The sequence below is a fragment of the Papio anubis genome, chromosome 6, assembly GCF_008728515.1.
Source record: "Papio anubis isolate 15944 chromosome 6, Panubis1.0, whole genome shotgun sequence".
Classification (NCBI taxonomy): Eukaryota; Metazoa; Chordata; class Mammalia; order Primates; family Cercopithecidae; genus Papio; species Papio anubis.
In genome coordinates this window covers 74,703,752-74,847,930 of record NC_044981.1, presented here as the reverse complement: position 1 = coordinate 74,847,930, position 144,179 = coordinate 74,703,752, and the positions used below count along the sequence as shown (strand labels likewise).

Here is a 144,179-nt window from a genome sequence, read left to right as displayed (position 1 = left end):
CCTGATACACTCAGCAGGGATAATTTCTCTTTTGAATGCGTTTAATCAAACTGACTAGAGTGACAGCACATGTTCAAAGTTTTCTTTGCAAAACTCACATTTTGACTCTCACATATTGAATGCTGCACTAGCAGTCAACTGATAATAAAAATGTTTGTCCAACTTCTTGAATTCCCATGCTACAGATTTCATATTGGCACTTAAAATTTGAATTCTACTCATTCATTGAATTCATTCTCCACATTTAAAAATGTACTATAAATTTACCACAACTTTAAAAATTCAAGATAGTTTTGGATAATACTCTGAAGAAACTTATGATCTTAATCTTTGTCTAAATAGTTCCTGAAGCAACTTCAAGAACAGGGAGTGGGAAACTAAACTGCAATAAAACCCAATTATGAAGGTATTCATTTATATGATTAATAGTTCAATAATTTATTTTTTTTCCTCACAATTGTGTGGGTTGCCTGGGTGGTTCTTCTGTGATCTCTTCTGACATCACTCAAGTGGCTACACACCTAGAGCAGATGGGCTGTGGGCTGGGTTCACCTGGAGCTGTCAACCATAGCACATTGGTCTTACAGCCTGTGGCTACTCCGCATAGCCAGCTTGGGCTTTCTTACAGTGTGGTAGTCTCAAGGCAGCACTCTTAGAGGCAGCATTTCAAGAGTGTGAAAACAGAACTTTAAAACCTTTAAGCAGAAGCTATAAGACCTGCCATATTTTATTGGTCAAAACAAGTAACAAAGTCACCCCAAATTCAAGGGGAGAGGAATTAGACTCCACCTCTTAAGGACAGAAGTGGCAAAATCTCCTTGCAAAGAGTTGTGGGATGGGAGATACTGATGCAGCCATTTTTGGAAACCATCTAGTACACTCCACCTCCTACCTAAAATAATTTGCATTCCTCTCACATGTAAATTGTACTAATCATCACCTGCCTCCACGGGTACATCCTATTATGGCATCTACTCAAAGTCCAAGGTCTAGTCATCTCAGTCAGCTGCTAGTGTAGTGGGATGCAGTTCCCTGTGTTCCTGTGTGTGCTCAGATGTGCCTTCTCTCCATCTGGAAACCAGTGAACTAAAAAGACAAGTTATCTGCCCCCTCCACACTCAACACACAATGATGAGGCAAGGACAGGAAAACTTCTGCAGACAAGTGATTATATACTGTGCACAACTGGGGCCCTGAAGAGAGAAGAAAATAACCATGGGGAAAGAATGGGGAGGTACCGCCCTCAGAAAGATGGATTAGGAGTTCATGCAGTCTTCTGGCAAGGGATCATCATGAAATCACCACCATTTCCTGAGCGTTTGCTCCTGTCAAGGCACTGTTTGGAACACTCTCCACATGCTTTCTCATTTGACCTTCACCACAAATTTAAAGAAAGGTACCTACCTGATAATTGAGAGAAAAGCAAGCTAAAGTTAGACAACTCACATAAGCTACATGGCTAAAGTGTTTGGAGGTGAGAAAGTGGAAGGTGGCTTTGAACTTCCTAGCTTGGGTTTTAACTGTAGTAGGGAAAGCAGAACATGTAATAGAATGTGGGAAAGTTGAATTAATCTTTGTCCATGTGGATTTTGAGGTGCCTGCAGGATATTTACAGAGAAGAACTGAGTGAAGGCTGGAAATACAGACTTAGATTGGCATTCAGGGGACTCTAACGGTATTTCTCTACAAACATTGAAAAGTGGTCAGGCCAGGCACAGTGGTTCACACCTGTAATCCCAGCACTTTGGGAGGCTGAGGCAGGTGGAACACCTGAGGTCAGGAGTTCAAGACCAGCCTGACCAACATGGCGATAATCCATCTCTACTAAAAATACAAAAATTGGCCAGATGTGGTGATGCGCACCTGTAATCCCGACTACTCGGGAAGGTGAGGCAGGAGAATCGCTTGAACCCAGGAGGTGGAGGTTGCAGTGAGCCGAAATTGTACTACTGTACTCCAGCCTGGGCAACAGAGCAAGACTCTGTCTCAAAAAAAAAAAAAAAAGAAAAAAAAAAAGAAAAAGAAAAAGAAAAAACAAAAGTGGTCTGGGAATGAAATGCTGGCAAAACCCAGTACCTGCCTAATTCTTACTTGTCGTAGTTGAAAGTTGCTTATCTATGACCTGGCATTTCTAATGTATCATTGTGGCCCACATAGGTGGGATGATTCAGGGCTGATTTTTCTGCCAGTTGCGATACCACAATTCTTATGCCAGATCCTGTGACGTTACACAAGAAAGCTCTACTTCTGGTGAGTGATATGAGTTTAGAATATTCTCACCTCTGTGTAAGGGAGATTGCAAAGGCCTACACTTGAGAAAAATTAGATTTATTTTTGGTGAGTGAAAAGTCTCTGTGGAGGACAGACCTTGTGTTTTAGTCTACCTTTGGTTTAATTGTAAATCGATTGCAATTGAAAGCATATATCAACTGCTGTGACACTGCCTAGTTATAAATTAAATAAAAACAATAGCCTCTCGAGGATTAAAAATCAGGGCAATTGCAGTTCTTCAGATATTTCTTGATACCCTCAAAGGAAATTGTTCTTGCATCCTAGAAAGCTTCTCCTGGAGGTAGATATAAAGAACAGTTGTGCAGTGTTTTATTTTTACTTAGAGTCACCCTTTTAAAAAATAATAAAAATAACTGGTTTCACTGTAAGGTCCATTTTAATTTTTAGCTGGTTACTAGGTTATATAACCCTTTGGTGTAGGGTAGGCAAGAACACAGATGGTACAGTGTTTCCATAGCAACAGCACTTAGACTTGTTTTCTGCCTGTCAGTTTTTTTCAACATCATATTCCTTTTAAGCAGAAGCTCTCTGTCTCTCACCCTTCTCCCTCTCCCATTTTTCCTCCTTTTCTGCCTCTCCTCTTGCAATCTCCTCTTCTAAGCAGTCTGTCTCAGAAGACTAGAAAAGAATAAAGACATTTCAGAAAACTTTCCTCTGGGTTTTCTGTCTTTAAATTATTCAAAGTTTAAATATGACTCTGAATAAACTATGCTTCCAACATAAAACTGCATTACTTACATGTCTCTCTTTTACTTACATAGGAGGATGAGGCAATTATAAGGCTGAAAGTTACCAAAATGAGACCATTTTTCTTAACCTTTGAATTGAGACAAGATCACATAAGCCCAAAGAGGTAGGCATGTATCCTTAAGGACTCCTGGAACAGATTTTGATACTTCGTTAGGTAAAACTAACTTTAGCCACTCTCACATTAAGTGCCTTCCTTGACTCTATCTCGGTGGGCTCTTACTTAAGCACAGTAATTACAAATCTGGAGCCTGCATTCCAATTTGCCCCTCTGTAACATTCCTAAGCAGATTATCTGACAAGCGCACTTTGGATTTCTGCACTTGAAAATCAGATCTTTTGTTCTCCCTGAATCTTATCTATGGGCAGAAACTACATTTTATCTCTTGTTTTCAGAATGTCACCCCCTCAGGGAGGTCTTCCTGGACCCTGGTTATTCTCTTAGCTCCCTGTACACTCCTATAATTGTAAATTATATATTTTTTATTTGATGACTTGTTTATTCTCTGTCTCATCCAGTGGACTGTAAGGTCTATGAGGGCACAGACCATTTTTGAAATGTTTAATATTGTGTTCCTAGTATTTTATAAACAATTTGGCTCATTGTAAGCATTAAAGAGATTTTCAAATGAATGAATGTTTCCTTTTTGATAAACTCATTTTAGAATTTTGTTGCAAAATAAAACCGAATTGGTTTTTTAAATTCGAAGTGTTGGTATGGTTTCTGTTTCCCTTTTTACTTTGGAGGCTAGGAAGCTCAGAGCTAAAGCTGTTGCTCAGTGTAGCTACTAAGCTAGCATATTTGTTTCCTGGTTTTTTTTGGTGGCGGGTGGGGAACTTGATTTTTTTCTTTACTATTGTAGTTGCATTTTTTAAGCCATCTAAACTACTTCTTAAAAGCAAGCAATGCATAATAAATGAAATAAATATAATAACCTTCATAGTAAAAATGAATTTTCAGGGATTCCCCCTGAGAGAATGATGTATATTATGAGAGGTTAACTCTGTTAAATATGGACATGAATGGTGACCAAATAAACTTTAAGTGGTAGGAAATTAAAAGGGTTTTTTCCTTTTTAGCTGAACCAACTGAAGAATGTATCAAGTGAGAATAAGTATGTGTTATACGTTAAACTGATCACATTTACCAACAAAATGGTTTAACTTTGTTTTAAAGAGTGAAATCCACTTGCATTGCTGAAGCATTACTTTACTAGATTAAAATACATATTTCTGCAGACACACTTAAAAGTCCTTCTCACCAGGCAAGGTTGCCCATGCCTGTAATCCCAGCACTTTGGGAGGCCAAGGCAGGTGGATCACTTGAGCCCAAGAGTGGGAGACCAGCCAGGGCAACATGGTGAAACCCTGTCTCTACAAAAACATTTTTTAAAAAAATATTAGCTGGGTGTGGTGGTGCATGCCCATAGTCCCATAATGTAACTTAATTTAGGAGAGCTAAGTAATTAAACATGAGGCTAAAGTACATAAGAAAGTGGCAGTCTTTTACTGCAAATATGCATACACTCTCCGACGAGGTTCTCTGGTCCTCAGGTGTGGGGGGCCAGGGAAGTCGCGACGGCACTCTGGGGTGATGTTCTCCGGTCCACAAATGCGGGGGCCGAAGAAGTCACACTGGCTCCTGCCAGTGGCAGACTTTTATGCATTGGTACTGGAAGGGGGAGGGCAGTGGGCAGGATAAGGGCGTGATGGGGGCGTCTCCATAGGCGTGGCTGGGTAAGTTTCCATCTCTTTGGATTGACATCACCTGGCGCATGCTCGGTTGCTCTGCATCTTCCCCGGCGGGCTGCATTTTCCCGCGCGGGGGAATGTTGGTGAGGAAGAACCTGGAAGCAACATGGATTGTGCCTTCTTGTTCACCTTCCTCCATCTTGTCCTTTTTCCTTCACCCAAACACCAGCTACTTGGGAGGCTGAGGCAGGAGGATCACCTGGGCCTAGGAACGTCAAGGCTGCAGTGAGCCATGATTGTGCCACTGCCCTCCAGCCTAGGGCACAGAATAAGATTTAGTTTCCAAAAACAAAAAACTCCTTCCATCTGTGGTCTGTAGCGTTCCCTGCTGCCTTTTTATAAGGAAGAAAAACTTGTATAAAAATCATGATTCATGGGTTTAACCACTTTAGGTAAACAGTGCTGCCAGATGATCCTGGTTTGCAGACTGAGGACATGAAATCCTTCAACTGACACGGAGAGTTGTTTAGAGTTGATGGTGAGAAAAGAGAGAGAGCTTGAGGGGGGACTCCTGAGACGATTTTAAGTATCACGGCTAGAAGAGGAAGCTGTAGTGAGGGAGCAAATCAATGACATCAGTGTCACCTGGGAAGATGGTGCGACAGTGAGGATTTATTAATAGAAAGGCAACTGGGTAAATGTCACACTTAAAAAATAAATGATTTAGTGGCAAAAGAAGCTGGGAACCTACATCAGGTGAAGGAAAGAAGTGCTTTTCTCAGCAGTAAGGAAGATAGACAGTGTCTATATTCTGTGCCTAAAGGGACGGGAATGAAAATGAGAAGAATCAGTTTGGTTTTCTCCCAACTTCCAGGTAAGCTGGTGGGAGCTGGTTAATGTGGATAATGCAGGTTCTGAACCAGATTGAGAATGGAGCGTCCAGTGGCTTCCTCTGTCCCTATGCCTGGTTCTGTGGGGCAGGAGACTGTAGTGAGGGGCAAGTGGAGACTGATCTGCCTTCTGCCTACTGTGACTTTTTCCTCTCTGCAGAGCAAGGGGCAGAGTGTTCTTCACCACACAGAGTCACATGCTGTACCTGGAAAACACTCAACTGTCAAGCCCCTATTTTGCCCTACCTTCACTTTCTTTCTGTGAATCTGGGCTCATGGCTAAGCTAATAATAGGGTGCATTGTTTTTTTGTTTTTGTTTTTGTTTTGAGACGGAGTCTCACTCTGTCGCCCAGGCTGGAGTGCAGTGGAGCGATCTCGGCTAACTGCAAGCTCCGCCTCCCGGGTTCACGCCATTCTCCTGCCTCAGCCTCCGAGTAGCTGGGACTACAGGCGCCCGGCTAATTTTCTGCATTTTTAGTAGAGACGGGGTTTCACCGAGGTCTCGATCTCCTGACCTCGTGATCCGCCCGCCTCGGCCTCCCAAAGTGCTGGGATTACAGGCGCGGAGCTCACCGCGCCTCGCCAGGTGCATAGTTTTTTCAGGAGTTAATTTGATGCGTGAATGCAATTATCTGGGCCAGTGGCAAGAGTTAAAAAATTTTAAAAAGGCCGGGCGCTGTGGCTTCGCCTGTAATCCCAGCACTTTGGGAGGCCGAGGCGGGCGGGATCACGAGGTCAGGAGATCAAGACCATCCTGCCTAACCCGGTGAAACCCCATATCTACTAAAAATACGCAAACTAGTCGGAGGTGGCGGCGCCTGTAGTCCCAGCTACCGAGGCTGAGGCAGGAGAATGGCGTGAAACCTGGGAGGCGGATTTTGCAGAGCTGAGATCCGGCCACCGCACTCCAGCCCGGCGACAGAGCCGCAGATTCCATCTCAAAAAAAAAAAAAAAAAAAAAATTACAAGACAGTTGTAGGTAAAGAAAGGCAGATTCATTAGTGAAAGTAAGAAAATATGTTGCAATGTTGCAATGGGCAGAATCAGCACAAGAGGAGCAGACTGCAAAGAAACCAAGGCTTGTTGGAGATTTTATAGAACAGTGCTTGTGCTGAGGAGAGCTTTCAGCAGTACTGTTAGTGCCAAGGTTGCAGTGAGCTAACTTGCAGGTGTCTGGTGATAAGATGGGTGCAGGACGACAGTGAGTTATTTGCTGAGGAGGGCCATGTGTCCTAGGCCGTGAAGAAAGGCGGACATAGCTTATCTGCTTTCTCTTTTTGCTTTCTCCTCAGTCCCACCAGCCTAACTCCTTTTCCCTAATTAGGACTCCATACTAAGTAATCATACCCATATTTCCTGTGGATTCTGAACAAACTAAGTGAAAACAAAAGCTGGTGTGTAAAGAGTATTTGGTTTGTTGTGGTGGTGTTTCTTTCCAGCCGTTGCCCTGCGTGAATAGCATTCAATTTCTATTTGCAGAATGTCCTCTCCCCTGTTGTAGGCAGTTTTGATGGAACAATTAATGAGATGTCTTCCCTGTCCTAGCCAATTGAACCCCTTCCACAGCTGACAGACATTTGGGTTGTACTCAGTGTTTTGCTGTCATTAAAAGAGCTGCTATAGGGCCAAGCACCTGAGGCCAGGAGTTCGAGACCAGCCTGGCCAACATGGTGAAACTATATCTCTACTAAAAATACAAAAATTAGCCAGGCATGGCAGCAGGCGCCTGTAATCCCAGCTACTGGGGAGGCAGGAGAATCCCTTGACCCGGGAGATGGAGGTTTCAGTGAGCTGATATCGTGCCACTGCACTCCAGCCTGGGTGACAAGAGCGAGACTCCATCTCAAAAAAAAAAAAAACCACAGATCTGTTATAAATATTATTACATGTCTCTTCATGTTTAGTGCAAGAGAGGGTATTTGCTGGGTCACAGAGTATACAAGTTGTTACTAAAGTATTTTCCATAGTGGTGTTTCTAATTTGCACTTCCCTAAGAAGTGGATGAGAGTTCTCATTGTTCTGTGATCATGCTAACACTTAGTATTTTCCAAAATCTTAATTGTCTCCACCTGTCTACAGTAAAATAATACATCGTTGTTTTTAATTTGCATTTATGTGATATTGAATGAGGTTGAGCACTTTTTATTTTTTATTTTTTATAACTTCATTAAGATATAATTAATCTACCTTATAATTCACTCATTTCAAGCATACAGTTCAATGACTTTTAGTTTATGCAGAGCTGTGCAACCATCACAAACAATTTTAGAATATTTTTGTCATGCCCAAAAGCAACACTGTACCCATTAGCAGTTATTTCTCAGTCCCCCTCAAGTTCCTCTGCCCTGATGACTTTATGTCTCTATAGATTACTTACTGTGGACAATTCCTATAACTGGAATCATATCAGATATGATTGTTTGTAAATGGCTCCTTCAACTTACTATAAAGTTTTTAAGGTTTATTCGTGTTTTAGCACATACCATTACTTCCTTCCTCTTTACTGCTGAATAATCTTCCATTGTACAGATATGTCACATTTTATTTATCCATTCATCATTTGAATGTTGTAAAGAAATACAACATATAGATTGTTTCTTCTTTTAGCTATAATGAATAATGTTGCCATGAACATTCATGTACATATTTTTGTGTGGATATATATTTTTATTCCTTCTGGCTATATACTTAGGAATGGAATTGCTGAGTCATGTCATGACTCTATGTTTAACCTTTCGGGGAACTGCCAGACTATTTTCCAAAGTCGCTGCACCACTTCATATACCCACCAGTGGTGTATGAGGGCTTCAGTTTCTCCATATCTTTACCAATTTATCTGTCTTTTGATTATAGTAATTCCATGTGAAGTGATAGCTCAGTTTGGTTTTGATTTACATTTCCTTTATGGCTAGTGATGTTGAGCATCCTTTTATGTGATTATGGGCCATTTATACATCTTCTTTGGAAATATGCCTATTCAGATCCTTTGCCCATTTTTAAATTGGGTTGTCTCTTTATTGTCAAATAGTAAGAGTTTATAATATGTCCTACATACGTGTCTCACCAGATACAGAATTTGCAAACATTTTCTGCCATTTGGTGGGTTGTCTTTACACTTTCTTGATGGTATTCTTTGAAAGACAAAAGTTTTAAATTTCGAGGCTGTCCAATTTATCTCTTCTCTTCTGGTGCTTGTCGTTTTGGTGTCATATCTAAGAAATCATTGCCATCTTCAAAGTCATGAAGATTTTTGCTTATGTTTTCTTTCTAGAATTTTATAATTTCAGCTCTCAGGTTAGATTTATTTTGACTTAAATTTTGTATATAGTGTTAGGTATGAACTTCATTCTTCTGCATATGGATCTCCAGTTGTCCCAGCACCATTTCTTGAAAAGACTATTTTTTTCTTGTTGAATTATCTTAGCACATTTGTTGAAAATCAATTGACCCTAAACGTGAGGACTTATTTCTGGACTCTCAATTCCATTCTACTGATCTCTATGTCTTTCTTTTCCCTCCCTCCCTCCCTCCCTCCCTTCCTTCTCTCCCTCCTTCCTTCCCTTCCTTCCCTCCTTCCTTCCCTTCCCTCTTTCCTTCCTTCCTTCCCTCCCTTCCTTCCTCTCTTTCTTTCCTTCCTTCCTCTCTTTCTTTCCTTCCTTCCTTCCTTCCTTCCTTCCTTCCTTCCTTCCTTCCTTCCTTCCTTCCTTCCTTCCGTCCTCTTCTTTCTTTTTTCACAGAGTCTTGCTCTGTGCCCAGGCTGGATCGCAGTGGTGTGATCTTGGCTCACTGCAACCTCCACTTACCTGGTTCAAGCAATTCTTGTGCCTCAGCTTTCTGAGAAGCTGGGATTATAGGCGCCCACCACCACGCCTGGCTAATTTTTGTATTTTTAGTAAAGACGGGGTTTCGCCATGTTGGCTAGGCTGGTCTCAAATTCCTGACCTCAGGTGATCCACCCGCCTTGGCCTCCCAAAGTTCTGGGATTACAGACATGAGGCACTGCGCCTGGCCTATATGTTTTTCTTTATGCCAGTACCAAACTGTTTTGACTACTGCAGCATTGTAGTAAGTTTTGTAATTGGGAGGTATGAATTTTCCAGATTTCCATTTTCATCTGGAATCTTCTTTTTCAAGATTGTTTTGACTATCCAAGGTCCTTTGAATTTCCATATGAATTTTAGGTTCAGCTTGTCAATTTCTGTAAAGAAATCAGCTGGAATTTTGATAAGGATTGCACTGAATCTGTAAATCAATTTGGGAATACAGTCTGCCACCTTTACAATATTAAGTCTTCCATTCTGTGAACACAGAATGTCTTTTCTTTTATTTAGATATTCTTTAATGTTTTTCAATAAGGTTTTGTGGCACATTGCAATGGTCCATGCCTTTGGGAGTTCAAGGTGGGAGGATTGCTTGAGCCCAGGGGTTCAAGACCAGCCTGGGCAATATAGTGAGAACCCATCTCTACAAAAATTTTTTTTAACACATCAGCATAGTGGCACATGCCTGTAGTCCCAGCTACTTGGAGGTGCTGAGGTGGGAGGATCGTTTGAGCCCAGCAAGTCGAAGCTGCAGTAATCTGTGATCACACCACTGCACTCTAGCCTGGGTGACAGAGCGAGATCTTGGCCACCTTTCCACCAAAAAACTCCCCAAGGTTTTGTAATATCAGAGTATAAATTTTGTACTCCTATTAATGTACAAGTATTTTCATCTTAAATATTTTGTTCTTTTGATGCTATTTTAAATGGAATTGTTCACTTAATTTTATTTTGTTTGTTTATTATTACTATCTATAAATACAGTTGATTTTTGTATGTTGATCTATGTCCTGCAACCTAGCTGAACTCACTTATTATTAGTTCTAATAGATTTTTAGTGGAACCCATAGGATTTTCTAAATACAAGATTATGTCATCTGCAAATAGAGCTAGTTTTACTTCTTCCTTTTCCAACTGGATGCCTTTTATTTTATTTTCTTGCCTAACTGACCTGGCTAGAACATCCAGTACAAAGTTAAATAGAAGTAGCAAAAACAGACATTCTTTTCTTGTTCCTGATGTTAAGGGGAATACAACCAATCTTTTATCATTAAGTATGACGAAAGCTGTTTTTCATAGATGCCCTTAATCAGATTGAGGAATTTCCCTTCTACTTCTAGTTGATTGAGAGTTTTTATCATAAAGGGTGTTGAATTTTGTCAAATGCATTTTCTGTGTCTATTGAAATGATCATATGGTTTTTCTTTGGTCTCTTCTATTAATGGATTTCAGATATTGTTTGGTCATTTTAAAATACATTCACAGGCCATTTGTTTTCTTCTCTGAAATACTGTTAATATCATTTTCCCATTTTCTACTGGATTATTTGTCTTTTTCTAACTGACTTGTAAAAACTTTTAATATAGCCGAATATCTTTATCAGTTACTTGTGTAGCCAATATTTCCTCCAAATTTGTAGTTCGTTCTTTCTCTCTTTTAATGACGTCTCCTGATGAACAGTAGATTCTTTTTATTTTTTTTAAGATGAAGTTTCTCTCTTGTTGCCCAGGCTGGAGTGCAATGGCGCGATCTTGGCTCACCGCAACCTCCACCTCCTGGGTTCAAGCCATTCTCCTGCCTCGGCCTCCTGAGTAGCTGGGATTACAGGCATGAGCTACCATGCCCGGCTAATTTTTGTGTTTTAGTAGAGACAGGGTTTCTCCCTGTTCATGAGGCTGGTCTCAAATTCCTGATCTCAAGTGATCTGCCTGCTTCAGCCTCCCAAAATGCTGGGATTACAGGCATGGGCCACCATGCCTGGCCTGAACAGTAGATTCTTAACCTCAGTGTTATAAAATTTTGAAATCTTTGCTCTGTGGTTTGTATCTTGGAGATCTATTTACAAAATCCTTCACTTCCCAAGATAAGCACATGATCCTAAATTGTCTTGTAAAGTTTTGCCGTTCATGGTTAGACCTCTACTTAATCTGGAATTAATTTTTTTATGTTAAGATGTGAGGTAGGATCAGATGTCCTGTTTTCCCATGTGAGTATCCAGTTGTTTTGGACACGATTAATGTAGTTCCTCAGATTTGCTAAGACTCCTCCAGGGTCCTCAGTTGATGGCTCTTGGGGAGCTCCTGATAACTCCATGGCTACCGAAGCTGCTGCCTCATCTACCAACACTGCCAACTGTCTTGACCTTTCCCATAGAGAGTACCAGCTCCTGCATAGCCCCCATCTACCCATTGCTGTGGGAGCACCAGTGGATCTGGCACCCACGCCCAAGTGAAAGGAACACATAGTGTCTCTGGCTCCCTATGCCACTGCCCACTGCAGGGGAGGCAGAAATTTACATGTACCTCTCTTAGTACTTAGTTGGGACAGAACCTCATGGTAAAAGACAGATTCACAAGATAATTAATTATCATTATTATTAATACTTGCAGTGCATATCATGCAGGAGAAGCCTCAACAAAGAGTAACTCTAAGCAATAGCTTAAAATTCCTGCTCATATAGCATCTTCAACCAAGAACAATAACTTTGTAGAGAAATGACAGGACAAAGGAAAGCAGTTCTAAATAATATCTTGAAATTTGTCTTCTAATTGAACAATATAGTTTTCAGCTTTACTAAATTCTATATTTTATTCCAAAATGAAGACATTTTAAATTATAATATTTACTATTTCTGTTAATATAGTCAAGCTTCTCTATTCTTCGAATACATTAAACATTATTTTATCATCTGTGTTTGATAATTCCAGTGTCTGAAGATTTTGGGGTTTTTTTGTTTTGTTTTGTTTTGTTTTTGAGACAGAGTCTGGCTCTTGTTACCCAGGCTGGAGTGCAGTGGCACTATGTCAGCTCACTGCAACTCCGCCTCCTGGGTTAAAGCTATTCTTCTGCCTCAGCCTCCTGATGAAGTTTTAAGGCCTAATTCTGCCATCTCTTGTCACTCTTTGCTGTCATGTCTTAATTTCATTGGCATTTGAGATGGTTAATTGTAAATGGCTTTGTCTATATTGAATATTTTGAGATTTTGTTGAAGGATTTGTGTTTATATCTGCTAGTTACCTGGGGCAATATAAATTGGCACTACTTTAAATTTTCCTCTTGAGGTTTTTCAGAACACACAGCTTCCATGAAAAATGACTACAAACCTCCCTGAAGACTGAACTGTATTTTCTAATATGCAATGTATTTTTTTCCTCCCCACACCAGGATGGAAATTGACTGGTTTCCTCATGGTCTCCTGCTATCTTATTGCCTACTCACCATTCAATGAAGGGTCCTTAGAGGTCCCATGTTTATGCAGGTGTCTCTTTTTAGACTCTTCATCCAAATAGACTAGGCTTTACCTTCTGTTTCCTCAGCCCTGCCTCTGAAGCTGTCAAGGTAGAATTTCAAAATATCTGGGACTGGGCAGAATCCTATAGAGAAAAGCTGGCCCATGTTACCTTGTCCCTCACCCCTGACACCACTAGGTAGGGTTTCTGCTTTAATTTCATTTTTGGCCTCTATGAGTTTCTGCTTCTTGTATAAACACACATGTACCATAAAAGATAGTTCTTATATGTCTCTAGCATTTTCACTGTTTTAATTGGAAAAGTCGTGTATTGTTTGTAGTCCGCCACACTGCCTTCAATGAAGGTATACAGTTGTTTAAAAATCGTCATTAGTTAACAACATTTTAAACTAAGATTTCCATGTTAATACAGATTTTCCAACTTCTCTTGAAAAATCATAATGTCTGGCAACACTGGGCTCTCATTTGCCCAAAGAGCTGCAATAAAGTAGTATCTGGTACCCATTGAGAGGGTTTAAATTCACCCATTTGTAAACATCTCAGTCACTGTTTATTGTTCTACACCCAGCAGAAGGTATTTGAGTTTGTGATCCATGCAATTGAGAGAGTGGTCTAGACCTCGACATACTGAATTTTATTCTGAGCTCTGCTGCTTACTGGCTACATAAGCTCAGAAAATTCACGTAACTCTTGGAATCTCAGTGTCCTCATATCTAAAATGGAAATAGTAATAGTACCTACCTCATATATGTAAGGTAAGTATTAAAGGACGTTATGCATGTCTTTCAATTCTAAGTTTGAAATTTTTAAATTGGCTTATATGGTGTCCCCACAATCTGATCCTGCCAACTTCTCCAGCCTCATTTCTATGCTCTCCCTTTTATTCTATGCTCAAGCAAATGATAAATCTTTTCATTTTTATCTTGACTTTTTGTATTTATATATGCTGTCACCTCTGCCTAGAATACTGCCTCCTCCCACACCCCAGGCTAATATCCATTCATACTTCAAGATTCCACTTAACTTTAATTCCTTATGGGTACCTCCTCACTGTCTTAAGAGTAGGCTAAATCCCCTATATATAAGCTCCTACTTTCACTTTGTAATATATATCACACTCACAGTTTCTTGTTGTACATCTATTTCTCCTGTTGAAATGTGAGCTTTTTGAATACAGGATCCCTATTTGTCTTGTTCATCCTTTTATTACTGAAGCCCAGTCAAGGACTGGCACAAAGTAGGTCCTCAATAAAGGTTTATGGGATTGAATCAGATAAATGGAGCTGATATTATCACACTGCCTTGTCAACGCTCCTCTTCAAGTACCACATCAAAATAAAGTACAATCATTCAGATATGGCCTTCTGGCATCGAAAGCCTCTTAATGTGTTCATATTAATGGATCTATGTACACCAAGATTGTGCTAACATTTTTGTTTTCATATCTTTTATCATCTCTATTAGAGAGGTAACTGAAGGAATAAAGTAGAATCAGTGTTGTTATCTTTATCTCTGAAAGGCAGCACTTTCTCGGGCTGTGCATAAAAAAATACTTAGAGACATGAAAGACCTATGAGGTCATGAGTTTCTCTTCTTAAATGTATATTTTTAAATCTTTGAGCATCATCATTATATAATAATACCAGTGTGAGGATTAGACAGGTATCAGCAGGGTGTTTAGTTGTGTTGTTATTTTGGTTGTTCATGAATCTGAGATAGAATTCTGAACAGTAGCTCTTGGCTAAAGTGAAGTATATGTACATCTGCTCAAATAGATTAAATCTCCAATTTCAACCAACTCCTTTGGTATGAAAAAATTCAGATGATAGGGCCAGGCGCAGTGGCTCACTCCTGTTAATCTCAGCACTTCGGGAAGTCAAGGTGGGCGGATCACAAAGTCAGGAGATCGAGACCATCCTGGCCAATATGGTGAAACCCCGTCTCCACTAAAATACAAAAAATTAGCAAGGCGTGGTGGTACATGCCTATAGTCCCAGCTGCTAGGAAGGCTGAGGCAGGGGAATCGCTTGAACCCGGGAGGCGGAGGTTGCAATGAGCCGGATTGCACCACTGCACTCCAGCCTGGCGCAGAGCTAGACTCCGTCTCAAAAAAAAAAAAAAAAAATCAGAAGATAATTTGAATAAAAAGAAGAGAAGGTAGAATAGGAAAGTATAGAAAGTGTGAGGCACAGTGGTACACGCCTGTAGTACCAGCCACTTGGAAGGCTGAGGTTGGAGGATCACTTGAGCCAGGAGGTTGAGGCTGCAGTGAGCTGAGATTGCCACTGCACTCCAGCCTGGCAACAGAGCAAGACCCTGTCCCAAAAACAAACAAACAAAAAACAAAACAAAATAAATATATATTATTCCAATGTTGTAGTTCTTTTTCATTCCACTCTTTTGTACTACAATTATGCTTTCCATCATAAAAACACTAAACAATATTGAACCTAGCATGGCCATTTTAAGTTCTCTGGGGACCCAGGCACTCTTTCTCTGAAGACCCAATCTCTTCAACTTAGCAAATATATTTAAATGAACCTATTGCATCCATAAACCATAATAAACACTTTTTTCTTTAAATTTTGGAACATTAATAAATTTTGCTCTTAAATGATCTGATTATGATTGGTACTGTAGAATGATTGACTAATTTATCACACATCATCAAACATACTTGGGAATTTTTGCCAAGTAACTAAATCTAAGTTACAAATGGAATGAAATTTTATTAATAGTAAATTAATAAAATCAGTGTATTTTATATTTTGTAACCATTAAATGAATCGTTCATTAGTTTATCTTTAGTAGTTTGTTTTTCTGTTTTGGAATCAATTATACTTGGCCTCTCATAACCATGGGTTTCACATCCACAGATTCAACCAACCATGAATCAAAAAAAAAAAAAAAAAAAAAGTGTGCGTGTATATATATATATATATATATATATATATAGACACAGTACAGATAATTTCATCTGTACTGAACATGTATGGACCTTTTTTCTTGTCATTATTCCCTAAACAATAGAGTAAAACAACTATCTACATAACATTTACATTGTATTAGATATTTTAAGTAATCTACAGATGATTTAAAGTACAGGTTATATGAAAATAATACATCATTTTATATAAGGAACTTGAATATCCTTGGATTTTGGTATCTGCAGGGGGTCCTGGAACCAAACCCCTAGAGATACTGAGGGATGAGTATAATTCTTTTTAAATTCTCAAACATTTCTGAATCCTATGAGCAGCTAATCAGCCCTTGGTACAGTGGCTATATGACTTTGGACATAAGAATTAATACCTAATTGCTTCAGCTGCCAAATTCTGATCCTGGTTCCATCCCAAATATACTCCTGGGAAGTGCTCAGGTTCAATGTCATAATCTTTTCTTTATTTATGATACAGTCACTTTATTAATTGTTGTTAATAATACCTATGTGGAAGCAAATCATTTGTTCTTTTCTTCCTTAAATAAGGACATATCATTGATAATTTTATAGACTTTAAATAATTAATAAATGGTTAAGGGGATCAGAACATGCTGCCTCCAATTATGACACTTTGGTGTATTAGTTATTTTGAGCTGAAGGCAATTGAGAAGCAGCAGATGCAGGAAGGGCTCTCTGACGTTCCCTCTTCTACCTAAAAGCAGGGCATACATTTCCCAGAATGAAAGTGCCTTTCCTGTACCAGGAAGAGCAGAACATTTTTATCACCTGAGATGGGGAGTTAACAGCAAGATGAATCTGTACCAACTTACTAAAATAACCCTTCTCTTCCATTAGTTTCCTCCATATATTTCCTAGTTGCTTTCCCACGATTTACTGCTCTAGCCCAAACTTCTTTTTTTTTTTTTTTTTCGAGACAGAGTCTTGCTCTGTCACGCAGGCTGGAGTGCAGTGGTGCAATCTCAGCTCACTGCAACCTCTGTCTCTTGATTCAAGCGATTCTCCTGCCTCAGCCTCCCGAGTAGCTGGGACTACAGGCGTGTGCTATCACGCCCGGCTAATTTTTTGTATTTTTAGTACAGACAGGGTTTCACTGTGTTAGCCAGAATGGGCTCGATCTCCTGACCTTGTGATCCACCTGCCTCGGCCTCCCAAAGTGCTGGGATTACAGGGATGAGCCACCGTGCCCAGCCAGTAGACAGGGTTTCATCATATTGGCCAGGCTGGTCTTGAACTCCTATTCTCAGGTGATCCGCCTGCCTCAGCTTCCCAAAGTGCTGGGATTATAGGCATGAGCCACCACACCCAGCCCAAACTTCTTTTTTCTTTGTCTTATTGCAACTCCAAAATTTATCATTCTTTGTTAAAATTGCATATAGGCTATCAGATCTAACTGCTTTTTCAGATCCTCATTTCTGACACACGAAGCCCTCTATATACACATAAAAATATTGACATCAAATAAAATGTGTATGCTTTTCTCCTGTTAATTTATCTTTTATCAGTTTAATTCTCAGACCAGCCATAGAACTTAAGAGAGTAGAAGAAAGTCTTTCCTGCCCTACAGTGGTAATATATAATACAAAGAATACCCTTTTATTAACACATATTTATCAACAAATTCTAGAATTTCTTTCCTCCAAAATTTTGGCAGGGTAAATTGTTCTACTTTGTTGAAATTAACATATGTATTAAAAATGTATCATTTTCCCATGCTTATTTTGTACTTTTTGTCTTCACTGACCCTTGCAGCCTCATGATTAGGCTTTTTGGACTCCAGAGGTAGGTTCTTAGGGGCACCAGAACTGTCCTCAGTGTCCATTGCAGTAACAGCTTCAGGACTGTCATTCTAAGGTACACAGTTACTTCACATCTTCAGGTTCTCTGTGGTGGCTAGGCACCCTCTGCTTTCTATTTCTGCATTATCTTTTTTTCTGAATATTTTCAAATGAGTAACTCCTTTTATATAAAAAATTCTCCAAGTTTTGGAAAAAATATAGAGAAAAAAGTTCTGATTTTATAATTTTTTGCCAGATAAGCTAAAATTGGAAAGAAATTACTGTAATCATAATACAGTTGAATATGTAGGAAAATGTTGAAGACAGGTAGAAAGTACAATGACAACACATTGCGGGGGGTTCATTCAGCCACCTATGTCAGGACCACCTGGGGGTCTAGATTAAAAATGTGTCTTTTGGATTATCCCCCAGAACTGAGTCAGATTTAAGTTACATTTTTAATCTGCTCCCTGGCATTTCTGAAACATTCTATAATTTGAGAACTGGTAGAACTTGCAGTTATAGACACCATTGGGCCACACCACACCTTTTTTGCCCTGCACCCTTTCAGAAGCATAAAACTGTTTCTGCGTGGACTCTATTCCAAGTCACATTTGCAGTGTGAAGAAGGGTGATGGAAGAGAGCATTTCCTCCTTCTGACCACAAAGGAGAATTTCCTTTTGAGGCTTCCAGGCCTATGATTCCAGACGATGGGCCTTAGTAGAGAAGGGCAGAGAACAGCCAGTCTATTCATGTGGAAAGAAAAGTGTAATAATTCCATATGGTTTCCTCTTCTCATGACATTACTTCATTGTCAGAGTCGCTGTAGACATAGAAATGATTACAAATTTGTATTGCCTTAAGTGTTAATCTGTTTTATAATCTCAGAAAGCCATTTTATTTATTTTAATGCAAAAAGAGATTAATGCATATTAGAACTTGTTAAAAGTGTGACTTATAAATTCTATGTTTTATTTAGTAAACCTATTCATATGTAAAAGGTAAAGATAATAATTTTCAAAATAAATGATGATTCTGATACGAATGTCTTTAGAGCAGAAATGTGTCTGCTTTTGGCTTCCCTGGGCCATATTGGAAGAAGAATAGTCTTGGGCCACATCTAAAATACACTAACATTAACAATAGCTAACGAGCGAAAAAAAAAAAAAGTCCATACAAAAATCTTATAATTATTTATTTATTTATTTATTTTTTGAGACAGCGTTTTGCTCTTGTTGCCCAGGCTGGAGTGCAATGGCGCAATCTTGGCTAACCGCAACCTCCACCTCCCGGGTTCAAGCAATTCTCCTGCCTCAGCCTCCCGAGTAGCTGGGATTACAGGCATGCACCACCACGCCTGGCTAATTTTGTATTTTTTAGTAGAGATGGGGTTTTTCCATTTTGGTCAGGCTGGTCTCGAACTCCTGACATCAGGTGATCTGCCTGCCTCAGCCTCCCAAAGTGCTGGGATTACAGGCGTGAACCACGGCGCCTGGCCAAATCTTATAACATTTTAAGAAAGTTTATGAATTTGTGTTGGGCTGCATTCAGAGCTGTCCTGGGCCACATGTGGCTTGTGGGCCACAGGTCGGACAAACTTGCTTTACAGCTATATCTTGATTAAAATAAAAAGGAAAAAAAGAAAAAAGCAAAAAATCAAATTACATCTTTCCCAATGATACAAGGTAGGAAGAGATGAATGTGAAGTATAACACTTAAGAAATACTTCTTAGGGACTTAGCCTAGATCTTAGAGAGTGAGCAATATTTGAATTCATAGAAAATAGGGAACAGATCACTGACATAGAAACACAGGTCTGGCATACTAGAGAGTCATCGAGAAACTGAACTGCAAGGGTAAGTGTGAGTGTGATTGTATTGGGAAACAAAGATCAGAATTAAGAAAAAACTTCAGGAAAACAACACATCAGGGATTTTATCTCCAATTTTAATCTCAATGCCTCTTATTTTATTTACAGATTTTATTTACATTTCATAAATGTTAGAGATACAAAGTAAATGAAGAAGACTATTTAGACAAATGTTTTCCTGACTTGCTAAGAGTTTGCCATTTATCTTGAAATACATAATAGATTTTTTTAAATTTAAAAATTAGTTCACCATTTAAAACAATGAACAATCTAGTGGTATACAAAATGGAAGGAGAAGAAATAAGGCTATAGGCTTGAAAAATCATATACTGTGCAAATTTTGAGACTAAATTGATGGGGAAAATATCTGAATTTGAAGAAACTATTCATTGTGGCCCCTCTGACTGTCAAACATGTTCCTTGGATAATAAATCATATAACGACCCTTTATATAATGTGCTTTTATTTAAAATTATCCTTTGTTTAGATTTTTTTTTAAAAAAGGTGGGTTTTGTTTTCTTAATGGTACATAAAATAATAGCACATTTTACAATTTAGGGTATTTTAGATTTGATGAAATATGGTATATTTGTTCACAAGTATGGGTATATCTGTAAGAGAGAATCCTATAGAAACTGCTGGGTCGAAAGACACATGCATTTAAAACATTGACAGATTCTGCTAAATTATCTTAAAAACAAGGCCAACTGAAGAGTATCCATTTCCCCACACTCTCATCAACACTGGACATTACCAGTCCTTAAAATTTTTCTCATCTGACAGGCTCTCACCACTTCTTCAATTCGGTGTCAATCCAGGTGATTTGATGGGATCACTCAAATTATCATATGTTCCTCTCTATGTGTAATTGGCTCAAATCTGCATCACACTTCCCTAGAACATGGGCCTTGGGACCTACACATCTTTCTCCTCCTAAGGGAAAATAAGGGGTCATTTTCCCAGGGGATGCAGGTGAGCATCATGGACTATCAGTACAGGAGGGGACCTCAGACACTGCCAAATGGAGGGGGTTCTGAAAGGCATTCAGGAAGGTCCACAGTGTTGCATTCATGTGGCAGTGGCATCTTTTACATTTCCATTTGGAAATATAACAATTAAAATAATCCTTTAGGATCCCCCACTACCCATTAAAATGCAAACACTTTGGAAGCCTCTGAATGCATGCTCACCAGTACATGAAGCATTCATTCCTTGAACACAAGATATGCGTTCATATGACAGCTGCCTGGGTGGCTTCTCATGTGGGCTTTGACTACTCTACAGCAATATTTTTTTTTTTTTTTTGAGATGGAGTCTCGCTCTGCCGCCCAGGCTGGAGTGCAGTGGCCAGATCTCAGCTCACTGCAAGCTCCGCCTCCCGGGTTCACGCCATTCTCCTGCCTCAGCCTCCCGAGTAGCTGGGACTACAGGCGCCCGCCATCTCGCCCGGCTAGTTTTTTGTATTTTTTAGTAGAGACGGGGTTTCACCGTGTTCGCCAGGATGGTCTTGATCTCCTGACCTCGTGATCCACCCGTCTCGGCCTCCCAAAGTGCTGGGATTACAGGCTTGAGCCACCGCGCCCGGCCTCTACAGCAATATTTTTAAAAGTCATGTGGTGCTTAATATATACCCATAATGAAATGCTGACTAAAAATAGAAAATAGGAAACGTTTGCTTGAAAAAAGTAAAAATAAAATAAAGTTAAATGAAGACCATAAAATGATAATTCTACAATTTTGAACCAAGACAATTTTCTTTCACTAGACCTACAAATTGCATTCAGCCCATCAGATTGTTTATATGGCTCATCATGATGTCTCTTGTATCTCTGAAACCAAAGTCAAAAAGAGAAAATTTAATGACCATTAGATCTGATTTGGACTCTTGTTATTAGAAATGAAGACCAGCCATACCCATATCATGCTCTTTGCAGAATGTCACTTGCATACAGCAGTCTGAACCCTTCTGTTTTATCTCATCATTTAGACATAAAAAATGAAAGTAATAAAAATAAACCAATTTTTTTAAAAAATGCAAAAGGCATAAATTCCAAACATTCTAGGCTACATGTGCACAACGTGCAGGTTTCATACATAGGTATACATGTACCATGTTGGTTTGCTGCACCCATCAGCTCATCATTTACATTAGGTGTTTCTCCTAATGCTATCCCTCCCCAAGCCCCCCACTCCCCAACAGGCCCTGGTGTGTGATGTTCTCTGCCCTGTGTCCAAGGGATCTCATTGTTCAATTCTCACCTATGAGTGAGAACGTGCGGTGTTTAGTTTTCTGTCCTTGTGATAGTTTGCTGAGAATGATGGTTTCCAGCTTCATCCATGTCCCTGCAAAGGACATGAACTCATCTTTTTTATGGCTGCATAGTATTCCATGGTATATATGTGCCACATTTTCTTAATCCAGTCTATCATTGATGACCATTTGGGTTGGTTCCAAGTCTTTCTGTTGTAAATAGTGCTGCAATAAACATACGTGTGCATGTGTCTTTATAGTAGCATGATTTATAATCCTTTGGGTATATACCCAGTACTGGGATTGCTGGATCAAATGGTAATTCTAGTTCTAGATCCTTGAGGAATCGCCACACTGTCTTCCACAATGGTTGAACTAATTTACACTCCCATCAAGAGTGTAAAAGCATTCCTATTTCTCCACATCCTCTCCAGCATCTGTTGTTTCCTGACTTTTTAATGATTGCCATTCTAACTGGCGTGAGATGGTATCTCATTGTGGTTTTAATTTGCATTTCTCTGATGACCAGTGATGATGAGCATTTTTTCATGTGTCTCTTGGCTGTGTAGATGTCTTTTTTTGAGAAGTGTCTGTTCATATCCTTCCCCCAGTTTTTGTTGGGGTTGTTTGTTTTTTTCTTGTAAATTTGTTTGAGTTCTTTGTAGATTCTGGATACTAGCCCTTTGTCAGATGGGTAGATTGCAAAAATTTTCTCCCATTCTGTAGGCTTCCTGTTCATGCTGATGGTAGTTTCTTTTGCCATGCAGAAGCCCTTTAGTTTAATTAGATCCCATTTGTCAATTTTGACTTTTGTTGCCATTGCTTTTCTTGTTTCAGTCATGAAGTCCTTGCCCATGCCTATGTCCTGAATGGTATTGCCTAGGTTTTCTTCTTGGGTTTTTATGGTTTTAGATCTAACATTTAAATCTTTAATCCATCTGGAATTAATTTTTGTATAGGGTGTAAGGAAGCGAATCCAGTTTCAGCTTTCTACACATGGCTAGCCAGTTTTCCCAACACCATTTATTGAATAGGGAATCCTTTCCCATTTCTTGTTTTTGTCAGGTTTGTCAAAGATCAGATGGCTGTAGATGTGTGGCATTATTTCTGAGGCCTCTGTTCTGTTCCATTGGTCTATATCTCTGTTTTGGTACCGGTACTATGCTGTTTTGGTTGTAGTATAGTTTGAAGTCAGGTAGCGTGATGCCTCCAGCTTTGTTCTTTTTGCTTAGGATTGTCTTGGCTATGAGAACTCTTTTTTTGGTTCCATACGAACTTTAAAGAGGTTTTGTCCAATTCTGTGAAGAAAGTCATTGGTAGCTTGATGGGGATGGCATTGAATCTATGAATTACTTTGGGCAGTGTGACCATTTTCATGATATTGATTCTTCCTATCTATGAGCATGGAATATCCTTCTATTTGTGTCCTCTTTTATTTTGTTGAGCAGTGGTTTGTAGTTCTCCTTGAAGAGGTCCTTCACATCCCTTGTAAGTTGGATTCCTAGGTATTTTATTATCATAGTAGCAATTGTGAATGGGATTCACTTATGATTTGGCTCTCTGTTTGTCTGTTAATGGTGTATAGGATTGTTTGTGATTTTTGCACATTGATTTTGTAATCTGAGACTTTGCTGAAGTTGCTTATCAGCTTAAGGAGATTTTGGGCTGAGACGATGGGGGTTTTCTACATATACAATCATGTTATCTGCAAACAGGGACAATTTGAGTTCCTCATTTTTTCCTAATTGAATACCCTTTATTTCTTTAGCTTGCCTGATTGCCCTGGCCAGAATTTCCAACACTATGTTGCATAGGAGTGGTGAGAGAGGGCATCCTTGTTCTGTGCCAGTTTTCAAAGGGAATGCTTCCAGTTTTTGCCCATTCAGTATGATATTGGCTGTGGGTTTGTCATAAATAGCTCTTATTATACCTAATTTATTGAGAGTTTTTAGCATGAAGTGCTGTTGAATTTTGTCAAAGGCCTTTTCTGCATCTATTGAGATAATCATGTGGTTTTTGTCATTGCTTCTGTTTATGTGATGGATTACGTTTATTGACTTGCATATGTTGAACCAGCCTTGCATCCAAGGGATGAAGGCGACTTGATCGTGGTGGATAAGCTTTTTCAATTTTGTTGATCTTTTCAAAAAACCAGCTCCCGGGTTCATTGATTTTTTTGAAGGGTTTTTTCTGTCTTTATCTCCTTCAGTTCTGCTCTGATCTTAGTTATTTCTTGCCTTCTGCTAGCTTTCGAATGTGTTTTCTCTTGCTTCTCTAGTTCTTTTAATTGTCATGTTAGGGTGTCGATTTTAGATCTTTTCTGCTTTCTCTTGTGGGCATTTAGTGCTATAAATTTCCCTCTACACACTGTTTTAAATGTGTCCCAGAGATTCTGGTATGTTGTGTCTTTGTTCTCATTGGTTTCAAAGAACATCTTTATTTCTGCCTTCATTTCGTTATTTACCCAGTGGTCATTTAGGAGCAAGTTGTTTAATTTCCATGTAGTTGTGCGGTTTTGAGTGAGTTTCTTAATCCTGAGTTCTAATTTGATAGCACTGTGGTCTGAGAGACAGTTTGTTGTGATTTCTGTTCTTTTACATTTGCTGAGGAGTGTTTTACTTTCAATTATGTGGTCAATTTTAGAGTAAGTGCGATGTGGTACTGAGAAGAACGTATATTCTGTTGATTTGGGTTAGAGAGTTCTGTAGATGTGTATTAGGTGTGCTTGTTGCAGAGCTGAGTTCAGGTCCTTGATATCTTTATTAACATTCTGTCTCATTGATCTGTCTAATATTGACAGTGGGGTGTTAAAGTCTCCCATTATTATTGTGTGGAAGTCTAAGTCTCTTTGTAGGTCTCTAAGGACTTGCTTTATGAATCTGAGTGCTCCTGTATTGGGTGCATATATATTTAGGATAGTTAGCTCTTCTTGTTGAATTGATCCCTTTACCATTATGTAATGGCCTTCTTTGTCTCTTTTGATCTTTGTTGGTTTAAAGTCTGTTTTGTCAGAGACTAGGATTGCAACTCCTGCTTTTTTTTTTTTTTGCTTTCCATTTGCTTGGTACATCTTCCTCCATCTATTTATTTTGAGCCTATGTGCATCTTTGCATGTGAGATGGGTCTCCTCAATATAGGACACTGATGGGCCTTGACTCTTTATCCAATTTGCCAGTCTGTGTCTTTTAATTGGGGCATTTAGCCCATTTACATTTAAGGTTAATATTGTTATGTGTGAATTTGATCTTGTCATTATGAGGTTCGCTGGTTATTTTGTTCATTAGTTGATGTAGTTTCTTCCTAGTATTGATGGTCTTTACAATTTGGCATGTTTTTGCAGTGGCTGGTACCGGTTGTTCCTGTCCATGTTTAGTGCTTCCTTCAGGAGCTCTTGTAAGGCAGGCTTGGTGGTGACAAAATCTCTCAGTATTAGCTTGTCTGTAAAGGATTTTATTTCTCCTTGGCTTGTGAAGTTTAATTTGGCTGGATACGGAATTCTGGGTTTAGGCCGGGCACGGTGGCTCAAGCCTGTAATCCCAGCACTTTGGGAGGCCGAGGTGGGTGGATCATGAGGTTCGCAGATTGAGACCATCCTGGCTCACATGGTGAAACCTGGTCTCTACTAAAAAATACAAAAAACTAGCCAGGCGAGGTGGCAGGCGCCTGTAGTCCCAGCTACTCAGGAGGCTGAGGCAGGAGAATGGTGTAAACCCGGGAGGCGGAGCTTGCAGTGAGCTGAGATCTGGCCACTGCACTCCAGCCTGGGCGACAGAGCGAGACTCCGTCTCAAAAAAAAAAAAGAAAAAAAAAAAGAAATTCTGGGTTGAAAATTATTTTCTTTAAGAATGTTGAATATTGGCCCCAACTCTCTTCTAGCTTGTACGGTTTCTGCTGAGAGATCCGCTGTTAGTCTAATGGGCTTCCCTTTGTGGGTAACTCAACCTTTGTCTCTGGCTGCCATTAACACTTTTTCCTTCATTTCAACCTTGGTGAATCTGACAATTATGTGTCTTGGAGTTGCTCTTCTTGAGGAGTATCTTTGTGGTGTTCTCTGTATTTCCTGAATTTGAATGTTGGCCTGCCTTACTAGGTTAGGGAAGTTCTGGATAATATCCTGAAGAGGGTTTTCCAACTTGGTTCCATTCTCCCCATCACTTTCAGGTACACCAATCAAATGTAGATTTGGTCTTTTCACATAGTTCCATATTTCTTGGAGGCTTTGTTCATTTCTTTTTACTCTTTTTTCTCTAACCTTGTCTTCTTACTTTATTTCAGTAATTTTATCTTCAGTCACTGATACCCTTTCTCCCACTTGATCTAATCAGCTATTGAAGCTTGTGCATGCGTCACGAAGTTCTTGTGCCATGGTTTTCAGCTCCATCAGGTCATTTAAGGTCTTCTCTACACTGTTTATTCTAGTTAGCTAGTCATCTAATCTTTTTTCAAGGTTTTTAGCTTCTTTGCAATGGGTTTGAACATCCTCCTTTAGCTCAGAGAAGTTTGTTATTACTTACCTTCTGAAACCTACTTCTGTCAGCTCGCCAAAGTTAATCTCCATCCATCTTTGTTCTGCTGCTGGTGAGGAGTTGCAATCCTTTGGAGGAGAAGAGGCACTCTGATTCTTTGAATTTTCAGCTTTTCTGCTCTGGCTTCTCCCCATTTCTGTGGTTTTATCTACCTTTGGTCTTTGATGTTGGTGACCTACAGATGGGGTTTTGGTGTAGATGACCTTTTTGTTGATGTTGATGCTATTCTTTTCTGTTTGTTAGTTTTCCTTCTAACAGTCAGGTCCCTTAGCTGCAGATCTGTTGAAGTTTGCTGGAGTTCCACTCCAGACCCTGTTTGCCTGGGTATCACCAGCAAAGGCTGCAGAATACCAAATATTGCTGCCTGATCAGAACAGCAAATATTGCTGCCTGATCCTTCCTCTGAAAGCTTCATCCCAGAGGGGCACCCGCCTATATGAGGTGTCTGTCGGCCCCTACTGGGAGGTGTCTCCCAGTTAGGCTACATGGGGGTCAGGGCTCCACTTGAAGAAGCAGTCTGTCCATTCTCAGAGCTCAAAAGTCATGCTGGGAGAACCACTGCTCTCTTCAGAGCTGTCAGACAGGGACATTTAAGTCTGCTGAAGTTGTCTGCTGCCTTTTGTTCAGCTATGCCCTGCCCACAGAGGTGGAATCTAGAGGCAGTAGGCCTTGTTGAGCTGCGTTGGGCTCTGCCCAGTTTGAGCTTTGTTTACCTACTCAAACCTCAGTAATAGCAGACGCCCCTCTCCCAGCCAGGCTGCCACCTCACAGATTGATCTCAGACTGCTGCTTCATGGTGTGGGACCCGCTGAGCCAGGCACAGGAGAGAATCACCTTGCCTGCCAGCTGCTAAGACCTTGGGAAAAGCTCAGTATTTGCGTGGGGGTGCCCCATTTTCCCAGTTAGTCTGTCACAGCTCCCCTTGGCTAGGAAAGGGAAATCCCCTGACCCTGACCCTGACCCCTTGCACATCCCAGGTAAGGCAATGCCCTGCCCTGCTTCAGCTCACCCTCCATGGGCTGCACCCGCTTTCCAGCCAGTCCCAATGAGATGAACCAGGTACCTCAGTTGGAAATGCAGAAATCACCTGTCTTCTGTGTTGATCACACTGGGAGCTGCAGACCAGAGCTCTTCCTATTTGGCCATCTTCACCTTACATCCTTTGTTTAGATTTTAATGTAGATATAGCAGCTTTACTTTTTTGTCTTTATTCATTTTTAATTTTTAATGTCACTTTACCTTTCTAGTATGTTAAACTAGATCAATGGACGAAATGCTAACAATACCTTGATTTCCTTGGAAATTTTATTGGTTAGTCTAAGGATAAATATCTAGAAAATTTACCTGAGCATAGTATAGTAAAGGGTTTAGTATATATGGCTATATATCTTAAATTTGCCAAGAGTTTAATACTAAGGTTTTATCCCTTTATATTTTAAATAGCTCATGTGCCACGAAAGGGAATTGGAGGAAGAGGAGAAAAAAGGAGAAGAAGAACTTACACTACCTGATTTCAAGACTTACTATAAGGCTGCAGTAAACAAGGCAGTGTGGTATTGGCATAAGGCTGAACGTATAGATCACTGAAACAAAATAGAAAGTTCAAAAACATACATACACATATATGGTCAATTAATTCCAAGGCAATTCAATGGGACAAGATAGTTTTGTTTTGTTTTTGTTTTTTTTCTTCAACAAATGATGCCAGACAACTGACAACAAGTTATTTTTTTAAAAAGAGAGACAGAGAGAGGAAAGAGAACCTCCACTTTTACCTTGTAGTATGCACAAAAAATAACTCTAAAATGGATACTAAATTTATAAATATAAAAGCTAAAACTACAAACCTTGTGAAAAAATGTACACTGAGACATGCAACACATGGATGATTCTCAAAAACGTTATGCTGAGCAAAATAAGCCAGACACCAGAGAGTATGTAAGGTTCATTTATAGAAAATTCTAGAAAAAACAATTCTGATCTATAGTGACTGAAAGGAGGAGCCAGGTTTGGGATGGGGAATGCCTTAGAAGGGGAATCAAAGAAACATTTGGGGTTATGAACATGTTATCGAGCTTAATTATAGTGGTGGTTTCATGGGTTTATAAATTTTTCAAAACTTATCGACGTGTGCACTTTAAATGAATACATTTTACTGTATGTAGATTTCAATAAAGTTCATTTAGCAACAATATAGAAAACCAGATTTAGAATATAAGTGCAAAACACAGATAAATATAAGACCTTAAAAACAATCAAGAAAAAAATAAAGTATTGATTAGACCCAAAGCTGACTTTTCAACAGCAACAAAAAAAGGAGGACAATAAACTATCTCTCGAATGCTACAAGGAAATGACTGCTAATCAATCCTTGTATGGCTGACTTAAGATTACCATACAAGAAGAATGATGAAATGTAGCCATTTTCAAATGAGCAAAATCTAAGAGCTTTTACCACTAACAAATTATTACTGAAGCACTTCTGAAGAAGGAAACCACAGGAAGAAGGAAAGTGAACACAGAGAAACACAGTGAGATTCAAGAAGTATTTGTGTTCAAATATAGTCTTAAAATGTGCTTATGCCCAAAAAGATTTCATAAAATGATATTATTCATAATATTGAATTTGGGAAGTTTTACTAAAATTATGTAATCATAAAGCAGGACAAAAATAACTAGTATGATAGGGTTTGGAATTAAGATATTTTAAGATCCTTGCATTGTTTCGGGAATAGGCTATTATGGTGATTAACTTTGGCTTTGTTAGTTACACAGCAATGTTTTAAAACAATAAAGGGTAATTACTAAAAGGGCAAAAATAGAATTTCTAACTTCCTTTGGAAAAAAAAAACTTATAAACTTTTAATATATCCCAAAGAAAATAAAAAATAAACAGCAAATGCAAGACAGGGAGCAAAAAGGAAGATGCTAAAAACATGACCAAATATCAGTAATCACAACCAATGAAAATAGACTGAACACACCAGTTAAAGACTCAATTTGAGAACAGATAAAATATTTTTAAAAATTTAGCTATATGGGAATTTTCTGAAACAAAGAGTTAAATAACATGAAAGTTTAAAATGGAAAAGGATATAACAAAGTGCAGCTGCTATATCTATGTTAATATCTGAAAAAAAAAACTTTAAGTAAAAAAAAATTATTTGAAGGGTTATTTGATCTACTATCCAAAGGATATGTTTGACAATGAGAAAGGCCACTCAATAATTTATCAGGGGCACAGCATAAACCAGGACTGTCCTTGGAAAATAATTATTATTGGGCCTAAATAGCATCATTATATGATGTGAGAAGGTACAATTCACAGGAACATTTTAAAAATTTTAAATGAGTATAAACCTATCTTCTTAACTTAAAAATTGACAAAATTATAAACGATATTAATAGTAGACCCATCAATGTAGTATGGGAAATTTTAACTCAGTTCTCATAGAAACTGATAAATCATTCAGACAAACAATCCAGGATTTTAACAAACAAGAGATACCGGTCAAAGGACACAAAATTTCAGTTAGGTGGGAGGAATAAGTTCAAAAGTTCTATTGTACATCATGGTGACTATAGTTTTTAAAAAAAGAATTGAAAACTTCATCTAAATGGATATTGTGGTTGATGAGAGATGGCTGTAGTTCTTTGATATTCTTCCCATTGAGAGGTGGGTCTTCTTCCTTCCCCTTTACTGCTTAGATCAATAAAGTGCAGTGGAATTGATGTCATACTCCTTCAGGGACAAATCTGTAAGGACTGTCAGCTTTCATTTTGATTTTTGGTTGACCTGAGATGCCATGTAAGAAGTCCAACTACCCTGAGACCGCTATGCTATGAAAAAATCCAAGTTAGCCACCTAGAGGGGCTGTGTGGAGAGAAGAGAGGGATGTCCAGCCAGTCCTTAGCAGTGCCAACCCCCAACCATCTGAGTGATCCCAGCTGGGCCCCAGATATCAAAGACCTGTATTCGCTGTGCTTTGAATAAATTTCTAATGCCAGAGTCATAAGATATACTACTAACAAATTGTTGTTACATCACTGATTTGTTATTGTAGTAAAATGTACATAACATTAAATTGTACCATTTTAGCCATTTTTAAGTGTACATTTCAGTGGCATTAAATAAACTCCCATTATTTTATAACAATCACCACCATCTATCTCCAAAACCTTTTCTTCTTCCCAAACTGAAGGACCACTAGATTTTAGAATAGTTTGTTACACAGAGAAGAAAACCAGGATATCTTACCCCCAAATGTTTCCTTGACATAAAAATTATTTTTGAGCTGAAGGCAATTAAATAGCAACAAAGAGAGGAAAATCTCTCTCTATCCCCCGCTGTTCTGCCCAAAGACAGGATGTAAATTCTCCTTTACTGGAGATAACTTAGCAACTTGTTGAGGAATTGATTTTCTGGCGAGAAGACACCAGAGAATCTGCAAACAAACTTCATTCCATTAGTTTCTCCCTATATATTCCCTTCCCACAGTTTCCCACCTGTGGAAGGCTAAAACCACTTGCCTTTGTCCTGTCATTTCTCCACAAATTTGTTGTTCTTTGTTGAAGATGCTGTTAATAATTTAAGTTAGAGTTCTAAATAACTGCTTTGAATTACTTTTCAGGCAGGTTTCTCCCACATGATATGCTCTGCAAGCATGAATAAACTTGTTTTTCTCCTTTTAGTCTGCTTTTTGCTAGAGGTGTCCTAGCTAAGAATTATAACGAGTTCAAGAGAAAAATTATTTTTCTTATTCAACAACAGCAATAGATGACTCAAACAGACACATATAGAATCTTGTACCTAGTAATTAGAGAATTCAAGAGGAAATACACAAATAAAACATACAAAGGTTGCAAATGAAGAACTGAAACTGTTATTTGCAAATAATTAATTTCCACAGAGAAAACCCAAAAGAAACTAATGACAAATTGTTAAACATAATAACACATTCAGAAAGTTTAAATGCATGAAAATCAATTGCATTCCTCTACATCAACAATAGTTATACAATATAATTTTTAAAGTAACATTTAAAAACAAAAATAAGGTATAAAAAATGTATCGATAGTTGTGCAGACTTTAAGAGAAATTTATAAGCCTTTATTGATACTTTAAAAGAGACCTACTAATATATCATGTATGTGGATACAAATACTCGGAACATAAAGATATCAATTTTCCTTCAAATTCATCACAATTCCAGATTCCACCAAGTTTTTGTTTTGCTTTGTGGACTTTAACAAGGAAGGAGTCATTGGAATCCTTCCAAAGAAATGAGAGAACAAAGGGCAAAAATAACCAGGTCGCTCTTGAAGAAAAACTACAAAATGGGACCTCGTCCTGATATTAAGACTTAATAATAAAAATATGATAATTACAATAGTGCGGTATTAGCAAAAGAATAAGAAAAAAGAGAACAGTGGAAGGAACAAAGAATCCAGAAACAGATCCAAGCCCATATGGAAACTTGAGATTTAACATCAGCGGCACTGCAGATCAGTAGGGAAAGAGAAACTCTTTAATAAATACTGCTGAGATGATGGGTTCTATACAGAGGGAAAAATAAAATTGGATTTGTACCTCACATGATGTACAAAATCTGCCTAAAGTAAAGACCAAAATATACAAAGTAAAATCTTCAAACTTTTGGAATAAAGAATAGATGGATATTTTTGTGCTTTCAGAGTTCGGAAAGATTTTGATATCAATAAATAGAAAATGAAACCTTTAAGGAAAAGATTATGAATCAATTAGACCACATTAACATTTAAAATGTCTGTGGATCTAAAGACACTGTTTTAGAAAGTGAGAAAAGACAAACTAACTAGAGAAGACATTTGCAATGCATATTGGCAACAAATATTTAGTATACAGTATGTGTATATACATATAAAATGTCTACAAATCCCTACCAAAAAATCAAGTAGCAATTAACATGAACACACATGAAAATGCTCAATCTCGCTAGTAACAGAATAATTGTAAACAAAAATAGGCCAGGCGTGGTGACTCACGCCTGTAATCCCAGCACTTTGGGAGGCCGAGGCGGGCGGATCACAAGGACAGGAGATCGAGACCATTCTGGCTAACTCGGTGAAACTCCGTCTCTACTAAAAATACAAAAACATTAGCCGGGCGTGGTGGCGGGCGCCTGTAGTCCCAGCTACTCGGGAGGCTGAGGCAGGAGAATGGCGTGAACCGGGGAGGCGGGGCTTGCAGCGAGCCGAGATCGTGCCACTGCACTCCAGTCTGGGTGACAGAGTGAGACTCCGTCTCAAAAATAAATAAATAAATAAAATAAAATAAAAATAGATGCCATTTTATACCCATAGAGTTGGTAGAAATGCAATGATGATACCAAGAGTTGGAAAGAATTTGGAGCAGCAAGAACTTTAATATATTTGTGAGAGTGTAGATAAATTGATATTACTACTCTGAAGAGCATGCATTACATACTGCGTGCACAAAGATACCATATGTGTACACAACGACATCATCAGGTGTATTAACAAAAGCCTAAGGAAATCTAAACATCTATCAACATAATGAAGAAATAAATTGTAGTGTAATCATACAGCAGAAAAAAATGAGCTAATACTAAATGCAATGTGGTATTCTAGATTGAACTCTGGAACAGAAAAAGGACACCAGTGGAAAAACTGGTGATATACAAATAAAGTTTGTGGTTTAGGTAATTACAACATACCAATGTGAATTTCTTAGTATGGACAAATGTACCATTGTTGTGTGGGATGTTAACATTGGAGGAAGTTGGAGGAATGGTGTATGGGAGCTCTCTGTATTCTGCAACTTTTCTGAAAATCTGAAATTATTTTTTAAAAAGTTTATTTTTTAAGAAATGAATAGAGCTTCTTAGATCATTATGGGTAAATCTCATAAACATAATGTTGAGGAAATAAATTAATTGCAGAAGACACATATAGTATGTAACCAACTATATAAATTTAGAAGTATTGATACATTATGTTTTATTTAATGATACATATGTATATAGTACAATTTTATACATATACTTAAAAGATAAACACCAAATTAACTATGCCACAAAGGTAAAGGGACTTGGTTATGATCAAAGGGTGTTACCAATAGATTTTAAATTTTTGCATTGTTTAATTTCTTAGGTTGGGTGATGGATATGTTAATTAATTTGACTGTGGTAATCATTTTACAGTGTGTATATATATCCAATCATCATGTTGTACACGTTGCATATATACAATTTCTGTTTGCCAACTGTACCTCAATAAAGCTGGAAAGAAAAACCTGGTAAGTCTGTCTAGGTTATTTGTCAGTGGTGACAAACAAAGCAAAACAGAACAAAACAAAACCAGAAAAAAGTAATTTTGACTTCTTACAGGTTCTGTGTTTATAATCTAACAAAAGCAAGTCATCTTAAAAATAATGCTGATTATTTCTTTTACAATGTAAGATGATTTTACTATATGTAAATAGATAAACAAGTGGCAATGTCTTATAAGGAGAAAGGAGAGACGTTCGTTCAGGAGAATGTGCTAAGGTTAGGGACAGTTCTCTATCATACACAAGGCCTTGTAGAAACTCCATCAGAGACAGAATATCAGCATTAATGTGCTTTCATTCTTGATTATAGAAGAAAGCTCTTTTAAGGTTTATTCTGAACTAACAAGGCATAAATTTTTATATCCAGCAGTTTCCTATGCGGGAGAAACAACAATAACAACAAACAGGTTAGTTCTACAAAATGCAGTTATTCCTTACGTAATTTTTGGAGGGCTTTGATTTACTTTCAATTTGTTCTTCCATTTGTTGCCACCAGTACTGAGGCTCCACCTAGGGCCCTTTTCTATAATTACATTCATATTCGTTAAAGCTAATCTCCTCCTTTACGATAGCAATATGTAAAACAGTTATGCAAGTAAAACAGACTGCTTGAGTCTTTGTGTTTTTTTCCCTGAATCTAATATATAAAAATTAGATTTTCTCATTCCCAGGAACTGACCCACTGCTAAGGCAGTGAACCACCACGGGTTCTTGCCAGGCAAGGAAGTGGTTAACATCTTATCTCTAGCCTTGGAACATTGCCCTTCAGGAATGCAGCCTGGTTACCTTTGAAACAGGTAGTCCCCGCTCGGGCTCCCGGCTCCGGCAGGAGTGGTAAAGTGGAGAAACAATTACGTTCTTGTGAATCACAAGGAACTGTCAGCCAGGACAGATAGAGGAGGCTTAAATTATATGGAGGCAGAGAAAGATCACAGGGCAGACCTAAAGAATTTGCTTTAGAAGTTACAACATGACATTTAAAATTGTGGTTGTCTTCTTTACCCTTTATATTTCTGTGAGTTGAGTTTTCAGTATTTTACTCCCAGTCCAATGTGCAATTTGTTTCTTGATTCCATATCTTTCCAGCAGTGAGTAATGCAAAATGATTTGAGCTAGCACTCCAGAGTGTTTTGACTCACACCTGCCATCTGCCTGCTTAGTCACCGTGCAACCATCCCTGCCCTAGATGATGATTTTTATTTGATATAAAAATTGGCAGGCAACAGTTGTTGTGTTAGGAGATTTCAGGATTCCCAGTTTTCTTTATTCTTGTAATGATAGCAGCATGGCACATTAATGTTTGAGATATTCACTTGGCTTTTCCTTGTAACTACCATATGTTCCTAAAGATATTTAGTGTGGGGAGAGTTGTGAAAAAGGAAGGAGAAAGGGATTATTTTTTAATGTTATTTAAAAATTGTAGACATGAAAACCATTGCTACTCAGCACAAAGCGAAGTAGAAATCTCTCAGTTTATCCATAATCTCAGCCCTCAATTTCAACAAAACTATCCTGACTTTCTGCGTGTTCCCACTGCCAGTCTTACTCTATACAGTTTGGGTGTAAATTCTTTACAAAGGAAAATACAGGTATAAAGAGAGAATTCCCTTTACATACAGTAATTGGAACCAAGCAGACACTGGGGTTAAAGAGACTACTGTAGATATGCATTCAGACAAGTTAGGCAAAGAAACCCACTTTAGAATCAGGATACAAACCAGAAGCGAGGTTATTTAGCTTAACACATATGTAAACCAAAAATAAAATTCTAAGCCCCCTAGACTCAAGGGCATTCCAAAGTTAACCTGAAAAAAGTTGTTGGCCTGAAAAAGTTCAGGCCAAGACGGGATGGGAGCGACATGCCTCATTTTACCCTTCCCCCTTTGGAATTCAGGCACGACTGACCAGCATTAACATTAACACAGAGACCTTAAGACTAACAAAACAGACTCTTCAACATAACTGATAGCAGGCCGTGAAAGAAAATTAAAGTACTTTACCCCAAAATATATTTCTTTGAAATGCCCTTGCAAAGTTGTCTCTTGGGAGAATCTCCTTCCATTACCAGGTCTTTTTCCTGACCCAGGAGAGAATTAAGTAAGAGTCTGGCACCTTTTAAAGTCTGATAAGAAACATTTACAATCTATTCTCTCTGAAGCCTGCCACCTGGATAAGAATAAGAACCTTGTTCTCCGCAACCCCATATCTTAACCCAGACGCTCCCTTCTATTCATTCCAGGTCTTTGGGTAATCATTCTTTCAACCAATTGCCAATCAGAAATTATTTGAATTGACTTATGACCTTGAACTATCCACCCCAAGTTTCAAATTGTCCCACCTTTCTGGACAGAACCAATGTACATCGTACATCTTATGTGTATTGATTGATGTCTTAAGTCTCCCTAAAATGCATGAAACCAAGCTGTAGCTGGACCACCTTGGGCACATGTTCTCAGAATCTCTTGGGCTGTGTCACAGGCCATGCTTACTCATATTTGGCTTAGAATAAATCTCTTAAAATTTTCTACAGTTTGACTCTTTTCATTGACACATATTATACATAGTAATGAAAAAAATCATTTTTAATTATATTTCATACATACTAAGAATATAAAATAAGCATGTACAATATAGATAAGAAAAATAAAATAAGCCTGCTTCTACCTACCACTCAGCTTGAGTGAAAACTCTTACCACAATAAAATTCTTACCACAAAAAGATAAAAAGTTAATTTAAAAAGAGTGAAAAACGAGAAAAGAATGAAGACTCTAACATATTTGTGAAGTCTCCTTCTGTGTATCCACCTAGCATAACCACTCCTCTCAACTTACTCCGCTCCTTGCTTCCTAGGTAATCGTTATCTTGAGTTATGGGTTATCATTCCTTTAATTTTTTTTGTCGTAGTTATAAAAATGTATGTATTCCTGAATAATGTGTTTGTTGGGTTTTGCATGTTTTTGAATTTCATATAAATGAAACTGCAATCTGTATATTCTGTCACTTTCATTTTCATCAGCATTATGTCTGAGAGAGTCATTCACGTGGACACATGAAGCTATAGTATATTCATTTTCACTGCTATATTTTAAATATTTCATTGGATAAATATACCACAGTTTATTTCTCCAGTCTCCTGTCAGTGGTCCTTTGTGTTGCTTCCAATTTTCTACTGTTAAAAACAGTGCTGCAATAAATATTTTAATACCTGTGTCCTTTTGCACATATGTGAGAGTTTCTATAGTCTGGGATGTATACCTACATGTGGAATTGCTGGGTGTTAGGTGTGTGCATCTTCAGCTTTACTAAATACAATCAAATTATTCTCAAAGGGGGTTGGACCATTGATCCCCTTATTAGCAGTATTAGCAGTTCCTGTTGTCCCTAACCTTCACAAGCAAGCTGATTTGTCAACTTTAAAAATTTTGCCAATGTTTTGGGTACAAAATGACATTTCAGCCTTTTTCTGAGTATGAATGAGGTTGGACATCTTTTCATGTTACTAGTCACTGGTTTTCCCTCTTCTGTGAAATGTGTATCCATAGTCATTGCTCATTTCCTATTGGTTTCTGTGTCTTTACTGGGGTTATAAAAATATACAGAATATTAGCATTTTATTCTAATTAACATGTGTTAGAAATGTATTCTCCTAGTCTATGGCTTGTCTTTTGTATTTTCACATTTTTTATGGTGTCTTTCAGTAAACAAGTTTTAATTTTGATAGTTATATTTATCTCTTTTACTTTGCAGATTCTGCCTCTTTTTTGTCTTAAATCTTTTTGTAACATACAGTTGCAAAAATAATCTACTTTCTTCAGCAACTTTTAAAAAGTATAAATAAATTCCTGTCAGAAATTTATCTTTTGGTTATGATGTGGGTCCTTGTGGAAAATGAATTTTCCAGGCATTATTTATTAAATTGTCCATTTCTTCTGCACCTCTCTAAAATTGCAGCCCAGTCTTCCTTCACATATGTAAAGGCCTGTCTCTGAGGTTCCTGTTTTTGTCTCACTGGTATATTTACCTATCCTGTACCAGTAACACACTAGTGAAACTTTAAATAATACTGGAAATATTACTGGCAAATTATCTCTACTTCTATATGTACATTTCTTCTTCAATAGTGTATTGGCTAACTTTCGTCTCCCTAGATATTCTTGACCTTTTGCTCTTTTGAATAAATTTTAGAATTAGTTTATCAGATTCCACAAAAATGATTTAATAAACTTTTTCTGAAGATTTAGTTTCATTCGTTATAATTTTTCTATAACATAGACTGAATCTACACAAGTAAGAGGTAAATAATTTTAAAGGAGTGTGGAGAGATTAAGGAATGAGTTAACTTGGTGACCTAAATCCTAAAAAATTTAATTAGTGAGATTTCATTTTGCTTAAAAAACATGAAACATCACAGCCTATAGGAAACCAGCTAAAATCAATGAATCTTAAATATTTTATCCCAGCTTCCCAGCTAGCTCATTTAAAAATCATGCCTATCTTGGGAGAATTTAAGTTCCAATAAAACTAGTGAACAAGTATTTATTCGTAAGCGATTTGTTTCTTTCTCTTTTTCTTTTTTTTTCTTTCTTTTTTTCTTTTTTTTAGAGACAGAGTCTTGCTCTGTCACCCAGGCTAGAGTGCAGTGGCACAATCATAGCTTACTGCAATCTTGAACTCCTGGGCTCAAGGGATCCTTCCACTTCAGCATTTTGAGTAGCCACTGTGCCCAGCCAGTTTTTAAATTTTTTGTAAAGATGGGGTCTCACTATGTTGATCGAGCTGTTCTTAAATTCCTGACCTCAAGCAATCTTCCTGCACTGGCCTCCCAGTGCCACCACACCTGGTCCCATAAGCGATTTTTATGTACCTGGCCCTGTTCTAGATACTATGGAAAATATATAAATGGAGTAAAATATAATTTTGGTTTTCCAAAGACTTATAATTTATCATGGAAACAACTGACAAATGATAAAATTCCAAACTTTGTAGTTCTGATTATGAGCTATTGTGGAATAAGGTATTATTTTTGTTCTGGACATATTACTTTTGGGACAATAGAATAATATATATAACTGGAAGCATGAAGTGACAACGTACTTGATATGTCAACTAAGTTTTTAAAAACTGAAATTATAGTGGGGTATCAGCCTGAGAACTTGAAGGCGGCCCTATTTGAAAGGGGCATGTTTGAATGTAACTCGAGGTCCAGTAGGGACTGCTGCTCAATTAAGGAGGTTTAGTGTATGAATTTGAGTACGATAATAAGCCAGGTATCATTCTTCAGAAGTCCATGCTGTCGGCCAGGTGCTGTAGCTCACGCCTGTAATCCCAGCACTTTGGGAGGCCGAGGCAGGTGGATCACGAGGTCAGGAGATCGAGACCATCCTGGCGAACATGGTGAAACCCCGTCTCTACTAAAAAAAAAAAAAAAAAATTAGCTGGGCGTGGTGGCAGGCACCTGTAGTCCCAGCTACTCAGGAGGCTGAGGCAGGAGAATGGCATGAACCCGGGAGGCGGAGCTTGCAGTGAGCTGAGATCACGCTACTGCACTCCAGCCTGGGCAACAGAGCAAGATTCCATCTCAAAAAAAAAAAAAAAAAAAAAAAAGAAGAAGTCGTCCATGCTTTCCTAGAACTCAGAATCTGGTAGGTACTGAGATACTCTTGGGAAATAACTATTCTAAGGTAGAAGAATGTAGAACACAGGTTCTGGGCTGAAAGAAGCAAGCTCTCAGCTTCATTTCTGCTCTACTTTCCACCCTCCTCTACCCTCTATTCTCCTCACCCCAAGACTAACCTTGACATACCACTCATGTCAGTTAATACTAGAACTGTAGAAATGTGAAGGGAATAGGTAAGTTCTGAGAAGTAAGTTGCACTAGTCTGCTTCTGGAAAGAAAAGTAGCAGGAAAAAGCACCAGTAATGATCAGCTGGATAGAAGGAAATGAGTGGCTGCCTTGTGGCAGTTGAGAGGATTATTTCATGAGCATGAGTGACATGCCCCATACAGACTCCCATAATTTGTTGGGGGAAGTTTAGAGAAGAGAAGTAGAGAATTTTGGATTTCTCAAATATGCACTGTATCCGTGAATCTCCCTCTATTGGTAACAATGCCATATCCCCAAAGGGTGTTTGTAAATGTGTGTAGGCATTATTGTTTACCACAATGATTGTGGAACCATATAGGCATTCAATGTGTTGGGACTGGGATAATAAGCTAATGCAATGCTCAGAACAATCCCACACAAGGAATTACTTTTCTGCCTAAAATGATAATAAACAGTGTCTTTATTGAGAAAGCGTGCATTGTAACGATACCAAATAACAGGATAAACTATAAGGTTGTACTCCAATTCTCTCTTTGTAATATTTAGATGTGTGATAAATAACAAAACGTCAACTCCATTTATTATTAATTTTTAAATAAAATATCATGGCAGTAAATAATAGTAAAAAAACACAGAATTTGCAAACTCAAGAAAGCACAAACTAGTATTAAATTTAAAATTTAAAAATTAAATAAAATGCAGTACTATTATATATCCTTAAAATTTCTAATGCCAGGAATAAAGGTCATCGAGGGAGCCTAGTTGTTACTGAATTCACGTTCTGAAAAGAAGGGAATTTTCTCTTTTCCAAATCCCAAGAGAATGGAGATTAATACAGAAATTCAGAGAATAAATATTTAAATTTATGTGATCTGTGCTCTCTAATTCCAGAGAAAATAATCTTTAAATCACTCCAAGAGGAGCATTCTCTTTCTCTTGTGGAGGGAGAAAAAAAAGAGCAATTATCTCAACTGAACATATTCCTTCCTTCCTAAGTAGGTTTGATATTATAGCCTCCTGTTGTTGAAAATCCATTTCTTCCTCGTTCTTCTGCCAGGGGAAATTCCATTTCATTAATCTAAATGGGAATTTTCAGAATAAAAATAGAGAAAAAAACTTATCCAGAAAAAGGGGAAGATACTAAGCCAGAAGCAGCGGCAGATGTACCAGGAGAATATTATGGGTCAGATATCAAAGAGAAAGTTCACCTTTAACAGCAAAAACCATAATTTCCACCCTATTTTAATTGCAAAAGTGGAATGCATATTCTAGCCCTTCATACATAATGTATCATTTTATCAACCATCTTGAATGTTAAAAAGATTCAGACCTGTAAAACTCTTGTGTATTTTCTGAGAAGTTTTTAAAATGAAAATATAGTATATATTTTAAGTTAAATAACGTATAAATTGGAAGTCTCTCCTTGCTGAAATAATTTGGAGAAAAGGGAAGAGGGAAAGGTATTTTGGAAAGCATACTAACTTGGAAGCCAGATAGCTCAGGATCAAATCCTGGCTTTACCACTTGCTGTGTAACTGGGCAAATTTCTTAGCATTAATTTTCTAATGAAACATCATAGCAGAAGTAGTAAAAGACACAGAATTTGCAAACCCAAGGAAAAAACTACAAACTGCTGTTGAATTTTTAAAAATCTAAAAATTGAATAAAATACAATGCAGTTTTATATTCTTAACATTTCTTCTGCCAGGCATAAAGTCATTGTCTTTTAAATTCTGTTTACAAATGTAATAGTTCATTTTTCACCTCATTTATTTTATTACACTACTTTCTGATATTCAGCTAGCAGCAAAATTGGTACTGCCCAGAAGTCTTGTTTTTTTCCTTCAGACACACAAGTCATTAGATATATTTTTTGTTTTCCAAGTTACCACAGGTGACAGTTTTATTTTGTTTCACTACTATTCAATATGAGTTACCAGCTTTCCAGCCTGCCATAGCAATCTACTTACTTCTGTTCCAGCCTCTGCAAATCATTTGCTTAACATTTTTCCAGTCTTTGCTAATGTTTTTTTTTTTTTTTTTAATAATTATTCTAGTCTTTGCTTGTAGCCTCATTGCACAGCTTTTCCAGCTTCAGCATCAGCTGCCTAGTCCTAAAGCCACTGTCACACATTTTAGACATTTGTCATGGCAAAACCCCATTTACAGACACAAAATTTTAATATTAGTTAATTTTTGCTTATATCACTCCAATATATAGTCCCTTAAAAGCATAATCATTGATTAGCTCACAATTCTGTAGACTGGCAATTTTGGTTGGATATGTGGATATTCTTTTTTTGGTCTCACCTAGACTCACTCATGCAGCTGCATTTTGCTGTCATCTGGGGTTTGACTTTTAATGAATGGCCTCACTCACATATTTGGTGGGTGGCTGAAGCTACAGGGGCAATTGGGCTACATGTCTCCAACCTGTGGCAGACTAACCTGGGCTACTTTACAGTTTCAAAACCAGCAAGAGAAAAGTTTCTATGTGTAATCACTTTTCTAGTCTCTGCTTGTGTCACATTTCTTATTTTTCCATTGGTCAAACAAGTCACTTCACTAAGCCAAGAGTCAGTGAGGGAGGTGGCTGAGGGATGGGTGGTAGGGACTTAATATAGACCAAGCTAGGCCGGGCGCAATGGCTCACGCCTGCAATCCCAGCACTTTAGGGAGGCAGAGACGGGGAGTTAAGGAGGTCAGGAGTTCCAGATCAGCCTGACCAACATGGTGAAACCCCATCTCTGTTAAAAATACAAAAATTAGGCTGGGCGCGGTGGCTCACGCCTGTAATCCCAGCACTTTGGGAGGCCAACGCGGGCGGATCACGAGGTCAGGAGATCGAGACCATCCTGGCTAACATGGGGAAACCCCGTCTCTACTTAAAAAAAAAAGAAAAGAAAAAAAATTAGCCAGGCAAGGTGGTGGGCACCTGTAGTACCAGCTACTCGGGAGCCTGAGGCAGGAGAATGACGTGAACTCGGGAGGCGGAGCTTGCAGTGAGCCAAGATCGCGCCACTGCACTCTAGCCTGGGCAACAGAGCTAGATGCCATCTTAAAAAAAAAAAAAAAAAAATTAATCGGGCGTGGTGGCGCTCGCCTGTAATCCCTGCTACTCTGGAGGCTGAGGCAGGAGAACCCTTTGAACCCGGGAGACGGAGGTTGCAGTGAACTGAGATCACGCCACTGAACTCCAGTCTGAGCGACAGAGCGAGACTCCATCTCAAAAAACAAACAAACAAACAAAAATATAGACCAAGCTTGTCCAACCCACAGCCAGTAGGCTGCATGCAGCCCAGGATGGCTTTGAATGCAGCCCAGCACAAATTTGTAAACTTTCTTAAAACATTATGAGTTTTTTTCGCTATTTTGTTTTGTTTTGTTTTGATTTTTGGTTTTTTAGAAAACTTATCAGCTATAAGTTTAAAAAACGTATCAGGTGTTATAAAAAACGTATTAGTGTTAGTGTATTTTATGTATGGTCTGAGACAATTCTTCCAATGTTGCCCAGGGAAGCCAAAAGATCAGACATCCCGGTATAGACAGTATGAAAAGGCCTTCTGCTATCATTTCTTTCTGAATTTCTGTGCTTGAAAACATAAGTGAATGAGTAGGTATGTGGTCAGTGTGTGTGTTTCTATTGGAAAAGGAGGATGAGGCATAATAAAGATTATCTTTTAAGGAATAGTGGGAAACCAACATTGATCTGGTTACTTACTCTCATCTCTATGCCCCTAAACACAGATTTTTTTTTTTTTTTTTGAGAGGGAGTCTTGCTCAGTCGCCCAGGCTGGAGTGCAGTGGCGCCATCTCGGCTCACTGCAAGCTCCGCCTCCCAGGTTCACGCCATTCTCCTGCCTGAGCCTCCCAAGTAGCTGGGACTACAGGCAACTGCCGCCACTCCCGGCTAATTTTTTGCATTTTTAGTAGAGACGGGGTTTCACTGTGTTAGCCAGAATGGTCTCGATCTCCTGACCTCGTGATCCACCCGCCTGGGCCTCCCAAAGTGCTGGGATTACAGGCGTGAGCCACCGCGCCCGGCCCTAAACACAGATTAAGTCTGAGAAGCTAAAGCAGTACATTTCCACCTAAAATATTCCAAATACCTGACCTAGGAGTTAGTTAGGGACCAATTTGTTTAATAGTTGCTAAACTATTTAAGTGGATGTAAAGAGCACTCTTACATATTAATATTTTTGTGATCATATTTTTAAACTGATGCTTTATAATACTCGTAACTGTCTTGTAATATAGGAAGTATCATCTCCATTTCACAAATAAGGAAACTAAAATTATATATGTGTATACATATGTGTGTATGTGTGGTGTGTGTGTGTAATGGCTTCCCCTTGCTTTTGAGAGTATTTCTACAAAACTACACAACTGTCTTACTCTGAGTTTGTGAGAAGGTACAGAAACTCTAATAAACTTACTCTTCTAGTTCTAATAAAAAAATAGATTGTTGTAGAGATAGGAAGTAGTATCACAGAAAGCAACTGCAGGAAGTAATCAGGCCTTGTAGACACTAGAGAGCTGTGGGCTAGCTTCTCCTTAGTCTTGATCCTTTTCTGCAAGCATGTTAGTTTCTCCTTCCCCATGCCTTCTACTTCTACTTGCGTCTACGACTTGTCGTAAAACTGACTCTGACCTCTACTCAAAGTTCAGTACTCCAGTTTAAACCATCTATGTCTTTTAGTTTACATTGTCTAGACAGACAGAATATGATTGGCTCAGCTTGAGTGAAGTTTCCACAGGTGATCCACTTAGATTAATGGAGGGGCAGGGTCACCGAAGCACAAACATGACTGCCCAGTTCCATCCCGTCGCAGAGGTGTGCAAAGGGCAATTTCATGGCAGAGTATGCACGTGGAGAGGCAGTGGCAGTCATCTCAAATGCAACCATGAAACAGATCTGAGAAGATAATGTTGCTTAATCCAAGTTCAGTGTAGTAAAATCTTTCAGTTTATTTAGATGCACGTTTGCTTTCAAGAATACAGGGTGAATTTCAACAGGTAGTCCCAAGATGTTTGGAATTTTACACTTAGTGGTACTACATTTTATTTGCATGGCATGTTCACAAACTATTTTGTAATTGAAAGAATTGTGATAGTCAATTAATGATTACAACTATATTTTCTTTTCTTTCTTTTTTTTTTTTTTTTTTTTGAGATGGAGTCTCGCTCTGTAGCCCAGGCTGGAGTGCAGTGGGCGGATCTCAGCTCACTGCAAGCTCCGCCTCCTGAGTTCACGCCATTCTCCTGCCTCAGCCTCCCGAGTAGCTGAGACTACAGGCGCCCGCCACCTCGCCCGGCTAGTTTTTTGTATTTCTTAGTAGAGACGGGGTTTCACCGTGTTAGCCAGGATGGTCTCGTTCTCCTGACCTCGTGATCCACCCGTCTCGGCCTCCCAAAGTGCTGGGATTACAGGCTTGAGCCACCGCGCCCGGCCTACAACCATATTTTCAACCATATTTTCAATATATTACAACCATACATAGTTCTCTCTTTTCCCAACTGTAACATGTACACAAAAGAAATACACCTTCTCCCACCAAATGCTAGGCTATATACATATTGATGACATGTTGAAAATATTTGAGTTATTATTAAAATATTAAAATTATTTAAATTAATTTTAGTACTATTAAAATTATTCAATGTATTTAAAAATATTTATTACTTATTATTAAAGAATGTATTGTTAACATTAATTTTATTTCTTCCACTCTTCTTTTTAAACATGGCTACTAGAAAATGTTAAAGATATATGTGGCCTGCGTTCAACTTCTATTGGACAGTGCTAATTTAAGCCATTTTGAGTTGTATTTTCTGCTCCTTGCAATTAAAAAACAATACTAACACATATGCCATGTGAACTAAAATATTTTAAACATTTATTTCATCCAAAATTCCCATAAACTCAATAAATTAAATTTTTATGTCTGTTATTTTCCCATTTCACAAATATTGATGCCATAATCTTACAGGTGCTTCTAGTTGTTGTCTTTCTGGACAAGGTCTTGCTAGATTGCCCAGTCTGTAGTGCAATGGCTATTCACAGGCACGATCATAGTACATTACAACCTTGAACTTCTGGGCTCAGGGCTCAAGGAATCCTCCTGTTTCAGCTTCCTAGTACCTGGGACTATAGGCACACACCACCACACCTGACTCCTGCTAGCTATCTTTATTCAGTCTGATGCTACTATATGTTCAATAACTCTACTGTTATTAGGTTACTAATCCTTCTACTGTTAGTAGGTTAATAATCCTTCTAGCCTCATTTCAGTTATGCTAACCTTTATTTTTCCTTTTTATTTGTATCTGTCCCCTTTCATTAATCACAATGTCTAAACTGCTTCCCTTACTGAATTTACACTTTGTTTAGGTCATATTTGAAGATTACTTCTTATTATTAGGTTTTAGTCCCCTCAGTTTCCCGGAATGGTCTATGCTTCCTCCCACTTTGATTCCCTTCCTGAACCACAGGCAAAACTGTTTCCTCTGAAGTTCCTTCTTCTTCTTCTCTTCCTCTTCTCCTCCTCCTCCTCCTTCTACTTTTCCTCGTCCTCCTCTGTCATCTTCTCTTGCACATGCTCTCTTTCTCCTATTCTTACCTTTTATTTAGAAACAATTTCAAATCCAAAAAATTTACAAGAATAAGAAGAGTATAAATAACACAATATACCCATTACTCAGATTCACCTATTGTTTACATTTTACTCCATTTGTTTTACATTTGTGTAGTATACATCTATTATATATAAATCTTTTTTCTGAACCATTTGAGAGGAAGTTGCATACATAATGGTCTTTTACCTCTAAATATCTCCATATGTATTCTCTAATAGGGGTATTCTCTTATATAACTGGAGTATAATTATCAACATCAGTACATTTGTCATTGATATAACACCTTTACTTTTCCTTCTAACTTTGTCAGTCTACTCAATCATGTCCTTTATAGCATTTTTATTTCCTCCAGTAAAGGATCTAGTCTAATGTTTCCTTTTTTTTTTTTTTTTTTGAGACGGAGTCTCGCTCTGTCACCCAGGCAGGAGTGCAGTGGCCGGATCTCAGCTTACTGCAAGCTCCGCCTCCCGGGTTCATGCTATTCTCCTGCCTCAGCCTCCTGAGTAGCTGGGACTACAGGCGCCCGCCACCTCGCCCGGCTAGTTTTTTGTATTTTTTAGTAGAGATGGGGTTTCACCGGGTTAGCCAGGATGGTCTCGATCTCCTGACCTGGTGATCCGCCCGTCTCGGCCTCCCAAAGTGCTGGGATTACAGGCTTGAGCCACCGCGCCCGGCCGATCTAGTCTAATATGAAGTATTGTGTTTAATTGTCATGTCCCTTTAGTCTCTATTCTTGGAAGAACATTTCCATAGTCTTTGTCTTTTATAATATTGACACCTTTAATAGACTATGTTTCATTTGGGGTTTGTCTAATGTTTACTCATTATTAGATTTGGATTATCCATTCCCGGCTGGAATGTTGCATGAGTGGTGTTGAGTCCTTTTCCAGGTACCACATCACACTGCGAGACACACAATGTCCACCAGTCTCACCAACCACCATGCCCAGTTAATTAAAAAAAAATTGCAGAGATGGATGGGGTCTCACCATGTTGCCCAGGCTGGTCTCAAACTCCTGGGCTTAAGCAATCCATCCGCCTCAGCCTCCCAAAGTGTTAGGATTATAGGCGTGAGACACCGTACCTGGTCTATCTGCAGGTCTTAAAGCATATTCTCACAGATTCCTTCATAGTTGTTAATGGAAAAAGTGGTAACTATACAGTGGAAAAATCGGAGAACACCTGGAATGGATGAGCCACTGTGCCTGGCAGTTTCAATAATTTATATACATTACTATACTTATTTCAGTGCTCAAATTGTCCCGGATTTGACCAATGGGAGTTCCCTTCAGCCTGGCTTCTATGTCTCTGTGACATGTCCTCTTCTGTATCTCCACCACCTCCTTCTTCTCCTCCTCCTGCTTCCTTTTGGTGCTGCTTACTTTCTGGCATATTCAAATGTTTCAGGTTCATTTTGTGCCTACTCTGCCCTAGCCCTAAAACCAGCCATTATTCCTAGAAGCCCTGATTCCTTCTGTGGGGAATGGCATCAGAAACCAACATCTGAGCACTAGGTATGCTTGGTGTTACTGGAATATCTTCCCCCAGCTATTTTTTTGTATTTTTTTAATAGAGACAAGGTTTCACCATGTTGCCCAGTCTTGTCTCCAACTCCTGGGCTGAAGCGATCTGCCCTCCTTGGCCTCCCAAATTGCTAGGATTACAGGCGTGAGCCATCACGCCGGGTCAGTCTTTCTTATTTCACAGAAAACTTATGTAGAGTTTTTATTTGTTCTAAGTAAAATATATGACTCTATATAGTGTATTCTGTTGTTTAAATGTCTTCAAATACATTGCCTCCTTTCAAAGCAGGATTTTAAAACCCTTTCCAATTGGATGTTAAAAATTATATTTATATGATATATTTATATAACTATAGAAAACTGGGCCTGATGCCAGGATCTAGTGCTATCCAATGTATACAACATCCTAAGCAATCACCCATTTATTTTACAGTGGTTGTTGGCCCTTCTGTGTATATATGACCTGTGCCCTAACTGTGCTGTCTCCAACAGTCCATCCATCTCTGGAGCCAAGCTGTCAATAGTTTAAGCAGCAGGTTCTGCACACATCCTCTTAATCTGTTATTCATTCCCCATGGTTATATCTTCTCCTTCCTTGCATGTATCACTTATTCAAGTGAAACTCATTTGACTGTGCTAACGTATTTAAATTAGTTTTCTCTTTTAGGAGATTGTATTTATGATATTAATTTTTATGGTGAACATTTTCTTCCTTGATAGTTACAAGAAAAACAATAGCCCAGTTAGATATGAATGATCATAAGTCCTTGAATCAGTGAGGTTCACAATAATAAACTGTAAAATACCTCATAGTCTGTCCATTCCAGACTGATTAATTCCGAACTTCCTGCAATTAGGGAAACTTCTTCTGGGAGCATCTGGAAAAAGTTTTGCCTTCCAAGTGAGATATAAAAATGAGTAGCTATCTCATAAAATATTAAAATTTACTTAGAAAAAGTCATTCTCTGGACATCTAATATTTGCTGGCTGAGGCAAGGTTATATCCTAACAAGCATATTCACTACTAATTATAATGCACTTTCTTGTACTGCTCATTTAATCCAAATGTAAATACTCCAAACATAATTACCTTTGGAAGACTATTGCATAATATTGGGATGGGAACATTGCCGGTGGAATAGCTCCAGTTTTTTCATTTCTTTATTAATAGTTCCCCACATTTTTTTCCCACATTACTGATGTTTTTTAAAAACCTATACTGGATGCTTTTTGCTGCTCAATTAGTTTAAATCTTTTGTATTTTAATAATAATTTCAAAAATTCAACATCTTCTTCATAGTCACAAATTAATTTTTCTTGTCATGAGCTACTCAAATTATCATGAATTAGGCAAAGGAATTATGGATAGGTTTTAATTTTAATAAAAATTAAAATGTGAACAATTATAATTCTGTATTTCCTTTTTCCAATAATCTTATTTATGATCTATAAAAATTATAAAAATATAAATTGTAGAAACTTTTTACATTTTCTGTTTAAAACTAAAAAATTTTTATTTTTTAAAATCAGTTTGTTGAAATATATATAATACCATTCTACTTGGTCACCTCATAGTCTACAGTTGTGCCTGTGGTGAGGGAAGAAATACAAATTGACGTTTTATCTTATATGTTTTTTCACACAGGCAGAAAAGCATGAATTGTTATAAAAGTATATATATACGTTTTGGATTTCCAGAAGTACTTTATTTTTTCTTAAATCACATGTTTGACTTTTTAAAAGTCAAATATGTTCAGAATAGACAAATCAGAACATATATTTTAAGACGTTTTAAAATTCCCATATTCCATTCCATTATCCAAAGACAGTTAATGTTTTTGCATATTTATTATACTTTAATATGTTTCTTTTTAAAAGATGTTATAATATACTTATTTTCCCTCATTATTGTAATTTTTACAAACATTCTTAATATTTTCCAAAATTAAACCATATTTAGCATATTTAACCACATTACTACTCAAGATATCTTCACTTTTATAAATAATTCTGTGAGAATTGTGTGCTTGTATATTACAGGTTTTGTTTTTAGGAAGTTCCTTGAGGAAAATTCTAGAAGTGGAACTACTGGGTTAAGGGATACAGTGATTTTAAGACTTTTTGATATATTAATAACAAAAAGCTTAAATCAATTTATACTCTCAAAGAGTATAAGAATACCTGTTTTATTGCATCATTATCAGTATTCAGTATTTTTGTTCTTGAAATATGAGACAATTGGAGAAATAAAAGAGAGATCTGCTTTGATGTTGGTAAGTTTTTGAAGTTTTCTAATGATGTTAGACTTTCCTACTTTTGCTAACATATAGTAAATTATCTTTGGGTAATTGTTCATAACGTTAGTTAATGTGTTTAGTGGAGACTTCGTATATTTAATAACCAATTTATGTTATCTTTTTAGACTAACATTTTGTCACATGTAGTGTATCTGTTTTCCTCAGTTTCTTGTCTTTTAGATGTGCTTGTATTTTTGTCATAAATTCTAATTTTTGTTGTTGTTGTTGTTGTTGTTGTTGTTTTGTTTTTTTTTTGAGGCGGAGTCTCGCTCTGTCGCCCAGGCTGGAGTGCAGTGGCCGGATCTCAGCTCACTGCAAGCTCCGCCTCCTGGGTTTACGCCATTCTCCTGCCTCAGTCTCCCGAGTAGCTGGGACTACAGGCGCCCGCCACCTCGCCCGGCTAGTTTTTTGTATTTTTAGTAGAGACGGGGTTTCACCGTGTTAGCCAGGATGGTCTTGATCTCCTGACCTCGTGATCCGCCCGTCTCGGCCTCCCAAAGTGCTGGGATTACAGGCTTGAGCCACCGCGCCCGGCCAAATTCTAATTTTTAATATCAAATTTGTCAGCCTTTTTTGAGTGTAACATCTTTCACTACTTTAATTTTAGAATGTTTCCTTCTTGCAGAAATTTGATAAATATTTGCTTTTATTTTATCTTCCTTTTTATATTTTGAATTTTTATACTTCTTGAGTTCACTTGCTATGTGTCTGATGAAATGGGATGAGGTACAGATTATAAACAAAGTTGCCTAAGCCCATGACATGTCCCAGAATCATTTAGTGAATGATTTAGTGTCCCAGAATCATTTAGTGAATGATCTTTCTGTTTTCTTTGATTTGGGAAGTTTACTTTATCATATATTTTTATTTTTATGTTGTACTATTTTTAAAAATTTCATAGCACTATAATATTTTAATATTTGGATATGGTACATCTTTCTTCACAATTATTAATTTTTATTTTAAAAACATAGTTCTGGCCGTGCGCGGTGGCTCACGCCTGTAATCCCAGCACTTTGGGAGGCCAAGGCGGGAGGATCATGAGGGCAGGAAATCGAGACCATCCTGGCCAACATGTTGAAACCCTGTCTCTACTAAAAATACAAAAATTAGGTGGGCATGGTGGTACACGCCTGTAATCCCAGCTACGCGGAAAGTGAGGCAGGAGAATCGCTTGAACCTGGGAGGCGGAGGTTGGAGTGAGCCAAGATCACACTACTACACTCCAGCCTGGTGACAGAGTTAGACTCCATCTCAAAACAAAACAAAACATAGCTTGCCAGTTTATGCGTCCAAGTTTATGCATCCAAGTACATTAAGATTTTTTTTTTTCTTTTTTGAGATGGAGTCTTGCTCTGTCACTTAGGCTGGAGTGCAGTGGCACCATCTTGGCTCACTGCAACCTCTACTTCCCGGGTTCAAGGGATTTTCCTGCCTCAGCCTCCTGAGTAGCTGGAATTACAGGTGCCCAACAACACGCCCAGATAATTTTTGAATTTTTAGTAGAGACGGGGTTTTGCCATGTTGGCTAGGCTTGTCTTGAACTCCTGACGTCAGGTGGTCCGCCTGCCTCAGCCTCCCAAAGTTCTGGGATTACAGGCGTGAACCACTGCATGTGGTCTTAAGATCATTTTTAAAAGTTTAATAAGATGGTTTTTTAAATGCCAATTAGCCTATAAATCAGTTTGGGATGATTTAGCACCTTTAAATTATTCAGTTTTCCTTTCTAGGAATATGGTATAATTTTAGATTTTTTCTTTATGTAGGTCACAAAATATGACTGTTGTAAAGTAAATATCTTTTATTTTACATTATCTAGCTAGATATTGCCAGACATAAATAACAGTATCTGTAATAACAATATTTGTGCATATAATAATATTGCCAAGTATATAATGATAATATAATAATATCCACATCCATTGGCCTTGGGGTTTATTAAGAAACTGTCTAGTTTAATTTTCAAAACAAACTGAGGAAGTAGTCACTATATTTTCCATTTTACAAACAGGGGAACTAAAACCTAGGGAGTTTAAGTAACTTGTACCAATTTTCAACTTCTGAGTGACAGACCCAGGTCTTTGACCCCTGACTTCAAAGTCTGTGCTCTTAACAACACCAAACTGCAATATGAAAGCTATTGAATTTTATATTTTTAACTTATATTCCAATTGACTGGATTTTAGGATTTAGAGAAAAGTACATTAGAATTACAAATTTCAGATCAGCATTCTTTATTCCCTATTGCAGACTCCTCAATAAATCCTCTATTGAATTTCAAAGAATACTCCAGAAACAAGAACCCTCAAATGACTGTTAGTAGAATTTGTCAAGAGAAGCTTAGAAAATCTTATTAATATTTTTGCATACATTATGTCCCTTAGCAAAAACTTTGTGATTTGGAAATTATATCACCTCTACCCCCTGGAATTTCTTATATAAAAATAACTCCTAGAAATTCCTACTTAATTTTTTAAATGCATTAGATAACCATCATAATGATATGGTATTAATACACCTACTGTGGTCACAACAGGAAAAATAAGAGGGAAAGACAAGCCACTGTTCTTCAAAGGCCATTGAGAATCATACTTGTGAGCTGAAATTTCTCAACAACATGGCTCGATTGACTACATAATTTTAAAAAGTGATCCTTAAGAAATAGATGGTGACATATATGATAGCTTATGAATAATACTGTAGTATTTATTCAGGATGAAGAGTCCTTAAAAAATGGGGTTAGACCATATAATTTTCTTTTTCTTTTCTTTTTTTTTTGAGACAGAATCTCGCTTTGTCACCCAGACTGGAGATAAGTGGCACAATCTTGGCTCGCTGCAACCTCTGCCTCCCGGGTTCAAGCGATTCTCCTGCCTCTCAGTCTCCAGAATAGCTGGGATTACAGGGACGTGCCACCACGCTAATTTTTTGTGTTTTTTGTAGAGATAGGGTTTCATCATGTCAGCCAGGCTGGTTTTGAACTCCTGACCTCAAGTGATCCACCTACCTCGGCCTCCCCAAGTGCTAGGATTACAGGCATGAGCCACCACATCCGGCCCAGACCATAGAATTTTCTCATAAAACTGTACATTATCAGAGATACTTCATAGAAAGGAGGAAAATGGCTCTGTCTCATAAAATTAAGTCTTCTGACTCTCTTTGGTGTTCTGATGGTGCCTGTTCATTAGGGCTGCAAGAATCACCCTTCTTGTTTTTCTGCATCGTTTACTTGCTCATGCAAGTGGTAAAAAATAAAGAAACTGAAACCAAAACGTACACTACCAAGTTTTGTGTTTCTTCACCGGAGCCACAAGTATGGATTATTTTTACTGAGATGATGAACTCTTTCTTCTAAACCCAGTTATCTGGACATGTGTATATCTTGCCTAAAGCTGAGCTTTTGTGATTTTGAAGAGGTTCACAGGAATCCAGTCTCGCAAATTATTTCCATATTAATTCTTACTAACAAAACATACAAACACCATTTTCCTTAACATCCTGCATTTTTGATCAGAGTAACATTGGGATTGGCAGGTATAAGCTCAGAGGCCATGCAGATGAGATGTTAACTTTGTTCCTTAACTTACTCTGTCTTTTCTTTCTGCATTTGGTTGTGTAGATTATGTAAGTGATTCTCATAGGAAAATTCCAGTGATGACTGAAAAGCAGCTTCCATACTAAAACTTGAATACTCTTTGGGAGATGGACTCCTTTCTAATCTACTGCAATCACAATTAAAAGGGTCTAATTCACCAAAGCAATGAAGGAGTTGGTTCCGAACCCTAGGACATAGGGTCTTATGCTTAGAGTAACTGTAATCTGAAGTACTGCTTAGCATGATGAGAACCATCTAACTTAACACGAAGACCAAATAACCAGTATAGTAACCTGAGAAGTTAATTGTGAAATTCTTAATATGCAGAGCCCCTATTTTGACATCTGAGAACTTTCCCAAAGGACTCTTGGATTCTCCTAAACCAATGCTTTTTAAACTTTACTGTGCATACAAATCACCTGGAATGAAGACTCTTATTCTGTAGATCTGGATTAGGATCTGTAAACTAAAAATAAAGTCCTAAACCCCTTCACCGACTGAATGGACCCCCTTGTGTCCAAGAGGATCCCAGAAGAACCTTAAAACTGAGTTCCTGGCCATGACAGGATGGGAGGTCAGATACACCTCATTATACCCTCCCTCTTTTGTGGTTTAGACACAAAAACTGACCAAGATCAATGTTAAAATAGAGATCATAAGACTTATAGAACAGAATCTTGTTGGCAATAAGATCCCAGATTATAAACAGGACCAAAGGCCATGCCAGTCAAGGGTTAAGTCACACTCCCCTAAATTTAAACTGTGTTCTAACTGCCACAAGGTTTTTCTTTTTATTTGGCAACTAAACAAGCACTGACCTAAAGATAAGCAATGTTAAAACAATTACAGCTCATCCAGTTCACAGACATGAATGGAACCCCCGTTCCATCAGCCATAACTACAGCTTTGATTGGACAAGAGACTGATTTCAGTAACTTTCTCCTCATAAGAGGACCACTGACCATGGACTGGCTCTCGCCAGTTTACAGAGACTGCACGCTCACATGCCTTTGTCCTAAAAAGACTTTTATTTTTTTCTTTTGAGACAGAGTATCACTCTGTCACCCAGGCTGGAGTACAATGGTGCGATCTCAGCTCACTGCAACTTCCACCTCCTGGGTTCAAGCGATTTTGTGCCTCAGCTTTCCGGGCATCCAAGAATACAGGTGCTCACCACCACACCCGGCTAATTTTTTGTATTTTTAGTAGAGATAGGGTTTCTCCATGTTTGCCAGGCTGGTCTCAGACTGCTGACCTCAGGTGATCTACCCACCTTGGGCTCCCAAAGTGCTGGGATTCCAGGCGTGAGCCACCATGCTCGGCCTGAAAAGGCATTTTTACATATAGGGCCTAATTGTAATATATTTAAGTGTTAAGTCTCCACCACAAAGTAAACATGGGTGGTATGTTACATGTATGTTTGTTCAATTCTTTAGGACCACCTTCATGAATATTCACAGCTCCTCCTGTAACCAGTTGAGCATGTATGTTTAGCCAAACTCTTCAGCATAAAGCTCCTATCCCAACCCCTCCTCCTTCAACGTGCCTGTCTCTGGTCTTGGCTGGAGGCATACCTCCTAGCCTGCAGGAGGGCCACCTTGCAGGCTGTAACTCTTTATAAGAAATAGTCTCCTCCTCTCCTTTTCTAAAATTATAAAAATTATGCTATTTAAAAAAATTTTCTGATATTATGAGTGATTCACATCATTGATGACACTGCTTGTTTGTGGATCTCACTTTAGTAAGTGAAGTCTTGACCAAAAAGATTCCAGCTGACTTTTAGACAGCCCACTGCAAAGTCAGTCATGGCTCCCTGAATATTTCAATACTGTCTACTGCTCTTTATATATTAAATAATTTGGGAGTGAGGTTTTATAATTCCATAGAACTTTTACATTGATTAAAACGTCCTTGCAGCTTGTAATGGAAAAAGTCCATCAGGGGTATTAGAAATATTCCTTCAAAATGTAACAAAAATATCCTTCAAAAGTAACTCTTTCAAATCTTGGAAACATTGCAAGAAAGTGGCCTTCACCTGGGATCCTTGAAATGGTGGATATTTCTTTATTTTCTTTTCTTTTATTTAGCTTTCCCCATAGTAGACTGGCACACTGCTCTTTGATGTTCAACTAACATTGCACCCTTGACCATTGACTTTTGTAGGAAATCTTGGCTGGTTTTGTGAGAAAATATAGTTTTCCTGGGGCATTGGTAGGAAAATATGAAAATAAAGGCACAGAGACAGATACCATGATTATGACACTGAAGTACAAGTGAGACAGGTTTGCTGGGGACATTAATAGTTCAGCGAGCACCAAGGCTGCTGTGCAAAGGCATCTCCTATGATGGCTGTTACTTTCTGATCATACTCTGCACTAACCACGCCATACTTGGTGATCATCCTGTAGAAGTAAGTACTCAATACCTTGACTCCTTGACCAAATAGGAATAGCAGTCAGGTGATCATGAAGCTAACTCTATAAGATCATGTCTAGTTGGTGGCAGACATGATTGGTGAGGTCAAAACCAGGAAGCAGTGATCTTTTTCTTTTCGTTTTAATTTCTGTGGTGATCAGATTTTTATCTGGTTGTGATAAATAAGAGAGGAAAAAAGGATCTGAAGCTCTCATTATCTACCTAAGCAGAGGATTACATTAGGAAAAAATCCAGGAGTGGCTTAGTAAACTCTATGGCTGGCCAAACTTTCCATTCCAGCAGACAGTCAGAATTTATTCTTTCTGATATGGGCTCCAGTTTCTTTCCTTCAGTTCCAGTTTCTACTTTTTCCTGTTACCAGCAGCTGCAAAAGTCCAGCCTTTCCTCTTGACTTCTTTAATTCTCCTCCTTTCATCTAAATATTGCTTCAAATTATTTATTTATATGCATGAAACTTAATAGCAAACCCACGGTCATGACATTTTGTTAATAACTATTTTTTTTCTTACCGTGGAAGTAATTGAGATAGAGAACTTGGAAAATGCAGAACTGCAGAAAAACAAGAAAAATTTTTTTGGTCCATAATTCTTACTAATCAAAAAAATCACTATTAAGATTTTAGCGTATTTCCTCATGTTTTTCTCTTACTATGCATTTAAAAATTTGTTTTTAATCAAGGAAACATTAAAACACAGAAAAAATTAAATGATACAAATGTGTCTGTGTAAAACTCTCCTTACCCCCACAGATAATCATTTTTGTCAGTAGTCCACTGAATGTTTTTAAAGAATTCTTATTTGTTTGCTTGTGGCGGTTACTCTTTAATCTAAAATAATGTATTTCAATTTTATTTTTTAACTTACTAATTTTAGACAGTATCTATTAACTCACTGTTATAAAAGATGAGGAGATTAGGATACTTATAGGTATTCCCCACCTTCCTCCTCCCTGATTTTTGTTATTTTTAAAAACAGTTGTTAGGCTTGCTTGGAGCATCTATTTAACCCTACTACACACCTCAGCTATATGGTATAGCCTATTGCTCCTAGGCTACCAACTTGTTAAGCATGTTACTATACTGAATACCTAGGCTACCAACTTGTTAAGCATGTTACTATACTGAATACTGTAGGCAATTGTAACACAGTGGTAAGCATTTGTGTATCTAAACATATCTAAACATAGAACACATAGAGTAAAAATATGATATGAAAGATAAAAAATGTTACACCTCCATTATAATCTTATGGGACCAATGTTGACTATGTGGTCCATTGACCAAAACATCATTATATGTTTACATTGGTGACAGCCTCATCTTGAACTGGCTTTTGCAAATGTTGCCTCTGAACTTGAATTTCTCTGGGCCTCTTTTGAAAAATGTTCCTCTTACCTATGAAATTTTGGGCTGTAAGTTTTTATTTCTTGGTTTGCTCCCTTAGTCTGATTTTATTTAGTTTGTACTTTCCAGAATTTCCTTGAACTTTTTGTGAACTGCTGTCTTCATTCCATGCCCCTCATCCTTAATGTTGTATTTTTAAACTTTACAAATGCTTTTTATTTATTTCGTGGCGTTTCTGTCATTTCACGGAGACTTTGGGAAACAGAGGATTAGAAATGTGTTCAGTTGGCCGGGCGTAGTGGCTCAAGCCTGTAATCCCAGCACTTTGGGAGGCCGAGACGGACGGATCACAAGGTCAGGAGATTGAGACCATCCTGGCTAACCCCGTGAAACCCTGTCTCTACTAAAAAATACAAAAAACTAGCCAGGCGAGGTGGCGGGTGCCTGTAGTCCCAGCTACTTGGGAGGCTGAGGTAGGAGAATGGCATAAACCCACGAGGCAGAGCTTGCAGTGAGCTGAGATCCAGCCACTGCACTCTAGCCTGGGCCACAGAGCGAGACTCCGTTTCAAAAAAAAAGAGAAATGTGTTGTTTACCATTTGGTGACACTACAAAGAATTTCCTCTATATGGCCATTGCTTGGTTTCAGTCATTTTGTTATAAGCTTGATATCTTATTCATTGGATTAATTTATATCTTAATAAGAACAAAGTCATAGGATCATATTGATATTGGCTCTGATGCCAGGGAGCTGAAATCCCCTCATCCCCTTCATCTTTGTTTTCTATAGGCCCTGCCTTTTTTCATTGTTTCCCCTATTAGATCCAGACTTGTTCTAACCATCTACTTATGTGGTTTCCATAAACCACTGTGCAAAAGCTGACGATGAGGAGTAATTATGTCCCACCCCTAGTTTTTACTACCTTCACTTACTTATATTTAAAAGATATTTATTTAGTGGCTATCCAGCATTGGACCCTGTTCTAGGTGCTAGCCATATGGTAGAGAACGAAAAAGAATTCCTGTCCTTGTGGTACCTACATTCTAGAAGGCAAGGACATGTTATTTCCTGTAGTACTACAGCCCTCAGCTCTGAACAAATTGGCAAACACTAGAAGGATAAAACATGCAGTGCTGCCAGCTTAGTAAACACACATAATCAAAACTCCCGCTGGCTGAGCAATACCTCAAACTGTCTCCTAATGAAAAACTAAGTAGTCAGAATCTCTTTGTCCAATGATCAGTCAATGTTTAATAATGAAAATAATAATCACATTTAAGGGAACAAATACTTTAAATCTTAAAATTTAAAAATAACACCAGTGTCCTATAATATAATAAAGATTAAAACATTTGACATATATATATAATGGAACTATAAAACTATTATAAATGATACTTATGAAGTTTTTTTTAAGATGATAAAATTGTTAATTCGTAAGTGAAAATTCATGATACAAAATTAAGTATGGCTGGGAGCAGCGGCTCAGACCTATAATCCCAGCACTTTGGGAGGCTGAGGCAGGAGGATAGCTTGAGCTCAAGAGTTTGAGGCCAGCCTAGGCAACATAGTAAGACCTCATCTCTACAAAAAATTAAAAGAAAAAATTAGCCAGGTGTGGTGGTGCACACCTGGTCCCAGCTACTTGAGACACTGGGGTGGGAGGATTGCTTGAGCCTAGGAAGTTAAGGCTGCAGTGAGCTGTGATTGTGACCCTGCACTCCAGCCTGGGCAACAGGGCAAGACTTTGTCTCAAAAAATTATTATTATTATTATGTATATAGTTGGGCTCTATATGTTAATTCAGCAGTCTCAGCTTCTTAGGGTATTAACAAAAATTACATTTTTTCCCCCCAATCACTGCTTTCAACTATGCATAGGGCAACTCCACAGTCTCATCATTGAAACATTTCAGACACATTCTATAATATTCTGATTACTTTCAGTTTTTGAAGTATAGTCCAGTTTTAAAACTTCAGTCTAATTTCTAATTCAACCTCTTTTATTTCCGCCACAACGGACTGATGTTGGGGAGCAGTCTCTCGTGGAGGGAGAGGGAATGGATCCAGCTTCTTATGCAAACGGCCCTTGGGTCAGGGGTAGGGAGGCAACAAGGGCCTCACTCCGGTTCAGCATATTCAGGTCAGATGCCAGTGCATCAAGGCTTGAGATGTTCTCCAGACAGGTCAAGTGTGGTGGGTGCCCTTGGGCAACGCTCAGCTTTACCCAGCACCCCTCTGTCGCTGTGAGGAAAAGAAAGACTTCCCTCAGGTCTACACCAGTAGTGTACCTCCCAGCTTCATCTCTGGGTTGTGCTCTTTACCACCCAGCAGCCTCCTGGGGTGGATCATGCTCCTCTGCTTCTCCTCTAACTCACAGAACCATAAAACCTCAGTGGTCCTTGCCATGTCCTTTAAGGTCATAGAGAACCAGACTGTGGGCAGTCTGGTCTTACCATCTTCTCAGGCATACTATGTCTTTAAGCCTTAATGGCAGTGGTTTTCCTACTCCCATCTTCAGAAATTTCTAGACTGGAAACAGGGAATAGTCTCTATGGATGCCACATGAACAATGGGAAACTCTCCCAAGAACTGTCTCAAATGCTTTAGTCCAATGGTAGCACAAAATTACAAAACACTTTCAACTTAGGCTGGGCGCAGTGGCTCACGCCTGTGGTCCCAGCACTTTGGGAGGCTGAGGCGGGTGGTTCACGAGGTCAGAAGTTCGAGACCAGCCTGGCCAAGATGGTGAAACCCTGTCTCTACTAAAAATACAAAAAATTAGCCGGGCGTGGTGGCGCGTGCCTGTAATCCCAGCTACTCGGGAGGCTGAGGCAGTGAACCCAGGTGGAGGCTGCAGTGAGCTGAGATCATTGTACTCCAGCCTGGCGACAGAGCAAGACTCTATCTCAAGAAAAAAAAAAAAAAAAAAGAGTTGCTAGTTAGCAGGCCTCAGGAAGGGAGATGCCAATCTCCTCTTCTTCAAAGCACCCTATGAATTTCCATGAATTTCTATGAATTATTTTCTTGGACTTCCTACTCTCAGCCCCATCCACTCTCTCCTTGGGAGAACGAAAACCCTCTCCAAGAAGCCAAATATGGTTTCTTCCCTTCTTTCCCATACACAGACCTCTCTTACGGTGACGTAAAAGTGAAGAGAGGAGTTTCCTAGGGTGATGGTTGCTGGCAGTAAGGTCGGTTATACACTTTTTAATAAGCCCTGGTGGGAGGTTTTGACTCCTAATTATTTATGGCTCCTTAGAAAATGTTCTCAGCTTTGGGCAGTAGCCACAATTCTGAGACAGCAGGAAAAGCCCCACTAAGCAGGAGTTGGGAGAAAGAAGACTGAAGACACTTTCAAGCTTAATCATTTTTACCCCCTTATTTGTATTATCTGGAAAAAAAAGTTTTTAATTCATCCAAATATTATGGTTTTCCTAAATATCTTTGGCAACATCATAGTGTCATAATGTTAGGGTCTACCTGGGTTCTATTCCCAATAATTAATTTTTGTGTTATGGATTAGACCAAGGCACGTGAAATTGCTACCCTGTTCTTCCTTCCCCGTTGCCTGGTCCAGATATCATGATCTCAACTCTACTTGTTTCACTTGTACTATTGATTACTTTTTTTTTTTTTTAATGTAAGGAAATTTTACATCCCTGGAAAGTCAGTGTTATTTATAAATAGAAATTTATATGAAAGTTGAGAAAATGGAAACATTTTAACTAGAAGCTATTGCTTATCAAGGTTGTATGCAAAAAGTCTGCCCTTTGTTGTTGTTGCTGTTTATTAAAAAAAACAATGACAGCACGTTAGCAAGGTGCTAAGACTAACATCAGGCTTAGGTTTTCTCTTTCCTAAATGCAGAAAGATTTGAAGTCAATGTTATTTAATAATTTCAAGTACCACTAGTGTTAAGTGGCCAGCGTTTTGGATGACACAACTTTGTCAATGTTTTACAGTTTCCATTGTTTTCCCTAGTATTGTGCAGGTCCTCCATGCTTTACTTAGCCTAATAGTTACTTATGTACATGTAGTGAGAGGGAACTAAACAACATCTTTTAGTTTCTTTTCTGTTGGAATCTTATTTCTGAAATTATCTTCCTATTAATTATGAAGACAAAATTTTCAGGTGATAAGATCAAAGATTATTTGAATTTACCAAGGCATAATAATGGTTAAAGAGGCCGGGCGCGGTGGCTCAAGCCTGTAATCCCAGCACTTTGGGAGGCCGAGACGGGCGGATCACGAGGTCAGGAGATCGAGACCATCCTGGCTAACACGGTGAAACCCCGTCTCTACTAAAAATACAAAAAAAAAATTAGCCGGGCGTGGTGGCGGGCGCCTGTAGTCCCAGCTACTCGGAGGCTGAGGTGGGAGAATGGCGTGAACCCAGGAGGCGGAGCTTGCAGTGAGCCGAGATCGCGCCACCGCACTCCAGCCTGGGAGACACAGCGAGACTCCGTCTCAAAAAAAAAAAAAAAAAAAAAAAAAAAAAAAATAATGGTTAAAGAAGAAAAAGAAAAGGGTAAAAACATAAATATGTTAATTCCTCTTTAATAATTCAAGATTTCAGTGATCTGAAAGTATTGGGAAAAGTCACCTGAGTAATAAAGCATGCATCATTTGACTGGATTAAAGTTCAAATCACTGAAAAGCAGCTTATTTTTCATCCGTCACCATGGATACAAAAGGACAGCTGAAGTACGGGCATCTGACATCGCAAGCATGCCCAAACAGGCCTGCAGGGGAGCTGCAGCAGCGCCACAAAGGACAAAAAGAAAAGCGGCCAGGGAAGGGGAGGAACTCGCAAAGGGAAACAGGTCATTGTTAAGATGATGAGTCAGAAGTTGGGTTGGGAAGATTAAATACAGGGAGACATGAGGCCAGCTGAGAAGCTTGACGACTTCAGCATTTGTTTACATTGACCTTTCAGTACCCTTCCTAGCCAGAAATAGAACTAGAGGGAGACCGAGACACTGTATCAGATCAGTTGCTACTCAAGCAGTAGTTTCTGTAGCTTCTTCTATTTTCTCCTTATTTTGTGCTTGGGCTTTAATTTTAAATAATTTAAAACATTTAAAATTTTAAACATTTAAAAATAAAGTTTTAGACATTTATTTGCCTGGCTCATCTAATGTTAAAAATAATCCCTAAAGTAGCTGAATACTCCAAATAACAGCTTACAGAATCAAAGGAACAGTATGTGCTGCGCAACAGGAAACGGTAAATATTGAGAAAAATTGCTATTTTAGGTGTTGTTACTCATGAAGAGACACAATTTCTATTTTGGTTTATTTTTGATTTTTACTAACTTAAATTTTTTTTCTTATCAAAATGCAGCACATCTATTCTCAGGTTGCTGGGTAGTACATAAAGACCCAGACAGGAATGCTGGATTCGGAGGTGTGCTGGTAAAGGTTTAACAAGCGGCTCTGGGGAGGCTATGATTTGTAGCATTTGTTGGTTTCCATGGTGTAAATATTCTCACCATGGTTGATTTTGAGCTACCAGGGTGACATCAATTGGCTTGCAAAATTTCTGAAAATGTAACAATTGGCTTTTGCAAGCTAAACCAGCTGGCTCCAGCACAGCAGTTATTATTCCAGCTCTGACACCAGCTTGGGGTGGAATTTTAAGCACCTCACTGGGCCTCGGTTTCCTTATCTGATGAAGGGGTTGGAGCTGGGCTTAATCTTTGGTTGTTAAAACTCCATTGGCTTGCTCTAGTTGTAAGCCGGTCCAACCCGCTTGATTTTGTCGTCGTTGTTGCTCTGTTTTATTTTAGGCTTTTAGCAGCCGGAAAAGCCATGGTTTTTAGTTTCTGTCTCTAGTGTTAGGCAGAAGAGGGATGAGGAAGGGGCTTTACTGGCCAAAACAGAAACAGGAACTGAGAACCCATGACTGTATTCTATCCCCTGGACACCCTTGCAGGGTGATTTGAAAGAGGATTCTTGGGGGCCACTTATGGAAGAGGGTATTTGAGAGATGCTGAGTTGTTAGGGTTCCAATTCCTCGTAGACACTTCAACTTTGCAGGGCAATTCTGATTTTAACTAGCAGTTTTGTTTTATATTTCTTTAAAAGGTACTGTTTGAAAAGGAGGGTCTCTTAGTAAGGAAAAAATGACATCAGAAGATAACTTGAATAATTGATCATAAAGGCCCTCTTATATTTATAAACAACTGATGATTCTATGAAACTAAAAATGTGAATCAAACACCAATATACTGATGTCTGTAGAGTACCTGAAGTGTTTGTCGGAGGCTCCTCAGATGATGCCTATGAGTATGTATGTGTGCAGACTACACAGATTGTAATCCACTTGTGCCCCTCACCTCCCTGCTGCTATGCCTCCTTCAACAGAGAGACAATTACTATGTTTTAAATATGCTTCTTATGTGTTTTTTTTTTTTTTTTTTTTTGAGACGGAGTCTAGCTCTGTCGCCCAGGCTGGAGTGCAGTGGCCCGATCTCAGCTCACTGCAAGCTCCGCCTCCCGGGTTTACGCCATTCTCCTGGCTCAGCCTCCCGAGTAGCTGGGACTACAGGCGCCTGCCACCTCGCCCGGCTAGTTTTTTGTATTTTTTTTTAGTAGAGACGGGGTTTCACCGTGTTAACCAGGATGGTCTCGATCTTCTGACCTTGTGATCCGCCCGTCTCGGCCTCCCAAAGTGCTGGGATTACAGGCTTGAGCCACCGCGCCCGGCCTCTTATGTTTTTAATATGGGGTTTCCATATAAGATTTTACTTGAGAAAGGGTTCTGCTGCAGAAAGTGGGTGGGGGATTAAAGACAACTGACTGATGCCATTTAACAAATCCAGAAACCAAGCTTTAAGAAAGAATGCCTTATCCTGTGTTTCACAACTAGTAAGAGGCAGAGCCATGTATGGAATTCAGGACTCTGGGTTTCCAGACCAGCAATATTTTCCTTTTTGGAAGCTTGCTACCTGGGACCATTACTTTCTATTATATACCTCTGGGTAAATAATCTAATCCTGTGTTGTCCAATAGGTTAGCTACAACCTACATGTGACTACTGAGTACTTGAAATGTGGCTGGCCTGAAATGAAATGTGTTGTAATTGCAAAATATATACTAGGTGTCAAAATCTTACTTAAAAAAAAGGTGAAATATCTCATTGATGACTTTAAAATGTTGATTGCAAGTTGAAATAATTTGGATATTAAATATTAAATAAAACTAACCTTACTTTTTAAAAACTTATTTTATTTATTTTTGAGACAGAGTCTTGCTCTGTTGCCCAGGCTACAGCGCAGTGGCACGATCTCTGCTCTCTGCAAGCTCTGCCTCCTGGGTTCCTGCCATTCTCCTGCCTCAGCCTCCTGAGTAGCTGGGACTACAGGCGCCCGCCACCACGCCCGGCTAATTTTTTGTATTTTTTAGTAGAGACGGGGTTTCACCGTGTTAGCCAGGATGGTCTCCATCTCCTGACCTCATGATCCGCCCGCCTTGGCCTCCCAAAGTGCTGGGATTATAGCATGAGCCACCGCACCCAGCCTAAAAACTTATTTTAATGTGACTACTAGAGAATCTAAAATTAAGTGGGTGGATCACATTCTATTTCTATTAGACAAATCTGATTTATCCTCAGGGTCAGTTTCCTCATCTATATTCTATTTCTCAGGGCTGTTTAAGATCACAAGGTCATCTTCATGAAAGTACTCTGTAGAGTGCCAGGCAAATATAAGACCTTATTTCAACACATTTTAATTCTTGTGTGGTCATCAACTGTTAGTTGTTCTCTGTAAGATGGTAAAAGTTTTGTGGAGGATTTTTTTTCTTTTGCTGTTGTTTACATGGGTATTTTGGGGGTGGGAGGAGAAGGAGGAGATAAAGTAATGGTGTACGTTGCAAACATAGTAACAAGCACATTCATTTAGTCTCCTTTTTTTTTTTTTTTTTTTTTTTGAGACGGAGTCTCGCTCTGTCGCCCAGGCTGGAGTGCAGTGGCGCGATCTCGGCTCACTGCAAGCTCCGCCTCCCGGGTTCCCGCCATTCTCCTGCCTCAGCCTCCCGAGTAGCTGGGACTACAGGCGCCCGCCACCTCGCCCGGCTAGTTTTTTGTATTTTTAGTAGAGACGGGGTTTCACCGTGGTCTCGATCTCCTGACCTTGTGATCCGCCCGCCTCGGCCTCCCAAAGTGCTGGGATTACAGGCGTGAGCCACCGCGCCCGGCTAGTCTCCTCTTTTATATTCAGTGAGTAAAAGACATATTAGACTAGAGCCAATTGTTGCCTGACAGGAACAGAGACATTGAGAAGGAACTTCTCCCTAATGCCACCTTCCAACCTCTCCCTAAGTGCCCCATTTTAGCAGAACCTACTGATAAGCCAACTAGCAAGGATGTCTGGGAAATGCAATTTGTTGAGTCCTAGCTCCTGCACCTTAAAGTAGAATATAGAGGCCAGGTGTGGTGGCTCATGCCTGTAATCCCAGCACTTTGGGAGGCCAAGGTCGGTGGATCACCTGAGGTCAGGAGTTCGAGACCAGCCTGATCAACATGGTGAAACCCTGTCTCTACTAAAAACACAATATTAGCTGGGTGTGGTGGTGCATGCCTGTAATTCCAGCTATTAGGGAGGCTGAGGCAGAAGAATCGCTTGAACCCAGGAGGCGGAGGTTGCATTGCAGTGAGCTGAGATTGCGCCATTGCACTCCAGCCTGGGCAACAAGAGCGAAACTCTTTCTCAAAATAAATAAACAAAAAAGTAGAATATAGAAAAGGCAGGCTAGGATCTGAGAAACAAAAGGCATATAACTGGCACAATTCCAGTTCAACTTTGGCACTGGTGTAAGTGGTGGTACTCAGTGACTTCACGATGGCCACCAGCAGGAGTTGCTTGGTCCTGGAGAGAAGAGGGATAGACTGTTGCCTGGCAGAGCAGTGGTCCTGGTATCTTGCCTAGTGGGATGCCCAGTAGAGGTAGGTATGTTTGTAAGTATGAGACACTCTCTAGGAAGTCCCAGAAATTATTGGTGGGGAAGTTTTTGGAGGGGTGGGGTACTATAAAGCAGAAGCAGTCAAAAAGTAACAAAATTTGGTTAATCTCATCTGTATTTACAGACTAGGGAACTTAAAATTACAAGAGTTTTTCTTAAACAAAATGTGAAAACAGGCCCACCAGACTGATCTATGAACCTATTTGAATAAAATTATTATCACTTTTGGGGACATCTATTAGCTTTGTCCAGTATTTCTTCTTCTAGTAACAGCATTCCAGTTTTCCTTTGGAGAATCACCTCACTATTCTGAGTGAACATGAAAGATAAGGGGGCTTTATCATATTCTTTCCCCAAGCAAACACTTGGCCACAGTAATTACTACTAGTTTATATTCAGGTGTGGGCAGTCAGAGTTAATACCATGATTTCTGCCAGACCAATCTGGAAAGAGATATTCTTTTTCCATTGGGGTTCCTAGGTAAATAGAATGTAAATCTGGAGCATTCGTGGCCATACCTGGAAGGGAGAGCCTGCCTTAAATAAGACCAACACATAGAAAGTACATCCAAGAGACAGAGAAGAAAAAATTGTAATGATATTGAGCACTTGGATCCAAACATAAGTGGAGCTAGGTCTACTAGATTTTTCTGTTATACAAGCCAATGCATTTTTTTTTAAGCCATTAAAAAATTGAGGTAAAATTTACATACAGTGAAAAGCACATGTATTTTTATATATTTTGATGAATTTTGATAAAGGAAACTTTTTTTTTTTTGAGATTCTCATTCTGCCACTCAGGCTGGAGTGCAGTGGTGTGATCTCAGCTCACTGCAACCTTCGCCTCCCAGGTTCAAGTGATTCTCCTGCCTCAGCCTCATGTGTAGCTGGGTCTACAGGTATTCACCACCACGTCTGGCTAATTTTGTATTTTTAGTAGAGATGGGGGTCTCACCATGTTGGCCAGACTGGTCTCAAACTCCTGACCTCAAGTGATCTGCCCGCTTCGGCCTCCCAAAGTGCTGGCATTACAGGCATGAGCTACCATGCCCGGCCGGAAACTGTCTTTAACTACCATGTCAGTCAAAACAGCATATTCACATGACTCCAAAAATAACTTTCAGTCCCTTCCACTCGATCATACCTCCATCCCCACAGTGAATAACTGTTCTAATTTTTTCCATTTTAGATGATTTTTGCCTGTTTTTGAATTAAAATTTCCAAGAAACATGACATCAAGAAGTTAGATATAAAAATTTTGAATTTTATGTATCACATTTCTGTAAATTATATAAAATCGTGACGGTGCTTTGCTTTTTTTTGTAGAATGGTATGAAATAGACAACTGAACTTTAGCTAAGGATAATTATACTTACGTGCTTTCCAAAATACTATGTATAGTATGTCCCCCCTTTACAAATGATGGTCATTGTAATTTCTCTGTCTACAGTTACGGAGTCTATTTATCTACCTTTACTTTTCTGAAACTTCTAACCATTCAAATTCGACACTAGTTTCCCCAAAGGAAATGAGAATAATCCTACTAGTAAGCATTTGTGGGAGTATTTTAATTACATTATATCAGCGGTATCATTGCCATATTGCGTTAAAGAGGCCAATCGAAGTCCTACAGAAAATGAACATTCAGTTAGCAATACAGCAAATCTGGAGATATAGCACTATCAATGAAAGAAGCCCAGGCATATTAAAAATAAAACACCAAAGTGCTTAATGACCATTGCAGAATTTATTTCATAAGTAAAATCTTTAAAAACAAGAAAGAGTCTGATTTCTGTTAACTATAATTTCAAGCGGCAGAAATATAAACGTGGTTTGGTTAACTTTGTTTCCTTTATTTCTGAAAAGCAGAATCCTGTGTGGCAGTGAAATAAAATGTCAAGTGGTATCTTAGAATAGCCCTATCAAAAATAATATATAAAACCATATAATATCATAAAACTTTTAAAATTGTTTTCTATTTTGGGGTAACCTTTTAAAATAGTAATTCAGTAACTAGTTTTTCTGTAAATTTATAAATTTTCTCGTCTTTTTTCAAGGTCAAACTGATACTGTTATTTTGAATATGAGGGGGTGACTTTATTTACACTGTAAGAATCCTGAGAATGTGTTACACACAACTAGACAATTTTTTGGACTCTCCCAGCGTTTTAAATATTTTCTTGCTTACCAACAACTTCTTAACCTGTAGGTGAAACACACTGAAGGCACTAAATCTGAAACCACGAAATTTGGAAGCAGACCTAGGCTTGTACTCTGGCATTGCTACTTACTACCTTAGTATCTTGTGGTAGATACGTTAACTTCTTTAAATCTGCTTTCTCAAGTATAAACAATGAATAACAATACCTGTCTGGAGTCATGAATGAAGATGGAATGAGATTATACTGCCTGGAGCATTCGGAGGGTTGAATAAATGGTGGTTTCATTCTCTGCTGTCCTTCAGCAATCCGGATTTGACGCTTCCGTGACAGACATTTGTTTGTCCACGTAAATACGGCATGTTTCCTGATTCTTCCTAGCATCTTCCCTTATAAGTAATCCACCCATACATTTACATGTTAATTCTAACAGAGTCCATCAGTGAGCTATTTTAACAGTGTCAGCAGAGATAGATTAAAGAATTGATGAAAAGTAATTCAGTGCAATTTAGGGATTACTCATCTTATTTTCACTAACAGATGACTGCCATCTTGTACAGATATATTTCGCATACAGAAATTTACGTTTAATCACAATATTGTTTGGGTGGGTTAGTCTGTAACTTGAAGCATAATGTATTGACAGGATAAAATGAAAGCTTTGAAACAGTGCAAAGGTGGAAAAACGAGGTTAAGCAAGAAGTAGGAATTACCAATCTTCATGGTTAGAAGATTCATTGGGAAGCATTTGCCTTCATATATTAGATTCTCTACAGAATGGTGGTAAAGGCCAGTGAGCAATTAACCGCCAGAGTAAGTATTAAGCCACCTTGATAATCAGATGGCTTGGAGCATTTAAAGCCCTCAAGAAAGAGGATTTTTTTTTCACCTCCCCTGTCTCCAGCAATTAATGCCATTTTTAAAAGAGAAAATGTCACACATCAGCTTTCAATAGGCTACTGATACGCTCCTCAAAACGTTCCTTAAAAACAAAACAAAACAAAAAACTTGTGTGCAGTATTTCAGATGCCATTCCACCCCAAACCCGTTCCAAAACCTAAAAATCACTTTCAAGCCAAACTCACGGCTCGTTGGTGATTCACGGCCAGGATCTCGAGGCAGGAACATTAGTGCACTCACCCCGTATCCTCCTGAATCAGCCATTTCGGTAAGAAGACCCAGAAGCACTTGCCGTTTGTTTGTAATTTGTTTACAATTTTAAAGCAAGTTATTTCCCAAAGGAAATCTAAGCAATTAAGTGTTTTACATTAAGCAGTCGCCAATTTTACAATTCATTTCATGAACCCACTTTGTCCTCCGCCCGCGTCCCTCTCAGAGCCCGCTACGCTCAGCAGTCAAGCCTTCGCACAGCACAACCCGTAGGAGCCTGGCGCGCTCCGCGCTTTGCCCCAATTTCCCTACCTGGGGTCTCCGCTACAGCTAGAGCAGTCGGCCAATAGAGGCCTTTTCCCGCACTTGCCGTCCCGCCTTCCAGTTCCACTGAAGCCAATAAAAAGGGCCGTCTGGAGACAGAGGCCAATGGGAGCTCGAGTAGAGTCATCATGATTGGCTGCGGTCTCTTCGTAGTGCAGTCTAGGCCTCCGCCTCCGTTACCCTGGAGCCCAGGTTACGGCCGCTGCCACCCAGGATCCGCGGTCCTCGCCCCTGTCCCATCCCTGTGTTCAAACCTCCCGCAGCCTGGCAACCTCGGCACCCGCCCCGCAGCCTCCGCAGGAGCCAGGCACCCACTCTTTGGCGGCCAGACGCCGAGGCCCCAGATGGGAGTTCGGTCCTAAGAGGGAAGGCAAGAGGCGGGACGCCGCATCGGCTCTGCGGAAGAGCTGGCGGGTTGGAGGTGGGCTTTGAAGTGGGCGTGGAGACGGCGGGGGAGGTGGAGGTGCGAGGTGATGCTGGGGTGAAGCGTCTGGGAGCTGGCGAAGGGGCGTTCTTGGATGGGGGCCTGCGGGTGGTTCTTAAAGCAGGGAAGATGAAGGGATTAGCGACGGGGAGGATTTAGGGACCGCGAGGAGAAGGAAGACCTTGGGAAATGAGTAAAGAGCTCGCCTCCTGAGAGGGTCCCGAGGAAGGGAGGTTGACCGGCACTGGGGGGACTGGGAAGTTAGGAGGAGAGGAGCTGGGAAAGAGTATTTACTTCCAGGGACCGGGAAGAGAAGGAAGGGAGCAGGCGGATCTAGAGAAGGGGTTAAGAGTTATTAAAACAAACAAAACGAAAACCTTGGAGGCCCGTGGAGACTCAAGACTAGAGAGGAGGGGCAGGGCCAAGGGCCAAGAAGGAAAAGGAGGCTTTGGTAGCTCTGGGATAATAATAGATGTGTTATTATTAGAGTGGAAGGCCGTACTTGTCCAGGCTGTGATATTCCTATACATCCTTCAGGGATGGGATGAGAGGAATAAAGATGGTTAGCAAATAAAAGAAAAAAAAAAAGTGCCTTTTTGGCACATTCGAGTTGGAGTGGGTACTCAGATACAGTTATGTTTACGTTAGATAGACCGTGGGATAGTGTTTAACAGTGAAGAGCCCTGGTCCAGTTCATCTGATATAAACCCCTTTTTTGTTCACTTCGTTCTTTGGAAAGTATACTTGGGCACATACATATTTATGCCCGTCCTTTATCTTCACGTTAAGAACTTGCATTAGCGATGTCTTTGGAATCAAAAGTCATTTAAATTAGTTTTTGGGAGTGGCTATATGTTTTTTAGAATGGTAAAACCGATGTTTCCAGTTCTTTACTCATTCCCTCTTTCTTTTGCGTGGTTATTTTATGTTTTTTTCCAGTTGTTCCACATTTAAATTCTATATTACAATTTTAAATATTTTACTTTGTGATTTCCTGCATGTTAGCTAGTATCTTTATCCAAATAAGTTATAGGAAATAATTGTTTGTTTTGATTCTCTAAGTTGACAAAGTATCGTTTTAAATATCAAAAAGTAGTTTGTGACTTTGGAAAAGATATTTTTCTTCTTTTGTCAGTCATATCTCTTCCGTTAAACGTATTGTAGAACTATAATTCTGTAGGACACAATGGAAGCCCATTGAAATAAAGATGCTACCCTTCTCTTGGGTTCTTCTTCTGCCTGTCATTCTTCAACTCCTTTGTGGGATCTTCTTCCTCTGCCCACCATATTTCATTATTGTTTTTCCCCATAATCCAGTCTTCTGTCTTCTTTTTTTTTACTCTGTGTTCTTGGCTGTGTTGTTCCTCTCCTTTGGGTTACACTATTTGTGTTTTATTAACACTCTCCCGATTTTTTATTTCTGATCTGGAACTTTTGAGTTACTGTCAAACTTTTGTAGCTAATTTTTGGTATTTCCACATAAATTTCCCATTCATAGGCATCCCAAACTCAATATGTCTAATATTGAACCCATCACCTTTCCCTGCCAAAACTGTCCTGCTTGAATACCACATTCTCCTAATTTTGCAAGCCCCAAACTTTGGAATTTACTCACGTTCTTCTCTATTCTCATACTTCATAATTTGTCACCAAGTGTAGCTTATCTTACTTGAAAAACATTTATGAATCAATTCTGTACTCTGTATCTCTAGTTATACTACCTTCAAAACACTGTCAGTGATTATCGAGACCAATTGATATTCTTCCTCCAGCTTTCCTGCCCTCCAATTCTTGGATTGGAGATGGATCTTTGCAAATGTCAGATCTGATAATATTAACCCTACTGGAGAGCCTTGGTTACCAACCAACTTATTAATGACATAGAGATTCTTCTTGTGATATTATCTTCTACCCGATCCAGTCCCACTTATTATTACTTTAGCACTACTCCCCAGCCAATCCCATCCTTTTAAGCTAGCATTGTCCATTTGAAGTAGAATGTGAGGTGTATCCATTTTTTCAGTAGACACAATAAAATACAGATGAAATTTTAATAGATTTTTTAAACCACATATATCCAAAATATTATTTTAGCATATGTCAATATAAGAAAGATTATAGACGAGCTGTTTTATGGTCTGTTTTATGTACTAAGTTTTCAAAATTCCACATGTATTTTACACTTACCGCATATGCCAATTCTGAATAGCTACGTTTGAGGTGCTCAGGAGCTGCTGTGTTGGACAGCACAGTTGTAAAGTATTTGCTGTTTGGTGATATGCCGTGCTTATCTAGTGCCTTTTACTTTTGCAGATGCTGCATCCTCTTATTGAAATAGGGTCGTACTTCACTGTCTTCTTTTTCTAACCTCATTTACCACCCCACTGTTCAAACACACACACTCAGGAAATTATAATTGTGCTTAACCTCTGCTAATACCGTAAGACTCAATGTAGGCATTATCTCCTCTAGAAACCTTCTCAATCTCCCTCTGTCCTCTAATCTTAGTTTTGAGTTTACTAAGCTTCCTCTGCTTCCTTTTATCATTAGTACTTATAGATTGTCGTATTATTTTTTTTTCTCTCTTGGTTGGGAATCACTTAATGGTAAGGGATCAGTTGTATTTTACTCGTTTTTGTATCTTCAGCTCCATCTATAATTCAGTGCCTGACACTTCGTAGGTGTTCAGTAAATGTCTTACAAATGAATGAATGAATGAACATTGTATGATGTTTTCATTTGACTGACTAAACTTTGGGAATATATACTGTACTTAAGAGGCTTTAATTTGATCCATTGTTTAAAGTGTTTAAAATAAACTGATTATGTCTTACATTTTAAGTGTAGCATTTACTGTGACCTGATTGATCATATTTGATCATACTTTAAATCCAAACTTTATTTTTTGGTTTTATTTATTTTTTGTTTTATTTTTAACTAAAAATAGTTTGGTTCTTAAGCAAGATTATGCAGATAAGTAGCAGAATAAGGAAAATGCTTATAAATACGTGGGGACATGTATTAGAAGAGTGGAGAAACTTATTTCTCCTTTGTGGAAGAGAAACAGTTGTAGTTTTCTACAAAAACTAACTGCTTCTCTTCCACAAAGGAGAAAAACCAAATGTAGCAATATGGTTTTTACTCTTATCTCATCTTTTTTGGGGGGAGGAGAAATGTCCTTGTTTATCTTTCTCACTTAAGTTTATTTCCATTTTTTTTTGCCTAGTTGTCTGTTGTGTGAACTCTTGCTGGCAGCAAAGGTAGCCAGTCAGCAATGTTTTATACAAAGAAGCTGAGCACAGGGATATGTCAGGAAATTAACAGTTTATTGATTTTACCGTTTTTCTTAAAACTGAGATCGTTTACTTAGAGTCAGATGAATTAGATACCATTATGATATTTATATACAATGGACTCTGTAGCTTAGATTTGTTTTCTGATTCATTTGTAATCGGAGATAAAAGAAACTTCTGGCACTCGAGGATCTTTCAGTTATCTTTTTTTTTTTTTTTTTTTTTTTTACCTGTTATGTGTAATGTATACTGTTTGGGACTTTTTACTTTTTTTTTTAAAGGAGAGTTTACTTTTGGATGAGCAATGTCAAGAATTAGATTTGGTAGCTTTCTATTATTGCTGTAGTAGCATGTTTAGCCAGCTTTAGGAAATAAACAGTTCTTAGGAATTGAAATTGGGTGCAAGACTTATAATTTTCCTTTTTTGCTTTTATCTAGTTAATTCTTTGATTATCATTGAGAGAGAACTAATGGGATGCATACAAGTACTCCTCACTCCCCTACTCCCCCCACAACAAACAACTGTTAACTGACTCATTCTTGGTTTAAATTAGTGCAGAACTACACATGGAGTATAAATCTTCAGTGTTCTGTTCATCCAAGATCATTTTTTTCATTAAAAAAAAAAGAATGGGCCAGGTGGGGTGGCTCACGCCTGTAATCCCAGCACTTTGGGAGGCCGAGGTGGGCGGATCACGAGGTCAGGAGATGGAGACCATCCTGGCTAACACGGTGAAACCCTGACTCTACTGAGAAAACAAACAAATTAGCTGGGTGTGGTGGTAGGCGCCTGTAGTCCCAGCTTATTGGGAGGCTGAGGCAGGAGAATGGCGTGAACCCGGGAGGTGGAGCTTGCAGTGAGCTGAAATCGCGCCACTGCACTCCCGCCTGGGCAAGAGAGCGAGACTCCGTTTCAAAAAAAAAAGAGAATAATTATATTCACTCAATAGTATTATGACTACATTACATTAGTCATTACATTAGTGAGAAATTATTGTTGTAATTGCAGGTTAAATTCATTTTGTTTGAAGCCTTATTAAGTTTTCAGTTATTTAAAATTAACCTGGAAACAAATATTTCAGCTTTACAATGGCAGTGACTCTGAGCAAAACTTTTTGATTTGCTGACTTTTCTCTCAGGAATTTTAGAGATTTAAGTTGTTCATATGCAATTATTTTGAAAGAGGGAAGATTTAATGAACATTTTCTTTAAAACAAAAAGGAAAATTTTATAAAATGGAACTTAATATTCTATTTGAAATAACATTATAATCATTCATTTCACAAATAATGAATGGTGGGTGGTGTGTTTACTATGGTGAACTAAACAAACAAGATTTCTGTCTCACGAGTCATATTTAGTAGAAGAGGTAAGACAATAAATGTAAGATTATTTCCAGTAGTAACAAGGTCTGTGAAGAAAATAAAGCAGAGTGATAGGATAGAGTGACTGGGCTCACTTTAATAGAAGATTGTCAGGGAGCCATTTTTGAGAAAGTTATGTTTGTGCTGAGAACAGGAAGAAGAGAATGAACCACTTTTGTGAAGTTCTAGTTAGTGCAGCAAGTACGAAGGCTGTTGGCAAAAATCGTTTATGTTGAAGGCACAAAAGAAGGTTAGCCTACCTGAGAAAGGAAATTTGAGAGGAAGAGTCATGTAAGGATAGAGAAGTAGACAGAAGGGCTCGACTTTGTATGAGTTTGCAGGCCTGGTTAAGGACTCTGACAGCCATAGGAGACCATTGAAGTGTATTAAGCAGGAGAGCAGTGCTGGTCTGATTTCTGTTTTGAGTTGCTTTTTCTCACTGCTGTGTGAAAAACTGACGTGAAGCAAGGATGAAAGTGGAATATCAGTTAGGAGGTTATTGCAGAAGTCCTACAAAGAAAACGTGGATGTGGACTAGATTCACATGACTTAGACTAGAGCAGTACCACTGTGGACAGTAAGAAATGGTCAGATCTGGAATATAGTATGGAGATTAAAGTGTCTGGTTTTACAGATGGTTTGGATGAGAGATGTAGGAAGAAGGAATCCAGGACGATCTTTAGATTTGTGTCATGAGTAATTTAGTGGATGGATTTACCATTTAATGAGATCAGAAACATAGGAAAGAGTTGAGGTGGAAAAGGGACAGATAATGATTTCAGTTTTGGACATGTAAATTTGAAATGATTTTTAGATATCCAAATAGAACTGTCAAGTAGGAAGGTGAATATATGAATGTGGAAGCCAGGGTAAATGAAGTCTAGATGAGATCACCTAAGGAGAGAGTATAGATAACATGTGCTACGCTGTGTATTCCAACATTTAGAGATCAGGAAGAGGAGGCAGATTCAACAAAGGAGACTGACAGGAGACAGCCAGTGAGGTAGTAAGCAAACCAGGAAAAGCAAGTAAGAGAATTTTTAGGAGGGCAGGAATGGTTGGTTATGTCAAACACTGCTGTGAGGTTAAGGACCAGTAGGACAGAAAATTGGCTGATGGTAGGAGGAGATGTGCAAAAGACGAAATAAGAAACTTGGCTGATGGTTTTAGGAAGGTGAATGTCATTGGTGAGCTTGATAAAAGCTGTTTCAGTGGAGTGGTGGAGATGAAAACCTGACTAGTGTGTGTTCAAAAGGAAATGTTTGGAAAAGAAGTGATAGCATTCTAGGTTAAAGATTACTCCTCAAAAAATTATTGGAAAATTGGAGTAGAGAAATTGGGTTGTAGATGCAACAGAACATGGAATCAAGCATCAGCTTCATTAGCACCTCTTTGTTGATAGGAATGATCCTGTAGAGAGGGCACAATTGCCGAAACACAATCCTTGACATTGAGAGGTAGTATGGGAAAGAAGATGAGTAAAAGTTTAGCTTTAAAAAGAAGTAGAAATGCTTCTTCAGTTTTAGCAGAGTTGAGAGGGCAAAGAGGATGGGATAGATACAGGTGGAGGTGGCTTCAAAGATGAGGTAGTTATCATCTGATTGTTATCGAAATATTGAGTAGGTCACTCAACTAAGACTCAGAAAACTTATAGTCTGTTTCAAGTTTTACTAACTGAGCTTTCTGACCTTGGACCAGTTGTGAACTTGGGTAAGTCATTTTGTTTTTCTGGGCCTCAGTTTCCTAAATATTTGCAAAGGGAAGACTTGATTTCCTAGGGTCCTTCCAGTGGTAAATTGTTATGTAATCTTGTTAAGCCATAGTAGTTTTTATTGCTTTATACATTATAAGAAAACTTAATAATTATTTTCTTTACCTCATCTTTATCTATTTCTCTTTTTTTGGTCTAATTTTTTAATGTCTTTTCTTTTTTATTTAACTTATATTCTATTTGCCTGTTTGCTTAATTGAGCTATTTTTCTGAAGTGCTATTAGCCAGGCAGCTACAAGTTTCTACAAGGACTAAGGACTAAGTTTTTACAAGTGAATTTTCACAAGTGTCTGAGTTTCCATTCTCTAGGAAAGCTAAGTTATTTGGGTTGTTATATTTCCTAAGGATGTACTTGCTTATTAAAGGCAATGGTGAATTGTGAGATGATATAAGTATTACACATAGGTTAGAAAAACCTACGTTATTTCACAATAGAACCTAACTAATCAGAGGTTTAGCAAAGAAAAGAATATATTCTCTAGTGCCCCTGGGGCTGTTCTTGTTATCGCTGTGAGAAACATGCTCACCTGTTTAAACCCATCGAATGGAGTCAGAGGCACAAAGAACAGTGAAAGTGATACTTTTAATAGTTGATACTTTTATTATTTATTTATTTATTTATTTTTGAGATGGAGTCTCGCTTTGTCGCCCAGGCTGGAGTGCGGTGGCGTGATCTCGGCTCACTGCAAGCTCCGCCTCCCGGGTTCACGCCATTCTCCTGCCTCAGCCTCCTGAGTAGCTGGGACTACAGACACCCGCCACCTCACTCGGCTAGTTTTTTGTATTTTTTAGTAGAGACAGGGTTTCACCTTGTTAGCCAGGATGGTCTCGATCTCCTGACCTCGTGATCCACCCATCTTGGCCTCCCAAAGTGCTGGGATTACAGGCTTGAGCCACCGTGCCTGGCAAGTATTGATTTTTAATAGTGGTTTTGCAGGATTGGGTGTCTGGTAGGCAGGCACACCCAGGGCAGCTACAGCAGGTAATTTATCTCCTAGCACACAAGTTCCTCCCCAAGTTCTTCACTGGTCGAGTACTATTGTGTCCGTAGTTGGTTCCTTCTGGTGGGTTTGTGGTCTCGCTGACTTCAGGAATGGAGCCATGACCTTCGTGGTGAGTGTTACAGCTCTTAAAGATGGCATGGACTCAAAGAGTGAGCAGTAGCAAGATTTATTGTGAAGAGGGAAAGAACAAAGCTTCCATAGCATGGAAGGGGACCTGGGTGGGTTGCTGCTGCTGGCTGGGGTGGCCAGCTTTTATTCCCTTCTTTGTCCCCTCCTATGTTCTGTTTCCGTCCCATCAGAATGCCCTTTTTCCAATCCTCCCTGTGATTGGCTACTTTTAGGATCCTGCTGATTGGTGCGTTTTACAGAGTGCTGATTGGTGCATTTTACAATTCTCTTGCTAGCTACAGAGCTCTGATTGGTGCATTTTACAATTCCCTTGCTAGCTACAGAGAGCTGATTGGTGCATTTTACAGAGCTCTGATTGGTGCATTTTACAGTCCTCTTGTAAGAAAAGTTCTGCAAGTCCCTACTTGGCCCAGGAAGTCCAGCTGGCTTCACCTCTCACTATGGGGTTACAATCTTCCTGAACGTTGCTTAAGTTTTATACCTCTTATAAGGTTACCCTTATAAGGATACCTTATAAGGCTGATAGATTACACCATCCCCTTCCTTTCTTAAATTTCGATTTCCCAATAACTAAACTTTCTTCCCTTTTATTGGCTGACCCCTCCTCTACATTCTGTTCACTTATTGTGACCTTCTAGGTGCATGAGCCCTATGGTTTGTTACATTTGCAGGTTGGCTGCCAGTGCTTAGATTTATCATGCCTTGAAAGTGGACCATTTAAAATGTTTTCTCACTAATTCACTCCTCTTTTCTACTTACTTTCTTTGGTTTCATTTTTATTTAAACCCTTCTGGTCCTTGAATTGCTTTAGAAGTTGTTAACTTTTTTCTTTCTAGGAGAGTGAGTTTAATTTGGTTTCTAATAGTAGCAGGTTATTTTGCTAGTAAGTTATGGGCATTTGCTTATTAATAGCTGTTTTAATTAATCTCTGTGCTAGTCCCCTCACAAGGGATAATACAACATCCCACTGCAGTTAAGACTCCTGCCACAATTATGAGAGATGTAAGGATTAAAGCTACCATGCCTTTCCATTTTTTAAACCAGCCTTCTAGCCAGCCCGAAAATGAGTTATTAATTCCAGCATTTTCTGCCAGTTTGTTGGCTAGAGTTGTTAGTCCTTGTAAAATTTTTGTGATGGTTACATTTGGGGCAGTATTGTTAGGAATGAAACTACAACATTTCCCACCCAGCATAACACATATGCCCCCTTCTTTTGCTAGTATTATGTGTAGCGCAAGCCTGTTTTCCCAGACCATTTGGCTGATGGCATTTAACTGGCTAGCTACCTCTTTGAGGGCGTCTGAGTATAATTGATGAATTTTTGTTGATTATAATAGATGTAGTTAATCTAATCCACATTCTTAATAATAGTTGACCACTAGAAGAGTGCTGACTTAAACCTAGCAGGTATTTGGTTTCTGGCCTTAAGTTGATTAGGCATCTCCCTAGGGACTCCTGTTGAGTTAACACATATATTGGGCCTAAAAGAATTTGTTACATCTTTTCGGTTTTTGTGGCCATGTGTATTTTTGAAAATCTTATGGAATGTCAGGGTGAGGGGAATGGCCAGTTGGACTAAAGCACAAGTCCCGGTCGAATCAGATGGTAACAGGTTAATGGAGGTTCCTTTTCCCACAATACCACATGATGTTAGCACTGGGTATGTGGAGAGCTGAGTGATTGCCATTGCCTTACCACTGATGTTTAAGATGTGGGTACAAGTTGAGGATTCTCCCATGGGCTTATTGAACTCTGCCCCCTGCCTAGAGAGACAAGAGGAGTGGTTTATATTCCCCATAGAGAATGAGGGAATTGCTCTGGGATTTGACTTCCGCAATGCAGGAAAGAGCAATGACAGACTTTTGTAAGTTTCATTTTCCTATGCATCCTTGTTCTGGTATAGAGCCAACATGCAACGCATTCCTTCAGGATTGATATTTTATCCTAGGGGAAACGGAACCACCTTTGCCTGAGGTTGTTTTGCAGCATACTCGTAGCAGTTACTCTTGTTGAGGGCTTGTACCGAAATTTTGACCCATTCGACCCAGGCATTCACATCCCTGTACCCTGTCTCAGTTTCTAAGGTTTGCCTTAAATTCTTTACCTCAATTATTTTTACCCTTTTAAGGTTATTATTTGGTGGACTAAAGTGTTTATTGGGGTTTGGAGTTGGAGTAGTCCCCAGCAAATGGGAGGTTGCGTTTTTGATTTTTGAGAACGAATTCCCTAGGGGGTCTTTCCCTGTGATGTCTGCTCCTTGCCCATATACCCAAGATGCTTCCTTTGGTTCTTGGTTTAGAATGGCTGGATTGTTAATGGTGATGAGTATAGGATTGCATTTTAAATTCTGGCAGTTATTTGGCGGGGAGCCCTTGGGCAGATGTAGTTTATTCTTTAAGGGTCTCCAGCTCAGAGTTACCCACCCCGTGTTTACTGTCCAACCTTGAAATTGGGTAGTTTACCATATGTCATCCCAGCTGGGGCAGAGTCATGCACTACTGTAACCTGTACCTGGTTAAGGGCAGAGATATTTATTTGCCTGTGAGAGCTGTCTCTGATTTTTCAAATTCCCACAAAGTAAGACCAGGCAGGCATTAAATCTTATAGTTTGGAGTGCTACCATCTTGGTTACATTAATTACCAACTTGATTGGGTAGGGAGGAGTTCCCTGCCAGTTTCCATTTTGACCTTCTGCTTTTTGTACAATAGCCCATTTTAGCCATATTAACTTTCAGACATGGGGCCAGCCTATGTTTTCTTGTTACATTTTTTTTTAGAGTTAACTTTAAGGGTTCCTTAGGTGACCGATGCACCTTTTACTGTTGTTTTCCCCTCCCCTCCCTTCTGGGGTCCGTTTTACGAGTGCCTTGATTGGAGTACAGTGAATCTGCTGGCGTTCAGCTGTTTGCATGGCTGTTTCAGTGCTTAGGAGCACTTGATGGGACCTTCCCAGCTTGGGTGGAGCTTACCTTCTTTCCAAGTTTTAGTCAGCATCAAATCACCAGGCTGGAAGTGGTGAACAGCAAACTTAAGAGGCGGAGTTTGAGTTAGAAGTCCTTTCAACCTAAGGGATGACAGGGTGGAGGATATGGCCAGTTTATAATTTCTTAAGAATTGATCCTTGGTTTCCATAGTAGGGAGATTTGTAGCTCTGCCAAAATATAGGAGCCCATATATAACTTGTAGGGGGACAATCCCAAGTTTTTTCCTGGGGCTGTTCTAAGGAGTGCTATTGGGAGACATTTGGTTCCAGGCATTTTAGTTTTTAAGGTTAGTTTGGTGATAGCTTTTTGAGAGTTTGATTTATTCTTTTTATCTTTCCAGAGGAAGGGGGATGCCAAGGGGTGTGATAATTCCATTTAATTTGTAAACCTTCCATAATTCCCTTTAACACCCTTGAGGTAAAGTGACTCCCATTGTCTGAATTAATATTTTTCACCAGGCCAAATGTAGGTAAAATTTGTTTTAATATTATTTTGACCACATTCCCGGCAGTGGCTATTGGAAGAGGAAAGGCTTCCACCCTGAGGGAAAGGTGATTTATGATTACCAGTAAATACTTTAGTTTTCCTGCTTTGGGCATTTCTGTGAAATTTACTTGAACGCTTTGAAATGGTCTTAGCTGGGGAGGCCTTCCTCCTGTGGCCTGTTTTCTAATCACCTTTTTGTTTACCCTTTGACAAGTTACACAACTTCCACATACTTGTTTACTGAGGGTATAAATCCCTATACACCCGTAATTCCTAAGTATTGCATCACTCAGAGCCTGGAGTCCCCAGTGACTCCGTAAGTGTAATACAGACATTAGTTCTTTTATTAGAGGTTTACTCACACTAGCTTTCCCAAACTGTCCACTGTTATCTTGGCTGTCTGCTCCGGCTTGTGTCTCCTGCCGCCCCCACACCTGCAGCTGCACTCCCTGGCCTGCAAGGCCAGTTCTTACAAAGTTAACTTTCACGAGACCTTGCCCTACTGGGTCCTCCGGATCTAATCCAGAGTATTTTTTGATTTGATCGCTGAGCCTCTCCAGGAATGCAGAGGGAATTTCCTCTTTTTCTTGTTGAATTTCAAATGCCTTTGAGACATTTTGTGTCCCAGGAGTGGACTCTTTGATCCCTTTAATTATTAGTTTCCTGAGGTTCTGCATTTGGGCCCAGTCCTGGGATTGTGATTATTCCAGTTGGGATTGACATTTGGAAACTTTTGTTTGGCTGGCAAGACTTTTTGCCTGGAAGGGTGTTGCCTCTCCCAGATGGCTATGACCGCTTTCCTAATTATTCCCTTTTCTTCTCCTGTGAACAGGATATTTATGATAGACATTGTTTTAGCCCAGGTGTGAAAGATGGGTCCTAAGAATTGGTCCAGCTGGTCTGCTAAACCGAGGGGATTTCCTAGGAGTGGTTTCATTTCTTTCTTTTTTCTCTTTTTTTAAGTATAAATGATCAACCAGAAATTATCTTCAAATAAATAAAACCAGAAGTATTGTTTTAAATAAAAACCCAAAATAAAGAAACAGAAAAGCTGACACTATATGAAGCAGAGGTAATTCTTGGACCAGAAGAGACTTTAAACAGAAAATGTTTACGTAGTATTCTCAGAGAAAAAAAAAATATTACCTCGGTAATGCAAGAACAGAATAATTATTTTAAAAATCAGAACAGGAAAGAGTTCTTAGAAATGAAGATATTGGCATAATTTTTAAAATGATGGTCTAGAAGATAAATTGAATAAAACTCTTTGAAAATAGAAGAAAAAAAGCAGGCTTATTTAGGAGAAATTTCAAAAAGAAAATGGAAAAAAAGGTTAGTTATCTGAAGAACAATATAAGAAAACCTCTGGTGCTTAAAGATACAGATTTCCAGATTGAAAGGAAGAGGGGGAGAAAGGGTCCCAACACAACGAAAAAGGCTCACTGGTATTCATGTTCTTGTGAAATTTCAGTATAACAAGGGGGAAAACCCTAAATGCACCTAGGGAGCGAAAAAAGGAAAAAGATAACCTATAAAGGAATGAGAATCTATTTTAGTGTAACTAGAGTGTTAATTCCCTAAGGGCAGGGACTTTTTGTTCATTACTGCTACATAGAGCTCAAGAAATATATTTTGAATAAAAGAGTGACTGTAACATATGTGTCACAAACAATGCTGATATATTTTGAATAAAAGAATGATTATAACATATGTCTCACAAACAATGCTGAGGGTTTAAAAGACAGTGAAGCAGTGTCTTCAAAGTTCTGAGAGAAAATAACCTAGAATTTGGATTGTATGAAAAGTAATAAGTGTGAGGTAAAATAACAACATTCTCAGGCATGCAAGGACTTAGAACATTTACTTCCTAAACCATAAACTCTTTCTGAAGAAGTTATTTAAGGATGTGGACCAGTAAAATGATGATGGAGACTAATAAAGATGACATGGTCTAAATGAAATAGTGCACTAACTCAGGAATTTAATAAAAGTAATTCCAGAATGACAGCAGTACAATATGTCTAGAAAGTAGTTGGTTTAAATTAGAATAGAAAATTCAAGGAAAATGTCTTTAGGAGGAAGAATGGAATGGACTTAGGGCTATTGGTAGATTAAGAAGCTGGTAGGTATTAGTGATATAAGAAATGTTTTTTCCCCTTAATAGGAAAAAAAGACAATTAGGAATTCTAAGAGAAAAACCATGCATAACCAACACGTAGTTGCATGTTGCAACCGTATAAAATGAAGGGTGAGTTAAATCCTCATCTTTCATAGTCTAAAATTGCTAACTCAAGATACAGTGCACACATAAAGGTATAAGCCATTAAAATGGTTGTTTCAGGGAGCAGGACTTGGATAGTGGGGCATTAGATATTTCCTTTATTTATTTATTTTTATGGAACTATGTGGATATATTTGGGGGTGGCAGGGAGAGAACACTGTTTGTGTGTTCTTCCCCTTGTCCATAGAAAGTTGGTGGGCCCCTCGGATTTAGATAGGATAGGTCATAGGAAGCTACTTCTGCTATGCAAATGTAAACAGAAATAATTTTCATCTTTACCATATAACCAACTTTTAATTATATTACTGGAATTTAAACTGAAAGTTGTTGACAAAGAACATCAGTTATAATTTACTGAGCATCTCATATGTATTTGAATTGCTAATATAATTGTTGATATTTACCAAGTTCTTACTGTGTGATAGTTATTGAATTATCCCATTTAATCCTCACAAGAATTCTCTAAAGTAGTTACTAGTAATATTATCTTTTTACATATTAAAAAATTAGACTTACATTGAGAGGTAAACTCTCCAGATTTACATAGCTAATGAGTACCAGAGCCACTTACTTGCTGTTATCATTATCCTTTTCTTCTAGACAATTTTTTTTTCACATATAAATATTTTTTCACATGATTGCAGAGTGAAAGATTCAGGCTGATTTATGTATATTTTTAATATTAGTACTTGCCATAGGAATTGTTGATTTTAGATACAGTAACTAATTTTGAGACTGAGATTGCTAGATACTCACGTCAGAGGTAAAATCAAAGTCAAGTGTTTTTTTGCTGTTTAAAATATTTTTCTAAAGAAAATATCAAATACAGAATTGGAAATATTAGAATAATGAATTCAAAAGTCTTCTATCAGTTTACATAATCGTCAACTCATGGTCAATTTTGTATCTCTACCCTTACCCATTTTCCTTTGGGTTATTTTGAAGCAAACCTCAGACAATTTTATTTGTAAATATTTCAACATACATCTCTAAAAGATAAAGATTCTTTAAAAAGATAATGACAGTATCAATGTCTCACCTAAAACAGTATAATTCCTTAATATTAAATATGTGGTCAGGGCTGGGCATGGTGGCTCACGTCTGTAGGTCTGGCTACTCAGGAGGTGGGAGGATTGCCTGAGCCCAGGAGTTCAAGGTTGCAGTAAGCCATGATTTTGCCACTGCACTCCAGTCTAGGCAACAGAGCAAAACCCTGTCTCTAATAACAATAAATAGTGTTTAAATTTTCTTGATTATAATTTTTTAATACAGCTTATTGTAATCAGGATTGAAATACTGTCCATGGATTGCACTTGGTGGTTGTTTCTTAAGCCTTTCTTATTAGATAAATACCCTCTTCTCTCCTCTCTTGTTCTGCTTGCAATTCGTTCATTAAAAAATCTAGTTTTTCCTGTAGAGTTTGCTACAGTCTGGATTTTTTTCTGATTGCTTCCTTGTACCTTGATCTCGTACTTTCAATGTCATTTACATTTAGAGGCTTCATTAGATTCAGATTCAGTTTTTGTGGGGAGGAGGGAAGATTACTTCAGAGGTATTATTGTGTCCTATCAGAGACATGGTGTCTGGCTGTTACTTTTCTGGAGTGATACAGCCATTTATGATCATTATATAGCTTCATTATTTCTTTAGGAGTTGTGAAATGTCACTCGTCTAATTCTGTCATTTTAATACTTTGTTTTTTGTTTGTTAACTAGAATAATTCCATAAAGAAATACTTTCCCCTCATCTAATATTTTATTTTCAGATAATAGCTTTTTAAGAGTATATTATAGCAAGATGCATGTGTCATTTTTTTTTTAATGTATAAATTTTTAAATTAAATGAGATGGTTTCCTAGAATCTTCCAAAGGTGAATAATTAGGTTTTTGTAAAATATATGAACTCAAGGATTTAAATACTTTTGATATGTTTAAATCGTTTGCTGATATAATTCGTATCGATGACAAATTTGCCTTGTCTTTGGCAAGTAGTTCCTTGAAGTTGGCTCCTGAGTCTATTTGATTGACACTCCATCAGTAGTGTCTGATAACTTCCTTGCTTTCTAGTATGACCAGACTGCTATATCATTAGATTTATTTTGTGTGTTTCCTCCCTCAGAAATGGAATCAGGCATTTCACGAGGAACTTTAGGTTCTTTCCATGGGAAGTGGCATATAGACACTACTTCTGGGTTCTAGGAATGTTCCTAGTTTTTTCCTTGTTTCTGGGATTTTTCAGTGAACAAAGTGAGTAAGTTTTTTAAAAATAAATAAAAGCCATCATAAATTCATGCTGTCACTCATAATTCAAATTTTGAATGTCAAAGTTTTAAAACTCACATTACTTTATATTTAATTCTTCCATGTTGAAAATTCTAGTGCCCAACTGCACCAATAATAATTACTCGTTTGTTTTATTTCACAGTACCTGTGTATAAGTGTGAGAATAAAATATCTGAGTAGCAAAATATGATTCTTGGAATGGCTTTAAAATTTTTTTTACACTTTTTTTTGTCATTATGTCTCACTAGGAATATAAAGTCAAGTTATTGTGTTTTAAAGTCATTCGAACTGGTTAATTTATGTAGTTTTACCACCAACCATGTATATAGATTGATTTATCTAATTTTATTTTGATTTATGGGAATTGCTTTTCAAAAATCTCATTTCTAAAAATTATAATTTCCAATGTTAAATTTACAAAAATTATATACAAAGAAGCCAAGCTTCTATCCCTTTCCCTAAACTCCGCTTCCTTCCTTCCCCTATAGCTGTGTTTAGTAAGCTAACTACCAGCGCATGGGACTTCTTAAATTAAAATTAATTAAAATTAAATAAAACTAAAATTAGTTCTTCAGTTATACCAGCAACATCTCAAGTGCTTCATAGCCGTATGTGGCCAGCCACCATCTTGAACAGCACAGATTATAGAACATTTCCATCCTGGCTGAAAGTTCTGTTGGACAGAACTACCCTAGCGAACCCATTTTATTTTTCTTAATTACTTGATTTCTCCTTCTACTTAAAAATATAAAAAATTACATATGTTACCCTTCTTCCTTGATAAATGGTAGCATACTACGTGCTTTTTTTCCATCTTTCTTTTCTCTGTATATCCTAGAGATTACATCATACTGTGAGCAATACACAGAGATAGTCTTCATTCCTTTAATAGCTTCATAGTAGTACATATACTTCATTGTGTGGATGTTTATAATTTGTAAGACCAGTTCTTATTGGTCATTTTATTGTTTTAGTTTTCTACTTACATTAGTGCTACAATAAATAGTGCTGCCTTGTGCATGTCCTTTCATATGTTATTACTAGAAGAACAATACTTTTAATACTAATTTCATCAATGGAATTTTTGTTTCTTCTAAATTGGATTATAAAAGTAATCCAATTTTGTTGTGTTAGAAAACCAGAATATGTTAATGGAGAGAGAAAATTATCCAAAATCCATGTTGTCAGGCAGGCACTATTTTGGTGTTCGTGTATTCCTTGCTTTGGAAAATGTTTTCAGTTTCTGAATTCAGGTAAGAATAATAGTGTTTTCAGTTTTTTTTTTAAATGAATATGTGTAGTTGAGGTCATACTGTATGCACTGATTTGAATTTTTTCTTTGCGATAATAGTATAAGCATTTTCCTTAAATACAAACTTTTTGTAAACATTTTCAGTAGGTTCATGATATTATGCTGTATGGATTTGTACAATACTTAATTATTCCTCAATGATTAGGCATTTAATTTGCTTCCATTAAAAAAATTGTACTGGTCGGGCGCGGTGGCTCAAGCCTGTAATCCCAGCACTTTGGGAGGCCGAGACGGGTGGATCACGAGGTCAGGAGATCGAGACCATCCTGGCTAACACGGTGAAACCCCGTCTTTACTAAAAAAAAAGTACAAAAAAAACTAGCCGGGCGAGGCGGCGGGCGCCTGTAGTCCCAGCTACTCAGGAGGCTGAGGCAGGAGAATGGCGTGGACCCGGGAGGCGGAGCTTGCAGTGGGCGACAGAGCGAGACTCCGTCTCAAAAAAAAAAAAAAAAATTGTACTGTACTGCATTAAATATTTGCACATAACTTTTCTCCTAATTTTAGCATTATTTTATTGGAATCCAGAAATTATTGTATTAAAGGTTAAAGCATAATTAAAGTGACAATACATTTTGCCAGTGTTTTTCCAGAAAACTCTGTGGATCTTTTTCTGATAGCAACTCTGACAGCATTGAGTGTTATTATTTTGAAAAATCTTTAATAATTTGTGTTGCCTTTTTGGAGTCTTATATATTTTGCCCATTTAATTTTTTACCTCATATTTTTCTCAAAGGATGATATATTTATGTATTGAAGATGATAATTTTTTTGTCATGTTTGCAAATGTTTCCAATCAAGTATTTTTTCTTTTAGTTTTTAAAAAATATACTTTAGTTTTACATTTTTGGTATGGTCAATCTTGGATATTTTTATTTATTCTTTTTTCTTTTCTTTTGTCCTTTTTTTTTTTTTTTTGAGCCAGACTCTCATTCTGTCACCAGGCTGAAATGCAGTGGCGCCATCTTGGCTCACTGCAACCTCTACCTCCTGGGTTCAGGCGATTCTTCTGCCTCAGCCTCCCGAGTAGCTGGGACTACAGATGTGTGCCACCACACCCAGCTAATTTTTGTATTTTTAGTAGAGATGGGGTTTCACCATGTTGGTCAGGCTGGTTTCGATCTCTTGACCTCATGATCTGCCTGCCTCAGCCTCCCAAAATGTGTTTATTCTTATTAGCAGGTTTGTTCTTTACTATCACCACTACCTCCACTCTCACCACCTCCTTGCCTAAAAAAGAAAAAACTGGTAATTTGATCATTATTGTCCATTAAAATTCAGCATTTGTCTCTAGTATAACTCTTAAAATTAAACAGTCAACTTCAGTTAACATTTATTCAGAAGTAGTTGTATGTCAGGTACTTATTATCTGTCTAGGTTGTGACAGTCTGTAGTTCCTCCAAATACTGTAAATAACTTATCTGTGAAAATATAGATAAATTGTAGCCTCTTTTAAAAATTGTAAGCTATATATTATTTTGCTTTTAGTGTCTTTCATTGTAATTAATTGTAGAAACGACGTAGAGACTGTATATAAGTCTCCTTTCCCCTTCCTTAATTTCAGGGCAAAAAAGTTTATCTTCTGGATGCTAATGTGAGTTGTGGTCTACAAATACATTGTGGAGAAAATAAATTGCACAGAAATGAGTATTATCAGGATCTGAAGACTGTGAAAATGTTTTTCAGTATTGTCATAGTCTCCTCTGGAGAAAATAATCTGTGAAACTATGTGAATAGAAACCATTTTTCAAAACAATGGGGGAAAGAGCAAGAAGTCCAGGTACTGATCAAGAAAGAAAGTCAGGCAAACACCATTGTTCTTATTCATCTGATTTTGAAACGCCACAGTCTTCTGGCCGATCATCACTGGTCAGTTCTTCACCTGCAAGTGTTAAGAGAAAAAATCCTAAAAGACAAACTTCAGATGGCCAGGTACATCACCAAGGTAAGTTTTCTTTAAAAGAGTCTGGTGGACCTGGAAGACTCATTTTGAGTGCTTAAGGAAAACGTGTATGAATGAAACTCTTTTATTAGTATATATGTTGTATACATGGAAGTGGGCTGATTTACATTTTATAGGTTATATACTTATATATAAATGTTGCTTGATGGTACTATTAAATTTGTTATATTCAGAGTCATACAATATACAGAAGGAAACATACCTAAGCCTTCTCAGTTTGTTTTTTCTTTTTCCTAAAGAAATGCTTGTCTTGGGGTTTCTGAGATACTGTAAAGGCAAAAAAGTTTATAAATCATATGTACCTTTTTGTATCTTCATTTTTTGAAAGTAGAAAAAGCATTGATATAAAGTGGTTAAGGGACATTTTTAATAGATTGAGTAAAATTGCTTACTCTAGGTAATACAGTGTTTACTGTAAAAATTCAAATTAAACCTAGGAATGGAATTGGGGCCTTTGGTGTAATTTGCTTTCTTTTGAAGTGTGTTATAATGGAAACTAGATTAATCATTAGAAGTCATTTTTGTTATTAAAATATTACTAGAATGGAAATAGGCCTTCATACATATTTGACTGTATAATATTCTACAAATATCTGCATCTCAATAAATCTCTGGTCAAGAAAACCCCACTGTAGTTAGTAACAACATATGTAAGGTTTACAAGTACAGTGTAGAAAAATAAGGCAAATGAGATAATTACAGTACCCATTAATAAAAGTAGCACAGCAGTAGCTTAAAATGGTGAGAGTTTAGATTGCAAGTCAGGGAGTGATAAAATTGTGGGTGGAAAAGGGAAACAAGGGACCACATTATGAAACACCTTGCATCCTGTGCTAATGTATTGACTATTTTTGTGGGGAATAGTTAGCCATTGAAAGGAGTTAAGCAAGGGCATAATTAAGTTTGCCTTTATAAAATTTTTACTTCAAAAAATAATATTTGCTCATTAAAAACTACAAATTATGTGTATTCCTTTTGAAGGAAATACTTTCATGGACCCCCAGTCTAGCTCCTCAGGGATTTCCATACTTCTAACCATTTATAACAATTGGGAACCTTTTTCTTTTTCTTTTTTTGTGAGTACAATGCTTTGTTGTTGGTGGTATTTTGGTCTCTTTCTCTAAATCTGTCTCAGTGAGGGGCCTGTTATGATTTTGTAGTTGAGAGCATGATATCTTATTAAACTTTTGCTGTATAATTAAGAACTAACAAAACAGATCTTAGGGTTGAACCTTAGAAAATGCCTGTTATTCTGAAGAAATACCTAGGGTATTATTGGTAAGGAATAGTTTAATTTTTTTCTTCATTCCCCGGAAGCAACTTAGGAGGCCAATTAAGGAGTTAGAACTTTGTAAGTCTTACCTTATTTGAGAAGATAATTGAGAAAAGCTGTGAAAAGCAGTCCAGCATCAGCCAGAAATTTTCAATTATTGTCTTCAATTTGACTTGTAGTGTTTTCTGTTTTACACTGTCCTTTGAATTAAAATCTGTGATAATTAGTCTGCCTTAGACCAAGTAACAAGACCAAACTGATACGTTTCCGTAAACACTAAGTTAATTTCTCTTGGTTTAAATTGCAATCAGTATAGACTAACCTAAGGACAAAACAAATGTGATTAAAACAGTATTTTAAACGAGTTTTCGGGTTTGCATGTTCGATAGCATATTCTTCCTTCCCCTTCCTTAATTTTCAGCATACTTTGTTTTTTTGCATAAAATTCATGCTGCATCAGAATTTATCATGGCAAAATTTAATAAGTTTTAGTTACACATGTTCGTTTATTATGTTTATTCTTTGTTTTCTTAATAATATAAACATATCTTGATTTTTTTGGTGGATGCATAATTTATTTTTACTACATTAAAAAAATTAGTCATATTATTTTTAACACCTGAAGGAAGAAAAAGCAATTTTCCACCCACTTTTTAGGAGTGACTTAACAAGGAGAGATGAAGAATGATATACACAACAATCATCTTTCTTCTTACTCTTATTAACACTTGATAGTTTAAAATATTTTGTCTTGATAGTTTTAAAAATGAAAATAAAAAGGTAGATGAAAGCTGGAAATATTTGTGGGTTCCGGTTAATGGTCAGTTTGTAGTTATAGAATATGCTAAAAAATCTATACTCAGAGTTTTAGGATGTCAGAAAGTTGGTTGTGAAAACCCTTTTTTATCTGACTCAAAATTTTTATCCTGATTCTTATATTATTAGGCTTTAACTTTTCGTATAAAACAAGTTGCTCTGTGAAGTTTCGTTTTATAAGCAGTATAATAAAACCATATTTGGAACAATTGACATTCATCTTCATATATAATTTTTTTTTTTTTTTTTTTTTTTTGAGACTGAGTCTGGCTCTGTCCCCCAGGCTGGAGTGCGGTGGCCGGATCTCAGCTCACTGCAAGCTCCGCCTCCCGGGTTCACGCCATTCTCCTGCCTCAGCCTCCCGAGTAGCTGGGACCACAGGCGCCCGCCACTTCGCCCGGCTAGTTTTTTGTATTTTTTAGTAGAGACGGGGTTTCACCTTGTTAGCCAGGATGGTCTCGATCTCCTGACCTCGTGATCCGCCCGTCTCGGCCTCCCAAAGTGCTGGGATTACAGGCTTGAGCCACCGCGCCCGGCCATAATTATTTTTATGTATAAAGTTTCTGTCATTCCAAGAGCTGAGTACATATCCCATAATAGCGTATATATACCAAAATTCCATTAACTACATATGTTGGGAAAGAAAACTGAAATGATGGACATTTCAACTTTAAAATTATATTCTAAAGTAATGCTGCCCACTGGAAGTATAATGCAGGTCACAAATGCAAGCCACAAATGTAATTTTATATTTTCTAGTAACCAGGTTAAAAAAGAAAAACAAATGAAATTAATTTTAATAATATATGAGTATTATTTCTGCATATAGTAAGTATAAAACATTGTGAAATATTTTGCATTATTTTTATTTTTGAAACAAGTGTTTGAAATCCAGTGTATGTTTCACAATTACAGCATATCCCAATTTGAGCTACCCACATGTCAAGGTTCGCAAAAGCTCTGTGTGGCGGTGGCTACCATAATGGATAGCATAGTTTCAAAGTAGCAGTAATTAAGTACTCCCTCATTTCTTTTTATTACTGCTTCCTTTCATGTATTCAGTCATTTATAGAGCTGGAATCCCAAATTGATACACATTCAGAACAGTTTCTATAAAATCTTTTATCTTTTTAATGAAACTTTGTAATGTTAAATTGTGAAAATTACTTGTTATTCTTTACTTATTTACAAAATGGAATCAAGTATCCATAGCTGATGAAATGGGGAAGGAAAGGTTGGATCTTCTAGTGTTTCTTCAAACTTTTGTACTCTGGAATGCGTTTTCTCCTTGAAAAAAAAAAATGCAGTCACCATGTAGATTAAAGATGATTATTCTTAGCAGATTTTCAAGTGCCTCTTTTAAAGGGCTGGTGCTCTGAATATTGAGGCTTAAGTTTAATGAACTTTTAGTAAAAATAAAAACATTATTTCAAATTTTTGAGAAATGTGATTTAAAATGTATTCTTTAAAGATTTCATATACTTACATTTTTTAGGATGTGATTTTTTGTTTTCATCTCAAATTAGGTGTTTTTGATTTGAACATCACAGAAAAGAAATCTTCTGAGAAAGCATTTAGAAACACACCTGTACTTCTGTTTTCCATTTTCAATCACCGATAAATGGAATGTTCTTATTACTAACAGAGAATACGTAGAGCATTTAACTCTCCCAACAACCTAGTTGTGTCGATGACATTGTCTTCTTTCTATGGGCTGGGTAAATAGACTTGGAAAGGTTTGATTGAATTGTCCAAATAGTTAAGTGATAAATTTGAGCCACAAATCTCACTGTATAATATGCTGTCATCCTGTCCCCAGATAAAGTTGTAATTAATGTAGAGAAAACATACATTTTCTTTTCCTTTTTTTTTTTTAGTTTTAAGTTCAAGGACACGTGCAGGATGTGCAGGTTTATAACATGGGTAAATGTGTGTTATGGGGGTTTGTTGTATGAATTATTTCATCGCCCAGGTATTAAGCCTAGTATCCATTAGGTATTTTTCCTGATCTGCTCTCTCCCCTTGCCCTGCACCCTCTGATAGGCCCCAGTGTGTGTTGTTCCCCTCTATATGTCTATGTGTTCTCATCATTTAGCTTCCACTTATAAGTGAAATCATGTGTTACTGGTTTTCTGTTCCTGCGTTAGTTTGCTAAGGATAATGGCCTCCAGCTCCATTCATGAACCTGCAAAGAATATGATCTCATTCTTTCTTATGGCTGCATAGTATTCCATGGTGTATATGTACCACATTTTCTTTATCCAGTCTATCATTGGTGAGCATTTTGGTTGATTCCATGTCTTTGCTATTGTGAATAGTGCTGCAGTGAACATACATGTGCATGTCTTTATAAGAGAATGATTCTTTTCCTTTGGGTACACCCAGTAATGGAATTGCTGGGTCACGTGGTATTTCTGACTTTAGGTCTTAGGACTAAAGTCACACTGTCTTTCACAATGGTTGAACTAATTTTAACACTCCTACCAACAGTGTATATGTGATCCTTTTTCTCCACAACCTTGCCAGCATGTTATTTTTTTTTACTTTTTAATAATAATTCTGACTGATGTGTGATGGTATCTCATTGTACCCCATTAAAAACTGAGGAAAGGACATGAACAGACACTTTTCAAAAGAAGACATACATATGGCCAACAAGCTTATGAAAAAAAGCTCAACATCACTGATCATTAGAGAAATGCAAATTGAAAATATACATTTTCACATTTAAAATAATGATCCCAATATCTTGGCACGAATGATTTGAATATCACAATGTTTTGTCCAGTGTTTGTGATGTACCACGCTAATGCTGATGATGCTGATTACGCTCATGTTTGAATTCTGACTTGCCATCTTATCTAAAAAGTTAAAAATGGTTAAAGCTTGACACTGCTGTCTTTTAAAGCGATGTAAAATAATTCTGTATAAACTATTGGGATATCATTTTTGGTGGATCAGAATATTTTTTACCTTTCTTAAAATATTGCACACCTTTCTTAATAGAAACCTATTTAGAGCTCTAAATAAAACTTGATCTTTTACTAACATTGTAAAATCCTTTCTTAATGACAAAAATAACTAAAGAATGTTATCGACCCACTTGTGTTAGGATGAATAAATAACACTACATTTGGTATAGCTTTCACTTTACATTATTCCTGTTTCTTTTTTAGCCCCTCGGAAACCAAGCCCTAAGGGTCTACCAAACAGAAAGGGAGTCCGAGTGGGATTTCGCTCCCAGAGCCTCAATAGAGAGCCACTTCGGAAAGATACTGATCTTGTTACAAAACGGATTCTGTCTGCAAGACTGCTAAAAATCAATGAGTTGCAGAATGAAGTATCTGAACTCCAGGTCAAGTTAGCTGAGCTGCTAAAAGAAAATAAATCTTTGAAAAGGCTTCAGTACAGACAGGAGAAAGCCCTGAATAAGTTTGAAGATGCTGAAAATGAAATCTCACAGCTTATATTTCGTCATAACAATGAGATTACAGCACTCAAAGAACGCTTAAGAAAATCTCAAGAGAAAGAACGGGCAACTGAGAAAAGGGTAAAAGATACAGAAAGTGAACTATTTAGGACAAAATTTTCCTTACAGAAACTGAAAGAGATCTCTGAAGCTAGACACCTACCTGAACGAGATGATTTGGCAAAGAAACTAGTTTCAGCAGAGTTAAAGTTAGATGACACCGAGAGAAGAATTAAGGTACCATTTCTCCAGCTTCTAATTGTACTTTCTTGGGATGTTTCTTATTGGGCATTTAATGTGCTCTCTTAAAATTGCTTATTGCAATTTGATATTTGCTTGGAAATGAAAACTATTTTTAGTACTGTTTTCTAAGTAAAAGATTCGGGAAAATTTAGTATTTTATATTTAAGAGGAAGATGCAAAAGATTGTGTACATTAATGAGCTACATGTTGACTGATGGATCATAGTCATTTTGGGAAAATACTCTATTTGGTTATCTGATTGTTTCTCTAAAATTGGAAATGACACTGTAATAGCCATAGTATATAAAACTGACCTTTTGGGGCCACTGTGTAAGAAATGCCACATGAACAATGCCTTCTGTTTTTATATCTATGCACATTGTCTGTTAAAGATTAATTATAGTACATCTTTTTGGACATGGTCTGCACCTACTCCCCAGAGTGAAAAAACTGTTAGAGCGTGGGTGGGAGACTGTTAGGACTAACTAGTCTGAGAATACAGCAGCTCTTTTAAAAGTATTTCTTTCCTGAATGGAGAGAGGAAAAGAGTCCTATCCCATGACTTTTACACAGGGCACTCAGTTGCCACCTTCTGCGTATATGTATCAGACAGAAGCCCTGAGTCAGGTTCTGTTGCTTAAAATTGACAAGTAGTTTGGAAAGCAAAGGTATGAAAAAGTATGGCAATAATGCTTGCTGTGAGAATGAGCAAAGGAAGCTCAGAACTATAAATAAATTAGGTTTCTGCAATATATTAATTAGATGTTTTTAATACATGGCATGTTGTGGTACTTAGTCTATATAATATGCCATGCCCATTATACCAGTGCCATGCCCAGGGACAGGGACTCATTAAATACACGCTGTACATCAGTGGCCAGAAAAAGCGCTTATTTTTTTCCTCCAAAATTTGCAATTATTGTCTTCTGTTTCAGTGCACAGAAGATATCCTATTATGTAGATTCCAGTAATGATCAGCTCACAGTGCAAAGCAAACAAACTATTTTTAAGAGCCACTTACCCATGAAATAGGGTAGGAGTGGGGACTGAGAACAGTTACCATAAACAACAAATAACTGACATTTTAATTATTTTTAAAGGGAAGCATAAAATGTGCCACATAATGGATTTTAAAATTATGAAGAGCACAGATTGCTAATTAATAATTATGATAAATAGCTGAGTGTGTATATAAAACTACATATAGAGAACATGAAATTACAGTGCATACACACACATATACAACTATATACTGCAGTTTTCTCTTATGTGAAGAGGATTGACAGGTGGTAGGGAGGGAGAAGAAAGAGAGAAGAGATAAGAAATGGAACTGACCCTGTGGATTCTGAGTTATACATGGAGGTGAATTATATGACTGCTCACTTGGGAGCATGAAAATCAGTCACCTATAATGTTAAGTCTTTGAAGTAGTTAACCATATAGTGTCCTCATTTTTTTTCATATTGGAAGTTTTGTAAATTTTTATTTTGAGTTCATTATAGATTGCCATGCAGTTGTAAAAAATATGTAGAATAACTATAATATTACAGCCAGGAAATTGGTCGTGATACATACAATTCATCAACTGCATTTAACTTTCCCTAGTTTTACATGTGTGTGTATTTAGTTCTGTGCAGTTTTATCACATGTATAGATTCGTGTGACTACCAACATAGTCAAGATATAGACCAATTCCATCATAAGAATCCCTTGTATTTTACCCTTTTACAGCCACAGCTACCTCCTGCCTTTCCCTCACTAACCTATGACATCAGCTAATTTGCTCATTATTTCTCTAATTTTGTCATTTCAAGAATGTTATATAAATGGAATCACACAGTATCTAACCTTTTGACGTTGGCAGATTCCGCTTATACATTCACTCAAATGGTTACATGTATCAATAGTTCCTTTTTTCCCTGAGTATTCCATGGTATGCACCACTATGGAGTATTATGGTACATCCTGTTGAAGGACATTTGGTTTGTTTCCAGTTTTGGGCTCTTGACTAATAAAACTGCTATGACCATTTATGTGCAGATTTTTGTTTGAATATACATTTTAATTTCTCTGGGATATATGCCTGAAAGTGTACTTGCTGGTTTTATGGTAAATCTGTGTTTGATGTTGTAAGAAATGTCATTCCATTCTCTCTCTTTTTTTTTATACTTTTTTCTTTGTTGTTGTTTTTTCCATTTGTAACAATCATCAGAATACTCTTTTCTAAAGTAGTGGTACCATTTTTTATTGTCCCGCCGGTAGTGTGTAAGTGGTCCAGTTTCTCAGCATCTTTGCCAGCATTTGGTGTTAACACTTTTTAAAGTTTTAGCCATTTTGATAGCTATGTAGCATCATCTCATTGTGGTTTTATTTTGCCTTTCCCTAATGGCTAATGATGTTGAACATCTTTTCATGTGCTTATGTGCCATCTGTAGATCTGTGCATTTCATTCATGTTTTCTGCCCATTTCCTAATTGGATTGTTTGCTTTATCTATTTTTGGAGAATTATTTATTATAATCTAGATACGAGGTTTTTGTCAGATATGTGGTTTACAAATGTTTTCTGCCATTCCGTAGCTTGTCTTGTCATCCTTTTCACAATGTCTTTCAGAGGAGAAATTTTTAATTTTGATTTTTGATGTGGTTCAGTTTAGCAGATATATCTCTTATGGATTGTGCTTTGGTGTCAAGTCTAACATGTCACCTATCCCTATTGTCCTTTGCCTGTTTGTCCCAAAGATTTTCTTCTATTTTTTCATCTCCCAGCTTTATCGAGGTATAATTGACAAATAAAAATTGATTACTTTTAAGGTATACCACTTGGTGTTTTATAAAATTGTTATGGTTTTATGTTTTACACTTAAGTCCATGATTCATTTTGATTTAATTTTTGTATAGACTGTGAGGTTTAGGTTGAGGTTCTTTTTTGTTTGTTTGGCCTATGGATGTGTAGTTACTCCAGCACCATTTGTTAAAAAGATATCCCTCCTTCATTGAATTGCTTTGGCACTTTTGTCAGTTGGGCATATTTTTATGGGTTTATTTCTGTAGTCTCTATTCTGTTCTATTGATCTGTGTGTCTATTCCTTTGTTGTTACTACACACTCTTGATTACGTACAGCATCCATAATAAACCTTAACATTAGAGAGACTGATTCCTCTCATGTTATACCTCATTTTAAACATTTTAACTGTTTTAGCTACTCTTGATCCTCTGCCTTTCCACATAAATTTTAGAATAAGCTTGTCTACATCTACAGACATCTTCCTGGAATTTTTGTAGGAATTGCATTAAACATAGATCAATTTGTGGAGAATTGGTATCTTTACTGTGTTGAATCTTCCTATCTTGAACATAGTATGTGTCTCCATTTTTTTAGGGAATCCGATTTTTTTCATCATTATTTTGTAATTTTCAGAATACAAATCTGTATATGTTTTAGATTTATACCTAAATATTTTATTTCTTTTGGTGCAATTTTAAATTGTCTCAATTCTTACTAAATTAGAAAATTACTTTTGAACTTTTATTTTTGAATTTCAAAACTTATTTTTGTTATAAAAGTTATTTTCACAAGGAGTTAAGAATGTTTTGTGCAAACCAAGGAATGACTGGTTTTAGAAGTTTACTCCCAAGTTTTAGAAATACTGGATTTATCAACTGTATACCTCAAAGTTGGGTTGGTACATCTAAACTGCTTCATTTCTGCTATATTGGAATCAATATTTAATATGTTATTATGAACGTACTTTTTTTTTTTTTGAGACAGAGTCTTAATCTGTCCACCAGGCTCGAGTGCAGTGACATGATCTCGGCTCACTGCAACCTCCACCTCCCACGTTCAAGCGATTCTCCTGCCCCAGACTCCTGATTAGCTGGGATTACAGGCACACACCACCACGCCCGGCTAATTTTTGTATTTTTAGTAGAGATAGGGTTCACTCTGTTGGTCAGGCTGGCCTCGAACACCTGATCTCAGGTAATCCACCCACCTTGGCCTCCCAAAGTACTGGGATTACAGGCGTGAGCCACCATGCCCAGCCATGAACCTACTTCTCTTAACCCAATAATTTCACATCAGCTGTTGTACTATAGTAGCTCTCTTGTTATTTGGGGGGATGGGGGGAGTGTAGCCAGCGCAGCCCACCTGAGGGTATTTGTTCTCTACTTTTTAACCTACTTTTTCATACTTCCTAAATGCAGCCTCTGGTTTTTAACCCATTTTGTACATCTTTCATGATCTCAGCAGTCAATCCAGAATTTGAAATATTTACTATTGAGTTTCTTACTTTACTGCAAAATTCAGCATTTGTTTTTGTGCTTCATTTTATTTTTCAAATTTTACTTCAGCCAACACTGTTGATCCTTTCTCTTCTAACTCAGGTCTAGTCAAACCACTAACTGATTAAGGGAAAAAAACCAGAAACTTGATTGTGATGTTTCATTTTGCAAATTAACTAAAACCCAAGAAAGTCCTGGGTATCCCTTGAAATTACTGTAAAATCTTAGCAAAGATCTCCGTTATTGTTAAGTTCTATGATGTTCTTTAGTAAGGATACTTGTCTATGTGGTTTTTTTTTTTTTTTTTGCTGTAACTTTTTGTTTTATTTTAAGATAAAGCTGGAAATTGTGTCAAGCAGCTTTGTTTATTTGTTTATAGCTTGTCTCATTCCAGGATTTCAGGCCACAACTCATTCTTCTTGCTAGTTGCAATTCCTTCTTAAGTGGGGGTGGTGGGGGTGGATGAAGCGTCTTCAAGGTTATCTATAACTAGCTGAGCTGTGAAAAACTTTTCCCCAGAACATGAGCCTGTAAGTTGGGTACAGGCTTATTTTGTTCGTTGATGGAAGTGACAGAATGCACAGAATCTTAGTAATTTATGAACGGAGTAGTTTAGAAATGGATAACTGGTTAGAGAGGTGAACAACCAAAGGTATCTGTGGGGGCAACCACCATGACAGTTGTCTGTCCTCCTTCAGAAATTACAGCCTATCTTGTAAGATGTGGTTTGCTCTGGTTCCAGGCCATAGACCAGGGATGGAGAAATACTTGATGAGATTAAACTTCCTGAGCTCTGTACAAAGGGCAGACAGTTACCTCAGTCTGTATACTTACTTCCTTACTTACAGTTGACTTTATACCTTTATTTTGGCTTTTATATCAATAAATTTATTGAATAAAGTCCTGTCAATGTATCAGCCTCAATTTAATATTTTGTCACGTGGGATACCTATTAACTTCCTCAGGAATGGCACCAGGTTCAAGAGGCCGAAAAAGAGATCCAGAGCCAGCAAATGAGACATAAGGTTTACTGAGGGTAACTTGCATACAGGGTGGTCCAGTGATGGTGGGCTGGACGGTAGAACTGCCACCTCTTGCAGAAAGCGTGCAGTTTATATAGCATTTTCACTTAACCTCCACCCCCTAACAACCTCCACCTGGCAACTTCTTTTAACCCAAAACAGAGTCTGGATTCCCTGTATGGCCAGCGTTCCACAAGACAGGCCAGGGACTCAGATGTTCCCCACAGGTAAGGAATGAATCTCTTGGGTTGGCCACTTCTTGGAACTCTGAACACACATTCAGGTGTGCCTGCCATACAGGATCATTCTCAGGGTGTGCTTAAGTTCACTTTTTGCTGTCAGGTGCATCTACCATACATATACATATGCCATACAATATTTAAATAAAACTGTAACACATGTACAGCCTAACTTTTATAGAAGAAAAACATTTTTTAGTTATATAAAGTAGTGGTTTTCAAACCTTTGCTCTCAAGACCCTTTTATAGTCTTAAAAATTATTGACACCTCCCCCCTGCTTTTGTTTATGTATATTTAGCACATTTGAAATAAAAATCGAGAACATTAAAAAATTTATCTATGTTATAAGATCTTTTAACAAAAAAAATCTGTCTTTTCTAAACCAAAAATAAATGAGGACAAGAGTGGCATAATTTTATATTTTGAAAATTTTTTTAATGCCTGGCTTAATAGGGGACAGCTGACTGGGTCCTCATATCTGCTTCTGCTTCAATCTGTTGCGTTATGTTGTGATTGATAAGTATGAAGAAAATTGAGCCTCTTGCAGATGTCTAAAGTAGTTAGAAAATGGAGGAGTATTTTGGTAGCCTTTTCAGGTAATGGATAGTCTTTTTTGGTATTATGCTAAAGCTTAACAAGTGATTTCTTAATGGTTAGTTGCAATGTGGAATATGAAACCATATTAATGAGCTTTTTGTATTTGGATACACTAACATTCATTGATGGTCTTTCAATGGATGTTTTACATCACGCATTGGTCATTTGGAAAATACTGGTTCACTTTCCAAATGTGTATATGTTTCAGTGGAGCCTTTGGAAAACTCCATTGTATACTCATGACACAATATGAGTGAAAATAGCAAATAATATCCTAGTATTATAAAATAGTTTTGACTTTGAAGACCTTCCAAAGTGTCTCAGGGACCTTTAAGGGTTTTCACATCATTCTTTATGAATCACTGACTTAACATAGACAGTTCTTTGTTAGAAACTTCATTAGTAATTCCCCTAATATGCAGTTTCTTTTAGTGACTGCAAGACTGCACCATTTCTTATTGGTCCAGAGACTGGCTTCAAATAGGGACTGAAGGTAAAGGCATCAATTCTGTCCTCCTTATAAGAAAGACAGTGTTGGGGTTGTGTTCCTGATCAGGGATGCAATAGCAGATCAGTCATAGCTATGACCAACAGTGTGTCATAAAGCAAATATCATGAAAGGTAACTATCATAAGAAACCATAATCATGAAATGGGAAACTCTCTTCCAAGCATTGTGAGAAGATCATAAATGTAATATTATGTACATAATTATTAAAAGGACTCCAGTACTATAGGGTACACGTTTAGTACATATAAAAATTCAACTTTTTTTTAACATTAAGTTGGCACAGAGTGAGTTACTTTGTTAGAAAAACAAAATGAAACTATTAAGACTTTCCTTTTTAAAAAATGTCTAAAGATTTTGGGGAGTGCTTGAGTATCATCATACAGCTCAGTATCATGGAACTATGAAACGAAGTTTGAATAAACTTCTTTTTCTTTCAGTAGATTTTACTATAAGAGATTGGTATTCAAATTCTCTTGACCCTAGAGCTGCCCTCAAGTAGGTATAAGTGTTGCTTATTGACAATATTGCCTCCATGTAAACCACTTTCAAAAATAAGAATTGAAATTCTTCCCTTTACTTACATTATCTTCCCTTTACTCTTACTAGTTTATCTTCCTAGATACAGCATTGTCTTCCCTTTACTCTTCTTAGTTTATTCAGAACTGGAAGTGAACTGTCTAGTATTGGGCCAGGCAGGATAACTTCCCTTTATCTTTACCTGCTATATTTTGCTCTAGTGGCTTGGAAGCTGCTCTGAAGCTTCAGAAACCCAAATCCAGAAGCCTGCCTTTGCCTCTCCTACCTGTTCTGCATTTATCTAACAAATGAAGCTAATTAGTACAGAATAATGGTCAAACCAGGTTAGCCCTGTTCTTGTCTAACTCTGAGTTTGTACAGTTCTCCTAACCTCCAGGTTGAAGTCTTTTCATCTAAGAAATTAAATGGAATGATTTCTGAGGTGACATTCAGTTCTGAAATCTGATAAGTCTAAATTCATACTTTCAAAGCTTTCATATGCAAAAAGTGTTTTTAACGTAAGTCCTTATTATATCTATTATTTAATGTTGGAGAAATGAAAAATTCCCATTGTTGAAAAGAATAATTGCCTAGAAGACAAAATATCATTCATTGAGATTCTGCTAATTTTCATTGTATAATCAAAGAACCGCCTAGATTTTATTATTTATGTATATTTTTACCTTTTCTGGAGGGAGAAGATTTACAATGAAATTATGAGGTTTATGATTGAAGGATAAAGCTTAAAACAGTTTCAGAAAATAAGCTTTGCAGTATCCTTAGAAACTACCCATTTAAGTGGAACAACTGTTAAGGCAATTTTGTGTTAATATTTAAGATAACCTTCCCATTGAAAAAGTAATACAAGCACTAAAACAGGGATTAAAATTTATACAACAGGATAGACAATGAAACATCAGTTTTCCTTCTATGCTGTGCTTTGCAAGCCCCTTCCAAAGAAACAGTCACTGTTAAGAAATTGTCGCTATGTGTGCAATCTCATTTCTATATATTAATGTCCATTTTTCATTCTCTCACCACAGATGGGAGTATACCACACACATTGTTCAATACATTTTTTTTTCACTGAGAAGTATATTTTGGCACTTTTTACACATTTTTATGTTATATGCATATATTTAGATAGATATGTGTGTGTATTTTTGCACACACACGAAAAAATCAGTCTCATGCTTTTTTTTTTTTTTTTTTGACGGAGTGTCGCTCTGTTGCCGGGGCTGGAGTGCAGTGGCAGGATCTCAGCTCACTGCAAGCTCTGCCTCCTGGGTTTACACCATTCTCCTGCCTCAGCCTCCCAAGTAGCTGGGACTACAGGCGCCTGCCACCTCGCCCAGCTAGTTTTTTGTGTTTTTTAGTAGAGACGGGATTTCACCGTGTTAGCCAGGATGGTCTTGATCTCCTGACCTCGTGATCCACCCGCCTCTGCCTCCCAAAGTACTGGGATTACAGGCTTGAGCCACCACGCTCGGCCAGTCTCATGCTTTTTAAAGGCTGCATATTATTCCATTGTGGAGATATATCATAATATGATGAACCCTTTCCTTATTAATGTTAAATTTAAGTTTAGCCTAATGCTGTCTTCTTTCATATTTTAAGTTTGTCCTAAAAGTTTCTCCATACATAGCAACCTATAATCTAACTGGATATGTAAACAGACAGTTAGCTACTCTTGTACCAGTCACAGCCAATCACCAGTGGCCAACTATTCAAACTACGTTCAAGTAGTGCAGACACCAAGCTGTAACCAGCTCCCCTGATTCTTTACCTCACTTCTGTGTTCTATATGTCACTTCCCTTTTTCTGTCCATAAATGTTACCTGACCATCTGGCAGCAGTGGAGTCACTCTGAACCTATTCTGGTTCTAGGTGCTGCCCAGTTTGTGAATTGGCTCAAATAAACTCTGCTCATGTGTCTAAAGTTATTCTTTTAACATTAATATATATGTTGGCTTTTGTTTTGAGGTAGTATAAAAGATACAGAGCATTAAACATTAATTTTTATTTGTATATGGTAGTATACTAATGGAAAAACCCTGGAAGAGGAAGTCCCTGGGTCAGTAGAGCATTTTAAAATCATTTTTGGCTATTAGTTAATATCAGGACTCTAAAGAATGGTGCTGGATAATAGTTGTTCTTGGATCAAAGTTAAATTCTTCATTTTGGGAGGATTAAATTGGCCTTTCTTGTGGTTATTATCATTCCACGAGATTCTAGAGCATTTCCATTTTTTGTTTCCCATCCCCTAGGCATTTGTGTTTTTATGAAAGCATCTTTAATATGGAAACATTGATGGACTTTGCTAACTTAGTTGAGTTACAAATTATTGGCTTAGAATTCAAGGTCGAATTTAAAAAATTTTAGCTTATATTTTAATTAGGCTATTAATTAGACTGTTAATACCTACCCTTTAACCTATTAAGTTCCCAGTGGAACTTCATACACACACACACACACACACAAACAGACAAGTTTCAAATTCTGGTTATACACCATTCCAGCTTTATGATGTGTGATACACCACTTAAATTATTTGAACCTTAGTTTCCAGTCTGTAAAAGTTTGCAGGTGATCATAAACAGGGTTAGGGATAAAGTTCATAATGAGTCTGGCTCAGTGCTTGGTACCTACTGGACACCTAATTTATAAGTGGAAAAAAGAGAAATGTACTAAGAGTACATTAATTAAAGGTAAATACATTAAAGCATGGTAGCATTCTTGAGTTTGAAAGGCCCGTGGAAATAATTTAGTGCAGTGGTTTTCAATTTGAGCTCAGTGGACTTCAAGAGTTCTACTGTTTTTTAAAAAAAGTTTGAAACTACTGATTTGGTCTGTTGGTTTTTCAAATTTTGACAGTTCTTCACAGGCAACCAGATACAACTGAATTGTTCTGTGGTAGTGATTGAAGAGTTATGTTACAGAGGGGACTTCAGAAACTCACATGCCTAACAACTTGAAGCAACCTCTGAAACACCTCCATGGGGAACTCTCTAGTCCAATGCAAGCATTGAACTGTTGAGGAAACAGAGATGTTATTTGCCTTCCTCTAGGTCACATAGAATCAGATAGGTCATGGCCAGGCGCAATGGCTCATGCCTGTAATTTCAGAACTTCGGTAGGTGGAGGCAGACGGATCAATTGAGCTCAGGAGTTGAAGACCAGCCTAGCCAACATGTTGAAACAAGTCTCTACTAAAAATACAAAAATTGGTCATGTGTGGTGGTGCTCACCTTGTAATCCCAGTTTCTCAGGAGGCCGAGGCAGGAGAATCGCTTTAACCTGGGAAGTGGAGGTTGCAGTGAGCCGAGATCATGCCACTGCACTCCAGCCTACGCGACAGTGTGAGAATCTGTCTCAAGAAACAAAATAGAACAACGAAACAAAAAAGACTCATATAGGTCACTAGAAGCTTGTGTTTGGGAGTAGAATTGCAGTATTCTGTCTTCCGTTGCTCTATTATTTTGTTATCATTTTAGTAAAATCCTTGGAATTTTATCATGTTTAAATGCTGAGTAATAGGTTCCTCTTATAATAGTACATTTTGTGTTTTTTCATAGTTTTAAATGATAGCAGGAATTAAAATATTATAATTTTGGTTATTTTATCAGCATCTTCTGATGAAATGATCTAAAAACTATAAAAGATACAAATTGTTTTTTCAAAGTCTGTCATCATGCTAATTCTCTATATGTCATTTGCTGAGCAGAAATCACTTCTAAAATCTGTTGTATTTTTGGTGCTAACTAGTAAATACTGTGGAGTAAAATCTATGTTGGAAGACAAAAGCTCAGGGTAAGGAAAGGCAAAACACTTTTAAAGAAAACAGATTTCATTAAAGAAAACAGGTTTCATTAGAACAAGAACAAGATCCATTACTTAGGGCAGACTTGTAATGTACAGAGGAAGCATAACTATTGGATTATGAGTTTGCCTCTATCTTGTCCTGCTCAAAGCAGATGAAGAAATAGTAAGACACAGATAGCTCATTTAAATTAGCTCAGTCTCCAGATTCAAATGAATTATCCTCCAGAGGACTGAAGAACCTTGCAAATGTGATTCCAGAGCCTTTGTCATTGTACTTTGGAGAGTTAGGAAGACTAGGAGAAGTGAGAAAGTAAAAAAAGGCAAATACCAGTGTTTTCAGAGGTAAACAGAGATAGGTGTTAGAAGTTATCAGTGAGTGAGCTTGATAGAAATCTCTACCAGGTTTTTAAATGTTTTGGAAAATATTGCTTACTTAGAGCTATTTTTACTTTCTTCCCCTCACCCCCCGCTTAGGATTACTAGAATGGTGCATGAAGATATGCTATGTCTACTAGGTTCTCCTATGTATATATACTATATATTACACATCTATATTCTATACTATATACTACATACTATACCATACTATACAGTTATAGAATATACAGTTATAGAACTGTATATATTATATAGAGAGAACTATATAGAACTCTATATATTATATAGAGAACTATATAGAACTCAGTATAGTATATACAATTATAGAATTCTATACAGTTATATAATATAGATGTGTATAGTATATGCAATATATTAGTATACAGAACATGCAATATGCTATATACAATATATTATATAACTGTATATTGTATCAATTAGCATATAGTAGATATAATATGGATAGTATGTAGGGTAAATTCAGTAAGCCTTTCATGTTTGTATTTTAATGGAGAATTATGGACTGGTTGAACATAGTGTTAGAAAGTTTTACAATTGGATCAGTAATTGTACCCAAAGGCTGCAGGTAAATAAATAGCTGTCAACTTGAAGAGAAGGTTTCTAGGTGGGTGCTTTCAAGTGCTATCTTAGGCTCTGTTCCTTTCAGCATATTTATCAGTGAATTTGACCAGGTTCCTTAACAGCACGAACAAGTCTTATTTGATTTTGTATTTGCAACATTTGGCACTCTGTCTGGCATAAAATTAGTGTTTCTTAAAATAATGAATGGATGGATATGTTCTTGACAGGTTCAAAAACAGGAGGCCCAATGAATTTGATGGATGACAAGATCAAGCTTGATCCCCCTAGGCTCAAAATCTGGCCTAAAATAAGCAAGATAAAATTTAGTCAGGTTAACTGTTTCACCTCAAATTTTTTCCATCTATTTTATGTGTACACTATGGGGAGCCCTGGATTAATAGTAATTGAAGTTAAAGCATAATTTTTAAAGTATATGAACGTGTAATTATATGGCCATTTAAAAAATTGGAAGGGAAGAAGTTAACCAAGTATGGTGGTACCTTCGTCCTAAGAGGTAATAATAACTCTAATTTCATTGGTCAGATCACATCTAATAACAAGTACCAGATTTTAGGTAACAAACTGACATGTGGAGAGCAGACAGGATTACCAGGGAGTCAAAAAACTGTCATAAAAGAAACAGTGGAAGAAACATAAAATCATAGAAAAGATAAGGAAATATGTTAACTTACTTCATTGTTTAAAGGGCTGTCACATGGAGCAGGAGAAATAGATTTATTTCCTGAAGGCAATACAAACCTAATGGATATTACTAGAAAACTGGTTTCCACTCATTCAAAAGAGCTTCCTAATAATTGGAATTGTCCAATAATGAAATCAGTATCCTTTGATTATCAAGCTTTCTGCTACCAGAAGTATTTGTGCAAAGATTCAATGTCTACCTTCTAGGAATACTGTAAAAAGGTATTACTATAAGGTGGACTCATGACCTCCAGGGTCCTTGCTTACACAAGGATCTGAGTCTTTAGAATTGAGCTATAACAATACTGAACCGATATTAAAACAACTGACATTGATAGACTTATTTTAACAAATGCAATATTGGTATTTAAATCTGTAATTCTTTACTAATTAATAAAAAACAAATGAAAGTAAACTTATCCTTTGTGTTAACTTTCAAAAATTGTTAAATTATATTTATTTCCATTAACAAGATAGAATTCTGTGATATGTCCTTTGGAAAAAATGTTAAGTATTTTAAATTTTATTGTATTATTAACATATTTGTTTAAAGATGTTTTGAAATTTACAGTAAAAGTGGGGGGAAAATATCCATAGTCCTACCAGCCGAAGATAACTACTATTTGCATTCTCTTCTTTATCCATTTAGTTTATTTAATTTCTTAAAGTACTTCTGATTTTTTTTATGAAATATTTTGAATATACAAAAAGACTATTTAAAACATTCATGTACCTACTTGATATTTTGCTATTTTTGCTTTAGATGTTATTTTTCTAAAATACATTGACGTTTCCCTGTATCCTTTCTCCAAACATCCTTTTTCTACTCTCCCTGCTCAGAAGTAACTACTATTCTGAAGTTGTTAGATGTGATTTTTCTAAGCATTTTAATTTTTATTTAAACATATTTTAGAAACTTATTTTTTATAGGTAGTACATTATATATATTTTTTAATTAGAGAAGAATTAAAAGATAAAATGAAAACATTCTCATTCTTACCACTAAGATGTCACCACTTTTGGTATCTTAGTGTGTATCCTTTTGGATCTTTTTCTGTGAATTTGTGTGTATATTTATGTGTAAGGAAATTTTCTTCTACTACTGGCTTGCTAGGGTTTTTGTTTTAAATCATGGATTGTTTTGAATGTGAAACTACTCTCGTTCTTTGCTTCTTGGGATAGATAGGTGCTATTTAGTTGTGATGCAGTTTTTACACATTGCTGAATTCCTTTTGCTAGTATTTGTCTGGGACTTTTGCAACAATATTCATATTTTGGAATGGTGTACGATTTTATTTTTCCACTATTGACATCAAGATTATAAAAAATCTCATCAAAAATGACAGAGTTTTTCCTTTCTGTTCTCTTTTACAGATAATCTGTTTCTTAAAATTTGTTAGATTTCACCACTGAAACCTTCTGGATTTAGTCCTCATGTGGGAATTTGGTTTTGCTTTTTTTTTTTCTACTTAATCTTTTAATTTTTAACAGTATTTTTAATTAAAAAAAAATTCTTCTTAGTATTTTAATAGTATTTATTAGTTTACCATTATTTCTTGCATGTCACCATTCTTCATTATTGTTCCTTCAGGGTTCACTTCCTTTCTTAACTGATATATATATATAAGTGAGAGCTTCTGACTGGCAACACTGTTTAGTATTTGTCTGAATATATTTTATCTTTACTCTTCAGTGATAATTTCACTGGATCTTGCTGGATTCCAGGTTGACAGTTATTATCATTTGGAACTTGAGTATTTTTTAGCCCTGGTATTTTTTTTTTTTTTTTAACACATTCTTATTGAGTTTAATGGTTTCCTGTTTTGCTCCAAAATATTTAGGGGGGATAGGATTTTCCTAAATTATTATTTTATATGGAAATAATTTCAAGCTTACAGAGAGTTGCAAATCTGAAAACAGTACAAAGAACACTCCTATACAGTTTACCCAGATTCGTCTGTTGTTAACATTTTATCCCATTTGTCTTATAATACGCATGCATGCTCTCTCATGTGGTCTCTCTGTTATATGCATATATACACAATTTTTTTTTAACTATTTGAGGGTAACTTGGATACATCATGCCCCTAAATACATCAGCATGTATTTTTTAAGAATAGGGATTATGCTCTTATAGAACCATAGTAAAATTATGGTTATACTGTGATTTACACTTATATAATAATGTCCTCTAATCTACTGTCTGTAGCACAATTTTTTTCAGTTGACTTAATCATATCTTTTTTTTTTTTTTTTTTTTTGAGACAAAGTCTTGGTCTGTCACCCACGCTGGGAGTGCAGTGGCACGATCTTGGCTCACTGCAACCTCCACCTCCTGGATTCAAGGAATTCTCCTGCCTCGGCCTCCTGAGTAGCTGGGATTGCAGGTGCACACTACCACGCCCAGCTAATTTTTGTATTTTTAGTAGAGATGGGGTTTCACCATGTTCGTCAGGCTGGTCTCAAACTCCTGACCTCGTGATCTGCCCGCCTCACCCTCCCAAAGTGTTGGGATTACAGGTGTGGGCCACCACACCCAGCCTTCATCATATCTTTTATAGTACTTTCTGTTCTCCAGTAGGACCCAGTCTAGGGTCAAGTATTATACTGAATTGTCCAGTTTTCCAGCCTTCTTTTATCTGGAACATTTCCACATACTGTTGTTTTATTTATGACATTCACATTTGTTGAAGCATACAGCTCCCTACCCCTTTTCATTTAATAGAATATCCTTAACTTTGTATTTCTCTTATGTTTCATTGTGTATAGACTGGGGTTTTTGTGTTTTGGTGAGAATACTGAATAGGTAATATTATTTTCCTTCTTAAGATATCACATCTGGAGCCACATGATGTCTCCTGACCTTCACTAGTGATGTTAATTTTGATCTCCTAGCCAAAGTGCTGCTCAACTTTTCTAACATTTACCCATTAACTGTTCCTCCTCTTATAGTGAAATCAATAATCTGTCCATGTGGAGCTGCCTTCAGAATATGTAAATATCTTGTTCCTCATCAAAATTTAGCATCCGTTGATGATTCTTTTCTGATCCAGCCTTTATCATGATGCTCTTTCCAACTTCATCTCTCATTATATCTTCAATTCTGGAAAATTCTTAACTTTTTTGCTTCTTTTGTTTATCAGTTTGCTTTTTCCTCATTTCGTCATTATCTTTTAAATTCTTATTACATTACAAAAACGTTTCATGAAGAGTATGGATGGACAATAAAGATGAAAATTAACTTTAGTAGTCATCAAATAAATACAAATTAAAACAATTGTATCCTTCTTTAGGCCAATCTGATGGATTAAAGAATTACAGTATCCTGTTACTATAAGTATCTAGTGAAATAAAGGCTACTAGACTTTCAAAGAGAATGTAAACTGTTACAACCTTTTCTAAGGGCATTTTGGTAATGCTTTTCAAGACCTTAAAATTGTACAAATGTCTATCAACCCAGAAGCTTCATTTTTCAAAACTTATACACTTGTTTTTACTGTTTTTTATTATCTATAAAAAATTTTAATGCCTTTTTGTACTCCCTCCCTTTTATCAATCCCTGCCCACTACTCCTCAGCTAATCTACTTTTTGTCTCTATAAATTACTTGGCATTTTAAGAATTTTATATACGTGGAGTCATATAGTATGTATTATTTTATTCCTGGTTTCTTTAGCAAAACTGTTTTGAGTTTCAAAAATGTTGTTGGAAGTATCAATTGTTCATTCTTTTTTATTGCTAAGTGGTGATTACTCTTATTATATACATATATATGACATTTTGTTTATCCATTAATCCATCCCATTGATGAACATTTGGATTGTTTCCAGTTTTTGACTATTACAAATAAAGCTGCTGTGAACATTCATGCAGAAGTCTTTGTATAGACACTGGCTTCTTTTTCTCCTGTGTAAAGACCTAGGTGTGGAATGACTGTGTTATATATAGTAGATGCATGTTTTACTGCCCAGCTGTTTTCCAAAATGGTTCTACCATTGTACATTCCCAAAACAAAAGTGTATGAGAGTTCTGGTTGCTACTCATCCTAGCCATTTTGTATGCTCAGTTTTTCCAGTTTTAGATATTCTAATAGATAAATAGCATTGTTTTATTGTGGCTTTAATTTGTATTTCCTTTATAAGTTATGATATTGAAGCATTGTTCTATGTGCCCATTTGTCTCTGGATCTTTTTGGTGAATTATCTGTTTATATATTTCCTCCATTTTTTGCTGAGCTGTTTGGTTTCATGTTACTGAATTTTGTGGGACAGATACAGATGTTTAGATGTAATATACAGTTGACCATTGAACAACACAGGTTTGAACTGAGTGGGTCTACTTACGCAAATTTTTTTTTTTTCAATAAACACAGTCGGCCCACCATATCCACAGGTTCCACATTCCACAACCAAATGCAGAAATAAAAGTATTTGCAGTGTGTGAAACCTTTGCATGTGGAGGACTGACTTTTTTTTTTTTTTTTTTTGAGATGAGGTCTTGCTCTTGTTGCCCAGGCTGGAGTGCAGTGGTATGATCTTGGCTCACTGCAACCTCTGCCTCCCGGGTTCAAGTGATTCTCCTGCCTCAGCCTCCTGAGTACCTGGGACTACAGGCACATGCCACCACACGGGCTAATTTTTTGTATTTTTAGTAGAGACGGGGTTTCACCGTGTTAGCCAGGATGGTCTCGATCTCTTGGCCTTGTGATCCCGCTGCCTCGGCCTCGCAGAGTGCTGGGATAACAGACATGAGCCACTGCGCCTGGCCCGACTTTTTATATACTCAGGTTCCACAGGACTGACTGCAGGACCTGACTGTGCCTGGATTTTGGTATCCACAGGAGTCCTGGAACCAATCTCCTACAGACACAGAGGGATAACTCTATACATTTCTTCATATAAGTCCTCTAGCACAGCGGTCCCCAACCTTTTTGGCACCAGGGACTGATTTCATGGAAGACAGTTTTTCCATGGACGGGGTTGAGGGGGATGGTTTCAGGCTGAAACTGTTCCATCTCAGATGATCAATCATTAGATTCTCATAAGGAGAACACAACTTAGAACCCTCGCGGGCACAGTTCACAATATAGGGTTTGTGCTCCTGTGAGAATCTAATGCTGCTGCTGATCTGGCAGGATGCAGAGGTCAGGCGGTAATGCTCGTGCTGGCTCACTGCCACTCACCTCCTGCTGTGCAAGCCCGGTACCTACCAGGCCACAGGCCAGTAGCATTCTGTAGCCCAGGGGGTTGGGCACCCCTGCTTTAGCAGGTAGGGGATTTGCACATATTTTCCCTAGTCTGTGGCTTATCTTTTCATTTGCTTAATGTGACCTTTCAAAGGTCAGGAATTCTTGATTTAGATAAAGTCTAAGACATTTTATTTCTTAACATTTACACTGAGGAAATAATAAATGATCAAAGTTAGATATAATGGGATGTTCACTCTAGGAAAAATTGGAGCACCCTAATATTGAACAGCAGAATTTAGTTAAGTTATGATAATCTGTAAAGTACAATACTATTCCATTGAAAAAAGATTGTGTTATTACAGTAGATTGACTTAGGGATTTATGGTATTATTTACTGAGAAAGATACATAAAAGTCTCAAATTATATATGTCGAAATGTTGGCAGTGATTATCACAACGTAATGAGATTGTAACTGCTTTTTATTTTCTGTTTTTCTTTGTGATTTTATTTATACTTATAATAAACATTTATTTGTTATCTATCTATCTGTCTATCTATCTATCTATAAGATGCTTTAAAAAAACCCACAAATTAGAAATGGTGTCTTGACAACTTAAGTTATTTTAAAAGAAAATATTTTAACATAAATTATTTTATAAACTTGATGGAACATGTTTGAAGACCATGGATGGAAATGGCTATTGTTTTTATCTAGAGATGTTTTACTCTAGGTACTCTCTGCAGCTTTGGTAGTGCTGTGTAATTTTATCTGTCTTGGTATCTTATTATTTGCCCAAGCAATGTATGTGTGCTTAAGGTTTTTTTTGTTTGTTTTGTTTTGTTTTAAGATAGTCTTGTTCTGTCACCAAGGCTTCAGTTCGTTGGCACAAACTTCCAGGCTCCAGTGATCTTCCCACCTCAGCCTCCTGAGTAGCCGGGACTACAGGCATGCACCACCATGCCCAGCTAATTTTTAAACTCTCATAGAGATGGGCTCTTGCTTTGTTGTCTAGGCTGGTCTCAAGTGCTCCTCCCGCCTAGGCCTCTCAAAGCGCAGGATTATAGGCATGAGCCACCATCCCATCCTTAAGAATTTATTTACAAATTACTATGAAAAACAGATAGGAATAATAAGCTTGATACCTTACTAAATTGTTGGTAAATCTGTTTCCTAGGTTACGTAGATGAATGCTATGCCCAGTCTGATTTGTAGGTCTTGGACAATACCACTAAAAACATCATTTTGACACTGCTATGTGTTATGTTTTATTGTTGGATTTTTTTTAAAGGAGTGCTTTTTATGTATTTATACATATAGGAACTATCAAAAAACCTTGAGCTGAGTACTAACAGTTTCCAACGACAGTTGCTTGCTGAAAGGAAAAGGGCATATGAGGCTTATGATGAAAATAAAGTTCTTCAAAAGGAGATACAGCGACTATATCACAAATTAAAGGTAAATATTTTAAATTGCGTTATGTTGTCCATAATGTGTATTAGATGAAAATTAAATATTTTAAAACACTAAATATTACTATTCATATTTGTAAGTTGGTACAATATAATTTACAAAATTCTGATATTGTCTTTAGTACTTAGAAAAGGTTTTTGGTATAATCACTATAACAAAGTGAAATTAAAAACAAAAACAAAAAAGGTGAAACAGTGAATACACCAATAGAAATGATGTAACTGAAGTAAATTGCAAAATCATAGAAGAAAATTTTGGGAACTGGAGCTTCACTGTGTTGCATGGTTGAATGCAGTGTTTTTCCTCAGATCACCCAATGATTTATTATTTTTGAAGTTGTTTCAAATGATGCCCTTCGTTTTCACAGTGTTTAGAGAAAGTATTCAAATTATTTAATTTTGTTAAAACAGGCATTTTTCATTCTACGTTGAAGTCATCAATGAGTTCTAGGTAGAATGAAATTTTGCACAAAATTTTGTGTAAAATAGTGCAAAATTATACATTATCTTATGTTTTCTTTTTGTTAATCAAATTCTCAGAAAAAGCCACAGCCCCAAAATGGCCAAGTATGCCTGTGTTTAAAAGAGTGGTCTAATTTTTAACTCATCAGTATTTCAGAACTTACATTTGAGAGATACTAACTAAATTATTTGTCTCTGTGTCTCAGTTAAGACAATACTAGCTATATCAGGTAAGAATGGGTAAAAAATGAAATTTGCCTTAATTTTTTAAATTTCCAGGACATATTAGACGTTTTCGGGAAAATTATTGCTCTATGCTAACCTCAGTATACTAGAGACTTTTTTTCTATAGTTTGATAGTTACAGAAGGAAGCTGAACCAGGTATCTTTCAATATGGTAAGAAAATACCAGATGACAAAGTGAGGGGTTTTGGTTTGTTTTAAACTGAAACTCTACTTCCTTAATTATGTTGTGTTTGTTTTCAGGAAAAGGAGAGAGAACTGGATATAAAAAATATATATTCTAATCGTCTGCCAAAGTCCTCTCCAAATAAAGAAAAAGAACTTGCATTAAGAAAAAATGGTATAGTAACTATGATTGTTCACAAACTGATATTATTGCTATTATTTAGTGATAGTACAATAATTCTGAAATGGAAGGGAAGGAAAAGAACCTCATTGAAATATATTTAAAATAAATGTATTTTTTGCAATTTAAATTTCTGACAGTTTTCAGAAATTCTTTTCAGTTTTGTCTGGTTTTTTTCCCCGGAAGAGAGGCTGTTAAAATTGTTTTACATAACTTTTTGAAATTTCCTTATTATAATTTTTTTAATGTTTTTGAAAATATACAAATATACCCCAAAGTAGAGAGTAATATGATGCACTTTCATTTATGTATCATGTAGCTTTAACAGTTATACTTTTTACCAGTTTTATTTCATCTATTTTTTTCTACTTTTCTCTAGAATATTTTAAAGTAAATCTCAGATGTCAGTTGATTTCACCTACAAATACTTTGTATTGTTATTTGTAGTTTTACTTTCTTTTTTAACAAAACTGTAATTTCCCTCTTATGTGAATTGCAAGATTTTAAAATATAAACATTGTGAAACTTAAAGCATTTGTAGTCAGAATTCTCCCCAAATCATACAATTGCCAGTAAATCCTAGAAACAAAAATAGTAATAGTGAGTATTAAGCTGAGCAAAACATACATTATATTTATATAATGAATATATATAAGTGAATATATATATTCACCATTTAAATGAAGTGTGTTTAAATGTACGTGTATATATACACACACGCACATATATATATGCGTGTGTGTATATATACATGCCAGTTGAATTCCATATATTTTGGCATTATTCTTTGTAATAATATTTTTAAAATAATTTTCATTGTAGCTGCATGCCAGAGTGATTTTGCAGACCTGTGTACAAAAGGAGTACAAACAATGGAAGACTTCAAGCCAGAAGAGTATCCTTTAACACCAGAAACAATTATGTGTTATGAAAACAAATGGGAAGAACCAGAACATCTTACTTTGGTGAGTTTAGCAGTATTATTATGTACCAAATTCAGTATGAAGTTATTCCTAAAAACACAATATCAAACATTTTAAATAATGAAGCTAGTACTATGTCTATGTGAATATGCAACTAGCCTTTTTGAATGGAAAGAGTTATTGTGTATTTTATAAAATTCTTTTGGCTTGACTCTTTTAGTTTACATCACATATTTCAGGTGCTTCAGAATGATGGATTGTGCCTCCTGGGTTGGGGGCAGAAGAGAAGAATTTGCCTTCTAAGTTTCTCTTATGTACCGAGATAGTCTTGGAAAACCCTCAGTACTTTTATGTTTAGTAGCAAGTAATAGTAGTTTTCAAATGATTTCTTAGAATTTGACTAGGTTTAATTTTATTTTTGGTCTCCTATATAGGAGAATTTTACATGGTAACTGACTGAATAATGAACAAAGTAATTGCAATGGAATCTGATCTTATCCTGTTCAAATTAGAGTGGAATTCAGGGGGTCTCTGTTGGACTTTCATTTAAAAGGACCTCCATTCTGAATCACTGGAAAGTCTCTTTCTCTAAGAGAGTTTTATCTTTAATGTTTACAGCTTAAACTCCAAAGAAAACAACATATCGGCAACCTAGCATATTTCATATAATGGTATATGTTTATACCTTATAAGTTTCCCAGTGACCCTGAGGTCTCTTCTTGAGGTATAAAACAGAAAGGATGGACTGATTTGATTTCTCTGTATATTCTAGCTTGTTTATTTATTTTTGCTTGATAATTCATACAAGTTAGTTGTATCCGCTAAGTGTGTTTCTGTATTTGTACTGTCATTGAAACTAGATCATGTTGATTTGTCTTTTTGAGATCACAAAGTGAGGAATGACAAAGTAATTATTTACTTTAAAAGGACTAAAAAAATTGGTCTTTTTATAGTATACATTCAACAGAAGGAATAGAAACCTGGAATAGTGAAAAGAGTGTAAGAGTATGAGAGCCTTGGAGTTAGCTCTCATTCTAGTTAAATTCTAACATTTTAATTGTGTGACTTCTTAGAGCCTCAGTTTTCTCATCTGTAAAATTAGGGTGGATTACTTTTCAGGGTTGTGACAATGAGTAATCATGCAATTTTTTTTATTTTTTATTTTTTCTTTCTTTTTTAGTCACTTGAAATTGGAAATAATCATGATGTTTATAAAGCTGTTTAGACTGAACCTGCCACTGTAAAGGGCCTCACCAAATGGTAGCTTAGAGTACAAGCTAAGTTGCTATTGGAAAAAGAATAGAGTGGCTCAAGTGAGAGAAAAATTTCTCTCTCTTGTAATAGACTGAAGTCAGTTGGTAGTTGACAGTTGGTAGACAGCTTCGTTTCATGGTAGTCATCCCGTCTTGTTGATCTTCCAGTTTGAAGAGTGTAGCCCTCTTGTGTGTGGTTGGAACTGGCTTACCACCCCCGTGGGAAAGGGCAACAAGGAAATGGAGGGCAAGCAGCATTTGGTTTTATAAATGTGATCTGAAATTGCACATGTACTTCCACTCCCCTTCCATTAGTCCTTTCTAGCTGCAAGGGAGGGTAGCAAATGTAGTCTCCAGCTAAGCAGCTATATGTCCTGCTAAAACTCACAGGATTCTGTTGCTAAAAGGAAGAAGATGAAAATGGATACTAGACAAGTCTTTACTAATAATAGATGTTTCACTTTTATTAAGAAAAATCACACCATAGGAAACAAGGAATTTTAAGTTTATAACATTTTTATTTGATTTGAATATTATAAAATACATTAATTGGAGGCTTGGATATAGTATTGTCACTGCTCATGTTACAGTTCAACAGCATCTCAGTTGATTCGCATGGTTGGCAAATAGCCATTACTGGTTAACTGAATTAATCAGATTTTTGGTGAAAATGCACAAAGCAAGGATCCTTCTAAAACTTGTCTCTTCAGAACTTTATGCACCATTTTGGCTTTACTTCAGTTATACTGGTTCTAATACGTCTTATAAATGCTTCTTTACAATTTTAATAGAAATAATCCTGTGTGGTTTTGAAGCATTTTTCAAGGAGTGGTAACTTGTGATTTACTGATATATTAATTGAAAATCTGCATTAAGTTTTAACTTAGTTGGTAATCATGTTTAATGGATAAATCTGTATTGTTTAGTTCCCCCCCTTTTCTATAATTTGTGAACTTGCATTTTTTTTTTTAAACGTATAATAGGACTTGCAGTCTCAGAAGCAAGATGGGCATGGAGAAGCAGGGATTCTAAACCCAATTGTGGAAAGAGAAGAAAATTTTGTTAAAGGTGAAGAACTCCATGTCATAAAACAGGAGGTTGAAAAGCTGGAGGATGGTAAGAACAAGAATTTGTTTAAGCATGTGACAAGTCAGCATTCCTTGGGAAAGAAAGAGTGAGCGTCCTCTAATATCTTCCAACTTAAGTGTGAATTGGTTAGGTAGAACAAAGAAAGGTGGATACAGTGGTAGGGGATGGCTTATCAGGAGCTGTACACATTTGAATAATGTTATTAAGGAAAGAAAAAAATGGAACACTCTTAAGTCATTTGCTATTTAGGGTTAGGGAATAAGGACGAGTTGCATTCAGAAAATTCTGATGAAGTAGAATTCAGATGCCATTTACTAAAGTTACTATACTTGTAGTGTTCTTACATATTTTAATATTTTTAATTTTTTCATTTGGAAGTAGTTTCAAAGTTAACGTTGCGAGAGTAGCTAAAGAACTATTTGTGAGTGAGTTGTGTATCTCATGCCCATACCTTTAAATACTTCTATGTATATTTCCCCAAACTAGGACATTCTCTTAGACCATATTCCAATGTAGTTTTCAACTTCAGGAAATTTAATTTTGACGCAACACATTAATCTATCATTCATATTATTTTGTCAGTTGATACAATATTGTTCTTGATAGCATTTTCTTCCTTCTGTTACAAGATCATGAATTGCATTTAGTTTTCATATCTCTTCAGTCTTCTTTAATCTGGAGATTTTTGTTACACACACACACACACACACACACACACATATATATATGTACAGAGAGGGAAAAAGAGAATGTGTGTGAGAGATTAACATTTTTGATGAATATAGACCCATTTTTAAAAACAGAATGTTCTTCATTTTGTGTTTGTCTGAAGTTTTCTCTTAATTAGATTCAAGTCAATGCCTCCTCTGTCAGAATATCACATAAGTCATATCTCAGGATATGACATCCAAAGGTTTCATTTATTTTTAAGTGTAGAGTCTTTACTCCATCTATCCATCCATCCCCACCATACAGCATTATATTAGTTGTAAAAAATAGGCAAAGAACCTTTCTTCTCCACCAGTATCTTGAAGAACAAATTTTTTTTATAAATGAGAATCTTAAATGCAATGCATATTAAATATATTATTCTCTGTTCCCAGAATATCAAGTAAAAATGAAATTTATGATGTCTTTTCTCACTTGACTTATTATACCCAAATTAAATATGGTTGTTTTATAAAACTTGATAGTTTTCCTGTTTAAAAATACTGACTGTTACAAAATCCCATTAAAAAAAATTTGATTTCATACAGAATGGGAAAGAGAAGAACTTGATAAAAAGCAAAAAGAAAAGACATATTTACTGGAAAGAGAAGAAAAGCCAGAGTGGGAAGCTGGAAAGTACCAACTAGAAATATATCAAATTCAGAATATGGATAAATTGCAAAGAGAGGAAGAAGAAAGACTGAAGAGAGAGATGCTACTTGCTAAACTGAATGAAATTGACAGAGAACTCCAAGATTCTCGAAATCTAAAATACCCTGTTTTGCCATTGTTACCTGATTTTGAGTCAAAACTACACTCCCCAGAGAGAAGCCCCAAAACATACAGGTTCTCTGAATCCTCAGAGAGGTTATTTAATGGGCATCATTTGCAAGACATCGATTTCTCACCTCCAAAAGGAGAAGGTCAAAATTCAGGAAATGTTAGAAGTCCAGCCTCCCCTAATGAGTTTGCATTTGGTAGCTATGTGCCTTCATTTGCAAAAACATCAGAGAGGTCAAATCCATTTAGTCAAAAAAGTAGTTTTTTGGATTTCCAAAGAAACAGTATGGAAAAACTTAGTAAAGATGGTGTAGATTTAATGACAAGAAAAGAGAAAAAAGCTAATTTGATGGAACAGTTATTTGGTGCCAGTGGTAGCAGCACCATTTCCTCCAAAAGCAGTGACCCAAATTCTGTGGCTTCCGGTAAAGGAGACATTGACCCTATAAATTTTCTCCCTGGGGATAAAGGCAGCAGAGATCGAGAACATGATGAAGATGAAGACTTTTTCCTCAATGAAGGAAGAAGTTTTAATCCAAATAGACACCGATTAAAACATGCAGATGATAAACCAGCAGTAAAAGCAGTTGATTCTGTAGAAGATGAAATTGAAGAAGTAGCACTGAGATGACTGACTGGAGTATACATTTTTCCTAATTGTAAATATTGAAATATTTTAATACAGTGTTTATTATAAACATTTACACTTTTTAATGCTACAACGTCCTTATTAAGGAATGATTTTTAGTAGCTAAATACAATGCAGTTAAAAAAAAGTAGCTCATACATACACCACATAGATAGTTTGCCAAGAATGAAGGAGGCTTTTTTGAATGAAACCAAAAATAAAAATGTATCTTGAAAAATGAAATAGATTTTAACTCTTCAACCAGTGCTATGGCAAGTTTAACTGCACTGGAGGTGGTATTCCTTTTCTACTTTTATCCCTATTTATGTATTTTTGATCATATTCTCATTGAGCTAAATACAGTCTTCCCACTAATTGTTGAATGAAAATTAAGGGTGAAAGTCTGTGTTGGGAAGTGTAGCTCCAGATGGTGGAGAACGAGTGCTTCTTAGGAGCCCTTCCCTTTAGGGATAGGGCCAGGGGTCCCTATCTTACATGGCAATGCTGAGCTACTCTTGAATGATAGCAGTCACAACATTGGGATTTCCCATTCCTCTGAAAGTACCCACAGCTAAACACTACTCATTTCCCAATTTCAGTATTTACTGAAATCACTTACCTACAATTCTGTTAGAATATTACATTGAGTTCAGAAGACATTTCTCTGTTTGCAAGGACAGTTGCTGTCTGTCATAGCCCCCAGAAGCTTGGATACAGTGTAATTCCTCTCCTTGTTCTCCTACATTCTTTGTATCTCAGTGACTGGGTGTAAGATTTCATGCCAAATGCAAGGAATAGTAGAAATACATACCAACTACAAAGAATAGAAGAAACTTTATCCCAATATATTACAGAAAGATCTTCAGTTCAATTATGTTTCCAGAGTAATGTAATTTGGAAATGTTAATGCTTTTAAGATTTGAACTTGTCCTCAAACCAAGGAGACAACAATAGTGTAATACTATTGGACTTACAGGACTAGTTTTAAAGTAACTTTGTGGAGAAGATTTTTAGGCATAGGACTTCTGCCTTGCTGACTAGAGTGGATAGTTTTCTGTTTAAACGCATTGGTCTTTTGGCTGTTTGTAATTCACTTCGGCTTATAGAGAAGTTGATGAGCTTGGATCATGCTGGGTATGATTGGTCTTTAAAAAGCAGTAATATACCACCAACCAAGGAGAAAACACTGTTAAAATGAAGAGTGGTGGAAATAGTGTGTTGGCAAGAATAAAAAATTTAGATTGGCACTTATTCTAAAGTCAGCTGTTTTTTTCAAGAATTTACTAGCGTTTGCTCGTAGTATGATTTCTGATGCCAGGCATACATACTGATGAGGGGAAGGCATTACTGTGTTAATTCTGAGTTCTTATAAATGCATATTATTGAATTTCGTTGCATGACTATTTATCAAGACTTACCTGGTTAGGACTCCGATTAAAAGATGTACCACCTATCATCTTCTAAATTGTGTTCCTTTCATTTATTGGGAACAGAATATCTCAAAAGTGCTAAACTATATTAAAAAGTTTTCTTAATAGATTTGTACATCTGATATGTGTAACCATTTACTATAATATGTTGCAAATCATTCTAATATATGTAAAACAATATTATTTGTAATGCAGTTCTTGGTAAAATATTATGTAATGTTAATTTTGTTCCTAGCTGCTAATTTTTCTGCCAAAAGTATTCTAATTTTTAGTTTGTTTTAAAGGCTTTTAAAACTTTTTAGCTAAGTTTTTTATTCAGGTCATTTAACCTAATTTTTTGCTTTTTTTCTACCTGATGATCTCTTTAACCAGATGCAAGAAGACAGAATTATTAAAATTAAACCTAAAGTTAAGTTATAGATGTAAAGGCATTATGATATTAAGCATTAAAATTGGAAATTAAAATGTACAAAACAGGGTTTTCTTTATGAACAAACCTTAGAGGGTATATTGTTTTTTTCTAAATGTCATTAAATTTATTTGTACTCAGAACTCTTACTAATAAAAATTAAAAATGTACTATGACTCTTTATTTGAGTGATATCTGAAGTTACTTAGAAAATATGTAATGGAAACAGGACCTGCAGGGTTAATTTTTGTTTCATTATACACCTTTTTTTATGTTCAGTATTTTTAGTTGAAGTAGATGAATCTGCTCTAAATCATGTTAGACGGTATGCTAGTCTTATCAGATAATTATAGTTTTAATTAATCCTTTCACTGTTAATGGCTATCATAATGGCACATATTGCTCATATTTTTTTTTTTACAAAAGGTGAGGGTAAAGAGGATTAAACTGAATTGTGAAATAAACACAAATTCATTCCATGGCTGACTTGCAATTTTTCTGATCATGCTCTTCCACCTCATTTTCCAAGATACTCGACTTCTGGTATCCCTGACTAATTATTAGTTGGATAGAGCATGTAAATCTCCCTGATGAAAATGGGAAGGGAAATTTGTATTATGGGATAATATGGATTTTTTTAGAATTAAAGAAGTTACCATAAATTGTGACGAATCTGCCTTAAAAAGTTTTTCCCCTTCTACACAAAACTTTCCTCTTTTATGTTAAAGTCTCCTTTTATATCACTTGAAATTGCTCTCCTTTTATTTAGGAGTTTTTTGTTTGTTTGTTTTTTGGGTTTTTTTTTTTTTTTTTTGAGACAGTCTCACTCTGTCGCCCAGGCTGGAGTGCAGTGGCACAATCTTGGCTCACTACAACCTCTGCCTCCCAGGTTCAAGCGAGTCTATTTAGGGGTATTTAAAAAAATTAACCACTAGTGCTTCCTGGATGCCCTAGACTGTGTTAGATGGCAGGAGAGCGTGGAGAGTAAACCAGACAGGCCCCTGCCTTCACAAAGTGGATGAAGAGCACAGTGAGCCAGACTGCACGAGTTTCCATCCCTGCTCTCCCACTGTTCCCTGTGTGTCCTTGGACTACAGCTTGCTCAGTTGTTACTGGTCTTTTATTGTACTGCTTATGGTGGTTATGAGTAAATGAAATACTTAGGTTTATGCTTGGCAGGTGCCTGGCACATTATAAGCACTCAGTAAATATTAGCTGCTATTACCATGACTTACTATGAGTTTCTTGTAGGGAAAAAAAAATGAACAAATAGAATACAGGTATGAATGTGTAATACATTAATGCTATACTATGAATAGACATAAGCAGAAAAAGCTTTTAAACCTCCAAATTATCATAAAACTTCTGTACTAAATATATTATATCTTTTTTATCTGCACTTAAAACTCTCCTTCCTTTATTCAGTATTAAATTTGGGAGGGGAACAACACACACTGGGTCAGGGATGAGGGGAGGGAGCTTAGAGGATAAGTCAGCAGGTGCAGCAAACCACCATGACACACATACCTATGTAACAAACCTGCACATTCTCCACATGTATCCTGGAACTTAAAGTAAAAAAAAAAAAAAAAACAAATAAAAATAATAAAAAAATTTTCAGTAAGATTGATGAGTTTGTTTCCTAACCCACAGAAGAGTGAAAAAACTAAACTTTGAAAGGATTTTCTAAAGACAGGTTCAGTGACATAAGGAGAGGTGAGAGTTAACAGCTTCACAGCAAACAAAATCCAGAAACTTTCAAACCCACAGAACTTTTGGGTTGCATAAATTCATACCTCAGCTGTCCCTTAATCTCTGTCTGTGCGTATCCTTGGATAAGTTACAAAACCTCTCTGCACCTTTGTTTTCTTCTTTATAAAACAGGGCTAATTAGAGTGCCTACCTCATAGTAATCTAACCTAATTAACTCGAAATTAATACAGGAAAAACTGCTTAGACCCAGAAGCACTTGAACGTTTGCTGCTATTGTTGTTTTGTGAACGTTAGCTGCTATTGTTGTTTTGGAAAGACAGTAATTGCGGAGAGCAATTATTTTTGCTGAATGCCAGCCATGGCAGTTGGCGTTTTTTATGTGCTTTATTCCTCACAAAGTTTTTCCAAATAAGTACTGTTAGTCCCATTTTCAGTTACAGCTAATAGATTGTGATATATGTTATAGGTTGCCCATGAGATTACACAGGTAGTAGGTTACATTCAGTAGCCTCAATATGAGAACTCTAAAGAAATATTTTAGAAAGAGTTTTGTTTTAGTACTTTTTATTTTTATTATTTTTTTTTTTTTTGAGATGAAGTCTCACTCTTGTCCCCCAGGCTGGCATGCGATGGCACAATCTCGGCTCGCTGCAACCTCCACCTCCCGGGTTCAAGCGATTCTCCTGCCTCAGCCTCCTGAGTAGCTGGGATCACAGGCACCTGCCACCATACCCAGCTAATTTATTTTGTATTTTTAGTAGAGACGGGGTTTCACCATGTTGGCCAGTGTGGTCTCCATCTCCTGACCTCAGGTGATCCGCCCACCTCAGCCTCCTAAAGTGCTGGAATTACAGGTGTGAGCCACCACACCCGGCCTAGTACTCTTTAAGTGGTGACAGAAACCCAAATCAAACTGGCTTAAGCAAAATAAGGAAATTACTTTTGTCTCAAGTCCAGAAAGCTTAATAAAGTGTGGTTGGATCTGGAGGTTCGAATAATAGTACTTACTCTGTCCACTGCTTGGTCTCATTTTCAGAGAAACTTTACATTTGATAATGTTTCAGTTGTTACAGTTGGTAGCCTTGAACCCACATCATTCCTTCATCTGGCATGCCCCTTTTCCCACCCCCCACAAAAAGAAAGTCTAGTCTGGCAGAAGTCTGTTTGGCCCAAGGAATGCTGTGTGCCCGGCATTAAGGTTGGTGGTCTTGTGCAGGGAAAGGATGGATCCCTACTCTTACCCACTTCATGAAATGAACAGGATTTTTGTGGAATGGAGGAGGCATGGTTCCCCTGATGAAGGAATTTTTGACATAAAATATTCTTTTTTTATTAAAAATTTTAATCAAAAAATAATATGGAATAAAAATAATAGGGAATAAACATTAAAAGTTAGTTACTTGTTCAGCACTCCTTATTCCCAGGAATGAGGCATTTTTCTAACAAGATATGATGGGGTTGCACTGTGAAGTTTATTGATTATTAAAGGGTGAATGATGTATCAGCAGGAGGTAAGATGGATATGATATCTACATTTTAGAATTCATAGAAAAGACTTAGAGACCCAAATATGTATTTTCCATACTTAATGCTACATTTTTGAAATACATATTTATATATAAGCGATTATATTCTATCTACCTCAATCTAAGACAAAATAAAAATTAGAACTCAGCAATCAGAGTAGAATAGTAAAAACACTGACTTTGGAGTCAGAAGTTGGGTTGGAGTGCTTGCCATTTGCTAATTACAACTTTTGTCAAATAATTAACTTTTCTTAACATCTTTCAGAAGTGAAATAGAGGTGATCCTATCTTACAAGGTTATTGTGAAGGTTAAATGACGTGTATTTTTGAGAGAAGAGAATAAGTAACATGATGAAGCATGTCAGTAGAGGGAGCGCATTATCTATTTAAGCATTAACTTCTGTATCAACACCCAAAACTTTTTTTAAAAACAACAGAAGCTTGTCAGTATGGAATCTTAAAAACTGCACTTGGTATCTTACCTCATAATCTGCTGTCTTTGATAGAAGTGGGACTCTTCTTTACAGACCCATACAGAGGTATTCCATGGAGATGCTTTGATGCTTTTGTGGACAAGCAGCCTGTGGCAGATGCAGTTTTACACACATAGTTTTACTTCACCAGCCATTTCCATGGAGGGTAATAGATACAAATCAGGAGCCCCGACTGTGGTCTGAAGACAGAGCATTAGAATTCAGGCTGGTCTCCCTGCCAGTAGAACTACAGGGATTCCTTAACTACCATGGCCAAAGGTGACTGTCTTTCTTCTCTCTTTAACTGACCTGAATACCAACTTTCACATTTCTGGTTCCAGTTGGTACTGATCCTGGTTATGTATACTTTTTGTGCAGTCTATAACAGGACATTATAGATGTCAGATTTTTTTTTTTTACCTTGATATAAGGAACCCAAGAGTTTTTTATATAGGCAATTGCTGCTACTGAAAACTACACCTAGAAAAAAAGGTTTATTTAAGGCTTCCCCCCGAGTCTTAAATTTAGCCTCAATATTTGCTCCTAATCTCTGTGATACCTGTAATATTTACTCTCCTAAGTACTTACAGTGGAACTCCAACTAATCAGGACAAACCTTCATACTCTTTATCTAAAATAATTTTCAGTAGAAAAATAGGATCAGTACAAACAAAGAACATAGGCCAGGAAAATCTGTTAGTGTTAATACTTTACACATTATGACCAGGGACTAGAATATAGAAAAATGGGACCCGTATTTCTGAAGTCTAGTTTTATAATGAATATCATGTGCTCCTTTATCCTAAGGCAGAAAATTGTGGTGTTTCCCTGGACGGGAGCTAATGTTTTCCTCTTGAAGAACAGATTCAACATCATTTAAATAAATTCACTTTATACTTTTGGCAATAGCTCTCAAAGTATGACCTTCAGAGCTGCAGCAATGTCCTCTGGGAACTTGGTAGAAATGTCAGTTCTTGCCAGGTGCAGTGGCTCACGTCTGCAATCCCAGCACTTTGGGAGGCCAAGGTGGTTGGATCCCCTGAGATCAGGAGTTCGCAACTAGCCTGGCCAATATGGTGAAACCTCATCTCTACTAAAAATAGTAGTGGCGTGGCGACGGGCGCCTATAATCCCAGCTACTCGGGAGGCTGAGACAGGAGAATCACTTGAACCCAGGAGGTGGAGGCTACAGCGAGCCAAGATCGCTGCCATTGCACTCCAGCCTAGGCTACAAGAGCAAAACTCTGTCTCAAAAAAGGAAAAAATAAAGAAAATAAATGTCATTTCTCTGGCTATATTCCAGACCTACTATATAAGAAACTCTGTGGGTAGGGGCCAGCAATCAGTATTTGAACAAGCCCCCTAGGTGATCTTGATGCAGCTCATTTGAGAACCACTATTCTAAAGTACTACTCGTTGGGGTGAGTAGGTGTTCCTTTATGTACAGAAATGGCTACCCTGGAAGGTTCTTCTATATTTAAATCTAGCACTTAGGGCTTGTGATCACAATGAGCAGGTGCAGTATATGGACTCATCTTTGCCTCCTCACACTGCGCACTGTCTAGACTGGAGAGAAGCCACTGTCTTTTTTATTTTGTGACTGAACCAGATGTGATCTGTAACTGTCTGTTCTGCGTGGTTAACATGTCAGAAAATTTGAACTAGTCACGAAGGAGGAATTCTATTGGAACAATGAGCACCAAACAGATTGGGTAGTTCATGTAGCATTCCTCCATTATAACCTATGATTCCCAAACTTTCAGAAAAAGCTTCAAAACATTATTCTTATAGCATTCCCTCAAGAAGAGCAAATCAATGTGATTTAAATTTGACGTTCTTTGTGAACATTCATTTTTTAATGCAACAAGTTTAAGTGTTCAGGTTTTTGAAAGTTTGAGAAAAGTATGTGTGAGTGTGTGTGTGTACTTCATGGTCCAGTCAAGTAGTTTCTATGCTTGAGCTTTAAAAAATATTAAAATTATCTAAATTGAATTAGCCAATATACAGGGAGTATTTCAAAAAAAGAAAAATGAAACAGAATTAAGTATTCCTGCTTCTCATGTATCCACTCCTCAGTGTATGTGAAGACAAAGGTATATAAACAAAAATTCCTACATACATCTAGAGGAAGTGTTTATTTACTAACACAGTCAATCATGTTTGGATTTTGTTTGCTATATAAAGTCTTCATATGTCTTTCTTTGGCTTTTTAAATTTTTTTTTGTCTTACAAAAACAAAACCCACCTCGTCTAGAACAGACCTGTTTCTGTGTAATGTGTTTATATGGTGCCAAGTACCAGGCCATATAAAACATTGATATTGATGATGGAGTGGGGGAGGGCTAGGGATGAAAATACATCTATTTCCAAATGTAGAAGAGAGAAGCATATTTCTCCAAGGCTCAGGTGCCATAAAATGCATCTCCACTAGGAAATGTACAGTCTGACAGGCCAGTGAAAATGTAGTGGCATTGCAAGTTTTGAATGTATCCGTAAAAGTGTGATTACCCCAGTGTAATTTTGGCTCTGGGACTAGCAATCTCTTAGAGTAATGAATATATTGGTTTTGACACCCCCACTGGAGTCGTAACTTCATCAATTTCCTTGATACTCTGTTTATTGATAAACATGCTCCAGAGTAAAGAGTTCTCATTTAGTTATGAAATTTTTCTCTTCATACCCTTCACCAGTATTTCTCATTTTCAGCTGTAGCTTAATTTCTGTTTCTAAGTGTCTTTTTGATTAACTGCAAAGTTTGGTGGACTCCAGCAGCATTAATTAAATCAGTGTACATTGTCAGTTAGGTATTTTTTCCTAGCTGCTGAGAGGTTGCTAGGATATTCTCTTAAAGATATAATTCTCTTGATTAACTGCAAAACCCAGATTGCCCAAATAACATTTTTATTAATTCATAAAAATACAGGTGAGGATTGCATTTAAATTTGTAGCAAGGTAAGTGCTATATATCTCTGGATGCTTTTAGTATTGCAGAAATGTGTTTAGGTATACTTATAAACAATGTGTTTTGAATAACAATCAGGAGATGGAGAATTAGTCATTTTTATTTTAGGGAGAGTATTTCTTTGTGTTGCTCAATGTATATGAATTTGAAGCTGAAAAAGTTCTGAATTTTATGTCACCATTGGCAAATACATCTCAATTGTATCTATAGCTCTGCAGAAATCCTATTGTGATTATCATGATTATTATTTATTGGTGTAATTGATTTCAAAATTTTATATAAATTGCAACCATTGTCCCTGGTTGATTTAGTAAAATAAAATCAAGAAGCGTATGAAGAAAAAGAGACAGTCACCTATAATAGTTTGATGTGATATGGGTAGTTGTTTCAGAGGTTAAGGACTAGCAAATGGCTTTATCTGGGTGACATTTTTTCTAGCAATTGTTTTATGGCTAAAAAGTATGAAAATAACTATGCCTGATTCTACTGCCCATCTTGCAGTTGTACATTAATTCATTCATTATTAAGCATTTATGGAGCTCCTATTATATAATGCAATTTACTAGAAATCATAAGAGGATTTTTAGATGACAATATGACATGAGGTTTTCATTTTGAAACAGGCACTTCTATACTGATGTGGAAGATTAAACAGTTTAGGAATTGCAGATAAGAAATAATGAAAAAGTCAGTGGACATATACTATATAGAAGAATGATGGAGTTATTTATGAGAGAGAATTGATACCACTTGGTAATCAATTGAATGTGGGAGAGAGGGAGAGAAGAAGCCCCCAGTAACTGAGGAGATGACAGGGACACTGACTGAAATGGAAACTACAAGAAAAACAGATTTTGAACGTAGGAGTTGATGAGTAGCTCCGTTTTAAACATGTTGAATTTGTTGTGGGATATCCATGGACATGCCTAGCAAACAGAACGATCTACACCAAAGATCTTAATCATACATATGTGGAATTTTTAGCCATGTGTGTGCACAAGGTTACCCAGTGTGTAAAAAGCATGAATACAAACAATAATAACAAAGAAATGATCATGTCAAACAGCTTCAACTTTGGAAATGGTTTTCCTAAAGCTCATTTCTCCCTGTTAATTCTGAGTTTCATAAATATCTGAATTGTACAGTTAATTAAGTTCCTGGCCCTTCGTCATTCTCCTCTCTCTGCAAATCCTTCAAGATAAAAAATGTTTTCTTTAACAGGGGAGGCAATCAGTTTTTAAACATTTTTGGGAAAATGAGGAATTTTTTTATTCTCAAAAGGCTTTGATCCTTGTTTGCCTCTGCCAAACTTGCCAAAGGGTATTAAAGACATTTTAAATTGTTTTTTCTATTTGTGCAAAAGAGACACGCTGATAGAAGAAATAGACAATACAGATAAACAAAAGAACAAAAAATTAACCTAAAGTTTAACCAACTCATCCAAATGCCATTTTTGGTGTGTGTTTGTGTCTGTGTATGTATGTGTACACTTCTGGACTTTGTATCTTGTTCTAATTAGCCTCCTTTTTCTTGTCAGCACCACATATCTTACGTTCTTTTTAAAAATCAAATATTTTGGCTAGGTAATACACTCCATGATTCAGAAATCAAAATGATATGAAAAGATATACAATACATTCTTGTTCCTTTTCCTGTCCTTAATCTAACTAGTTACAAATGTACATAAATATATATATAAAAAAACTATTTTCTTTGGTTTCTTGAGAACCAGTGACATTTCCAAAATTTGTGCAAATACAATATGAATTATGATTCTTTCCATCTTGTAAATATGGCATATTTTATATACTCTTGTGTACATTGATTTATTTTTTATTCATTATATTTCTTATTGTGATGGTTAGTCTATATGCCAACTTGACTAGCTGTAGTACCCAGTTATTTAATCAAGCCCTAGTGCAGAGGAGAATGCCTTGTGAAGATGGAGGCAGACTGGAGTGATGTCTACAAGCCAAGGAACACCAAGAATTGCCAGCAACCACAGGAAGCTCAGAGAGAAGCATCTTTCCTAGGGCCTTTCAACGAAATACGGCCCTGCCAACACCTTGATTTCAGACTTCTAGTCTCCAGAACTGTAAGAGAATATTCTAATTTCTGTTGTTTTAAAGCTATCCAGTTTGTGATAATTTGTTACAGTAGCCTTAGGAGAGTAATACAGTGATCTTTTCATATCATTACATAAAAAGCCTCTTCACTTTTAAGAGATAGCTTCATACTAATCAATTTTTATGGATATACCAACATTAATTTACTAGTCTTCCTGTGATAGGTATTTGGGTTGCTTCCAGTCTTCGCTATTACAGATAATGTTTCATTAAATGACATTGTACATTTGTTTTACATGTGTGTAAGTATAGCTGTAGGAGAAATTTCCAGAAATGGAATTGATGGATCAGAAGGTATATCATTTGTTAGTTTAACAGACACTACAATATTATCCACCATAGTTTTAACCAATTTACACACTCATCTGTATAAGTACCTTTTATGCCTTTTTGATAGATAGCTCAATATTTGTAAGGAAATTTGCATTTCCCTTAATTGGAGATTGCATTTAAGAGTCATACAATTCTGAACTACCTATTCATATCCTTTCCCCATTTTACCATTAGATTATTGTTCTTTATCTCTAAGATTGAGTTATATATTGATATATTAGTCAATTACTTGTGATGTAACTTAAAAACTTTTCTTCCAAATCATCTCTTATCTTTTGATTTTGCTTATTGTATTTTTTCTTTTTACTGTGCTTACTTTTTTATTTTATGTAAAATTTATCAGTCATTTATTTTTAATCATTCTGGGGTTATAAAAGGATTCTCTAATTTTTATCTAACATTCTAAGTTTTATTTTCTATAGAGTTTATACATATATATATACTGTGAGATACAACTTTAACTGATTTTTTCCAAGTGGCAATCCACCTAGCCTGATACCATTTGTTAAAAAGCCTATCTTTTGAGTTTGATTAGAAATTACACCTTTATTATATACTAAATTATTTTAGGTATTTGGATCTATTTCTGGAATTTTTATTCTGTTCCACTGGCTGCCTGTTTATTCATATGCCAGTATCACCCTATTTTAATGTTTGAAACTGTAAAATATATTTTAATATTTAGTGACACTAGACTCTCCAACCTGTTACTCATCTCAAGTTTTTCAGAGTTTTCCTTTATGTATACATTTTGCCTATAAACTTTAGTATCATTTTGTTTAGCTTTTTAAAATAACATTTTGGTGCTTTCATTTAAATATTAAATCAATGCTTTTATAATGTTTGGCCTACTTCAGTAATGTTTTAAAGCTGTGTTGTAGTTATTCTTTTTGTATAGGTCTTACACATTTCTTGTGATTCTGTCGATTTTTAATGCTTTGTGTTGCCATTGTTAATGTGGTCTTTCATATCTTATTAGTATTTGTATATGTAAAAGCTATTTTTTAAGTTTTCCAGGTACATAATAGTTTTAAGTCCTCATTTCCATTTTAAAGCTCTCTAATTTCTTTCTCTTGGCTAATTGCATTGGCTTCTTCCTCCAGCATAGTATTGTATAATAATGGTGATGGCAGTCATAATTGTCTTGTACATATTTTTTAGTTGGTTTGCTTTCTCCTCTTTTCCCTTTAAGCATGATGCTTACTTTTGGGCTGAGAAAGATTTATTATGTTAGGCAAATATACATCTTTTCCCATTTTACTTGAGTATTTATAATAAAAAATGGCTGTTTAGTTGTTTTTCATATACTTTTTTGGTGGCCATAGAGAGACAATGATTGTCTCAGTGTAACGTGGTGAATTATGTTAGTAGAATGTATTTCTGTTTCTCCTTGTAATTTCTGTAATGGTTGCTTTATTCAATATGCAGGAGTATTATTTGATGCATAAAAGATTCATAATTATATCCTCACTGTAAATTGCGCCCTTTGGCTTTAAGAAAGTCCTTATTTTTGTAGATTATTGCTTGCTTTTCGGTCTGAATTCTACCTTTTTTGATATTAAGATCTTGATTCTATTTTTATTTTAAGGGGTGCCTGCCTAGTATTTATTTTTAACCTTTCTGGATCATTTTCTTTTAGGTGTGTAACTTGTGTAAAACACAAAGTTGGATGGTTTTGTGATCCAGTCTGAAAATCTTTTTTTCAATGTGTAAGTTAAGTAACTTGACATTTATTGATATTCAGATACGTTTGATCTTTTTTCTGTTGTATTATTTTATGTACTCTGCTTTAGCAGTTCTTAAAATATCTTTCACTATATGATTTATCTTTTGTGTGTGTGTGTATTTTTTTCTGATATTAAGAAAAGTCTGTCGGTTTTTTTCTAGTGCCTAATACCCTTGATCTTCTATTACTTTGGGCAGTGTCTGTAAGTTGCATATTCGGCATTGTTGAAAATAAGCATGTTTCTTTTGCATGACTCCTTCTCTTCAACAATAGATTTTAGATGATAATATAATATTATCTTTCTTATTCGTTATACTGTTAAGTATTTTTATATTTCTACTACTTGGTTTGTCAGCTTTAAATGATACCTTTCAACTCTAAACTATTACAAATAAGGAAAGCAATATACTTATTTTAGCTCCTATTTTTTTCTCCTTTTTCTTCCCAACTTTTATTAGTTTAGTAATTTTCACACCATCAAGACATGAAACATTTGCACTCTGTTCTGATACTTTATTCTGCATTTGCTTTAGTCTTTATTCTGTGGTTAAATATATTCGGTGCTTGTAGGCAATCTCATTGCAGTAACGTCTCCAGTCATCTCTCTGTTATTTGACGTTCATCTCACCACAGAGAAATTCTTGTTGCCATCTGACTGGTGAATTTGGCTCCAGATACCACCCTAATGGTTTGCTTTTCAGGACCATACTTGACTGACTTATGTTCCTGGGAAAGGGAAAGGTAAGTCTGAGACAAGAGCTTGTGTACAAGTAGTAGGCTGGGGAAGTGATCCCAGAAAGTGGGAGTGAGGGGCCAGAGAAAACAGGGAAAGGAGGGAACTCCAATATGTGTGTGCATTAATGAATTGATAAGGACATTCTGAGGATTGTACTGTATGTGTCTTGGAATTGTCTCCTCAAAAGACAAAGGGGAGAAGTATTTCTCCACTGACTCCTTCTCACACTTCCTAGTTGATAATCCATGAGTGCTGAGTATGACTAACCCTTTAGGTGAGCTGCTCTGTGCACAAAACAGTTTGCAACCTACGTGGAAATATTTGCCACAGATATAACTGGAATTAGAGATGAGACCAAGAGGATGTAAGGTGGTACACAGGAGGCATCTGATACAATTCCAGTATCTTAAACTGTGATTTTAATTAACTCTTTGACTAGATGGTTAAGATTATTTTATATTTCAGATTCATTTTAAATTTTATTTTGTCATTGTCTTGTATTGTTAATTTCTGATTTTATTTTTATAGTTAGAGAATATGGCAAGTAGAATTGTTACTTTTTGAAATTTATTGAGATTCTATTTGGAGCTTAGTATATGATCAATTTTGCGTTTTTTTTTTTTTTAATGAATACACGAAAAGAATGAGAACTCTCTGTAGAATACAAATTTCAGTTCTGCTCTTTGTCCTTTTGCTCAATTAAAGATTGAAAGAGGGCATTCATTTCCCTTTTAAAATGTTATTTTGTCAGCCAGGCATAGTGATTTACTCCTGTTAATCCTAGTACTTTGGGAGGCCAAGATGGGGGGATCACTTGAAGCCTGATCAACATAGTGAGACCCTCCATCTCTATTTACAAATAAAAATGAAAATAAAATAAAATGTGATTTTGTCAATTTCTTCTTATATATTTCTTTAATGTATTTTCAATAAAGTTAATGGTCCCCATTTTGGAGGTTTGGAGGGTGTTAATTACTCACAACTCTTTCCTTTCCAGTTTATAAATTAATTGAGAAAGATACGCAAATCAGATTGGATCGGATGAAATATTAGCTTCCTTGCCTGCTACACTGAATTAGGGGACTTTTGTAATTCAGGACTGAATTTCTAGCCAAAGCAGACTTTCCACTACTTACTCACTTTATTTAGTCATAAATAAAGGTAGATGAGAAAAGGTAGTAGCCACAGAAGTTTTAAATCGTAGGGATAGGAACAACAATGTGATTGGAAGAGCACGCTCGGGAGTATATCTTGAAGTCGTGTCTGCATAGCAAGCACACTGTTTTACTGTTCACTGGATGGCTTAGGTGGGAGGGCTGAATTTTTCCAAAGCCAGACTTTAATTTTACCATTGTATGATTCAGGGAGGTGTTCACACAGAATTCATGCTGTTTTCAGATGGGTAAGCGAGTGTGTCAATGAGAGGAGTCCATGAATGCAGAATGATCCTTTTCTGATTTCACTGATCAAATAAACTATCCCTGTGGAAGGAGCAAATGAGAGCTAAGGGGAGGGACTTCTGGAAGTGCACCTTAACACTTAACACTTATCGGGGGAGCACTCAGAGGGAGAAAATAGTATCCCTTCCCTTTGTCATTATTGTGTAATTTTTGGCAACATAAAAGTCTCCCTTTTGCTTCAAGTAAATTCTTTTACTTTGAATTTTATTTTGGTGTTGACTTTAAGACCCCCTACTTCTCTTTGGTTTGCATGTCTCATATTTTTGTTTATCCCTTGATTTATTTTATGCTTTCTATATGGTTTTGCCTTTGACATATTCTTATAAAGAGCGTATATTTGGATTTCTTTAAAAGCCAGCATAAATCTTTTTTGCTTGTTACACTTAGAGTTGTCACTGCTGGGTTTTAACATTAATTATCTAATATTTGAAGTTCTTGATTTTTTTTCCTCTGTTAGGTTTTGTTTTTTCTCTCTATTGATTTAAATGTTATTAATCATAGTAGTTTTATATTACCTCATCATTAAACACTTGTTCACTCATTTATTTACTTCCTAAATTTTTCTATCTGGGTCAAGGATATCCCAAATCTGTTGACCCTTTCAGCAGAAGATATAAAAATTATCCTGTTTTATTCATTCCCCCTTTCCCATTTGTTAGTTTTTGTTCAAATGCTATAGGAATGTAAATTCATATTATTATTATTATTATTACTTTGCACTCCCTTTCAAGAACTTGATATGCATACTAAATTTAGTAACTGTATTAACAGTTACTTAGACTTTTAACTGTTGGTTTTACTGATCACTGGTTTTTCTTCTGTATCTGTCTTCACTTCGTAAATTTTGATCTTTTGTTTTTGATGTTTCAAATATTTTCTTAGTTATATTGACACTATACTTTCTCCCTCATAATTAAGCAAATTAGTATTTCCAAAATAATGACTGTCATTCTGAAATAAATTTAGGAAACACTTGGGCAAGCAAAATAAAGCATGCTTCTTTATTGCAAACTTCTCAAAGTCCGTGTTACGCAATTATGGATTATAAATCTTAGGGATATGCACTTTTCCCAAATTTGATACCATGCCAATTCTTTTGGTATTAAGTATTACAGATAACTTTAATTTAGATTTTTTCTCCTTAGTAGACTCTTTGTTTACCTCGATTTTATTTCTTTATTACTGAAATGAAAATTTCAACAAAACATGTTTAGTGTAGGTCTCTTGTTTTTCCTAGTACTCTGTGCATCAGACAGTATAGTACATAAGACAGAAACCTCTAGATATTTTAAACAAAAAGGATTTAATACAGGCAGTGAGGTGCTCATGAAATTGGAAGAACTGGAGGAGCAGGCTGTACATTAGGCTTCTGGGTGTGATTCACAGAACACTGGCTGACCACCTATAGGGGAATCACTTTTCTACTATAATCAGAAGGTCACCTGACTTCAAGATGCATCATCCGGCTACAACTCAGAAAATAAAAGGCAAGAATTAGAAAGTCACTATCACCACAGTCACTGGACACCGGAGTCCAGAGTTTGGTTCCTGCTGCCCCTGCAGCAGCTGCAAACTGTATTTGCAGGTCTCCATAGTCTTGGTTGCCAGCAGAAAAATGCCCCAAAAAGGAGGAAGATAGCTACATTCCAGCAATGTCATTTTTAGCTTTCCAATTTTTGATGCTTATAAAAGTACGTATTCCTGATTAATACAATCTTAGGCTACCGGGATTAACTAGACTAATGGAGGCCAAATGCCACTTCCTAACTTCTAGCTTTCCCATCTCTAAAAATCCAGTTTGTTCAATCCTTTACTCATGAATCATCACCTTTTCCCTTTCCAGGAATTTTCCACAAGGATGGTGAAAACAGGTCCCAGTAAGCAGAAGAAACTAGGGCTGAAGTTTCTCTAACACAATTGATTGCCCCTGTAATGAGTAAGACTCGAGAAATATTTTTCAGGATTTGGTTTCTTTCTCTTTTTTTTTTTGAAACAGAGTCTCGCTCTGTCGCCCAGGCTGGAGTGCAGTCGCACGATCTCGGCTCACTGCAAACTCCATCTCCCAGGTTCATGCCATTCTCCTGGCTCAGCCTCCTGAGTAGCTGGGACTACAGGCACCCGCCGCCATGCCCGGCTAATTTTTTGAAGTTTTAGTAGAGACAGAGTTTCACCGTGTTAGCCAGGATGGTCTCGATCTCCTGACCTCGTGATCCGCCCACCTCGGCCTCCCAAAGTGCTGGGATTACAGGCGTGAGCCACCACCCCCGGCCGGTTTCTTTTTCTTTATCAGAAGACCGAGTAAGCTATTGTTGCCGTGAATACTCTGGACCAATGCTCATTTAGGTAAACAGCCCCATTGACTATTACTTCCTTGTCTTATCTCACAAGACCTTCAAAACAGTTTCCCAGGGCTCGTGCTTTTCTGGACACCAAAATGCTGCTTAAATCTAGTAAAACAAAACTAAAATTTATGAGAATAACAGCTCCATTGTTCACAAGACACATCCTGGATGACTCCATAGTTCAATAACCACAGTGACCTGACAGAGGGTTTTCATACAGGTGACTTTCCTTTATGGATGTAGTACCCTTCAAGACCTATCTCCCAGCAACACCCTGCCCCATCCTGACATGTAACAGAAACCTATTATCCTGGTCAGTTTTCATAAACACCCCAAAGATTCTGTGGATGTGTATTCTGAACATCCCATGGGAGACACTGAAAGATGTACATTTACTCCTTTTCATCACCCCTAAAAATCACAAGATTCTGTCCTTTCCAGCCTAAAATTCTTATGAAGACAGTGAACATTTTAAGATATCTCCAGAAAGACCTTAGAGAGGACAGTCGAAGGGGAAGTACTTCTGCTCTCCTCCCTTGAGTGTTTGTTATTTTATCAGATTGCCTCACTGACACATGACCCAAAGGCAAGTGTGTAAGTGACAAAAAGCAAAGAGCATTAGCTTAAAGGGTAGAAACTGAGGGTTGTTCGCTAGCAGTGTCCTCAGGTCCAATTATTTAACTCCTCTGTTAGTTTCGCTAGCAGCCGATTGGGGATTATTATAACTTGCCCTGCCTAACCATGTGGAATGCTGCCCGTGCCATTTTTGTCTGTGTCCAAGTACTGATGACCATATAGTGCAGTATATTAAGAATAGCTAACAGGAGAAGTGGAGCTGGGTTGTGGCAGTGATAAGCCGCAGTTTTTCTGGGCATCAGCAGGAACACAACAGCCCCTTCCTTAGACTCAGGACTGTGGCTGATGACCAGGGCACTGAAGGCAGCTTCTCCGACACTCACTTGTACCTAGGCTGTGTCTGTTGCCCAGGCTAGAAACGTTCTTACTCATTCATCCAGAAGCACCTATGAGCAGCAAACTTCATCTAGAGCCATTTTTCTTGAGCAGGGCCTTGGTTCCAGAAGGGAATTCTGAAAATCCTGAGAGAATGCTGCACCTCTCTTTTCCATTACACACTGGAGACTGGGCAGTCAGGCCTAAGGAATCCTATGGTTCCTGCCCAGCCAGTCACTGTGCCATGCTATGGTGGTGATAAACTCCCTACATCTTTGGCTCCTCCTTTAAATTAGCCTCTTGGCTAAAAATAATAAATTATAGGAGGAGGGATTTTGTATTACCTCCTGCCCTGGAGATTTGAAGGAATCTATGCTCTCTGGGATTTCTCTTTTCTAAGAGCCATTGGAAAACCTAAATGAACATTTAAAGCCCCTTTGAACTGTAGCCTGTGAAGTTCCAAATATACTGTAGGAGGCCTGTGAGTTGATGTGATGTGGTGCTAACAGTCAGCTGCTTCCAGCAGCTCCTGCACTCCTGCTGCTCTGATGACACAACTTTTAGCTTTGGTCTTATTTTGAGGAACCTGCTAAAGATGACTCTATTTGCCTTAATTCTCAGATTACTTCAGACTAATGTGTCACATCTAATTAAGATGGTGCAGTGCTGTCACCTTGCTCTACTTACCACAGCTTCTCTGCTGAAATGTGCCATTTAACCTGGATTGTCCCAAAAGCTGGGGAACAGCTTGCTGACTGTGGTTGATGCCACAGTATCATCTTATCAGGTTTTTTATTTCCATTAACTATTAACCTAATATATCTTCAAGTGTTTTAATATTCCAATCAATAAGTAGAAAAATAGATACTGGAAAATTAATTTTCCCACATAATATGACTCATGCTCCACAAGATTTTTTTTTTTTTTCTTGCTCTGCAATTATAGTAGCTGCTCTGCCAACCCCATGGGTTATTGTGCTGCTCAGGTGCAGTAATATATGTATAGTAATATGTCAGGGTAAGTTGTCCAATATTTTAGGGTAGGTTGTCTACAGGTGTACATGCTAAGTGTCAACCTAATCTGTGATCTTTGTTATCTGATAAAACTGGACCTGAACTCTGGAGGAAAAGTTTTAAAATGTAAACAATGCTCTATATGTGTAGTTTTGGTAACAGAATAAATGAAGCATTTTTCATTCCCAACCATCTTATTATGACAGTAACTCTGCTGCAGCCATTAATATCTGGAGTTAATAATCTTCTGTACTCATTGACTTTGTAATGTCTGTAAGGGAGATAGTAATCGCCAAGGCTTGCCCTGCTCCAATTGATAATAGCAATATATGGTTTTACTCAATATTTTTGTGACATTATCAAGCTATTTGTGGATGGATCTGTGTGTATTTGAAAAATGGATAGAAGCAAAAACATAAACCACAAAATTAGATGGACAAACAAAAATCCATAAATGTTTCATATCACTTTTTCTTTTCATGCTCGTATGTTTCAGCCAGGCTACACTGCCTGCCCTCTTCTAATTCAGCTAATTTGGCTATCTTTCCCGATACACAGGTTTTCAGCTATGGCCCAGGGCAATAGCTGACTTTCTCAGCATTCAGGTCTACAGATATTTTCCTCAATATAGCACGTTTTCCCAAGATACCTACTTGGATCTTCTTCTGGGGTTCCAATCTCTCCAAATCTGGGATGTCTAATCCTCTACTTGAAAATTATCCCCTTTTCCCTTTCTAGGAACTTTCCATAAGGATGGTAACAACAGTACACAAGGGGCAAAAGCAACTAGGACTGAAGTAGGTCTGCCAGCCAGTCCAGCGTTGGTGTAGACTTGTGATACTTATGACTAGGGCTGGCCTGCATTCTTTTTGTAATTTTTAATCTGCGTTATTATAAGTTACAATTAAATAGCATTTTCGTGGAATAAGTGCTGAATTAAACCTAGATATTGAATGTACCTCACATAGATTTCCTTTAGAGGGCACTATTGATTCTCTGAAACCATGGAAACCTTTCTTCATGTTTTCTTGGTAAAATTGGCCAAATTTGAAATCTTATTGGGTTTCAAATACATTCCATATAGTACAAAGTTAGTACTATACTCATTACCAATTCTATACTTTGAAGATTGTCCATGTACAGAATAAGAAGTTACACCACAATGTTGTTTGTTATGACAAGTCATCAACACAATACATATAATTCTGTATTTGAAAACTTCAACTGGTTTATTTGCTTTTGAAATAAACCAGTTCAAATGGGAATTTCCTTTTGTAACTTGATGCAAAATTTAAATTAAACAATTCAGTCTTTTTTGTTTAGAAAAACAAATTACTTCTTTGGAAACTAATGTTTCATTCTAGAAATGGGTAATTATTTACATATATTTAGAAGAAACCATATTTATGGTATTTTCATTCAGACATTCATTAACATCTGAAGATATTCTACCAAAATTTTGTTGTCACATTTGTTGTGTTTTTTAGAGTCTGCCAATTCATTGAATTTTGATAAATGCCAAAGGAGAATGCTTTTCTTTCTTCATTTTTTAAAGTTAAGAGAATAGAACTTTGGAAATTGTCTCACTGGCAGCCTTTATCTAATTAAAAAGTAATAGGAACCTAAAATACTCCAAAGCTCAGAAACATAATTTTGTGGATATAAATACATTCATATCACCATCTACTAAGGTTTGCTTAGCTTTCATATGATAAGGTACTGTTCCAACACGTATGCCAATATCCTAGGTTAGTGGAAAGCAGTTATCTCGTAAGTGTTTTATAAACAAACAGATTAACAGAAAGGTCATGTACATTCCAAAGAGAAGAAAATAGGTTTCCATAGTTTAATGAATTACATACAAATTCCTCGAACCAGCCTTTTAAACTCTTCACAGAATGGCCCCAGTTTACCTTCCTAACCTTGGCTTCCTCTACCAATATCCTAAGCTCCCAGCAAATGGCACCACCCACTGTTATTCAGACATTTGTGCTTTTCAGTATTCCTCTCTTGACTCATCCAGTCTTTTACCCAGAGTGCTTTTGCCTCCCCAAATGCAAATTGTAAAGGTCCCATCCATTCTTCAAGCAGCATTTTGAATACCACTCACTTAACTGAGTCCTCTCCAGAAGCTCCCCATCTTGTGAATTTCCATGGCTGGTTGAGTATAATTTCTGAGTTTGTCAATTTTGTTTTGTATTTAAGTGGGTTGGATGTCTGTTTCCTCCCTCTTTCTAGGTTGCAAATTTTTTAGAAATCATTTTGGAATCTGTATCAATTCTAGTGCCCAGCATATGGTAAGGGCTCAATACATACTTTTTCAAATGAATTGGGTTAAACCAAGACATTTTTGCCATTTGTCAAATGAGGCACATTGAAAGCAGAACTGGTATAGTGTGGAATCTGAGGAATAAGGATAAATACCAGAGACATTAAAAGTGAAGGAAAAGGCCTTGGAGACTTATTAACTGTGGAAAGCAAACACTCTTACGCTCTCTCTCTTATTTTATTTTAAATTGCTGCACTTATATAACACAATTTTGTTGCCTAGAATGAAGTTCTATATGGGAAAGAACTTTAAGTCACCACCGTATCCTCAGCACATAGTCATTGGTGCAAGACAGATTTTAGATGCCCAATAATATTTGATGAGTGAACAAATTAATTGATAAAGATGCAAACCTGTCCAGCTAGAAGGACAGAATTATTACCAACAGATTAGAAAACCAAGGACAAGGGATAAGTCTGGAGAGTATGGTGACTTCAGCTTTTTAGAGATGCATAGATGAGCACCCAAGTAGAGAACACAGAGAAAGCAACTGAAAATTCGCATTGGACTTTCATTCAAAGAGTCAGACTCAAATATATAGTTTTGGGACTTACAAATTAGTTAAAATTGCTGACGCCATCATATTCGATGGAATTCTGAAGAGGAAAATGTAGGGAGGTCTGTCCAAGCTATATCAATGGGGAGTACTTCTGTGGAGGTACAGGGCTGAAAGCCCAATAATGAGACCCACTGGTAAAAGGGAAAAAGCAAGGATATTTTATATCCTTTTCTTGACTAACCACTCTGCTATATATGATATTTTTGAATTTCTTTTTTTCCTTGGTTTTACCATTTTGTACTGGTCCTTATTTTCCATACTAAATGCTATAGATTTTTTTATTTCCTAAAACATATCAGTATTTGATAGACTTGGATGTGGGCTAAAACAAGTAAAATATGGCATATGAAGCATTAATATAAAGACCAGAAGCTGAATCACAGATTGTTATAGCTGTATGGGTCCTGCTTTGGATTCAAGTAATTAATAGAATAAACTCGGATTGGATCAGATGTTTCTTAATAGTTGCTTATGCAGAAACTTCCTGAAAGAGTTTTAGTTAACTTAAAGTTGATATGAATGGCAGCTTTTGCTACACAGAGATCAAAGGAGCAAAGAGGTTTCACTGGATTCTAGCAGGCCAAAGAATACTTGGAATGCAGGGTCCACTCTGGATAACTCATTTTAAAGGGATGCAAACAACTCCCGGGCCTCCAGGTAAGTATGGTGGGGCCATGGGAGGAGTTCGGAAACCATAAAGAAAGATTGAGTGAACTGTCACCCTGAAGAAAAAAAGATTTAGGAAGAACTGGGGGTTGTCTTTAAATAGTTGAACTAGTCACGTATAAAGAATTGAATTTATTCCCCACTGCTCCAGAGGGCAGACATAGGATCAGCCAGTGGAAATTACAGGAAGGCAGACACAAGTTAAGAAAAAACTCCCAAATATTTGGATCAATCTGTAAATGGAATGAGTTATCTGGTGAGTTAATGAGCAACTGAATTAAGTGATCTCAAAGTCTCTTCATCTCTAAGAGTTAATGATTTATGTTCTTCCAAGCCATGTCTAATTTATGTAAAGAGAACCACTATTAACCTGGTATGAACATCCTTTCAGTGTTTTCCATGAATATTGACATATATTATTTATTCATAAAATACATACTTTTTCTTAATCAAATAAGGAGTATTCTGTGCATACTACATTATAATCTTATTTTTTTCACTTAACATATAGTAAACTTTTTCTATGTCATTACGTATTTTACATCCTGACTTTTATGGGCCACATTGTATGGATGCTCCATAATTGTGCAGCCAGCCTCCTATTTTGGGGCACTTACATTATCTCCATTTTTTTTAAGGATTATAAATAACCTGTGTAATAAACCTTCATAATTTCTGTTCAGCAAAAATAGAACAGGTTTCATGAATACATCAAACAAACCAAAACTCAAACTAAATAAATGAACTAACTC

At 37.1% G+C, this 144,179-nt stretch overlaps 1 protein-coding gene across 3 annotated transcripts; it reads left to right on the top strand.

Moving 5' to 3' along the window:
* The first annotated feature begins 70,001 nt into the window (after window positions 1-70,001).
* On the top strand, window positions 70,002-122,682 carry LCA5 (lebercilin LCA5). 3 transcript variants are annotated; one of them, XM_031667258.1, is made up of 9 exons: window positions 70,002-70,261; window positions 85,695-85,822; window positions 88,732-89,112; window positions 94,396-94,925; window positions 114,090-114,227; window positions 115,190-115,286; window positions 116,115-116,257; window positions 118,452-118,584; window positions 119,814-122,682. In XM_031667258.1, exons 3-9 carry the CDS (start codon window positions 88,923-88,925, stop codon window positions 120,674-120,676), a joined length of 2,094 nt encoding a protein of 697 aa, XP_031523118.1. In that variant the 5' UTR covers window positions 70,002-70,261; window positions 85,695-85,822; window positions 88,732-88,922; the 3' UTR covers window positions 120,677-122,682. The 3 variants fall into 3 exon arrangements, with proteins under 3 accessions (XP_031523118.1, XP_031523117.1, XP_031523119.1); XM_031667257.1 differs by lacking the exon at window positions 85,695-85,822; XM_031667259.1 differs by lacking the exon at window positions 70,002-70,261 and having other exon boundaries at window positions 84,792-85,822.
* Window positions 122,683-144,179: the final 21,497 nt, after the last annotated feature.

Excerpts from the sequence above, each read along its gene's own strand:
- LCA5 (XM_031667257.1), top strand. The coding sequence starts at position 88,923 with ATGGGGGAAAGAGCAAGAAGTCCAGGTACTGATCAAGAAAGAAAGTCA. Across the intron at positions 116,258-118,451 it reads AACCAGAACATCTTACTTTG|GACTTGCAGTCTCAGAAGCA; the intron begins GTGAGTTTAGCA and ends AACGTATAATAG. Across the intron at positions 118,585-119,813 it reads GGTTGAAAAGCTGGAGGATG|AATGGGAAAGAGAAGAACTT; the intron begins GTAAGAACAAGA and ends GATTTCATACAG.